The sequence below is a fragment of the Spermophilus citellus genome (assembly GCF_964194105.1).
Source record: "Spermophilus citellus genome assembly, chromosome: 2".
Lineage (NCBI taxonomy): Eukaryota > Metazoa > Chordata > Mammalia > Rodentia > Sciuridae > Spermophilus > Spermophilus citellus.
Window position 1 is genome coordinate 77,109,420 of NC_138183.1, and position 144,179 is coordinate 77,253,598.

Consider the following 144,179-nt stretch of genomic DNA (forward strand, 5'->3'; position numbering starts at 1 on the left):
CCTTAAAGTCCTACATCTTAACACCACCTTCATGTTGGCGATTAAAAATGAGTTTTGAAGGGTGCATTCAAACCATAGCAATTTCCCTGCTCAGGGGCCCATACCTATAATACCAGCTACTTGGGAGGCTGAAGGTCACAAGTTCAAGGCCAGCTAGAGCAATTTAGAAAGATCCTGTCTCAAAATAAAATTTTAGCAAAGGGCTGGGGATGTAGGTCAATTAGAGAGTGCCCCTAAATTCAATCCCCAGTACTGGAAACAAATAAACTACAGCAATTATCAAAAAGTAGAACTGATTCTAGATAGGAAAACAGACAATCTTTGGCATACTGGGGGAATAACAACATGATCAAGGTGAAAAGGAAGGCAAAGCCAGTCTGATGATAATCCATATGAAGAAATAGGAGAACACATATTTCAGTAATTCAGGTGGTATAATATTATTAGGAACTTTAAAATTCAGACAGAAGAATACAGATGAGGGGCTGGGGCTACAGCTTAGTGGTAGAGTGTTTGCCTAGCATGTTTGAGGCCCTGGTTTGATCCTCAGCACCACATACAAGTGAATAAATAGAATAAAGGTATTGGGGAAAAATTTTTTTTAAAAAAAGAATATAGATGAGTCATTAAGCATTGGAGATTCACTTTAGACTCTGAAACATTACACTGCTTTGATGAACAGAGTATTATAAGACAATAAGATAAAAGCCAGTGGATAAAATGTTGTTCAGAAGCCCAGGTGAGAAGATAGTTTGAATAATTTCCAAATGGCAGGATAGATGTTAATGCTAGATGGTAATAATAAAGGGAAAGATTGAGGTTGAAATCCAGATAATATTTTGAAAGGAAAGATATAGTTAAATATAAGAGATGAATAAAGGAAAGAATCAAAAAGAATGCCAAATGTTGTAGCTAGAATTACAAAAGTAATACCATGAAATTCATGAAGACAGCAGTTCCTCCTCCCAATCCCCCTGCCCCCCAAGTTTGCCCTCTTATCCTATTTGACTTCTATTATACCCTAACACACTGGATGAAGACTCCAGGGATTTTAAATACTAAAAGCTGCTGAGAGCCATAGCCAAGTAGGAATGACGCATGGCATTTTGAAAGGTGACCCTGCTCAGGGATTAGGGCGGCTCCAGGTTTAGGGTAGATCCTGCTGGATTAGGGTGGCTCCAGGTTTAGGGTGGATCCTGCTGGGAATAGGGCATATCCTGCTGCCTCAGGCGCCCGCTCCTTGAGTTCCCGTGGAGTTCTCGCGTGGTTTTGGGAGATTTGGTACGCAGAACCCGGTGGAGGGTGTGTATTTTTCCCAGAACGTGCGTGTAGAGTGCCGGTGAGAGTTCGGGAATAAAGAATTGCTGTTTGAATCTACAAGGCTGTGAGTGGCTTGTGATTTTGTGCCCAGCCAGACTGTGGCATTTGGCGGCCTGTGCGGGGAATGTCTGAAGCTTGGAGGTAAGTGAAATTGCTTGCCCCTGAAGGAGAGCGAAAAAATGGATGACCATTTCAAAAAACAATGTGTTCTTGTTTTGATTTATTTTGTTTTTCTTTCAAGCTGCCTATCCCTAGATCTTTATCAGGCAAACTGGGAAGAATGGTTAGCTCAAGGTTTGAAGTTTGTTGGCCCTGAGAAAGAGAAAATTGATACAACGATTTTTTATTCCGTTTTTGTTTCATTCAGTTTCAGTTTTGTTTTGTGTTATCTTATTGGGTTTCGTTATCTTTATAGTAGATTAGAAATTAGTAAAAAAACAAACCGAAAGAGTGTTAAGTAAATTGTTAGAGGTTCAGACCATGGAGAAAGACATTTTAGATCAAGCAAAAGAGAAGGTCTCTTGAGCTAGTCAGACAGAGGAAAAAAATTTAAAGGAAAAGGGGCTATTAGGAAAAAGGCTACAACAGGAGGCTGCTACTAACTCCGTTCTATCACCACAGGGCGTAATTCAACCAACAGCTCCACCTATGGAGACAGCTGAGTGGCCCTCAACCCCCGTAGTTGATAAATGGGATCCTGAGACAGGACCTCAAAGATTAGCATGCCCTGTACTTGAGCAGGCAGGAGGGCAGAGAATTCACCATGCTTTAGATTTCGAAACAGTGAAGCAGTTAAAGGAGGCTGTAACAACCTATGGTCCCCAAGCACCCTTCACGGTAAACATGGTCGAATCCATTACCAACTTGGACATGACGCCAGCAGATTGGGCTAGCATGTGTAAATCTGTGCTAAATGGAGGACAATATTTGTTATGGAAGGTTGCCAATGAGGAATTTTGCACGGAGACAGCTAGGCAAAATGCAGCAGCCGGTTACCCTTAAAGAAATCTAGATATGTTGTTAGGAAAAGGACCTTATGAGGGTCAACGGCAACAAATTGAATATGATCCTGCTATATATGCACAAATTGCTGCAGATGCAGTTAGGGCATGGAAGACTTTACAAGGACATGGAGATTTACAAGGTCAGCTATCTAAGGTAATACAGAGAGCTAATGAACCTTACGCTGAATTTGTAGATAGGCTTATTCAAACAGCTGCCAGAATTTGGGGGGACACATAACAAGCAATGCCATTAATAAAACAACTGGCTTATAACCAAGCAAATCGTTGCTGCAGAGAGGTTATTAGACCATGGAAACATGAAGATTTAAACACATATATTAAATTATGTAGAGACATTAATGAACAAGGGCAAGTCTTGGCAGCTGCAGTACAACAGGCTTTAGATGCCAGGCCAAAAACATGCTACAATTGTGAATAAACAGGACATTTTAAAAGGAACTGCCCCATAGGAAAAGGGTTTAACAATACTAGGTATCAAAGGAATAGAATACCAGGTATTTGCCCACGATGCCGTAGAGGGAGACATTGGGCTAATGAATGTCATTCTCAAGCCACCATAGAGGGTATTCCCTTATCAAAAAACGGACAAGGACCAGGTATTTACCCACGATGTCGTGGAGAAAGGCATAAGGCTCCATTGCCAAAAAACGGACTGGGGGGGGCCCAATGCTCCGGGTCCCACAACCACAAATATACGGGGCAGTGGAGGAACCCAGCAACACCATCAGGGTAGTGCCCAGGACACATTGTCCATTAAATCCCTCATCAGACAAACTAGAGGGAGCGCAGGGCTGGACATCTGCGCCTCTGCCAGAGCAGTACTAACTCCAGAGATGGGAGTTCAAATCATTCCCACAGGAGTAAAAGGACCTCTTCCCCAAGAAACAGTAGGCTTATTATTGGGACGCAGTTCTTCTACATTAAAAGGACTTATGGTAAGTCCTGGGGTAATTGATCCTGATTATGTAGGTGAAATAAAAATTATAGCTAGTTCTCCAAGAGGTATATCAGTAATTTCACCAGGAGATAGAATAGCACAGTTGTTAATAATATCCAGCCTACATGATAAATTTTCCAGTCATAGTATAGAAAGAGGTTCCAGGGGATTAGGCTCCACAGGTGTAGATTGGGCTATGCTGTCTTTAAATTTAGATTCTCACCCAATGCTAAAACTAAATATTCAAGGACATGAATTTCATGGGCTACTGGATACAGGTGCTGACCTTAGCATCATATCTCGTCAATGCTTCGAGGCCTAGGAGTGGCGACTAATCCCCATAGAAGTGCAATGGTATTAGATTGGAAGGATCCTGAAGGATGTGAAGGAACTATACAGCCATATGTATTGGATCATCTTCCTATAAATTTATGGGGACAAGATATCCTAGAACAATTAGGTTTCACGTTAACAAATAACATCAGGGCTGGGGATGTGGCTCAAGCGGTAGCGCGCTTGCCTGGCATGCGTGCAGCCCGGGTTCGATCCTCAGCACCACATATCAACAAAGATGTTGTGTCCGCCGAGAACTAGAAAATAAATATTAAAAATTCTCTCTCTCTCTCTCTCTCTCTTTCTCTCTCTCTCTCTCCTCTCTCTCACTCTCTCTTAAAAAAAAAACAAATAACATCAATCCTAATGCGTCCACTACTAGGGCTAGACAAGGTTTTAGGAAATAAAAAAGATTAGGAGAACAAGAACAAGGTATAGCAGCACCAATTCAAATAGATCAAGGAATAAACAGACATGGATTGGGTTTTCAGAAGGGGCCACTGAGACAATCAAAATTACTTGGAAATCAGAAAGACCAGTATGGGTTCCTCAGTGGCCCCTGACTAAAGAAAAGATACAAGTAGCCCATGACCTGGTCAAACAACAATTAGCAGAGGGACATATACAACCTTCTGTATCTCCCCATAATACTCCCATTTTTGTCATCAAAAAGAAATCTGGTAAATGGAGATTATTGCAAGATTTAAGAGGCACTAATAATGAGATGGTTATTATGGGACCTGCTCAATCAGGGATTCCTCAATTGTCTGCTTTGCCAAGAACCTGGTATGTTTTAGCTATAGATATTAAAGATTGTTTTTTTTTTTTCAATTCCAATTCATCCTGAGGATAGTCCACGTTTTGCATTTACTATCCCTGCACTGAATCATGAAGGTCCTGATCAGATATATGAATGGAAAGTACTCCCTCAAGGGATGGCTAACAGCCCAACTATGTGTCAAATTTATGTTAACAAAGCAATCCAGCCACTTAGAAATCAAAATCCTGAACTACAAATATTTCACTATATGGATGATGTATTATTAGCACATAAAGATAAAAACACATTGCTGGAATGTTATGCCACACTTACAAACTTATTGAAAAATTATAATCTAGAGATAGCAATAGATAAAGGACAATTAAATTTTCCAATTAATTATTTAGGAGTTCTATTATCCTCAACCATGGTCCATCCACCAAAAATTCAAATACAAGTAGATCAACTCAAATCACTTAACGACTTTCAAAAGTTATTGGGAGACATAAATTGGATAAGGCCTTATCTAGGCATACCAACAGGAGAGTTGGGACCTTTATTTGATATTCTAAAAGGTCCATCAGATCCAAATTCACCCTGCATGTTAACTCCTAAAGCAAGAAAGGCATTAAAAATTATTGAAACATATATGGAAAATATGCATTTGGATAGAATTGATTTAAGTTTGCCTTTATTATTTATTGTACTACCAACAAAAAATATTCCTACAGGAGTATTTTGGCAAGAAGGTCCATTATTGTGAATACATTTATCTTATTCTCCTAACACTATTCTTACTAGGTATCCTGAGGCTGTAGGACAATTAATACTCAAAGGAATAAAAGCAGTGAAGGGAGTGTTTGGAATTTCTCCCAATAAAATTATTACTCCATATACTATGGATCAAATTGATGAGTTAGCTAATGAGTTAAATACTTGGGCAATAATCATGTGTAAATCTAATGTTTCATTTGATAATCACCATCTAATCCTTTGTTGTCTTTTTGGTCTAAACATCCTGTAGTTTTTCCAAAAATGACAAGAAAAACCCCTATCATGAATGCTCCAAATATATTCATTGATGGGTCAAATAATGGTACAGCAGCAGTAGTTACGCCTGATCAAACTTTTACATTTTTAGTACCCAAACAATCAGCTCAAAAGGTAGACCTTAATGCAGTATCACAAGCTTTTGTGATGTTTAAACATTCTGTATTTAATTTATTTTCTGATAGTCAGTATATAGTTAATGCTATAGTATCCCTTGAAGATTCTGGTAGGATTTCTCCTTCCTCTACTGTTTTCTCTTTGTTTTCCACTATACAAAGTCTAATCTGGGACAGAAAAGATCCATTCTTTATAGGACATATCAGGGCACATACAGGATTGCCTGGAGCCCTTAATTTGGGCAATGATTTAGCAGATAAAACTACACATGACATGCATATTTTCTCTACACTAGAAGAAGCTACAAATTTTCATAAAAGGTACCATGTTAATGCTAATACTTTACAAAAGCATTTTAAAATAACTAAGGAACAAGCCAGACATATAATAAAACAATGTCAAAATTGTGTGACCTTTTTACCACAAGTTATTCTTGGAGTCAATCCTAGAGGATTGATACCTAACCATATTTGGCAGATGGACATCACACACTTGCCAGAATTTGGAAAATTAAAATATTTGCATGTTACAGTTGATACTTCTTCCGGATTTTTGATGGGCTCCCTTCATGCCAGAGAAAAAATTAAAGATGTTATAGCTCATTGCTTACAAAATTTTGCCACTGTGGGCATTCCAAAACAGTTAAAAATAGATAATGGTCCTGGCTATACCTCTACTCTTTTAAACAATTTGCTCATCATTTGGCATTACTCATATAACAGGAATCCCATACAATCCACAGGGACAAGGCATAGTTGAAAGAGCTCATCAAACTATTAAAACGTACTTATTAAAGCAAAAAGAGGGAACTGGAAAGGGGTATATATCCCCCAAAGGTAAACTAAAAATAACACTTTTTACTCTAAACTTTTTAAATTTGGATTCCTCAGGGCTTAGTGCTGCGGAAAGACATATGTATCCAAAAAATGTACATAAGCCTAAGGTACTTTGGAAGGATATTCTAACAGGACAATGGAAAGGTCCTGACCCAGTGATTGTCTGGAGTTGGGGTTCTGTTTGTGTGTTTCCACAGGGAGAACAGCAGCCAATTTTGATTCCAGAGAGACTAACCAAAGCGATTTCTACAGACCAAAAAGGAGATGATTTGACTCAAATCCATAACAGCTGATATCCAGAGCTCCAGCTTGGCTATTCTTACATCTGCGACAGTGATTAACCAGGATGCTTTTTTCAATATCTATTTTATTATTGCCTTTTCCCACATCATAAAGTTCTATTTTATTTTTTGAGCTCATACAAACCTAGGTTAATGTTTTTCTGATCAGTTTTATTTTTTGACTGTGGAGTTTTTAAACATTGCAATGGAGATTTCACCTGTGTATAGCTACAAGGCCTTTACTATTGTCTTATGTGTTGTACGTTTGTGTGCACATTTGTGTTTTGTGTTGTATGTCTGTGTGTGCGTATGTCCATATATCATATATGAGGAGCGCTCATGAAAAAATGGATCCGAATTATTTTTTTTTATTCACGTGATTTAAATGGTTTAATTTAAATTAGGTAAACAGCTGTTACGGATTGTTTTTAAAGGAGGTTAACAGATCTGTGTGTTTACTTTCACCTTTCCTTTTCATTATATTTAATAATTCTGTTCAGGATAATGTAAATTTTTCAAAAAATTGTTTTCTTAGTACCTGTTGGAATGTTACATAATTTCTTTTTTTTTTATTGGTTGTTCACAACATTACAAAGCTCTTGACAAATCATATTTCATACATTTGAATCAAGTGGGTTATGAACTCCCATTTTTACCCCAAATACAGATTGCAGAATCACATCGGTTACACATCACATTTTTACATACTGCCATATTAGTGACTGTTGTATTCTGCTACCTTTCCTATCCTCTACTATCCCCCCTCCCCTCCCCTCCCATCTTCTCTCTCTACCCCATCTACTGTAATTCATTTCCCTCCATGTTTGTTATCCCATTCCCCTCATAACCTCTTATATATAATTTTGTATAACAATGAGGGTCTCCCTCCATTTCCATGTGATTTCCCTTTTTTTTCTCCCTTTCCCTACCACGTCATGTCTCTGTTTAATGTTAAACTTTTCTTCCTGCTCTTCCTCCCTGTTCTGTTCTTAGTTGCTCTCATTATATCAAAGAAGACATTTGGTATTTGTTTTTTAGGGATTGGCTAGCTTAACTAAGCATAATCTGCTCTAGTGCCATCCATTTCCCTGCAAATTCCGTGATTTTGTCATTTCTTAGTGCTGCGTAATACTCCATGGTGTATAAATGCCACATTTTTTTTATCCATTCATCTATTGAAGGGCATCTGGGTTGATTCCACAGTCTAGCAATTGTGAATTGTGCTGCTATGAACATCGATGTGGCAGTATCCCTGTAGTGTGCTCTTTTAAGGTTTTCAGGAAATAGTCTGAGAAGGGCAATAGCTGGGTCAAATGGTGGTTCCATTCCCAGCTTTCCCAGGAATCTCCATACTGCTTTCCAAATTGGCCGCACCCATTTGCAGTCCCACCAGCAGTGTACAAGAGTACCCTTTTCCCCACATCCTCGCCAGCACTCGTTGTTGTTTGACTTCGTCATGGCTGCCAATCTTACTGGGGTGAGGTGGTATCTTAGGGTGGTTTTGATTTGCATTTCCTTGACTGCTAGAGATGGTGAGAATTTTTTCATATACTTGTTGATTGATTGTATGTCCTCCTCTGTGAAGTGTTTGTTCATGTCCTTGGCCCATTTGTTGATTGGGTTGTTTGTTTTCTTATTGTCTAATTTTTTGAGTTCTTTGTATACTCTGGATATTAGGGCTCTATCTGAAGTGTGAGGAGTAAAAATTTGTTCCCATGATGTGGGCTCCCTATTTACCTCTCTTATTGTTTCTCTTGCTGAGAAAAAAACTTTTCAGTTTAAGAAAGTCCCATTTGTTGATTCTTGTTATTAACTCTTGTGCTATGGGTGTCCTGTTAAGGAATTTTGAGCACGTCCCCACAATCTGTAGATCAGAGCCAACTTTTTCTTCTATCAGACGGAGAGTCTCTGATTTGATATCTAGCTCCTTTGTCCACTTTGAGTTGACTTTTGTGCATGGCGAGAGTAGGGGATTCAGTTTCATTTTGTTGCATATGGATTTCCAGTTTTCCCAACACCATTTGTTGAAGATGCTATCCTTTCTCCATTGCATGTTTTTAGCTCCTTTATCAAATATAAGATAGTTGTAGCTTTGCGGATTAGTCTCTGTATCCTCTATTCTGTACCATTGGTCCACCCACCTGTTCTGGTATCAGTACCATGCTGTTTTTATTACTATTGCTCTGTAATATAGTTTGAAATCTGGTATCGCTATACCACCTGATTCACACTTCCTGCTTAGAATTGTTTTAGCTATTCTGGGTTTTTTATTTTTCTATATGAATTTCATGATTGCTTTATCTATTTCTACAAGAAATGCCATTGGGATTTTGATTGGCATTGCATTGAACCTATAGAGAACTTTTGGTAATATCGCCATTTTGATAATGTTAGTTCTGCCTATCCATGAACAAGGTATATTTTTCCATCTTCTAAGATCCTCTTCTATTTCTTTCTTTAGGTTTCTGTAATTTTCATTGTATAGGTCTTTCACCTCTTTTGTTAGGTTGATTCCCAAGTATTTTATGTTTTTTGAGGATATTGTGAATGGAGTGTTTTTCCTCATTTCCGTTTCAGAAGTTTTGTCGCTGATATACAGAAATGCCTTTGATTTATGTGTGTTGATTTTATATCCTGCCACTTTGCTGAATTCATTTATTAGTTCTAGTAGTTTTTTTGTAGACCCTTTTGGGTCTGTTAAGTATATTATCATGTCATCCGCAAATAGCGATAATTTAAGTTCTTCTTTTCCTATTTTTATGCCTTTAATTTCTTTCGTCTGTCTAATTGCTCTGGCCAGTGTTTCGAGAACTATATTGAATAGAAGTGGTGATAGGGGGCATCCCTGTCTTGTTCCAGATTTTAGAGGGAATGCCTTCAATTTTTCTCCATTCAGAATGATGCTAGCCTGAGGCTTAGCATAGCTTTTGCAATGTCAAGGTAAGTTCCTGTTATCCCTAGTTTTTCTAATGTTTTGAATATAAAGGGATGCTGTACTTTGTCAAATGCTTTTTCTGCGTCTATCAAGATGATCATATGGTTCTTATCTTTAAGTCTATTGATGTGGTGAATAACATTTATTGATTTCCATATATTGAACCATCCTTGTATCCCAGGGATGAATCCTACTTGATCATGGTGCACAATTTTTTTGATGTGCCTTTGTATCCGATTCGCCAGAATTTTATTGAGGATTTTTCCATCTAGGTTCATTAGAGATATTGGTCTGTAGTTTTCTTTCTTTGAGGTGTCTTTGTCTGGTTTCGGAATCAGGGTGATGTTGGCCTCATAGAATGAATTTGGCAGAGCTCCCTCTTTTTCTATTTCCTGAAATAACTTGAAAAGTATTGGTATTAGTTCTTCTTTAAAGGTTTTGTAAAACTCCGCTGTATACCCATCCGGTCCTGGGCTTTTCTTGGTTGGTAGTCTTTTGATGGCTTCTTCTATTTTTTCCTTTGTTATTGGTCTGTTTAAGTTGTGAGTTTCCTCCTGACTCAGTCTGGGCAAATAATATGACTTAAGGAATTTATCGATGTCTTCACTATCTTCTATTTTATTGGAATATAGGTTTTCAAAATAATTTCTAATTGTCTTCTGTATTTCTGAAGCGTCTGTTGTAATATTGCCTTTTTCATCCCGTATGTTAGTAATTTGAGTTCTCTCTCTTCTTCTCTTTGTTAGTATGGCTAGGGGTCTGTCGATCTTATTTATTTTTTCAAAGAACCAACTTTTTGTTTTGTTAATTTTTTCAATAGTTTCTTTTGTTTCAATTTCATTGATTTCCACTCTGATTTTAATTAATTCTTGCCTTCTGCTACATTTGCTATTGTTTTGCTCTTCCTTTTCTAGGGCTTTGAGATGAAGTGTGAGCTCATTTATTTGTTGGTTTTTCCTTTTTTTGAGGAATGACCTCCAGGCGATGAATTTCCCTCTTAAAACTGCTTTCATTGTGTCCCATAGATTCCGATATGTTGTGCCTGTATTTTCATTTATCTCTAAGAATTTTTTGATTTCCTCCTTTATGTCTTCTGTAACCCATTGATCATTCAGTAACGTATTGTTCATTGTCCATGTGATGTAGGATTTTTCCTTCCTTCTTTTATCATTGATTTCCAGTTTCATTCCATTATGATCTGATAAAGTGCATGGTATTATCTCAACCCACTTATATTTACTGTGGGTTGCCCTATGGCATAATATATGATCTATTTTTGAGAAGGATCCATGTGCTGCTGAGACAAAAGTATATCCACTTGATGATGGTTGATATATTCTATATATGTCAGTTAAGTCTAGGTTATTGATTGTGATATTGAGGTCAATAGTTTCTTTATTCAACTTTTGTTTGGAGGATCTGTCCAATGATGAGAGAGATGTGTTGAAGTCACCCATGATTATTGTGTTGTGGTCTATTCGATTCTTGAACTTGAGGAGAGTTTGTTTTATGAACGTCGCAGTGCCATTATTTGGTGCATAAATATTGATAATTGTTACATGTTGTTGGTGAATGGTTCCTCTTAACAGTATATAATGTCCTTCCTTATCCCTTTTGATTAACTTAGTCTTGAAGTCAATTTTATTCGATATGAGAATGGCCACCCCTGCTTGCTTACGAGGAGCGTGTGCATGGTATATTTTTTCCCAACCTTTTACCTTGAGCCTGTGTATGTCTTTTCCAATCAGATGTGTCTCCTGGAGGCAGCATATTGTTGGATTTGTTTTTTTAATCCATGTTACCAGCCTATGTCGCTTTATTGGAGAGTTTAAGCCATTAACGTTTAGAGTTACTATTGATATATGGTTTGTACTTCCTGCCATGTTTGATTATTTATCTCTTTTTTTCCCCTAATTTAGTTTGTTTCTCCATGATTAGCTTTCCCCCCGTCCTCTGTCTTTACCGAGGCACTTCCCGCTGATGGTTTTGGTTATCGTTTTCCATTTCTTCCTCGTGTAGAGTTTTGCTCAAGACGCTTTGCAATGCTGGTTTTCTGGCTACAAATTCTTTTAGCTTTTGTTTATCATGAAAGATTTTTATTTTGTTGTTGTATCTGAAGCTTAATTTTGCTGGATACAGAATTCTTGGTTGGCATCCATTGTCTTTCAGTGTTTGAAATACGTTGTTCCAGGATCTTCTCGCTTTCAGCGTCTGTGATGAAAAATCCGTTGTCAACCTTATTGGTTTACCCCTAAATGTAATGTGCCTCTTTTCTCTTGTAGCTTTTAATATTTTCTCTTTGTTCTGTATATTGGATATCTTCATAACAATGTGTCTTGGCGTTGGTCTACTGTGATTTTGTGTGCTCGGTGTCCTGTATGCATCTACAATTTGTATATCTGTTTCCTTTTTTATTTCTGGAAAGTTTTCTGTAATTATTTCCTTCAGCAAGTTACTCATTCCCTTGGCATGAATCTCTGTGCCTTCCTCTATCCCGATGACTCATAAGTTTGTTTTTTTTAAATTATCCCAAATCTCTTGGATGTTTTTCTCGTGAGTTTTTACCAGTCTATCTGAGTTGGCTAGACTCTTTTCAAGATGATATATTTTGTCTTCATTATCTGACCTTCTGGCTTCTACTTGCTCCACTCTGTTAGTGATACTCTCGATTGAGTTTTTAATTTGGTTTATCGTTTCTTTCATTTCTAGAATTATTGTTTGATTTTTTTTTATAATCTCTATCTCCTGATAAAGATGCTTAACTTCTTCTTTTATCTGTTTATGTAATTCGTTTTCAATGTGCTCTTTAAGGTTCCTTTCCATCTGTCTAAGGTGTTCCTTGAGTTCTTTATATGGCCATTTTTCTGATGACTCCAGTTCCTCCTGAATATTTAGGCTGTCTTTCATTGTTTTTACTCCTTTTCTTCCTTGCTTTTTTATGCTCATGATACTTCTTGTTCTGTTTGACTGCTGAGTTACTGTTTACTCTTATAAATTTATTTGATGCTTGGGAGGGGAGGTATTAGAAGGGAAGGGAAGAATTGACTAAAGAGAGTGAGTGTAGGCAGGTGGAATTCAAGAGAGGGGGAATAAGAAAATTGAAAAGAAATGAAAAGACAAAAGAAAAAAGTGAAAAGAAAGAAAAAAACGAAAAAATAAAAATTTAAAACAAACAAAAAAATTATAATGATAATAGAAAAATGGAAATTGAAGTTTAAAAAATAATAATAATAATAGAATAAAAAGAATTAAAAAAATTGAAACCATTAATAAGAAAGTTAAAGAACAACAACATCAACTACAAAAAGTGAGAATAAAAAAATACTAATAATAATCATTAAAAAAAATAGTAATAATAATAAATGCAGTCATAGAGCTCGATTAACTTCTCTTCCAGTAGGTGGAGCTATGCCCACTTGGCCAGGCTTCTCCTCGTGATAGGTGGGAACCTATCACTGTGCCTGAGCTCTTCTTCCCAGACTGTGCGAGTCTCCAGTCCTGAGTGCCTAGGTCCTTCTCTTGTGGTTCCTCAATCCAGGCCCCACTCACCTGTGACGCTTACCACATTACTGGCTACACGCCGGGTCTACTGCTCCTGGGAGCCCTGTTTTCACGGATGCCTGGGCACACCCTTTCTGTTTGCCTCCCTCGAACCCTAAGTTTGTAGGGCTTGGGGCTGAGGACCCCCAGCGAATTTGTTTGCCCTCAGGTAGCAACTCCCCTGGTAGCTGGTGTAAGGGACCTCTGTTGTCAGCCCTGGTGGGAGCGATAGTCGGGGGTTCTGCACCGCTAGTCCCACGTCACTCCTGATTCCCTGGGTCTGGCTGTGGTGCTCAGTTGGCTTTTACCTCTGTGAGGTCAGGTGGGCCGACTAGTTATTTCAGCAGGATCGTTAGTGCTGACTCACGAGAAGCAGGCGATCCGGGGCTTAAATGCAGCAGATTCGTGCTCAGTGTGTGTTTTCTGAGGGGCCCAAAGTGTACGCCCTAGCTCCACATCAGCTCAGCATTGCCTAGTAATCCTGACCAAATAGGCTTTAGATAATTTATAGCTCCCTATACCCGCACAGTTGAAGAGGTCAGAGACTTGATCTCTCCGCGCCTGCCGCCATGTTAGACCTCCTCAATGATATTCATGTTACCCTTACAGTTTCCTGGCATAAGCAAGATCTTGGGGTTATACAAACTGCTGCTTCTGTTTCCAGTCCAGTTTTCTAGAACTGAAACCCTACTGCCGTCGCCTCCACCTCTGGTCCCCGCTCTTGGGCGCCGCGCTTGTCCGCGACCTTAGCAGCGCCGCCGCGGAGGGCCCAAGCGGCTGGCGCCGCGGAGGGCCCAAGCGGCTGCCGCCGCGCCTGTCCCCTCGCAGGGGGATGCCGAACAACCCCAGAGCAGGCTATGCCCCAAGGTGCAGCAGGGAACAGGCGACCGAGGCACTTGAGGCCGTGGTCCAGCCTTCGGAGGACAGGGCTCGGCACGCAGCCCAGTTCCAGTCTCTAGATGCGGCAGCTGGACCGTGTAGACAGGGCCATCAAGACAGCATGCAGAAAGCAAATGGCGGCTCCCGCGGAGTGGATTTTCGGCCCCGAAATTACAGCCCCGCCAACAATTCCAATCCACTAACTCTCCCTGTATAGACAATATTCAAAAAAAAAAAAAAAAAGGGCGGGGTGTACTGAGCTTTCTTTGCCTCAGGTACTTACAATCCACTGCTGATTACCCATTCAGCTTCTCTGCTGGGAGCGAAGTTCGGGAGTTCGGGATTTCAGACGGGGAAGGAAGCGGTACAGTCCCATCCCCCACAAGGGACACTCCACTAAGGCAATCAGCGGCCACCATCTTGGAGAGCTGAAGTATCCACCGCCACTCTCAGACAGATTGCAACAACAAAACAGCTGTGTGTTACTCAGCTCAGCCCCCATACATAGGGGGATTTCGCATACAATCTCTCCTAGACTTTCCAGGGGAGGGAGTATCAGAGTGAGCCTGCATAAAGACTAAGGGAAAACTAGAGGCACCTGACCTTCAACCCCCCTTCCCATCAGCAGCCAAAACAAAACCTGTCTAGCCAGCGCTGGGGGAGGGGCAAGCAGAAAAAATCAAAACCATAGAGTGCCGGGGATCCCAAAAGCCAACTGTGTGACCCCGGAGATCCAGGCTGTCTGATTCGCGCGCCCTGCCCCGCGGCTACAGAAGGCGTGGCACCGCAGAGAAGGGATTAACTAGTAAGCAGGGAGATAAGTGGCTGCGACAAGGTGGAATCCCACCAGCCAATCCCGCACTGAACCCCAGGCTGAGTTCGGGATTTCAGACGGGGAAGGAAGCGGTACAGTTCTATCCCCCACAAGGGAAACAAAACAATAGAGTGCCGGGGTTCCTAATAGCCACCCTCCACACCCAACAAATGGCAGGCCCAGAGTACAGTTTGAACTGCCGAGAACCATCACTCAAGGGAAATCTGGTCTAGCAGGAGAAACCAAGACTAGCAGGAGAAACCAGGGGACTAGAGGCAAGGCCCTCGTGACTGGGCGGCTGTAAACTGCAGGCCCGCCGGCGACAGTTCACCCACTGCCCGTGTAACTGGGGCGGTAGGAGAATGCCCGCCCACTGGCGACTGATCACCTGCCCGCGGCCTGTGATACTGGGCAGCTGGAGACCGCCCGCCTGCCGCGACCGGGAGCTGAAACCAAACAGAGACAGTCCAGTCACAACCCCCCATTAGGACACCCCGGCAAGGAGACTGGGGCCCGTCATAGCAGAGTAGTGTCGTCACTGGAGCTCGGACGTGGGAATTCCTTCCCAGCGGAATCCACGTTAGCAGGCATAGTTTAACAACACAAAGGAGAGACATCAGAGTAATACAGAAACAAAACAAATCTATAGATGAGAGCAGAAACATGACAATCAAATAGAGCTGGAAAGTAACATGGACAATATGAGAAAACAAGGGAAAAAAGGATTACAAACAATGCAAGACAACTCAATTCTACAGGAGGACATAGAAACATCAGAAACAGGGATAGGGAAAGAACTCATGGCATAGCTAACTCGAATGGAAAGGAATATTAGAGAAGACATGAGACAGCAAGTCCAAGAAATAAAAGTATATTTTGAAAATGAATTAAACAAACAAATTCAAATGGCAAAGAATGAGCTCTACCAGGAGATAGAGATCTTAAAAAAAAAATCAATCAATAATCCTAGAATTGCAGGAAACTATAAACCAAATTAAAAACTCAAACGAGAATATTACAAATAGACTTGATCAAGTAGAAGTCAGAACATCAGATAATGAAGACAAGGTTTATCAACTTGAAAAGAATATAGTCAACACAGAAAAGATGCTTAAATCCCACAAGCAATCTATTCAAGAGATATGGGATGTCATAAAAAAACCAAATCTGAGAGTCATAGGGATAGAAGAAGGCACAGAGATTCAAACCAAAGGAATGGACAGCATATTAAATGAAATAATTCTAGAAAACTTCCCAGAGATGAAAGATGGAATGGATTGCCAAATCCTGGAAGCCTACTGGACCCCAAACATTCAAAACCATAATAGACCAACTCCAAGACATATAATTATGAAGATAGCCAACGTACAGAACAAGGAGAGAATATTAAAAGCTACGAGAGAAAAGAGGCAGATTACATTCAGGGGTAAACCAATTAGGTTAACGACCGATTTCTCATCACAGACTTTGAAAGCGAGAAGATCCTGGAACAATGTATTTCAAACGCTGAAAAATAATGGATTCCAACCAAGAATACTGTATCCAGCAAAATTGAGCTTCAAATTTGACAATGAAATTAAAATCTTTCACGATAAACAAAAGCTAAAAGAATTTGCAGCAAGAAAACCAGCTCTGCAAAGCATTTTGAACAAAACACTACAAGAAGAGGAATTGAAAAATAGTGCTCAAAACTAACAGCAGGAGGTATCTCAGTAAAGGGGGAGGAAAGTAACCAAAAAGTAAAACTAGCCAAACTAAAATAAATAAATAAAGAAGCATGACTGGAAGTACAAATCATATCTCAATTGTAACCTAAATGTTAATGGCCTAAACTCACCAATCAAGAGACATAGGCTAGTAACCTGGATCAAAAAAACAAATCCAACAATATGCTGCCTTCAGGAGACTCATATGATAGGAAAAGACATACACAGGCTGAAGGTAAAAGGTTGCGAAAAATCATACCACTCACATGGCCCTCGGAAGCAAGCAGGAGTGGCCATACATCCTGGGCGCATTGCTATACAAAATTACATATAAGAGGTTGTGAGGGGAATGGGAAAATAAACAAGGAGAGAAATGAATTACAGTAGATGGGGTAGAGAGAGAAGATGGGAGGGGAGGGGAGGGGGGATAGTAGGCGATAGGAAAGAAAAAAAAATAAAATAAAAGGTTTTGTAAAAATAAAATAAAATAAATTTCAATTAGGTCAAAAAAAAAGAATTAATACCAATACTTTTCAAGCTATTTCAAGAAATAGAAAAAGAAGGAGCTCTTCCAAATTCATTTTATGAGGCCAACATCACTTTGATCCCAAAACCAGACAAAGATACTTCAAAGAAAGAAAACTACAGACCAATATCTCTAATGAACTTGGATGCAAAAATTCTCAATAAAATTCTGGCGAATCGAATACAAAAACATATCAGAAAACTTGTGCACCATGATCAAGTAGGATTCATTCCTGGGATGCAAGGCTGGTTCAATATACGGAAATCAATAAATGCTATTCACCACATCAATAGACTTAAAGACAAGAACCATATGATCATCTCGATGGATGCAGAAAAAGCATTTGACAAAGTACAGCATCCCTTTATGTTCAAAACACTAGAAAAACTAGGGATAATAGGAACTTACCTCAACATTGTAAAAGATATATATGCTAAACCTCAGGATAGCATCATCCTAAACGGAGAAAAACTGAAGGCATTCCCTCTAAAATCTGGAACAAGACAGGGATGCCCTCTATCACCACTTCTATTCAATTTAGTTCTCGAAGTACTAGCCAGAGCAATTAGACAGACAAAAGAAATTAAAGGCATAAAAATAGGAAAAGAAGAAATTAAATTATCGCTATTTGCGGATGACATGATAATATACTTAACAGACCCAAAAGAGTCTACAAAGAAGCTGCTAGAGTTAATAAATGAATTCAGCAAAGTGGCAGGTTATAAAATCAACACGCATAAATCAAAGGCATTCCTGTATATCAGCAACAAAACCTCTGAAATGGAAATAAGGAAAACCACTCCATTCACAATATCCTCAAAGAAAATAAGATACTTGGGAATCAACCAAACAAAAGAGGTGAAAGATTTATACAATGAAAACTACAGAACCCTAAAGAGAGAGATAGAAGAAGATCTCAGAAGATGGAAAAATGTACCCTGTTCATGGATAGGCAGAACTAACATCATCAAAATGGCGATATTACCCAAAGTTCTCTACAGGTTTAATGCGATGCCAATCAAAATCCCAACGGCATTTCTTGTAGAAATAGACAAAGCAATCATGAAATTCATATGGAAAAACAAAAGACCCAGAATAGCAAAAGCAATTCTAAGCAGGAAGTGTGAATCTGGAGGTATAGCGATACCAGAGGTCAAACTGTACTACAAAGCAATAGTAACAAAAACAGCATGGTACTGGTACCAAAACAGGCAGGTGGACCAATGGTACAGAATAGAAGACACAGAGACCCATCCACAAAGTTACAACTATCTTATATTTGATAAAGGGGCTAAAAGCATGCAATGGAGGAAGGATAGCATCTTGAACAAATGGTGCTGGGAAAATTGGAAATCCATATGCAACAAAATGAAATTGAATCCCTTTCTCTCGCCATCCACAAAAATTAACTCAAAATGGATCAGGGAGCTAGATGTCAAATCAGAGACACTGCGTCTGATAGAAGAAAAAGTTGGCTCCGATCTACATATTGTGGGGTCGGGCTCCAAATCCTTAATAGGACACCCATAGCCCAAGAGTTAATAACAAAAATAAACAAATGGGACTTACTTAAACTAAAAAGTTTTTTCTCAGCAAGAATAACAATAAAAGAGGTAAATAGAGAGCCTACATCCTGGGAACAAATTTTTACCCCCCACACCTCAGATAGAGCCCTAATATCCAGAATGTACAAAGAACTCAAAAAAATTAAACAATAAGATAACAAATAACCCAATCAACAAATGGGCCAAGGACCTGAACAGACACTTCTCAGAGGAGGACATACAATCAATCAACAAGTACATGAAAAAATGCTCACCATCTCTAGCAATCAGAGAAATGCAAATCAAAACCACCCTAAGATACCATCTCACTCCAGTAAGATTGGCAGCCATTAGGAAGTCAAACAACAATAAGTGTTGGCGGGGATGTGGGGAAAAGGGTACACTTGTACACTGCTGGTGGGGCTGCAAAATGGTGAGGCCAATTTGGAAAGCAGTATGGAGATTCCTGGGAAAGCTGGGAATGGATCCACCATTTGACCCAGCTATCGCACTTCTCGGACTATTCCCTGAGGACCTTAAAAGAGCGCACTATAGGGATATGGCTGCATCAATGATTATAGCGGCACAATTCACAATAGCTAGACTGTGGAACCAACCTAGATGCCCCTAATAGATGAATGGATAAAAAAAATGTGGCATCTATACACAATGGAGTATTATGCAGCACTAAGAAATGACAAAATCATAGAATTTGCAGGGAAATGGATGGCATTAGAGCAGATTATGCTAAGCGAAGCTAGCCAAGCCCTAAAAAACAAATGCCAAATGTCTGCTTTGATATAAAGAGAGCAACTAAGAACAGAACAGGAAGGAAGAGCATGAGGAAAGGACTACAGTAAACAAAGACGAATGGGGGGAGAGAAACGGAGAGAGAAGGGAAAGCATATGGAAATGGTAGGAGACCTTCAATGATACATAAAATTATAAGAGGTTATGAGGGGCAAGGGGGAAGGAAAAAAGGGAGAGAATTGAACAACAGCAGGGGAGGTGGAGAGGGAAGATGGGAGGGGAGGGGAGGGGAGGGGGGATAGTAGGGGATAGGAAAGGTAGCAGAATACAACAGTCACTAATATGGCATTATGTAAAAATGTGAATATGTAACAGATGTGATTCTGCAATCTGTATTTGGGGTGAAAATGGGAGTTCAAAACACAATTTGAGGGCTGGGGATATGGCTCAAGCGGTAGCGCGCTCGCCTGGCATGCGTGCGGCCCGGGTTCGATCCTCAGCACCACATACAAACAATGATGTTGTGTCCGCCAATAACTAAAAAATAAATATTAAAAAAAATTCTTTCTCTCTCTCTCTCTCTCTCTCTCTCTCTAAAAAAAACACAATTTGAGTCAAATATATGAAAGATGATATATCATGAGCTATGTAATGCTTTAAATAATCAATAAAAAAATAAAAAAAAGAAATAAAACATAAAAAAATTTTAATCTCCACAGCAATTTTATAAGTTAAGTTTTTTTTTTGTTGTTGTTGTTATTTCTGTTTTGCAGTGACTCAGCCTCAAGACAGATAATAAGCCTTAGATCACTCAGCTGGATTTGATTCTGCTCTGTGTGATGGACACCAAAGCTCTGGCTTCCACTATTACATTATAGTCTTTTTTCTCCTAATAAATAACCACTGAAATTTTTTTAACAGGGTAATAATGTTCCAATTTGAAATCAGGGTTTTTATTGCTAAAGAAGAAGGGGAAGATGGAAACTGGGAGCTTTCTCTGTCACATCAATAAGTCAGCATAATTTTTTTCTCTAGTATTGGAACAGATCAGTTTCCTCGCTGAGTACCAGATAAAAGTAACTGGTATGCAATTAGGCACTACATTTTCAAAAGAGTCAAACATCATTTAGCACCAGGGGATGCTCATAGGGTATGTGTATCAGGAAGCTGTTGGAAGGTCTTGTAAATTCACACTTCACCCCATGATCTCCGGCAAGCACAATTCTGTTTTCTCTCTTTTCTTGCTTCCTTCCCTCTCTTTCCACTAAGTTGATTAGAATTTGATGCAAAGGAACACACTTTTATTTTTCCTTTTTCCAGCCACATTTTGAAATAATTTCAGACTTCAGGAGAGTTGCAAGAGTAGCACACTTAGTTTTCTAGTACTCTTTACCTAGTATCCTTTAATGCCACCATCTTGCATAATTCTAGTGCAATGAATGAAACTACAAAACTGATACAAACTGATAGCATAGGCTAAACTACAGACTTTGTGACATTTCACTGTTTTGTTCCACTAATGACTTTCTGCTGCTTTGGAATCCAACCCAGGATCTAAAATTGCATTTAGCTGTCATGTCTCTTTAGTCATCTCAAGTCTGGGACAATTTCCCAGTCTGAATTTATTTTTTTCTTTGGCAACCTCGACACGTTGGAAGAGTACTGACCGTGTTTAATAGAATGTCCATTAATTTGGGTTTATTTGATGTTTTCTCATGGTGAAATCGAAGGTGTGCATTTTCAGCCATGCTACAGAAATGGCATGCCTTTCCCAGTGTGTAGATGAGAAGGTACACGATGGCAATGGTGTGCTCTTGATCAGGGGAGTGGTGTGAGGTGCTTTACAGTTGGTAAAGATAACTCTGGCAGCTATGTGCAGACTGAATGGGAGAGAGGAAGATCATCATTGAAGTCACATGGTAAGAAGAGGCTGTCATAGATGACTAGGTGGGGAATGAACAGGGATAGTCTGAACAAAGGCTGAAAGGACAGAGATGAAAGCCTGAATATGAGATTTCTCAGGATGGGATTTGGGAGCAGTTTCCACAGTGGTGTGAAAAGAAAGGAAATGAAGATAATTACGAAGGTATTAGATGAAAGGAAAGTGACCACACCTCCAGCAACCAAGAGATCTTTATTGAAGCAGTGTCTGATTGACAGGTAAGGAAGAGAAAAAGAGAAATCGAGAGAGACCAGGGAAAGAGAGAAGAGGTGGGGAGGGAGCGGGGAGCCCAGCAGGAGGGAGTTTTTATAGCCAAAATCTAATGGGGTCTCTGGGTCTGCAAGCTGCCTTGTTGGCGCACAGTGATTAGATCATACAGTAGTTGCTAAGGGTGTCATCTTCTGCCTCAGGCAGACTGGGCAAGGGTGGATGTGGGTTTCCATTGCACTAGACGGGTGGGGATGGAGTGTTCAGCCTTGAGTGGGGTTGAGTGTTCAGAACTTGAGGCAAACAAGTGATAAGGAACCAGACTAGTGAGGGTCGAGTGTTCAGCCCACTTTGCAGCTAGTATTTGTTCAGCTTGCTCCACAACTAACATTAGGTAGATGTTTGACTCCATTATTGATTAGTAGTCAAGGTCTTTGTAATTTGGATTCCCTAATAAGATTCAAAAATAATATTCTGGTGTATGGTTGATATAAGGAGTTGGCTACATGTTGTGAAAAAGATGAAAGAAGAGGGCGAAAAAGATGCTTAGCCAATCACGTACACTTTTTTTTTTTTTTTTTTTGGTACTGATGATTGAACCCAGCAATACTACCACTAAGCTATACCCAAGTCCTTTTTATTTTGAGGTGGGGTATCTCTGAGTTGCCCAGGCTGAACTCAAATAGCCTCCTGCCTCAGCCTTCCAAGTTGCTGGATTATAAACATGCATCACCATGCCCAGCTCTTTCTTTTCTATTTCCTTTATTTGGGGCTGGGGATTGAACGCAGGGCCTTGCACATGCTAGGCAAGTTCTCTAACGCTGAACTACATCTTCAACCTCATTCATTTTCTCTTGTTACCAACTTTCAGCTTTGGAAATTTTGCATCTTTGAACAACCTATTAGTGAGGACTAGACAGAAGTACCAGCATCTCATCATTGCCCTTGATTTCTCTGGGTAAAAGGGAACTTTCATATACACTTGGAAAAAAATATTTGTTGAAGAGTGCATGAAAGAAAATATGTCTGAGTTGGAGTGGGGGTGGTTTGGATACAGACTGTGATGCGAGCAGTTGTAAATTGTTTCTTGGCCAAGGAGTTTTTCATGTAAGTCATCTCCCATCTTAACCCAGAACGGTGAAACTGAGATGGAATTCCAAGAGCACAAGCACTGAAAATTAGTCTTTCTTGCTTATTTCTCTTGAGATAAGAGAGAGAGAGAGAAAAATCCCTTCAATTTCCTCAATTGTTGGAGAAAACTACTTGAGTTCTCATTGTCCCAAAAAGCTGGTCTTAACTGTCCTCATGAGTCCTGAAAGGAAAGGACATTTAACTGATTTGATGTCAATATAGTATAATTATATGGTAAATTACATTCCAAAATTGCTGCACCCCTCCCCCTGACTCAGGCAAAGGCAAGGCCCTACTGAGGTGGATGGCGCAGGCGTCCATCCTCTGGAGGAATGTAGTATGTTTTTGGGAATGGGCTCGTTTGTTTTTGTACTCCTTTAATAAGTATAGTTTCGACTTCTCATAATACCATTAAGTATGAAGGAAAAAACATGACTTTCCCAATTAATGCAACTACTTCTAAAGAATAAATCTGTTTGCTCTAAAGGCAATGATTCAGCTGTGGAACGTAAATTGTTAATGTTTAATGAGAAACCCCCTGTAGGAAAAAGAGTCAAGGAAGTTTTTGAGAAATTAAAATCTAGAGAAGAAAAATTAATATTAAGAAGACAGATTAGTGCTTAGTACTGGGCAAATTGTTCTTGTTCCTGTGCACAATGGTTTGATTAAAATTAGTAGCCTCTCTTTTCAAGTTAACCACTTACCATAACCGCAGCGCCAGTTCTAATCAGTAAGTCAAGAAAGAATAGTCAAGGTATAGGCCAATAGTCTGGGACATTTCTAACTATTATTAAAAGCTAACTAAGCAGAAACAGCTCAAAGCAAAACGGGAACTGAAAGTAAAAATTCTTGCTTATGTATTAACCAAGATACATTCTTTTTATCTAATTGTAGCTACATAATATTTTGTTTCTTTGAATAATGATTCCTGATTTGTAACCACAAAATACTGTGAGCCTGCCAAAATGAAAAGTATTAACTTCACAAGACTGGGATTCAGCACTTTCACTTTTGTGTCTGTGTTGTTTCTCCACCGCCTTTTGCTGACTCCTCACAGTGTCTCCTGAGACCCCCTGCTGGAGCTGGACTCCAACACAAAATAAAACAGGTTTTTAAGTAGGGCTGTAGATCAGAATCATCTGTAGAGCTTTTAAACAATACAGATAGTCAGGACCCATCTGAAGTGAGTCTGATAAAGTAGATGTGTTATTTGGAATTTCTATGGGAGTGGTAGAGAAGCAACAATTTGGAGTCCTCTATGTATTGCTTATCCAATGTTGTATAACAAATTACCCAAAGCTTAGCAATTAAAACAGTCATCTTGCTGAGCATGGTGGTGTACACCTAAATCTCAACAACTTCGGGGGTTGAGGGAGGAGTGTTGCAAATTTAAGTTCAGCCTCAGAAACTTAGCAAGACTCTGTCTCAAAAATAATATAAAATAAGGGTGGAGGATATGATTCAGTGTAGAGTGGTTCAATCTGCAGTACAAAAAAGCAAGCAAAAAAAATCCCCATGGTCATCTTGCAGTTTCTCGGGATTAGGATTTGGGGAGTGGCTAAACTGATGATCCTGCCTCAAAGTTCCTCATGAAGGTAAAACCAAGGGAAATCAAGTGTCATCTGTGCTCCAGTCATCTAGAAGCCTTCACTGGGACCTCCAAGATGATTCAGTCTCCTGGCTGGCAAGCTGGTGCTGGTTCCTGACAGGTGGCCTACTATTTTGCCATATGGCTTTTTGCACAAGACAGCTTGAGTGTTCTCAGGATAGTTTGGATGATTTTCTCTACAGTGAACAGTCCACTAGAACAAAGCAAGAGCTTCTTGATACAATTTTATAGCTGGGATTAAATTCACAGGTTGGTATTCACAGGTTGGATGATCTACTGTTGCAACGGCTGAGGATCCCCTTTTATAGTGTTTTAGGTTGAAGAGAAAATATACTGTTTACCACATCCACTCATTTTTTATAAGGTAAAAAATAATTAAAATGAGTATCCAGGGAAGCTTTGAAGGGAAAAATAATAATTAAAAAAAACCCCTAAGGGTTATAGGTGACTCACCTCTTGCCACAGTGACAGGCTTAGATCTGTCTAATAACTTTTCAGCGTCTTTAATATTTGCAGAGCCCTTTAGAGTTCTTCAGATGATTTCATAACATGTTATTTGATCTTAAGAACAGTTTTAGGTTTGTAGGATGGAGTCAAGATGGTTGGGATTGAAAAATGGAGCTAATAATAGTGAACACCTACCAGGTGCCAAGCATTTGACTGGATTCTGTATAATAACTCTTTTAATCAAATACCATAAGGTAGAAATGAATAATTCCAATTTTGTGAGAAGCTTACCTTCTTTGTTGGGCGTGGGGAGATTAAATGACATGCATGTGGTCAAGCACGGGGTGGAATGAGAACTTGGGTTTTCTCACAGTACCATGCACTTCCTGCTTGTCTGCTTCACTTTTTGGCATGGCCAACCATTGCTGCTACTGCTTTTGCACCTTCACATGCTTCATGCTTGACTAATGATGGTTTTTGTTTTTGGTACTGGGGATTGAACCCAGGAGGTGCTTTACTAGCCATTTTTATATTTTGAGACAGGGTCTTGCTAAGTTGCCCAGGCTGGCCTCAAAATTGTGATCCTCCTGCCTCAGCCTCCTGAGTTGCTGGAATTATAGGAGCGTACCACCACATCTGTTGATTTTCTCTTCTAACAACATGGGACTCCCCAAAAGACAGAGGACACTTCAAGTTCAGGTCTAGATTTGTTATGGCCTAAGAATATATATTTTTTCCTTTTACTTATTTATTTTGGTGCTTCATTGCAAGTCTATTGGAAAGGAGAAAAGAAAACAGAAGAAAGTATATTGGATTGAGGGATCATGTTCACAATTTATTTAGTTTTTAATTTTGTCTACATGACAGTAGACTCCATTCTGATACAATTATACAGGCATGGAATATATCTTTTTCTAATTCATACCCCATTACCTCTCCTTCCTCTTCCCTATCCTCACTCCCGGTTCCCTTCCTTTGAATGATCTTTCTGCTATTTACCCGTTGTTATTGTTGTTTTTTAAAAATTAGTTTCTTGTGGGTTTACACCTTGGTGAGATTCATGTAGTGTATTCATATATGTACATAGGAAAGTTATGTCAGATCATTACACTGTCTTTCCTTCTCCCATCCACCTCCCTTCCTTTCATTCTCCTTCTTTCACAGTTTATACTGAAATAAATCAAACGAGTCTGGCTCTAACTCTGACTAGTGGCCTTATATAGCATCTTGCTGCCTCACTTTCCTTTGTTGTCAAGTGAAGTCATAGTTTAGGTTGACCTAATTTTCAGGGATGTGGCAGGAAAAGTGGCATGAAAGATGCAGAGCACTTTGTGTGTGTGTGTGTGTGTGTGTGTGTGTGTGAGAGAGAGAGAGAGAGAGAGAGAGAGAGAGATGATTTTCAGGTAGTATACATCATCGCTATTACTAATGCCTCCAGTTTTCTAATCACTTTATATAACTTATACAATTATGCCTGAATTGAGATGGAGTCTAGATTTCTAACTGCAAGATACAAACATTACTTCTATATACTGTTTGTGATTTACTAAGAGTAATGATATGCTGGACCTTATCCAATACAGATGTCAGTTTCCCCACCCCAGATAGCACCTGTGATATTAGAATAAACCGAGCATAGAAAATTCCAAAGTTTGAAGACTTCTATGATTGGTTTTAGATTTTGAACTATAAGGTCCTTCATAGTATACAAACTGGGTCACAGAATTTGGGATTAGTCTCATAATACTGTATAGCATTATACAGTGACTACTATTTGAACCTTGAAAACTTGGGTTCCAAACCTGCTCTAACATAAGCCAACAATATGACTCTGGGCACTTAACCACTCAGTCTCATAATTATATGATTGTTATAAGGATTCAATAGAGTAATGTAGAGTATTGTCAAAATTACTTTACAAAAAGTTAAAAATACAACTCAGCTGGGCGAAGTGGCACATACACGACAGTAATCCCAGTGGCTCAGGAGGCTGAGACAGGAGGATCTTGAGTTGAAAACCAGCCTCAGCAAAAGGGAGGCACTAACAACTCAATGAGAGCCTGTCTCTAAATAAAATATAAATAGGACTGGGGATGTGGCTCAGTGCTTGAGTGCCCCTGAGTTCAATCCCCAGTACCAAACAACAACAACAAAAAACCCAACTCATACAAATATAAAGTAAGCATGTGTCAGAGATTCATTTGACATTTCATGAGGGAACTGGCAACATGAATAGGCTGTTTTGGTGACAACTGAAGACAGTAAAGTATTTGTGGTGGGAAAAAGTGCAAGGAGAAAAGTGCTTGAATAAGATTAATTTGATATAAAACTGGTTAATATATAGATAGAGGAATAAAATTAGCTTTTAATGTTATTCTTTTTTTACTGTTGTTAATGTATTAGTGTTATTACATGTTACAATAAAAAAATATATCCCATTATTCTGTTTAGGTCAAGGAAGAATAGAGAATTAAAAATAATTTGGGGCCAAAATGATAATCAGATTATCGCCAATTCTCTAACCAAAAAACCCCAAAGTAACTGCTAAGGTTAACAAACGTACAATAATTCTCTTCACATGTCTTTGTACTGTTTTGTGAAATGCACTATTAAAATACCTGAGCTTACAAAAATTTTTAAAAGTCAACTCATCAAAACAGGCATTTGGCCAATAAAAATTTAATTTCATACCAATAAGCCTTTTAGATTCTAAGTTTATTTAAGGCTGTGTTTGCACATGTTTGTAGAATATTTTCTCTAAAAGATGACAAAACAATTCCCCCTCAGTGAGACCCTGGCCTAAATATATTCACTTTCCTTATATAGCGAGAGGATAACATTGAATATGGAAGCTTTCAATTTGTGCCACTGAATGATCATCTACACAGGGCATCCTTCAAAAGCTACAATTAAGGATCCACCTAGTTTTTCAGCAATACAAGCCCAATTGAGGTCTTCTGGCCCATTTGCTTGACATTCATGTTTTATGCCTTGAAATTTCTTTTTGATTGCATCCTTGAGCTCGCATAGATCATTTTACTTTTCAGAAGCGCTAATTCTGGTGCCCCCTCCCCACCCCCCAAAAAAAAACCCCAAACCAAAAAACATCAATTCTTCTTTTCTGGATTCCTTGGTTTTTCAAAGCTTGCATCATACAAAGCATAACGACAATCTTTTTCAGGAAGCATTCCCATAAAATGCTTGAAAGGATCGGTTATGGTAACACCAACATCTCCAACCAAGATCTCTTTGCCTTCTTCAACAATGATGCACTTTTTTGTCTACAGAGACAAAAAAAATGACAGCCTTCTTTCTTTTCCTGATTTCTTCTGGGGTGGAGCACTTCCAAACTTTCATGTCATGAAAAATGCGACATACTTCATCAGCCACTTGCACACCTGAGGCCATTTTTACCAGGGGGCTGTTGGCTGTTGGAGGGATGCAGGGGAGAAGCCTAAAGGCACTGAGTCTCACCTTTAATGTTAACTAATGTTATCATTTTTAATAGAAAAATCATTTGCATCTCTAAAGAGTAAATTCAATTAGTATCACTATCAGCAGTTGTCATCAAGTGAGAGTAATTTTATTCTCAAGGGACATTTGGCAATGTTTGAAGACATTTTTAGTTGTCACAACTGGAGGGGGTACCCAGTGGCATCTATTTATTAGAGAACAGGGATAGTACTAATTATTCTTGAATGTACAGCACAGCCACCCACAAAAGAGTCATCTAGCCCCAAATGTCAGTAGTGCTGAGGTTGAGACACCCTAGCTATCAGTTTCCAGAAGTTAACATCTAGCCTTATAAGATTTAAAATATTCTAATCAAGAGAAAAATACAGAGTCAAACAAAGGTACAGACTCCTAGAGCACTGGATAACACTCTGGTGAGTGGGCTGAAGTGTGTTCATATAACCCCCAACAGGACATGGAGAATTCCCTTTTGCCTATTTCCAAGTTTTAGAAAAACTTCTTGGCAGCTTTAAATGTAGTCCCTATCACAGGGTAGGTGTTTAATAAAAGCTGGCTATTATTGTAAACTTGCAGGCCCCTAGGTGGAAGTCCACATTCTCACAAAATCAGCCTAGCACTGGACTCTGAGAACATTACAGCAGCAGCATTGTTGGAAATTATATTCCTGTTTTCTTGTGGTCACTTTGAGGTTTTAAGAAAGTTCTTCTGTATAACCTTCAGACTAATAGATGGTAGATCATGTTTAAAAAGGCGTATCATGTTTAAGAATTAATCTGAAGTGCTGGATTCAAAAAGTCAACCTTCTTTGGCTGAAAGACAGTTCTGTAAAACTGAATCCCAAGATGTCCTTAGAAAACCCACAGAAAGTCTGACGTACAAAAAGGTATGGTAAGCTGAAATTACTGGACTGCATCCTTGTTACTTTGTGCAGTGCTGGGGATGGAACCCAGGGCTTTGCGTAGGAAAGTGCTCTGTCTCCAATTCTTTCTGTGGTATTTTTGATTGGCCAAAATGTTTTTATTCTATAGGTAAATGGCAGATTCATGTTATTGCGGCAATAAAAAATGGCAAAGCTTAGAAAAACAGAAAGAAAGAAAAAGCAGCCATACAGTTGCCTGGATTCATCTTTGTATTAATTAATCAGGAGAGAGAAGCCACCTAATGATGTGAACAGGAAAAGTCAATATGAAGAGTTATTATTGTTGTTATTTTTGTGTGATTCTGGGGATTTTACCCAGGGCTACTCTGCTACTGACCTATATCCCCAGCCTTTTTTTTAATTTTTATTTTGAAACATGGTCTTGCTAAATATTCCAGGCTGGTCTTGAACTTGTGATCATCTTGCTTCAGTCTCCCAAGGTGCTGGGATTAACATGTGTGCACCACTGAACCTGGCTGGAATTATATGAATTCTTTATATAAAGTAAATACAATTTTACAAATCCAATAAGTATTTATATAAATTCAGTAATAAACAGATAATAAAATACATAACTATATAAAATATTTCCAATATATTTATGTAAGTATATGTATAATGTATAAAATATAAAAACATAAAACATAAACACACATAAGTGATTTAATAAATATAATTAGATATTTGTTACATAAATAAAAATATAAACAAAGCATTGGCTAGTAAGAAGTAAAGAAAACTCTATAGAAGGCAAAAAAGAAACTGCCTCACCCTCCAAGGATAAGAAGAGTGATCACCCAAGAGCCTCCCCCTTTGCCTGACTTGCCCTCAATAAAGAAAACCAGGCCTTGTTGGAGATGGCACTGCCATGGATCACTGAATGGTAGGTAAGTAGCTCTGGTAAAATCCCCTGGTAAAAATCCATTCTCTGGAATATGGGGAAAATCTACCCTCTTAGGGTACCATGGAAAAGTGCTCAGGTATCTCTCAGGAGGCACTCCACTACAGCTGCTGGCCCTGGGGTTCTGTGGCCTACATCCTAGGAGTTAAAACCTGAAGAAGTCATGCTTGCTACAGGCGACTAGCAAGAAAACACTAAGGAATCAAAAAGTAAGACCTTTTCCTCCTTTTTTCCCAGCACCCTCTACTGACAAAACTTAATATCATACTACTTTGCAAAGGAAAAATATTTACAGGGCCCAGCTACATTTTCATAGATTAGGCAAAAAGGGGAGTATTTGGAACTAAAAGTTAATACTGAATCAATAAAAAGCATAAGAGGTGATTCTGCATTAAGTTAGGGGCTAAGACAAATAATTTCTAGCTTTTAGTGTCCACATAACACTAGTGTGAGCTCTTCTAGATCTACAAGATGCTATTTGTCTATTGGAGAGCCGGAATTCTTTTTTTTTTTTTTTTTTTTAAAGAGAGAGTGAGAGACAGACAGAGAGAGAGAGAGAGAATTTTTAATATTTATTTTTTTTTAGTTCTCGGCGGACACAACATCTTTGTTGGTATGTGGTGCTGAGGATCGAACCCGGGCCGCACGCATGCCAGGCGAGCGCGCTACCGCTTGAGCCATATCCCCAGCCCAAGAGAGCCGGAATTCTCAAAGGTGGTGGCTGAGCATCAATATCAACATCACCTATAACTGTGTTAGAAATGCCAATTCTAACACCTTACCCCAAACATGCAGAATCAGAAATTCTGGGATTGGGGATAGGATCAGCAAAATATGTTTTTTTTTGGGGGGGTGAGGGTGGGGGTGAGGGGTACTATGGATTGAACCTAGGGGTGCTTAACCACTGAGTCACATCCCCAACCCTTTTTATTTTTGAGACAGGATTTCATGAAAGTGCTGAGGGCCTCCATAATTGCCAAGGCTGGCCCCAAACTTGTGATCATCCTGTCTCAGCTTCTGGAGTTGCTGGATTATAGGCATGTGCCACCATATCCTGTGTAATCTATGTTTTAACAAGACTTCTAAGTGATTTTGATACACACAAAGGTTTGGAAACCACTGCTATAAGCATGAAATTCCGGGGATTTGCTTGTACAAACATGGAGAAGAGTCAACAGGGAGTTATTTTTCATAAATTTTTTGTGTCTATTTTTAATCTTTTTTTTTCCTCTTTTTGGTACTGGGGATTGAACCCAGGGGTTCTTAACTAGAGATATATCCCCAGCCCCTTTAAAAATATTTTCTTTTTGTTTTGAGACAGGGTTCTGCTTAGTTGCTTAGAGGCTCATTAAGTTGCTGAGGCTGGTTTTGAACTTGCCATCCTCCTATCTCAGCCTCTCAAGTTGCTGGGATTACGGGTGTGCATCACTGTGCCCGGAATCTATTTTTTATCCTAAAGAAGATAACTGTTTTCTCTAGCATCTGGAAATGCAGCATATTTTGTCTATACTCCTGCACTGATGACATGCTTTTTGACTCACAGGTATGAACACATCATATATGTTTACTTTGGTAAGACTTTTGGGGGTGGTACTGGACTGAACCCCAGGGGCACTTTGCCACTGAGCCATATCCCCAGCTCTTTTTATTTTTTGAGACAGTTGCTTAGAAACTCATTAGGGTACCAAGGCTGGCCTAGAACTTGTGATCCTTCTGCCTCAGCCTCCTGAGTCACTGGGATTATAGGTGTGCACCATTGTGACTGGCCTTGCTATCTTTTCTTACAAAAGTTTATTCTTATAACAGACTCCAACAAAACACTTCATTCTAGCTCTAGGCAGCAAAAGATGTTATAGCAGGGATCCTAGTGTTCTAAAAAGGAATGGAATCAATGTTCTCCATCTCAGGCATCAGGAACAGCTTGTTTTTTTGCCAAATTTTAAAAATTCCACCTGTGGTCAAAGGGTTCTTCCCTGTGCCCTTTGCTTTTAGTTCATTCTGCTCCTCTGTTTCTGCTTGGAAGCTTTATCTTCCTCATGCATCTCCTTGGCCTACTTCTTGGGCTTTTCAGGGGCTTCTTGAAACTGCTGTGACCAGATGTGGTGCTTGTGACCCCTACCCCAGACCTTGCTCTTAAGTCAAAGATATTCTGTTTTTGATGTTCTCTTATTTGTAGGTCATACTACCCTGGTCAGTGCCCCAAATCTGCTATTGCAATTCTCCTCTATTTGTGTGTGAACACAGAACTGGAAGAGTAATGCCAATCCACCATTGATGGAGCATTGAGAGAACAGTTACAGCCACAAACCTAAGATCAGCACAAGCAGTGTGCCCTGGAACTCCAGCAGCTCACCACTGCTCCTTCCTCACAGTAACCTCATGAGTTGGCTTGCTTCCGACTAAGCTCCAAAAACCCAGAATAGAAAGCTTCATTTTTCCCTGATACAGCTCTTGCCTTTTCAGGCTCCTTCATTTGCTCTCTTAAAAAGAGAAGGAATAGGAGATGATGCATCTTAGCAGGCTATTTTTCTGCTGTTATTTGCTCTAAAATAAAAAATGTACGCTCATGCCTGTGTGGTGCTGGGATTGTGGCCCGGCCCTGGGCCCACTCTAGCTAGCTGCCTGGTGTTGGACAGGTTAGGCACTCTGGTTTCAATTTCCATACTGAGAAACAGCACTGGAGCAGCTGATACTGCTCCAGTATTTTATATTTCTATGTAATATCACAAGCTTATCCTTAAATGGCAAATTGGTGGGCTTGAATCTCATCCGTTAGCATGACAGACCAGGCACCTGAATCTCAACTTTAATTACAATAGTCTGTGTGTCTTTTAATCGCCCCCTGTGTTTAATACTAAGCACAATAAACCCCCACAGCAAATTCATCCTAAAAGGACTGAAGTTATTTATGAATAGATAGGGAAGACTTAGCAGATTTGCTCCTTGTCAAATTTTGGCTATATATTTAGTTTCAATGTCATCATTAACTTCTTTGATGAAGAGTAGCTGTATGTGAAACAGTGAATACAGAAATGAAGCACTGGAATTCTATTTCAAATTTCTGATTTATTTCTCACTAACAACAGAAAGAAGATTATCGTATGTCTTTCCAAAGTGCTTCTGTTTACAATGCCTGTTTTTATCCTTCCCTGCAAGATAGACCTTCTCTGGCCTATTATTTTCACAAGTTCAAACAGGGAGAAAAGTCAAATGTAATGATTCTCCATCAGCAGGTCCATGTCTCTGTAGGGTACAGGGGGAGAAGTCATTTCAGAAATTCTTAGAAATGAAGTTGGAATAATCATATATATGCTTTTATCAAAAAAACAACAACAAAAACTATTATATTCATAATAGAAATCACAATAACTCAAGTTTGATAAATTCATGCACAAAAAAGTTGTAGTATACACTTTTGGTAGCTTTCCTATTTCTTCTTTTCTCACTAAAAAACCCTTGATTTTGTCCTGTGACAACTTTCCAAGGCAATGAATGCACCATGCCTGGTCTGAACATGTCCTGACATCTTCTTCACAGTCTCCTGTGCAGTGACTGTGACAATATTCCCAGTTCTGGGAAATAAGGGTAGAGAGGTGCTCAATAGCTAGATCAGAGAAAGCCTTGATGTCATATTAAGGATATCAAACTTAATCCTTAGCTTCCCTTACAACCATACAAAGTATTGCTGATATTCCCATCTTAAAAGAGAAAACCAAGATTGAATAGCTTGACAAAAGGTATATAGCTACTAAGTGGATAAACTGTAACTTGAGCCCAAATTTTGTTTTGTAGTTTTTGTAGCATGCAGGAAATTTTAAAAAGCCCCCCTATCTTCAGGAGTGCAACCCAGTTTGAAATAATTGAGAGCTGATCAAATGAGTCAACGTAATAATATATTTTATAAAGATTGATACAGTGGTGGCAATGTGGTTATTATTGATAAACAAAAGGTTGATCAGTACACAATTTAAATTGCAGCACTGAAAAGGCATCAAGACATCATACAATTCTCATTTCTCGCCTGTGCTTTTTAAATAAAGGCCCCTGAATTGCATACAATTGAAATAACGGCTGACTTTTGTGATTTTAGACCAATGGTCCTACAAAGGAAATTTCCTTTATTTGAATCAAGGTTGAATACACTATATTAATACCTTGTGTCTAAAGTTATTTGTATCAAAGTCTCACACATGGTAGAGACTCACATAATGGCATTGGACTCAAGAGAGAAAAAAAAAAACCCTCATCACAACAAATCATAAAAACCCCAGTACCATAGTAAATCACTGATATAGTCAATTTGACTGCTACTCCTAGTAAAGCTATTTTCTGAAGATGGTGAGTGTTGCTATGGGATGGTAGAAAGCAGCATTTTACAAACTATGGGTTAAAATCAATATTAACAAAAATTAAAAATAGAAGAAAATCACAGTACATAATATGTAAGGTCCATATCTTATAGCACCTGATATGTGTGTGAGTGTGCACACACACACACACACACACACATATACACACAATTACACACATAATGCACACATATGATGGATTAAATATATATTGAACTGTGGTGTAATCCTTATTTTTATTCTAGGTTATGGTCAAAAAAGTTTGACAGTCGTTGTCACAGAGAGCCTGACTTATTGTTTGTGAGCTGTGCTCTATCTGTGCCCTTCCTGCAGTGACAGCAAGTCATCAAGGTAGATTTCAGTCCACTGGCATGGATGTTTGCTGTTCTCCATGTTTAGAAAATTAAAAAAAAACCACACACACACACACAAAAATAGCTGTCAGTGTACCACAGTTGATACTGAATCTTGGTTATGGTTGTTAAAATGTATTTTTTTTTTGTTTCCAAATCACTCAGTAATGATTCATGCATTCCATCTTCATGCTGTAACTTGCAAACCTTGAGAATAAGAAGAAAAATAAATTAATGGATAATTCAAATTCTCATTTTCCTAAATCGTCATACTAACAATAGTAAATCCAAGATGTTAGTAAAAATTAACAATAGTAAATCCAAGTGCAGAAAGATTCTGGAGCCAAAAATGGTTCTCCCTAAAGAACTATATTGAGTCAAAGTCCCATTGTTTTAATCCTTGCATTAAATTTTAAGAATATCTATAAAAATCAGACACCGTGTATTATTTATAGTAGGTATGAATACTACTTGACTTCAGGGAAGGAAACAATTTGAGGACTAGAAGACTATCATGAAGGATATGTGGCTGCTGTGTAATTCCTGTTCGGGGTTATCCTTGATGTACACAAGGAGTGATCATTACCTTCCGAATAAAGGAAGACTATCTTAATACCTGAATTTGGCTTAGAAATTTAATGACAAACCTACTGTACTCTTACTACTGAGTTTATGTTGTAGAACACATTTTTAGTGTCATGATTCACCTTTAAAATATGTAAAATACAAAAATGATTATACCCTTTGACCAAACAAGTGCCAGTTCTGAGAATTTACCTCAGGGATATCATTCAAAAAGAAGAAAACCTTGCCGGGAGTGGTGGTGCATGCCTGTAATCCCAGCAACTTGGGAGGCTAAAGCAGGAGGATAACAAGTTCAAAGCCAGTCTCAAGAAACCTAATGAGGCCCTAGGTAACTCAGTGAGACTCTTGTCTCAAAATAAAACATAAAAAGGGGTGGGGATGTGGCTCAGTGGTTAAGCAAGCACCCTGGATTCAATCCCCAGTACCAAAAAAATACCCAACAAAAACCCAATAATACATACAGATATTTTTATAGCAAGTTACTTATCACTGTGAAACACTTGCAACAACATTAAATATCCAACAATTGGGAGATGGTTAAATAATCTGTGTGAATTTGGGCTATTATGCTAGATAATTATACTATTATTTGATAAATATAAATTATAATTTAAATTTAATTAGAAAATGCCAATAGAAAAACACAAATACTTGAAAATCAAATTTTAATTTTTTAATTTCTTATTCCTTGATTTGGTACTAGACATGTGACATTTTTCTTCTACAGTAAAATGTCAATGTCAAGTTTTAGATTACACTTCAAGTACAGAACTCAACCTTGAATTTTCAATTGGAACTGACAGTTTCATTATATAATAAACTAAAGCTATCTACATATTAAACACTAACTTAAATGCAGAAATAAGCATGGGTGATTAGCCATTATCCTCACAAAATTTTATAAAACAGAGACTAATGGGAAGAGCCAAAATGCTGGATTAGACTGTTAACGCAGATGATTTGTGGGAACACAGGTTATTTTTTCCTCCCTTTTGCTCTTATATTAACATTTTTATTATATAATTTTATAATGAGATGAAATGAATGTTTTTAAAGGGAACTTGAATGTTCCTGGTGACTAGGCTTCTTTGCTATATAGGTAATGATTAAATTTTGCTTCTAACTTTAATACTGAATCAAATGTGTAACTTCAGAGTTTTACTCTCCTGTGCTATTTATTATTTCATTAATAATTAAATTCAGTCCTTTTTCTCTTTCACTATTATTACTTTATCACCATTATGATTTTATATACTCAGAATGAAAAATTAGCTGAACAGGTTTATAAAACATTATGAGACAAAACCTGAAGAGTCATCACTTAAGACATTGGAAAGGCCACCCTGCTAGCTGAGTCTCTGAGTCAGGATTAAACCAGGGTATGTGCTGAGGATGCCTTCTGGCCAGCTCTACCAGAAGACTGTGACTAGAAGAGCTAGGAAAGGTAATGGGTAAGTATAAATAACAGAGTAACTTATTTATGCAACAGAAAAACTGCCATAAATCTTGGAGACAGGAAAAATTGATCTGCTTCCAACTGTATATCTCTTGTAGTGTTTCTTTCTTTCTTTTTTTTTTTAAACCTTTATCCACTATCTGGAACATAAACTAGATAGTCACAAGGGGCATAGATGAATATTTCTTTCCTACTTACAAAGAAAGAGGCAGGGGGTTGCACACATGGAAATGCACTTTCTTTGGACCTGTAGCACCTGTCAGAACATGCCAGCATCTCTTGGCAAAAGGCAGGATATAGAATGGAACAGGATGAAATACCCTGAGCTACATGATCAGGGCTCCTTTCATCTTGACCTATATATAGACTTTAAGGCCAAACTCCAGCGTATTACTTAATCACTGAAGGAAGTGGGCCTGAACTCTGCCCACTGCTGAGAAGAGAAAGGAACAGGTGTCCAGCACCTCAAGTGTCCTTGGAAGCCTCACTTTGGGGCCAGGAAGGGAGCTAACAGTTCTCACACAAGGGGGTCTAGCTCTGGTGCCATCATTTGTGAGGGCTGGACCCTCACTTCATCACCACTCTACACATCCATTCATGTCTGCACCATGACCTCCATTTTGGGAGGCCTCCCTTTTATCAGAGTAACTCAAGGCAGGGGTGAGCAGGCATTATCTGGCAAGATTATCAATTCTACTTACAAGAAGAAATTCTAAAATGGCCCTAAAATTTATTCAAAGGGGTTCCTGCCTACAGGAAGGGCTAATATTGAAATGAGGAGTGTTTAGAACCAGCAGGCGGCCCAGCTGGGCTCGGTCCCCTGGTCAGAAAGGAATTTACTAGCGACATTAGAAATCTAATTCTTACTGTGAGATTACAACAACTAAAGCAGCTGCTTCTCTGCAAAAAATCCAACTAATATTCTTCTCTGCTGGACTGACTCATACAGTCTTTTCTGGATCAGCTGATGACTGCATTTTTGCCTATTAGCCACAGAAATCCTTTAAATTCATGTACTTCAAATACAACAGAAGCTTTACCTAGAGTTTTGTCCTCTTGGGCATGTTTTTAAAATCTGTTTTGTACTTTCTTCCCTGCTTTCCTTTGAGGAATTTTTAAAAATAGGAGGGCTTAGGTTGGGTCTTCAGTTACAGATAGGTATGTGATCTAATCATGACCAGAGGCTACCCTCTCCCTGGTCACAGTGACTAGTTTAGCAAGTCACGTGAGCCAAGCAGGACCAATCAAAATCTTTCCTGGGCTTTTCCAGCTAAGCCAAAAATGAAAAACTGCTTTAAAAAAAACTGTTTAAGAATTGGAATACAGTTCAGTGGTGGAGCTGGTGCTTAACTTGTGGGCCCTGGATTCGATCCTAGCACAACAAGAACCACCACCAAAAAATGGATAAAAATAAGGAAATACACACACACACACACACACACGTAGTGAGAATAAGAAATGAACCTTTCTGAACTCAGTCCACAGCACCAAAATTTATCCACTCACAGGCAGTCTTGAAAAAAAAGATAAGGTATGTGTCCACACTGGGCTTTTGGACCTGGGAGAAGGACACTGAGAACAGATCACACTGAACTGCAGCAGAGCCCTGAGGACACTATTTGAACTACTTAATCCAGATGAGCCTGAAGTCAGTGCTGTCTCTACTTTTTTACTTAAGCTAGATTTAGGTAGATTTCCATGTCTTGCAGCAAAAAGAGCTAATATGAAAACCATCAAGAACATATTTCATAATTTTTAAAAATCTAGTGTTTATTTTTAGGCATTTGTAAAACAGAAATTTTAAAGAAAACATTTAAGGGAATAAATAAAAAGGGAAGCTCTAGATATATTAAAATAATTTTCATTTTAATTTCACTTTGCCCCCCAAAATAATTTCAGTCCCATTGGGACAGTGGTTACTACAATTTTAAAGTAAGTAACAAAAATATGCTAAAAGATGTAACAAAGGGGCAAATATTTTAACCCCTAAAAAAAAAATAACCTAACATACAAAGTAATCAAATCTCCAAACTCAAATTGGATTTCTGATTCCCAGTTATCCTCAAAGGAAAGAATGAATGAATACAATCACTCCTTATTAGCATTTTTATATGCCATTCTTGAGTATGTAATGAACTATTTTTCTGGCTGTCCCTTCTCTACCATCCACTTTGATAGGACTGTACTTACACTTCTGTTTTGCAAGTTGTTGTATTACATCTTCATATACTTGTGCAAAGAGGTCCTCTTCTGGTTTTGTTCCATCTAAGTAAACTGAGAAGGGGAAGAGAGGGCAGTTTTAAATGGTAACAGGTTTATTAATGGATGAGTCCCTTTGTTCTGAAAAGTCTATGTCAGTTCTGATTCCCCTGCCTTATCCAATACAATAGCCTTAAGCCGTTTCTTCCACCCTAGCTCTTTGTTTTGTGAAACAACACCTGATAGTTCCTGAAAGGAGTCTATATTGTGAGAAGCTTGTTAGCCTCCAAGGCATGTAGATCTGTCAGAGCTGTACAGAAAGAAGAGTCCATCTCCAGAGCCATTGCTGAGGTTCTGGCTATAGCATTTCCAGTTTGGGCCACTGGGCAGTGATGTCCTCTTACTGCCTTTCTTTCCCTTTAAAATCTTTTTATTTTTTCCATTTTTACTGGGGAATGAACTCAGGGGTGCTTAACCACTGAGCTACATCCCAGACCTTCTTATTTTATTTTTTTTTGAGACAAGGTCTTGCTAAGTTATTTAGGGCTTTGCAAAGTTGCTGAGATTGGCTGCTTCAGCTTCCCAAGTTACTGGGATTACAGGTGTGCACCACAACACCCAGCTTTTCATCTCAAGTCTTTGATACCTCAATTCCTGTATGCTCTATGTTCCCCAGATCTATTTAGTGTCTGTGTCCTACATTGTACCCTCTAAGTCCATCCTCCACACAGCTGAAGGGTTTTACTCAAAAGAATTTGTATCTATCATGGCCTGGATACAAAGCTCTGTAGAGAGCACCCCACTTCTCATAGGAAAATGACCCAAATCCTTAACTGGTTTATTGACTGACCCAGCCCGATACACCAGCATCAACTCTTCCCCTTGGTTTTCTCTGACACAAACACACCAGCTCTTTTTCAGGTGCAGTTCATTATTTCCTGATCCCTGGCCTTTTCATGTACCCTACCCACTGTCAGGGATGATCATCCATCCTAACCTTTTATCCAGTTAAACTCATGAATTTGTTTTGAATGTGGCATGAAGCACTCTTCCCTGAGTGCTGGGACTTGGATGGTCACCTGGAGTTTGGTATTGCAGCACTTACCCTGGGGAAAGAGCATGCTTATGCAGCTTGCTAAAGCCTTTAATGCTGCTCCCTGAAAGAAGGTCTGCTGCCTGAGAGCAGGGACCAGGTCTACCTTATTCACCTGCTATCTCCAGGCCAGTGCCGTGCACATGCAAGGCATTCAGTCACTGATGGCCATCTAGAAATGGACCAGCTTTTGAAAAGAGGCACAAAGAGAGAAATAAACCAGCAGAATCAGTGTGGAAGAGGGGAACCCAGAGGGTTCAAGTGTCCCTTCATGATCTTCTACATGAGAAAAACTTATCTCAGATCTCAGTCCTTTCTTTCCTACTTTCTTTTTTCTGTTTTGTTTTGTTTTGTTTTTTGGTATTGGGGATTGAACCCAGGGGTTCTTAAACATTGAGCAACATCCCCAGCCTTTTACAATTTATTTTGAGATAGGGTTTCACTAAGTTTCTTAGGGCTTCACTAAGTAGCTGAGGCTGTTCTCAAACTTGTGATCCTCCTGCTTCAGCTTTTTGAGTCGCTGGAATTACAGGAGTGTGCCACCATGACCAACTTCATTCTTACACTTTGAGGCAAATGACACCTAAAAAGTCTTAAATGGAAGGAGAAAAGGCACTTACCAATCTCCCATGGGATGTCCTCCATTTCTCGTCTGTGCTTTAGGTACATGGGCCACACATGGCCATCAAAGTACCCTGGAGGGTCTGGAGGCTTGTAGACTCTTGTACTATCAAAACACGCAGGAAACTTTATGTTGATAGAAACATAATTGATAAAGTAAAATAGCAATGGTAAGGATAATGGGAAAATTGCTCACAGATTAAGTCTAACAGGATTTTTAAATTCAATGGCACTTGGGAAAGATACAGTAGATTCAGTTCTCCAATACAAACACTAACTTTGTAATTCATTGATGATCATTCAAAATTATGTCTTTTCCCCTCAAGTGCTTTACAAAAGAATTTAGACAAGTATCAGTGTAAATAATGATAGAGATACTGACACATTGGATTAAGCTCTAAACTAACTGGTGCTTTTTATAGCTGTTGTAGAATACAGGCCCACTAACCCAAAATCATAATCAACATGGATTGCTTCATTTGGAGATTTAGGAGAAATGAGCCAGAGAGATTGACATAAGGCCCTTTTCTTACAGAAGTACTGCACACTATTCCACATAGATGGCCACTTATGTTGTAAGAGTTAAGACTTCCCTTGTTTGAATAATGAACATTGCTCAATAATTTTGTTTTCCTCACTTCCCCAAAATCTTGTCTTTAACATACCTCCTTCTCCTCTTGCATTCTTCATAGGGAATGGTCAGGAAGTAGCTTCTATTCCATACAGTGTCAAGGGGCCTTAAGATAACAGCATAATTAATTAGTTCAGTCTTTTTCACCATTCACTCAGAGTCAATACTAGAGTAGAAATGCTACTTACTTATAATTAAACAGAAGGAAACCTTCGATGATTAAAATGGGAATTTCCTCAGCACTTGTGCCATCTGTTGATTTCACAGAATGTCCACGACTTTCTATCCAGCAGGAAATGGCTGACATCATCTCTTCCATGTTAAGTGCTTCAAGCACTTCAGACAAACAAAAAATGTGAAATCAATGAAAAAAAAAACAAACTTTGTTATATGGCATTTTGTGATGAGCATTATTTATCTTTCAAGACACCTACAAATACTTCAGATAACCAATTGAAACTCTAATAATATTGATAAACTGGTGTCTGAAACACTATTGCTGTGGAAAATCCCAAACATATAAAGGTAGAAAGTAATTCAGTGAATTCCATGTCTCTGCTTCCAGCTCTGACTATTATAAACTCATAGCTAACTTTGCTTTATTGCTTTTATTTTTATTTTTACCTCAGGAATTGAACCTGGGGTGCTTAACCACTGAGCCACATCCCCAGCCCTTCTTGTTTTTTATTTTGAGACAGGGCTTCCACTAAGTTGTTTAGGATCTCCTAAGTTGCTGTGGCTGGCTGATCTTCCTGCCTCTACCTCCTGAGCTGTTTTGATTATAGCTTTGCGCCACAGCACTGGGCTTTACTCTCTTTTGACTATACAAAAATCAAAAATTTTTGGAAGACAAGTACAAAAGAGAAATGACAGTGGAAAATATCTGTAATGTATTTGGCACACTGTATTTGGTGAAGAGCTAATAAAATTTTTTAATAAAACAAAGAGCTCTTAAATTACAATGGACATGAACACACTATTTTAAACTCTAAAATGTGCATACTTTTTGAACTTGTAATTATGATTTTAGAAAAGTAGCCTGTAACAGTTGTCAAATTGTGGTTACCAAGACCAGCCCTGAAGACTTATCAGAAATACAAATTCTCAGCCTTAGAACTGAATGAATTAAACTGTCTGGTCTGGGCTCAGAGGTTTTTTTTTTTTTTTTTTTTGGTGTGTGTCTGTGTGTGTGTGTGTGTGTAAAGTTTTAAAAAGTATGGATTAATTTAGTTAATAGATATAGGACTACAGAGATTTTTCTGAAATGTTGTTACTTTTAGTAAATGATACTTCTCTATAAAAATTGTCAGCTGCATCAAAGTCTTTCAATTTATTTCATAAGGGTGTTCTTTTTTTAAATTTTGTTTTAGTTGTAAATGAACATACAATATCTTAATTTATTTTAATATGGTGCCAAGGATTGAACCCAGTGCCTCACAAATGTGAGGCAGGCACTTTACCACTGAGCTACAGCCCCAGCCCCATAAGGGTGTTCTCATCACTTTAATATCTGCAGGACTGTAGTCATAATATCATTATTGCTTTTGGTATTTTAGTTTGTGCCTTCTTTATGCTATTCTTTTTCTTTCTTTCTTTTTTTGGTACTAGGGATTAAACCCAAGGGTGCTTAACCACTGAACCACATCCCCAGCCCTTTTTAATATTTTATTTAGACACAGGGTCTTGCTGAGTTACTTAGGGCCTTGCTAAATTGCTGAGGCTGGCTTTGAATTTGTGATTTTCCTGTCTCAGCATCCTGAGCTGCTGAGATTACAGGCTTGTGCCACTGCACCCAGACTTCATGTTTTTTTTTTTTTTTTTATGAGTCTTGTTTAACCTGTTTGGAGACTGCTCATATTCTTCAATCTGTAGATTTGTCTCATATTTAATTTGAGAAGTTTTCTGCTATTCCTTCTTTGAATTCTTTTTCTTGTACCAGGGATCGAACCCGGGGTGCTTAACCACTGAGCCACATCCCCAGCCTGGTTTTTACTTTGAGACAGGGCCTCACTAAGTTGCTGAGGCTGCCTTTGAACTTGCAATCCTCCTGCCTCAGCCTCCCGAGCTGCTGGGATTGAATTCTTAGTACCACACACTCTTTCTCTATTCTGCCTCAAACTCCAATGATATAAATATTAGATCTTCTGTTATTGTTCCACATTTCTGGTTATTTTTTCATTTTATTTCCTTTTGTTCATTGTAATTTCTATCCCTTTGTCTTTTAAGTTCATTGATTCTTTCCTTTGCATTACTGATTCTGCTGTTGAGATCATCCAGTGAGTTTTAAAATTTTGGTCATTATTATTTTTCAGTTCCAAAGCTTCTTTTTTTTACATCTTCTATTTCTTTACTCAGATTTTCTAATTTTTTACTTGCTCTGAGCAAGTGCAATTGTTTGTTGAGACCTATTTATAATATTGCTTTTAAGCCCTCATCACATAATTTTGACATCTGTCTTATCATGCCAGATGTTTATTGACTGTTTCCTTACTCAAGTTGAGATTTTCTTGGTTCTTGACATGACAGTGATTCTCAGTTGTGTCTTGAAAGTTTTAGGTGTTGAGTTGGGAGACTGTGGATCCTACTCAATCTTCTTTTATTTTGCCAGCAGTTATCCCACTGAAAGGTTTGTGCAGGGGCCAATGGGGATGGATGCTCAGCCTGCTGCTGGGCCCTGCTGATATGTGGGAAGGGAAGAGCAGAGCACTGGTTCAACTCCATGGCTGCCAGGTAAGGATAGAAGCTCTGCTTTCCACTAGGTCCTGATGACAACGGCTGAGCTACCTAGGTGAGGAAGGCGGAGTGTCAACCCACACCCCATCATTCTGCCTGGCCTCTGCTATCAGGTTTCCTAGGTGGCTCTTCTGACCCCACCTCTATGGTGATGTGGGAGCCGGCCAACTCACACCATCTTGCTGGTGCTGGGTGGGCCTAGAAGTTTACCTCTTACTTGGTGCTGCTGACACTCTGAGGGAAGCATGTTTTTGTTTGGGTGAAGCAGGGTGGAGATTATCAAGAAGATTTTCTACTCTGCTAGGCCACACTTTCCTGGTCCTGTGATTATATAGTACAGGTTTCTTGGAGCTTTTCTGCCTGTACCTACTGATGGCTCCATGTTGCACAACTCCCCAGTATCTCATTCTGGGAATGTGAGAGGCAGAGACCCCACGGAACTCATAGCCATGTCATTTCTTAGGTCCTGAGTCCTTAGCCAGTTCATAGTCTTCTTTTCACCTTTCAGTCTCCCTTTGCTTGTTGGTTGTATGATATCTGGGGTTTTCTGGGGACAAGTGCATGGAGTACTGCATACATGGCATACATTAATTGTGTCCGAGTGGCAAACCGCTTACCCTGTAGGCACATTCCTGGGAGTGAGGCCGCATGTTGCAGTCCCCGTGCCTGCTCCACAGCTTACTCCTTGATTGGTAGCTGCAAGGACAGTTGGCCAGAAATTGCATTGGTGGCTGCCTGTAATCTGCTTAGCTACTGCCTGAGTATATATAGATAGTAACTGTGCGATAAAATCAGACTTGCTTCCTGCTTGGTCTCTGGAGGTCTTGATTAGCGACTCCACAGCCACATTCTCCTCTACCCTGTTCTGTGGACCTCCTCGCTGGATGAGAGAGAGCCCACGCAGGGTTTCTGGCTGTAAGAGGGAGGACCAATGAGAAATGGGGCTAATTTTGATATAGTCAGTCACAGGGACAATGTGGTTAGAACCAGAAGTCATACGAGTTTTGATATATTTTTGTTATTAGTTAAAATATTTTTAGTTACACTGTGATTTACCTTTTTTGTAAAAAAATTTTTTAGTTGTAGATGGACATAAATATTTTTATTTTATTTATTTATTTTTATGTAATGCTGAGGATAGTACCCAGTGCCTCAAATGTGCTAGGCAAGTGCTCTACCACTGAGCTAAAACCCCAGCCCCACTGTGATTTACCTTTTGATCTATGGGACACATAAGTGTACCGCTTCAGATAAAACATGAGGCTGTTTGGGATTTGTTTTAAAAGGAGAAAGTGGGTGGGTGTAGATGAAATATAACTGGCCAAACAGTCATCATTTTTAAAGTTGGACAGTGAACCCATGAGAGTTCATCATACTTTTCTGCCCACTTCTGTATGTTTAAAATTTTCCACAAGAAAATGTTTTAAAAATTAAAAACAATACTACTTAACTTTCAAGAAATTCAGAATGTTCACCTTTGCCTTTTATTATTGATTAATCACTGTAATTAGAGCACCTCTGTATCCCTTCAACCCCCTGAACTTGATTAGGATTTGCTCCATGCTCTTGCATACAGTCTGTTAGGGCTAATGTCCCATGTACTCTTGCACAAACCCTGTGTTCTATTGATGTTGGGTGCATGCTCTATATAGGTCAATTTGGTCAAGTTTGTTAACTCCTCTGTTAAGTTCTGTTATAGCACTAGCAATTTTTGTCTGCTAATTCCATGAGGTCCTAAGTGTTATGGTTAAACACTGTGCTCCATATTTGTATGTTGATGTCCTAGCCCCCAGCACTTGGAATGTGATCCTATTTGAAAATACATTCTCTGCAGATATTAATTAGATAAGATGAGGGTGCACAGAAACAATGCCAGACCCCTATTCTAATAAGACTGATGTCTGTAGAGAAGGGGGAATTTTGACATAGTCACAGGGACAATGTCCTGTGAAGATGAAGGAAGAGAGAGTGTGATGCAAAGAGGCTGGGGAATGCTAAGCACTCAATAGGAAGCCAGGAGAGAAGTGTGATGAGCTTTTCCCCACAACCCTCAGAGGGCCCCCGTCCTGCCTACTCTTCCAGTCTTTGGAGCCATGGGACAATACCTATTTGTTTAGGCCATCCAGTCTATGGTACCTGTTAATGCTATCAAACATGATTGAAGTTGTGCTAAAATCTCCCACCATAGTCATGGATTTGTCTATATTCCTCTTAGTTCTGTCAGTTTTTACTTTGTATGTTTTGATGTCATGTTATTAGGTACATTGAAATTTTAGGTTGTTTTATCTTCCTGTTGAATGGACACATTTATCCTTCTGTATCCCTAGTAACACTCTGCCTTAAAGCTTACTTTGTCTGCTCTGAGTATAATTTGTACAGTTATGCCAGTTTTCTCTCAATAGACATAATTTTTTCCTATCATTTTACTGTCTACTTTTCTGTGTTCTCAAATTTAAGTCTCTCTTTTAAGGAGGTTATAGTTGGCTTTAAAAAAATTCAAGCTGGGCACAGTGGTGTGTACCTATAATCCCAGCAACCTGGAAGGCTGAGGTAGGAGGATCAAGCCAGCCTCAGCAATTTAGTGAGGCCCTTGGTAACTTAACAAGACCCTGTCTCAAAATAAAAAATGAAAAGGGCTGGGAATGTGGCTCAGTGGTTAAGCATTATTGGTTTTAATCCCTAGTACCACCCCTCCTCTCAAAAAAAAATAAATACAGTCTGACATCTTTGGAGTATTTTAATTTGTTTAACCTAATGTAGCTACTGATACTTTTGGGGATGAAATCTATCACCTTATTCTTATTTTCTATTTGTTTTTCATTCTTTGATTTTTTATTCCTGCTTTTGATTTATCAACTATACTGCAAAAATTGTTTCCTCTATAATTTAATAGTTATACACTTTTTTAAAATTGTAAATGGACACAATATCTTTATTTATTTTTATGTGGTGCTGAAGATTGAACCCAGTGCCTCACACATGCAAGGCAGGCGCTCTGCCATTAAGCTACAGCCTCAGACTCAATAGTTATACACTTTTAAATTAATTTTTTTAATGTTTATAAAAGTGTCAACATCACCTTGACTTAGCTTATATTTGCACATTACCTGAAAAGTTCAAGTTTTTCTTTACGATAGACTCCTGGATGGGGGATACTTGAGCTCATGGTATTTTAAGGTATTTGAGACTCATGCTCAATATTTTTTTCCAGAAAGCTTGTATCAATTTATACTTCAGTCTAAAGTACCTGTGTACATTTTTGACTTACGGAGCCCATGCAATCACTGCTTTAAAGATCTTTGTTTACTTGGTAAGTGTTAGATCTTTAGGCCAAAGTAACTCCATTTCGAAAATCAGCATCCACCATTCTAAGAAGCCTGCTCCAAAGAGTCCCTAACTACCAAAACCACAAAAAAGATGCCAAGTAAGAATCACAGGACCAGATGGATTATTTTTTAACCACTTCATTGTACATGACTATAAAGTTAAGATTTTTTTTCAGCAGGCTGCTGTGCCTTGCAGAAGGACAGCCTGGCAGATAGTCTCTGCTTGCACCAGCCACCCTAACAGTAAGTAGGAATAAAGGTAACTTGCAATTCTCTGACAAGTTTGGAGGTTGAATATTCACTATACATTTACTAATCAAATGGCCTGCTGCTTCTGTGAACAACTTATTCACATACACACCATTTTTCTACTGGGATATTAGTTTTTTTCTTATCAGTTTGCAAAAACTCACTAAAATGGAAGAACGGTGATTCTTTTTTTTTTTCTTATTAATACAGTATTTATTTGTCTTCCCTCTGTCAAACCCTGAGCCAACCACTTTCCCCAGATTGCCTGAGGAAGTATAGGAAAAGGGACATACAAGGCAGACAAGACATGGGAGAAAGAATTTGAGGCGGAGACTGCTCCTTCACATGGCGAAGAGGATGAGAAAGGCCACCATCAGGCAAAAGAGCCCCATAGCCTCTGAGAGGGCAAAGCCCAGAATAGCGTAGGAGAAGAGCTGTTGCTTCAGAGAAGGGTTCGTGGCATAACCAATGATAAGGCTTCCAAATACAGTCCCAATCCCAGCCCCAGAGCCAGCCACCCCAACTGTGGCATGCCCAGCCCCAATGAACTTGGCTGCTGTGTCAATGTCCCTTGAAATGGTGCTGGTTTGGAAGCGGCGGTGAGGGATAAGTGAGGTCAGGGGACATGGGACTGCCAAGCTGCTGAAGCTCTCATATGTCAGTGTCTCTTGTTGGTTCAGAACCACTGCAGACAGTGGTCAGCTCAGCAGATGAGAGGTGCTCCTGACCAAGGAGTGGGTGGAGAGGAACCTGGAGCAGGCATACATTTTCAGGGGGTGAGGGGCCGTGGCAAGAAAGCTGCTCCCAGTGCAGAGAAGACAGAGAGAACGGTGATTCTTTGTCAAACTGTGAAACCAGTTTTTCATGGTTTCACTCTTGCTTTGTAATAATCTTTCTCAGTAAGCTTTGTATGAGAGAAGAAAACAATATCCTGGTTGCAACTTGACACAAGAACAGAGAGTGGGTCAAAGATTGTTTTTCTTAAAACTATCATGTGTCTATAAGAACTCTTACATAACACTTTCCCTCCAAGGTTATCAAAGTTAAAAATAATGTACTTTATGACCCTTTAAGATAGCTCATTCTTTGCCAGTGTGCATAAGTACTCAATGTTCATTCTGTTAATTATAAAGGTTATTAAGAACATTAAATATAATACAGTCTATTATTATGATATTCTCTACAGGAAGATAAATATTTTCTGATGGATTTTGATACTTTGGTTACAAAATAGTGTTAGCTGTGGGTAAGGGAAATGAGGTGAATGCATCTGAAAGATATTCCCATGCCTTCCTGAATAGTGAAAAGAAAAAAAAAAAAACAAGCTGCCTGGTATTCAGGCCACCAGGAAGAAAAGTTAGAAGAGGAAAACTTAGGGTTCGCTCCAGGAGAGATAGTCTGGTGGGGTGAGGTTGGGGATTTTAGTATAGTAGTTTTTTATACCCAGGGCAGGGTTAAGTAGAAAGATGTTGAACCTAATCCTAGCTTCAGAAGGAAAATCTATTATCTCAATGTTTTAAATTTTAAATATAAATCTGGGGAAAAGATCTATTTAAATAGTTAAACATAAATCAGAAACCTACAAATGTAGGTTCACAGTACAACAATATATTTAAACATGTTTTAAGGTTTGAAAAAGAAAATGAACATAAGCGCATGTTTTACAAGCTAATCTACTTACCATCATACTGCAAAAATCCATTTTTATCTCTCTCTACCTCAGACTCTGGCTGGAAAAATAATAAAGTACCCATCAAAACAGTATTTAGGGAAGAAATGATGCAATTACACAATATAAAGAGACAGCCTTTAATAAATGCTTTGGAGGATGATAAGCGCAAAGACCAGCACTAAAAGTTGGTGCCCTCTAGTGGATATGATGCACTACTGCACTGAGTTGCTCTACAAAGGCACATTACTCAGCAAAGGTTTGGGGGATGTAATTCAAATAACTTTGTCATTAAACATTTTTGTGCTAAAAATTTTTACCTTAAAGAAGTCATCCTGAGATATTACGCTGCAGTTTGGGAGGTGTTTCTGTAAGTTCTTAGCCAGTGTTGTCTTCCCACCATTTGTCACACTGAACCAAATGAAAAAAAGAAAACATCCAGAAAGAATGCATTATGAACATGAACATTTTAAAATGAACTTTTTAGAAAAATATTTACTGATCCAAAAATGACTTCTCTCATAGGTACTGCTTTTTCTATTGGCAAAATCAAGGGCACTAATAGATATGCTACACTAAATAGTAAGAAATAAGCTGGGAAGGATGGAGGAGAAAGGCAACTACTTATCAGGTAAGTGAGTTAGGTACTATGATCGGAAAATCATGTTGTGTTGGAAGCAAAACAAATTTTTGCTTATGGCAAAATTCATGGGGTTAATATGCGACACAGAAAAAAATGGGTGGCACATTTTAGTGCAAGTATATAACGGGGAGGTCCACAGTCATTTATCATATCAGGTCAGTTATTTGTCCTTCTGGCTGGATTGTGACATCAAGGAGAACTGATACCTGATTTTTCTGTGTCTTGTATCCCTGCATGGCACAGGGGAGAAACTGCTCTATTCAGTCACCTTTTCAGAGGGTTTTAATCTGGGACTCATGCACCTCCAAAGGATCTGTGAAAGAATTCAGGTTTTTGTGAACTTAAATGGGAAAGAAATTAATCCTTTATTTTCACTAAATTTTAACAGAAAGTTAGCATTTCCCATAATTATAAGTAATAAACCAGAGTAGTATTTACAATACCCAACACTTTGTCACCAATAGAAATTGCACAGATTTTCATCCTGTACTACAGCGGGATGGATATTATCAATCAGCATTGATGCTCATTATTATTTCTAAATTTACTGCAGTTTTAAAACCTACCAATGTATATTATATTGTTATTAATTATGTTAACAAAGAAGTGTATACTTCACATGGTACAAATTTATTTAAAAATATTCTATAACTATATATATATATTTTTTTATTTTATTTTTTATTTTTTATTTTTTTTATTGGTTGTTCACAACATTACAAAGCTCTTGACATATCATATTTCATACATTAATAACTATATTTTAATGTAACTGATTTCCTTTGTATTCTTGGTTTTATTTTGTGCATTTAAAATCACTGCTCTAAAAAGAGGTCAAGATATTGTATCCCATGTGATTCAAATGTATGATATGTCAAGGTCATTGTACTGTCATGTGTAACTAATTAAAACAAATAAAAAAATAAAAAAGAGGTCAAGATTTTACAATGCTACCAAATGTCCACAGCACAAAACCCCCAATTGTACCTCTATTTGAAAGAATCTGTGCTTAATCTCAGATGAGGTCATTATTGCAATGTTGATAATCTTTAGAATAGTGAAACTGAACTATTATTCATCAAAATTATTTGTTGTATATAATCACCTAATTACCTTTTATCTACGAAGAAGAAGAAATGAAGTCACAAGATTTTTCATTTAACCTTTACAATGCATAGTTGGGTAGGATATTTGAAAATAAGGAAAAGTAAGTATGTGTGGGTATTATGTCTTGAGAGAATACTGTTATGACCTTTTTCCTTTTAAACAAAGTATCTGTAAAACATACTGAAAGTCCATGTTTTATATAATGAATATTGGTTTAAAATAGGAATATACATGGGTGCCTTTATTAGGGCTAAGCAATCTGGTTAGAAAATGTGTCACTTTCTAGACTTTTATACCTTTGGTTAAGATCATGCAGTTGAACCATAGTAATTAGATCCCTTCTCAATGACTTAGTTGGAGCCAGTGAGAAATAATCACCATTTTTGTGCAAGGTTTGGATTAGTTAGGAGATGCAGGTCACAGAGAGGATAGGGGGAAAAAGGTATAAAAAGTCTAAGCCTAGGAGCTGAGGTGTAGCTCAGTGGTAGAGCACTTGCCTAGCATGCACAAGGCCCTGGGTTCAATTCCCAGCATAAGTCTGAGCCTAGGATTTGAATGTGGAATGTGGCCATCCTGGTCAGGTGACAACTTAGGACTCAGTACTTTCTCCTTCAGCAGACTCACAACCTCTCTCACATGCTCATGCCATCCATCCTGGGGGTGAAGAGCCCCCAGAACATGTTCCACCCTAGGATTAGAGGACAGAAAATGGGTGACTATTTGGTGACACTCACTTCTTTGTTTACGATATCCAAATAAATGTCCAATTCCCGGCTTACTTATTTTTTACATGCCAGGTAACAAGAGGGCTCAATGCAGTTGGAACATGACAGTGGCTAGGGAGAAGTTAAAAAGGGAGTCTAGAATCACTCAAACAACTAAAGAATTCATTATGCATCAGGTATATATGAATGTTCCCATATTCCAGTTTCTGAAACCAAAGATTGAAAAGTTGTATATTAAGAAAACCTGCCCAAGGTAACAACTAGTCAGTAGTGGAGAGGAGACACAAAATCTACACCTGGATCTTGGTGGAACTCTAGAGAATCTGATGAAGGTTATAAGCCCCTTTCCCAGGGGCTGGGAATGCAGCTCAGTGGTAGAGGGCATGCTTACTGTGCTTAAAGCCTAGGGATCAATCCCCTACACCAAAATACATGTATCCATACATAAAATAAACCCTTTTACCCCAAAATGAATATCTTCACATATGCATTACATTTTCAGGAGGCTCATGGATGCCCCTAGATTTTAGCACTTCTACAAGTTCTTACAGTCTTAACAGAATAATGACCTCATAGGGCAGGAAGTGGTTAGATACCCAGGGAAGCTACAATGCAGTGGGTTTGGAGAAGGATGGAAGGCAGGGACAGAAGTCCCAGTGCTGAGTCTCACATAGGCTTCCCACAAGTAGCAGCACTAAATGAAGTCGTGGTGCTTGTTACAGAGGAAACAATGGGAAGGAAGCTTTCCTTGGGAGTAAGGGAAAGTAACTAGCATACGTGACACACAGGTATGAGGCACGTTTGTGGACAGAGGACATCATACTGGAACATGGAGAAGAAGGAAATCTTACACACACGGAGAAGGAAAATCAGCGTGGATCCTCTAGGGGACGGTGCATTTGCTTCCCCAGGATCCATGCCATTTTTTGAGGTCTGGTTTGGCAGCAATGAACCCCACGCTCAACTCCAGAACAGGGCCTACTTAACCAACCAATGTTGTCCCATCAGTTTTACCCCAGGGACTGAGGGTATGTGAACCAAGTTGGTCCCTAGTGGTAGGCCAAAAAGAAACATGTAAGTCACAAGAAGCTACTTGTAGTAGCAAAATCCAAAAAGAGGAGCAACTGTAGGATGAATCTAGATGAAGGCAGAACCACAGTAGTGTCTAATCCAGCTTTGCCTCTGGTGATAGCTCCAGAAAGTAAACAGTAAACTGTGTAAAATGCCGCTGACTGACCCTTCTCTTTCTGTCTATGGGAAACACTCCCATCTGCTGGTATTGATGTAGCAGCACTCTACAACAGCCTGCTCTTCTCTAGGACTCCGGATTTCCCACTGCTTCTCCTTCTACCATCACAACCACATGAAAACTTCATTAGGTCAGCTGGGTATCCTGACTAGCTGTTTGCAGCAAAGTTACTCACCCACCAATTCCAATGACAAATGTTTTCATAATTAGTTTTGAAAATCACGTCTTCCTAATATTTCCTAAAATTAAAAAAAAATTGAATATCATTTTGTTGTCTAGAGAGGTAAGAGAGTCATGAATTAGCACCAACTGAGAGGGGAGGATGGCCATGATGGTTTGTTACTCCAGCTTCACATTACCCACAAGCTGTGACAAAGCTTTCCTGCTGGTAAGTCACTGCCAAGTACTAACATCTGGTGCTTGCTCAGGGCCTGTGAACTAGTGTCTAGTGAGCTGAGAGGGTCCCCCCACCACAGCCATGCACACATCTGTTAGTCTCTCTGTTTTCAAGATCATAGAAGTGTTGCCAGATCATAGAGAAGTCTGCAGACTTTCAGTTTCTCCTTAGCCAGGTCACCTTTCACCTGCAGATTCAGTTACCTGGGTGACTCAAGCATTGCTCTTGGGCTAGACTCTCTTGTGAAAAAGGAAGAAAGTCACTAATGGCCAGAGGCAATCACGAGTTAATGTGCTTTCCTGGCATTATTTCTTCATCCAAAAGCCTAAATCCAGGGCGTGGCTAGGCAAATTCTTTTGAAAAGGGCCAGATAAATATTTGAGGCTATGCAGGCCAAGAGACCAAATCTGGGTTATTACCTAGGGGACTTACATCACAAGAGGAAAAAACAAACAAACAAAAACCAAAAAACAAATCTTCACAAACTTTTTAATGACACTCAACATATAATCATAATTACATACATTTTGTGTATGTGGGGGCAATTCAAGTCTGCTACCGAGAAGAATGGCTATCCCTTTCTATTGGGATAACACGTCCCTTAACTGGATTTCAATGCCTACGTTCTCTACTGTGAAACCGCCAACATTCAGGCAGAGGGCCAGGCTATCTTATTGACCCCTGGTCTAGGGCATTTCATCTACCAGCCCCTAAAATTCACCAAAGGGATCCTTGCATATTACATCATTTTCATCTCTAAGTGAAAAGGAGAAGTATGGCTGGAGAGATCCTTAGAATTGTGGTTCCTGGAGGTCACTCCTGATTGAGGCTGCTTTTCCTGTCTGCTCTTGTAGGATGGTCAGGGACCTAAGCTGTGCAGCCAGGCATGAGTGGCTGCTGAGATGAAGGCTTCCAGCAGCCCTGACCCCTCTTTTTCCTGACCTGTGTCTATACTCCTCTGGGGTGTGGGGTGTGAAGAAGAACCTGCTGGGGAGAGAACAGTGGTTCCTTGGCTTCTTCAGTTTATCCAGAATATTTGAAATGGGTGTAATTGCTTAAGGTTAGGTTCCACTTTCACTACAGCCTATGCGAGAGAAGAATTTGAGTTTCATCTGGAGTCCCACTGTTGAATATGCACCTCAATCCAAAGTGTCAATGTGAGTCAAGAGAAAATCATAACAATGTTATTGTAAAATACATTTTTATGTTATAATGTTTCTGTTTTGAATTTCATTTTATCCTATTTTTTCCCCTCAGTATTAGGGATCCAACCAAAGGGTGCTCTACAACTGAGGTACACCCCCAGCCCTTTTTAATTTTTAGAGGTTGGGTCTTACTAAGTTGCCCAGTTTGACCTGGAACTTGAAAGCCTGTTTATCAGCTTCCTGAACTGCTGGGACTGTAGGCATGCACCCTGTGCCCAGCCTACCCTATTCTTATTTTTGATATGTCAGTGGAAAGTTGTGAATTACTCTTTTTTGGGGGGAAGGGAGAAGTTGCCCTTCATTTTGAGATGGTTTCTGTCCTTCCTCCCCCACCCTCCCTTACTGGGTGTTGAACCTGATGTACTTAATCACTGAGCCACATCCCCAAACCCTTATTTTATTTATTTATTTTGAAACAGGGTCTTGCTAAGTTGCTTAGTGCCTTGCTAAATTGCTGAGGCTGGCCTTGAACTTGCAATCCTTCTTTCTCAGCCTTCTGAGTATCTGGTATTACAGGTGTATACCACTTGTGTCCGGCTGAGATGGGTTTCTTTATTACCTTTTTTTGGTGGTAAAATACCCTTTATCTTATGATGTCAGTACAGGGTGGAGACTGATATCCTTACTTGGTTAAAAAAGAGAAAAGTCACGACATTTTTTCTTTCCTTGTCTCCACCTTATTTTTGGATAGTTTGCCAGAGCACAAATTCTCAAGCTTGAGGTATAGTCTTAGAGATCACTTAGCCTTCATTTCTCAGAAGCAGAAGCTGGCCTAAACTGGAATGACATGCCTGAGGTCTTTCAGCTAATAAGTGAAAAAGTCAGCAATGAAACTAAATCAATTGAGTTAACGTCTTTCCATCACCTCCAGCTGCTACAAAGCACTTTATTAACAAGAGCATGAAAAGGATGTTGCTTGTGTGTTAGTTTGTCAGGCTCTGATATATAATTGATGGAGCATACGTTTGCTGTGCACACTGAATGGAAAGGACTTCTGATCCCTCATAATAATTGCCACATCTGTGCACACACATGAAGAAACTGCCTCAATTACCTAGCATGTGAATAACAAGCAAGTGTGGTTTATGGCACTGGAAATAGGCTTGAGGGGGTTATGTGTGTGGAAACTATCAATTCAGAAGGCAGGGAAGTCAAGAATCTACTTATAAAATACCTCTCAGGCAGGAACAGAAGCGGACTCCTTCAGTCAAATGCTAGTTTTTATCAAAACTGGGATTTCCAGCTCTACCTTAGTTAGCAATCCAGGTCTGTTCAAGATAGTGTTTGGTTAAAATGTCAAGTGTACCCCATTAGCAATGAGCAGATGACAATGTGGGAAAGATGGGAAACTCAACATGCAGAAATAAGGTAGGTGGCTGGGCTGAGTAACAAGGGTATAGTGCAGAGTGGATCCAGAAATCTATGATGCCACCTATTTCAATAAAAGGGTTGGATGTACAAGGCAACTTCAGTTGAACTCCAAGTTCAGGAAGGGCATTGTCTGCCTCCATATCACAATCTGTTTATTTCACCATCTGTTGCCCTTTTTAAAAACTATTTAAAAATCAAATTTAAAAAGTTTGCAATGAAGAGCTACCAGGCTACAAATATATGCATCAGGAGATTTCAAAGAACCAAACACATGTTTGATCAACTATGAACTGCATATCTTTTGGAGAATTCTTTTGAACTTTCCAGTTTCATCAATTCAGGGAACACTACCTCTAGGAATACCTACCATCTCCAATCTTAGAGAATATTTATGTAGTTCACTTCCCCAATGTGTGCAAAGCTTTCTTCAACAGCAGAGAACATTTGCATGAGAACAAACTAAAGTGGCAAGAGCAATATCCAAATGAACAATTTTTTAATACTTTTTTCACCCCAAGTTAAATGTTGTTGAGTCATTTTTTTTTCAAAATTAGCATGTGTTTGTGTTTAATCCATTTCACTACTAACTATGGTGAATTTTATTTTTTTGGACTGGGATTGAAACTGGGGTGCTGTACTATTGAACTACATCCCCACTTTTTATCCTGAGACAGGGACTCACCAAATTGCTGAAGCTGGCCTGAGAATTGCGATTCTCCTGTCTCAGTCTCCTGAGTTGCTGAGATTACAGGTGTGAACCACTGCCACCGTCCAGCTAAAGTGGTGCATTTTGGATTCTAAACTATGGAAAGCTTCCACTGGGAATGTGATCAATCAACATACTATAAGAGAGTTAATTCCCTAACACAAAAATGGCCTAAGATGACAACTGCAAACAAAAAGATGTTTTTCAAATGCATCTAAAGGACAGTCTGATATTTAAACCAGAGTGAAATGTTTTTAGAACTTCTCATTCCTTTATTTTGGCTATTCTTCCATGAAGTAGGGCAGTCTTTTCCTACTTGTTTGAACTTTGCTCCCTTAAACAGAGAACACTTCCAAGGTTGTTCTGAAAATGTAAACCACGCCCCTTCCTGGTTGGAATCACTGTTTTAGACATTTTTTAACCAACCCCTATTAGGAATTTTGAAGCTTCATTTTATGTAGGTTTTTAGCTAAACAGTATTTTCTTCTCAATTTTTCTTTTTCTAAATATACAATAGATTTACAATACTGACTATACTATTTCAAATTTATGCACTTTGCCTTTCTTGCATGCTCCAGTCCTAGTTGCCAAAGAGACTTAATCAATCTGCTAGGTCAGATTTACTTTCTCTTGTAAAGTGCCAGGAAGTACTGTTTTTGGCCTTGCGAGGCAGCTGGTCAATCCTGTGTTTGTAATGACAAAGGGCCACAGCCTGCAAATGAGCGTGGACATGTTCTACTAAAACTTTATGAACACTGAAATCTGAATTTCGTATAATTTTCACGTGCCACAAAATTTTATTATTCTTTCTACTTCCCACAGCTATTTAAAAAAAAAAAAATCCTAGTCGCACAAAAACAGGCGGCAGACGAGGTGTAGTTTGTCAACTCAAATGACATTGGAAGGACTGGTCCTATGGGGGTTAAGACCTAATCCTGTTCCTCGGTGATTTCTCCATACAAATGTGAGGTCCCCAGGAGGCAGCACTCTCATTTTCAGGGTTCTTAGGGGGCATGAAGGCCTTACAGCATTGTAAATACATGTCCTGCCCGGTTCAGAGGGAAGAGGCTCAACAGGACTTTGAAGACGCTGCAAGGTTCTGGGCTGCAGCACAGGAACACTCTAGAAACACTTCTGGCCCCAGAGAGACAGCGCCGGGCGGCGCGGCTGGGGCAGGAACGTACTCACCTGGGGCCAGTTCGAGTCCTCCTAGGCAAGCGGCAGCGAGACGGCCAAGCGCGCGCCTGTCACCAACCCGCGGATTCGTGCCGCTAGCTAACCGAGAGGCCTACAGACACTTTCCCCGAGCGAGTCAAGGTGCGGACCGCCACTGGGAAGCTCCTTTCCCGTCCGGTCGGGACGCAGAGCCAGGCTCCAGCCTCCTTTGGGACGGGGCTTTGGCGAGCTCGGCCTCGCGCGCGTGCCCCTGCACGGATCCGGCTCTTTCCCGCCGGGGGCGCGCAGCCAGGCCAACCCTGGCGCGTGCTTGCGGCGCCCTCGCACGGCTCCGGGTGGTTCCGCCGCCGTGCGCGTTACCCGCGTCCCCGCCACGGTGAAGCTGCCAGCCCAAGAGCCAATTAGCGCTCAGGGAGGCGGCGGCCACTTCCTCGTCGGCTCGGCGCGCGCTCCGGACGGCTTCGGCGGCCGCGGGGCGGGGCGAGCACTCTGCCGAGCTGCTCTGCCTGCGTCCGCTCTTCTCGTAGCAAAGGGTGGGCGCAGGTCCTCGGAGGCGCAGGACTGCGCGTCAGGCAGAAAGAAACTTTGGGGCGCCTGGAGTGCCGGCTGACCGGGCGATCGGTTGGCTCTTCGTGCGCGGTCTTTAGGTTTAGCCGCTCAAAGAAGCGAGATGTCGAAGCCGCCTCCCAAACCAGTCAAACCAGGTAAGAGAGGCGCTCGCCGGTGCCTGGCTGCCTCGGTGCCCGGCGCTCCCTCTGCCGCTTGGCAGGGCTGACCACGCACCTACCCGGCCCCGAGCCTCGCTTTCGAGATCGGACCCACCAGGAGGGAAGCTCCTAGCTTTGTTGCGTTCACTACAGGGGAGGAGTCACTTGAAAGCAAGAAGATTTCGAGGATTTAAAAATTTGTATATATTTTAAAGGAGTTGCCCTCGGTTTTGCAACCTTATTTATCATTCGCTCCAACTTCCCAGAGTGTGTGATGGCAACATCCCATTGAAGCTTTCCGGCAAGACAGAGCCATCGATATGTCTGAAAAATAAGTATGTCTTGAAATGGTCTTTAGCCACTTCCTCTTTCTCAGTGTGTGTCACTGTCAAGTTAGAGTTCTTGACCGGCCTGAACGAACGGGAAGTGTGCTGTTTGCAGGGTGGGGTTGGGTGAGCGAGCCTCCTTCGTGACTTTTCAGAGGAGCAGTATTTGAAATTGACCTCGGGATCTTGGGAAGAGCATGTACAAAAAATCTGTACTCGTGCTTTGGAAAGGAAGAACCTACGCTGCTACAAGAGTAATTGGGCTGTTACTTTTCCGAAGTGTCACTGTACCGTGCAATGCTTGTCCTTTGCCTCTGCTCCCCCAATGATTTTGGCGTGCTAAACTGTAGACCGGTGAGAGCGCGAAGTTCCTCAAAGAAGTTTTCTTGGCTGACAGTCCTTGTTCATTTTTTTTTTTTTTAAACTCTGCCCTTCGAATATATTCTGTGATACGGAGAAACAAGCGCATTTAAAGGGACCCGTGCATTTCAGTTCATTACGGTAATAGGCATTCATTCACTCTGATGAATTCTCAGGTTTTTTCCCCCACTTGTAATCTTGTGTAACTTCGGTATTGGAAAGGCTGAAATTAACCTATTTATATCAAATTTGAAAGTGTCTTTCGTTGCAAGTGATAGAGTTTCAGCGACTATTTTTTTTCTCCGTTTTTCTGAACTTTAGTCAAGCACTGCAACTTTAATAATTTTCCAGTTTTCTTTCCTTATGTTCGTACAGTGGCAGGATCAAGTCCCAGTATTTGAAAATAATGCACATCCTCACGTATTTAAATTGTCTTTCACTGAGGACTTGGATTTTGTCCTGTTACTTGTGGAGAAGTTGCTGAGATTGGCTTTGCCCTGAGCAAAGATGAGGTGTGGCTAGAGTTGGGCTTTGCAGCTGTATTGATATGGAATCTGATGCGAAATTTGCATCTTAAGTGCATCTGTATGAGGTGGCAGCTTTCTAAACTCAGATGTAAATTAGGACCTCAAGTATCCAACAAAGCAGAGTTGTTTTTTGATAGCTGAATAAAGTACTTTATTTTAAAGAATGTCCTAAGGACCAATTCTTGGAGGATTTTCATCCCTTCCTACATATTGGAGTCTGTGCTGCATCTAGGGGGCCTTAGATTGAAATATGCTTGTGTTGTGTGAATGCATACTTGTGTATTGATGTATACCTGGGTGTGGTTTAGTATGCTACCCATTGGGGATGCACTCCAGAAACCATTTTTTTTTGTTGTTGTTGTTATCTGACATCATTACTTTCTTCTTTTCCTCAACAAATTAGAAGGTACATGGTCAACTTGACTTGTGTAGGGAGTACTTTGACTCTGCACTAATTTATAAATGAGATCCAAACATAAATAAAGTTAACATTGAAATTGGCTTGTTGGTTTAGTAGCTTTGGGGGGAGGTACTGGGGACTGAACTCAGAGGTACTTTATCCTGGGTCCTTTTTAGTTATTTTTATTTTGAGACAGGGTCTCCATAAGTTGTTGAGGCTGTCCTTGAACTTGTGATTCTCCTCCCTCAGCCTCCTGAGTATTTGGATTACAGGTGTAATAGTGCACCAATCATGAACAGTCATGTGCATTTTCGAGGTGGTGGGCAGAAAGTAGGAGAGGAAGAGGTTTCTAGTCTTCATTTAGACTCCGTTGTCATAGTGCACATGATAGTCACACCTTGGTTGGTAGAGCAAGAAGAATGGTGCTGCACTTTACTTTCTTGTCTTTGTAGGCAAGGTACATGGGTCAGAGTGTTCAAAGTAAGCTTGGAATTGGTGACGGTATGTTTAATTTTTGGTTTATTGTTGTTGTTTTTTTTTATACCCTGCCTCATCCCAGAAGGACTTCTAAAAACATACTGTATCTGAGAAATGGAAAAAAAAAGATAAAGGTTATGTAGAGGGAGGAAAGAATAATAAGAAGAAATGCAAAGTTAGCTTAAAGACAAGTGCATCCTAAGGACCTACAAATTTATGGAAGGAGGGCTATAGATTTGGTTCTCTGCTTCAAGCAGAGAGATAAAAGACCAATTACAAGATCCCTAGTGCTCATAAAATTAAAATGTGTTACCTCCTCTGAGAAATAGTTATTTTAATGGCACCAAGATCTGAAACAAAATTTCCCCATGGGTTCTCTTAAAGTGTTGGAGTTGACTGGACATTTTAATGAGAAATACAAGAGGGACGATCATAGTGATATTTCTTAAGGTTCTTTTAGAGCAAGATCCTGACAAAACAACATGGTTTAACCCAATAGACAATACTGAAAGAGGAGCTAGAGGAGGGGACAAGGAACTTATTGGAAGATTTGAATAGCAAGGTACATTCAGCTATAATGTGGGTTAGCACATCTTTCAGGATATCAGCATGTGCCCAGCAAGGGACTATTCACAGAAGGAGGCTTCCCAGGTGAGTCCTAAGTAGATGTGGATGGAAGATGCAACTTATGCACTATCCTGAGGATATATAAAGGTCAGCTTGTTTGCATTTTTGGCTAGATCCAGAATTTTTTGGCTAAATGTTTTTTTTAGTAAATGTAGCTTATATTTTAGGCTCTGTATTGGACATTGGGGTTCTAAGGAACAATAAGGTAAGGTCTCATCCGTGAGGGTTCTGAGTCAATTGAGGGTTGGACAACCCCCAGGCAGGTTGGTCAACCAATTTTATTAACACATGCAATTGTATTATTGGTAGTTGCTTGGTATGATTGTTCTTTTAATCTGATCAGTATTAGTCTGTGCACTTTGTATATGTATCTATATATATTATGCTAGATCACCCCATATTTATGATTGGATGACTGATCTCACCCATTTTGTTAAAAAATCTTGTAATTAGAAATAAAATGACGTATTTTCTATTATAGAAAATATGGCAAGTAAGGTATACATAAACAATAAGTAAACTTAATTAAAATAAAAAAATCATCCCTACATCTAGTGATAATCATTATTTATATTTGCTTGAATAGTCTCTTAAGTTTTCTTTTCTTCTTCAAATCCATTTCATTCAAAAAAGAAAACGAAAACAGTTATCTTCAGAATGGTGTTTTAGCTTCAGTTTTAAATGTCTTGCTGTAGTTGTTGTGTTTTCCGAGAATCTATTCAATATGTATTGCCTATATTCTGCTCTAAATAGTAGTTCTTTCACAGCTTGATGGTTGGTGCCTTGCTTACTCCTTGTTTTTCTGTAGGATCACTTTTGTTTATTCCAGGTTTGTCATTGAAACTCTCCCCTCTAATTTAGATGTGCTACTATGTAAATCTGCCTGCTGAGATGGGTCACAGTGTCATGGTATTCAGCTCATTCTTTACGGAACCCTTCTTTCCTTCTTCCAAATCAGTGCAACCACTTACTTTTACACACAGAGCATTTATGATGTTTTCAGCCACTCTTAGGACCCTTGAACTTCAGTTGGGGTGAACCTACCTGGCTGTCAGAGTGGAGAAGACAAGACCTTTGTTCCTACAAAGAACATATTGAAGACTTTATTCTGGGGCTTGATATAGAGATAGACAAAGGATATTGAACGGCAGTTGGACTTTCAAATCATCTTATTCTAGGTGGGTTTTATAACAATCCATTGTAGTTGGAAACCTGATGTCTGATCATGGCTATTTCTTTCAAATGGCTTATTGATTTTGTTTGTGAAAGTAAAGCAACATAAATATTTCATGTGTCTTGTGGAAATAAGTTCATGGAACTTAGAAGAAACAAATGTCAATATCGTGGGTTTTTCCATCGGAAAAACATCAAAGATAGTACAATATGTTACTTAAATAGCAGTTTTGAGAGAATCTGAACTTCTTGTAGTGTCCTTCCCCCAAATGAATAAATTAATAAAAGGGGAGAGAATAGGATTGACTTTGAAATATACACATGAATTATTCTTTTGTAAATGCCATGCTCCATTTATACCTGATGTCATAATAAATTCTAAGAAGAGCATCTAGAAAATTCCAGGATGATTATGACAAAGATAATAATAGTTGTCATTTACATGGTCCTGTTCCAGGCACTGCACCAAGCACTTAATAGTCTGTCTTCCTTAGTTATGCTGACTTTCCTCTGAAATGAGTCCTAATCTCCCAGTTTTATGAATAAAGCAATACTTAGTAAGGTTAAGTAAACCACTTACAGTCTTAAAGCTACTGTGATTAGTGTTACCCAGGAATAGAACATAAACTTTACTTGAGTCTATGCATTTTAGGTAGAAACACCTGTGGGTTGGATCCACTCACTGGAAACCAATTTTATTAACATATGCAGTTGTATTATTGGTAGTTGCTTTGTATGACTGTTCTTTTATCTGATCAGTATTAGTCTGTGCACTTTGTAAGACTAGACCAATCTTGCATTTCCTTATAACTGCACAGCCACTAAACGTTTATGAATAACAGATACATAAAAATGTTTTGATACACAATTAAAAGTCTGTTTGAAGCAGGGGAGAGACTGTTTTGGCTGGGCTCTTGTAGCTTTACTACAAAGTAGCAAAGACCTGAGGCTGTGTTGCTCTGCTCTGCACTCTTTTTCTGGAAATGGTGGTGGTTCCATTTCTCTTGTGGGCTTGACTATTGTGTGATCAGTGTGGTGAAATTTACCAATATTCCTCTTATACCTGATGCTGAATAAGTTACCCTCACTCAATTAATACACGGGGGAAGATGTCCAAAAAAAAAAAAAAAAAAGATGAGAGACAACTTTTAGTAGGCTAAAGTTAAGTGAACTATTAAGATATTCTATCAAGCAAATTAAAAGAGTTTGTAAAAAAATTTCGTACCAATAGGGCTTTCTGGTTCTGCTTGGTATCCCATTGTAATTTTTTTTTTTTTTTTTTTTTTTTTGACTGAAAGGAAAAAGAAGGTTTATTGCTTTGGTAGCAAAGGAGAAACATAGGGATTACTGTCCCAAAGGCTGTGATTCTGTTCATTAGCAGGAACAGGGGGCTTTTATAGAGGTAATTCAAAGGCTATATTCCGTGTGTTGGAGTTGCAATTCACCTGTTAATTTGGGAGATAGTCATTTCTAAGATCTTTTGGGACTATCCCCAAAGTCTGGATGACTTCATTCTTATGATGAGTGACCATTGTACTCCTTTAACCAGACCACTATTAATGTACATTTAGATTGTTTCCAATCTTTTGTTACTACAGTATTGCAAAACAAAGCTGTTTGCAAAATAAGGCTATTGTAACTCTGTAATAACAAAAAATAAATAAAGCCCGTGCAGTGGGATTTGTTGGGTCAGAGTGTATGTGCACTAGCATTTTCATAGACCTTTCTAAATTGTTCATATCAGTTTACCTTCCTTACAAAAACGAGCATGCTTTCAGCAGAAAAATCTTAACACATTTGATTGGAAGTGTGAATTATCCAAGTGTGAATCAGAGGACTGGGACGCATAGGGCAGGGAGCTTGGGGAGGATGAGAAGGTATCACAGAAGAAGGGTCATTGAAGCAGGTCTTGAATGCTGAGTAAGTTTGCTGGGCAGCAAAGGGGGAAGAGTCATTTGACTGAAGTAGAAATGAAATAAATATATTCTCTTATCCACATTTCACTGCAAAAGTGCTGAGCTTCTCTCTGAGAAGCCATGAAAACTCAGTGCACACACAGAACTGCAAACTGGAGAATTTATTTTTCTGAAATAAAGAGAAAGCCATTTATCTAATGTAACAGTTTGTGGGTCATAATCTTGCTCTGCACAGAAAGCAATAATTTAAATGTATACCTGCCAGTCTTTTTTGCAGATGCATCTGCATATCTGTTTGTCAATGGTAATATCTGTGGGTTAGTTTGCAGCCCCTGGTTAAGGAGAGTTAGCAGCTTCAAATCACTAAACAAATTACTGGTGCATCTGCTGCCACCACCTTTTTATTCTTGCTAGTCATGTCCCACTTTATGTTTGAACATCTATAGGACTTTTTGAAAATTATCAGGCAAATTTTTCATCTTACTCTTGGGGCAGGAGTTGAGGAAGAATATTTGTGTAGTTCAGTTGGCATGGGATTTTAAAACTTTAGCATCCCTTAGAATTTGAAAAGCGACTTTGGTTGTATAGTCTTGGGAGCTAAGAATGCACTTACCATGGATCTTTTTCTTCCTCATGCTTCTGATTTCTCGGGAGCTGGTGGGCAATTCAGATTCAGAATAAAGAACACCCTGCAACCAATACCATTCGTGTTCATGCTAGAAGGATTAGCTCAGGCCCTTTACAAGAGCTGAAGGCCCCATAAAAAAGGTCTTTCTGACAACCGGATATACTAGGGTTTTTGCCTGCTCCTGGAAAACTCATGGATTCCATTTCAGGATTCCCTTCTCCCCATGCAGGACTTAAATCAACTTACTCCTATAAGACAAGAAATCTCTTCAACCTGGAGGTTATTTTGGAGTGGCTGTGTGTCTCCTGGAATTCTCCTGACTAAAGCCATCATTGGAGGAAAATCCTTCCAAGTCCCAGCTTTCTGAGTGTGAAGTGAGGTGGTTGGCTGAGAGAAGCCCCTTATGTCTTTTAGCACAGTTGACAGGTATCTCTGACTCCATATTTGGATGATTCCAGAGTCTCAGCTTTCTTTGCTTGAAAACCAGACTCTTGTGACTGTCTTTGACATGTTACTGGCTGAGGTTATAGGATCTCTGGATTAGCATGTGCTTTTTGTTTTTGGGGGGCCTGTTGATGAGTCAGTATAGCTTTGGGAGGACATGAATAGAAGGTGTTCTCATATTTTTCAGGCAAGAATACTGGCTGTGAAACATTGCAACAGAAATCCAAAGTTAGTACACTGAATTGTGTGTGCCAGCCTTAAAATTGTTCAACCTTATTTTTCTGCTGGAGAATAAATCCTGTTCTACTCCTCTGCATTTTGGTTCTAAATCTACATCACCCAAGGCAGCACTCACTGGAACCTGGACCTACTTTAAGCTGGAATGTGAAGTAGGAGATGCTGTTTATGGTGACATCTCACTTCCTCTTTCTGGGAACCTTCCATTTGATAGGGCTTCTGGTTCTTGCCTAATGTCCTCTGACTCTTGTGGACCAATTGTGTGCTTAAATATTGCAACTCTAGGGTTCCTTTGGGGACCTTTAGGGTCCCTAGGACTTGCTACTGGCTTCTTAGAAGCTCTGTTTTTCACAACTGGCTTTTCCCTATTTTCTGATTCGTGCTTGGAATGGGGTCTCTGATGTTTTGTTTTGTTTTTTTGGCACTAGAGATTGAACCCACGAGTGCTTTACCACTGAGCCACATCCCCAGTCCTTTTGGTTTTTATTTTAAGGAAGGGTCTTGGTAAGTTGCTGAAGGTCTAGCTTTGAATTTGCGATCTTCTGTCTTGGCTTCCCAGGTTGCTGGGATTACAGGCATGCACCACCATGCTCGACATCTCTGATGCTTTGACACTTGTTCTGGCACTCCTTCTTGACTAGCATGTGGACACCTGCCTTTAATTTCATCTGCCTTTAATTCTTACCATTTGTCTCTATTTTATTTTTAGACACAAGTCCAGATTGTTTGGGCCTTTGGCTAACAATACCGGTGCCTTTCTGAAGTGTTGTCATCCTGTGGTTGCTCTGAGTCTCTGTCTACTCTTGAATAGTCTGTGTAAGGGCTGGCTTCTCTCTTTAGGTCAATATTTGGCAGACTTCAGTTGCATGCCCATTGGCTATTTGAGTTTTGATGATGGCACCCCAGGATACTAGGGCCACGTGCCCAGGGAGTTGCTTGCCCAGGATGGTCCCAGTGTTCTCACATCAACTGAAACTAGGTTTCCTCTCTCCTAAACTCTATAGCCTCTGAAAACAAATTTACTGTTTCTTATCTGATGACCAAATTCACCTTCAGTCTTAAACTAATCATTGATTTATTGTAGCTCCCTTCCCCTAATATATTAAATATAAGATAAGCTATGAACAAGATTCTGAAAAGGAATTCCCTGTTTAACTGAATGACTCTAAGGATAGGACTTTGGGCATAAAAACTATCTAATCAGGTGGATAGTATAGTCTCCAGCCATGCACTGGAACAGGAGAAGGCTGTTATAGTAATGGAAAATAAGCATTAGCTTTGGGATGAAGTTCTGATTACACAGTTTCAAATGACCTTGGTAGGTGACCTTGATATATCACGAGACTACTTGGGCCTCACTTTCTTCATTTTATTATGAATCTGAATGAAGTCTACTTCAAACAATTTCTCACATTCCTAAATAATTTCAACTTGCACTTCTTATAGATATCTGGGGCATTTTTAATTTTTCTCAGTTACTGCCAGTGTTTAATATCAGGTGAATACAAACATGAAGAAATAAAACACTCCAAGAGCTTTCCATCAGTCCAGATTTCTATGACAAGAAAACCGAGAGGAAAGGAGGGACGAGGGTTGGAGTGGGGGCATAATGTATTAATAATTAAGCCTGATCCAATTTCATTTATGCTCTGACTACATAAGGCAGTGTTTTTTATTTTTATAGCTGACTAGGAAAAGAGAACCTTGAAGTGTCCTTGCAGGAATATGTCGGGTACTATATGCGCAGATTCCAATGAGAGGATTGCAAAATGTGGTCATTTGTGAATGACCATTGAGTCAGTGAGGACTTTTATGTTTGGAAAGTATAAAGTTGATACTCAACAACATTAACTCTGTAGACCTGCAATCTAGGAATATGTTATCTACTAGTTTTTAGAAATTAATTCTTTATGCAAATTATCATTCAGAATCTTGCTTTCTTAAGAGCTGCATCTTGTATTTTTTCCTGTTTATTTTGGAAGTGACAGTTTCGGTCATGGATTCAAGGCCAGATCCTGTTTTTAGGAAATTCTCACATTTGATTCTAGGGAGGAGTGTTTTGGTACTTCTTTCTACAGGAGGAATGACAGGTCTTCCCTTAACAGAATGATTCTCTTTCCGCTTATTGCTGTGCCATTTATGTTGGTCCACACAAGAAACCAAAAACCTCTTTTACCCTCCAGCAAAACAACATTTACATGTTTCTAGGGATTCTGATATAATGGCAATTTCCCATTAGTATATTCCATTATACTAATGGGAATACATTTTATTGTTGTGGCTTAGAATTCAAATAAAATAATCTATTTGTAGTTAAAAATTATTGTAATGATCCTGAGTGTTAATTTTCCATTATCTTTAAAACCAGAGGTAAAGAACTGCAGTTTGTTAGGACAGATGACCAGAAGGTAGTTTACTTCTATATGTGGACAGTGAGTTTAGAAGGAGAGCACATTCCTATGCTTATTCTGAAAAGCTACAATTTAGATGACCACTGCATATTGATGGCAAGCCACTGCCCCAGAGAATGCTGACATTTCCCTCTTCTGTTCTGTGGATAGAGAGGTTATTTTCACTGTCACCCCATCCATGTCTTACACAGCAAATAGTACTGCAGAATCTGGGACTTGGGTGGGGACCGAGGCATTCCTAGAAATTTAAGGCCAAATTCCATTGTCTCCATTCACTGTTTCTTCCTACCCACATCCCCATGTTCCTAAAAAAACAAAATGAGCTTCTGAGCATCCATCAGTGAAAAAGAGTGTTAAAAAAAAACAACAACAAAAAAACCAGTCTGTGAGCAAAGTGCACCCTGGAGGATGGAGGTGGCCTTCGGCTTTGGAGTGGCTGAGAGGTAAGGCACTGAGAGTAGGTTTATGACTCTCAGGGTTGCTGCAACCCCTTACCCCAGGCCTTGAGAAAAAGGGGATTCTTACCTTAATGCTCCTGGAATTTACCCTGTTTTAATCACAACCCTACAAAACCAAGCTTTTCATTTGTCCTGCCTGGTCACTCTCTGGGAAATTTCTAAAAGACTCCATTTTTTGGGACACTTCTTTTTTTTCCCCCAAATCTGAGCTGGTTTGGGAAAATACCTTGATATTTTGGATTAAGATTTTACCCTGGTCTTTTGGGAAGTCATTTAGATTCTTTGGGTCTTTCCAGAAGCTCCTGAGTTCTGACTAGCCCCTCCTAGCCATAAATAATCTTGACTCTCAGATAAGCCAGCCCAGAGCAGGAACTCACCACCTGGGACTTTTGCTGCTTGGCTGCTGGGCTGAGCCTGCAGTCAGGTCTGGCCCTGGGATGGAGGCCCAGGCAAGCCTCACCACTGTTATGACAGGAAAGTGGCTGTTAGGAATGTGATGTAAACCTTCCAGGTAGTGCTGCTGTGATTTGAGAGGGCAGAGGATTAGGGAAAAAGTTTTCAGGGTAAAGGCTGTGATGTCAGTGAGAGGATGGTGTTGAGAGAAAGGAACACTTGGTAGTTTCTTAGAGAGGGCCCTGTCTTTGTATCCAGTTTCCTCTTTTTGGTTTTGTTGTCTTTTGAGATAGGGACTTTTGTAGTATTTTGACTGTGCTGCATAAAAATATTTGAATCCTTTTGTTTTCTGAACAGAGAGAAGTTCATTTCTCAAGGTATTATTGATTCTTTGCTTTTTCCTCTTGTGATTTTTACTATTTTGCACACATCCAGATTCTTGTATTAACTATCAGCTGCAGATTTGGCCTTTTGTGTCTATGGGGGCAGTTTTGAACACCTAGCTTCAGCTGAGTCCTGTCTCTAGTGATTCTTTTTCCTTTTTCTTACAGATTCTGTGTTTTCTTTTGTATATCAGGTTTTAAAGGGGTTCTGCTGTGAATAGTGAGCACATTTTTAACATCCTAGTGTCTTATTAGAATGTGTCTTTATAGAGGGCTAAGACTAAGTTCATTTAAAATATATTTTGAGGACATTTCATTATTGCTAATAGTACCAGAAATGTATCTCTGAGAATTTTTTATTTAGTTTACAAACACTGGTTATACACATTTATGTAGTAAATGTTCTGGCCTGGTGTATTTTCAAATGGTGAATGGTGACCCAGTTGTAGAGCATTTAGTCAATCTAATTAATTAGTCATCACTAGCATCCAGTAAGAAAAAAGGGGGATGGGGTAGAGAGGTGACAGAGGAGGAGGGGAGCAAAAATATCAGAATGAATCACTCAAAGTAAGGGTAAATATTTTTTTGTAAAACCTTTTAAAATTTTATGAGAGAGAGAGAGAGAGAGAGAGAGAGAGAGACACTGTGTGTGTATATGTGTGTGTGTGTGTGTGTGTGTGTGTGTGTGTGTGTGTGTGGTGTATTTCCTGGGTCCTGATGTGAACTAATATTTCTTGTGGGTCTCAAACAAGTTTGAGAAAGTAGACATATAGGTTTAGCATGCAGTCTTTTTAGTTACTGTTCTTCTAAGAAAGAAAAAAATGATTATATATATCTTCATCTCTAATTATGTGCTATACTCAGAATTGATATGCTATACTCATCCAGTGGAAATAATATTGAAAAAGAGGTAAAAGATAAAGTTCAAGTTAAAAAAAAAAAGGTTTGAGGCATATGCTCACGCCTCCAGCCTAATCACCATTTTCAATCACAGGCTTCAGGCAAGTTCATCTACTAGCTGTTCTTGGACTTCCTGACTTCCACCCCCTCTGTGACTTCCGTATTATCATTGTGGGGCAGCTCTGTCCTGCCTCTCTTTGCATGGGTACCTACTGTTCTCTTTCCAAAATTTAGACAGGTGTCAACTGCTGTCATAGCTTATAGTAGCCATAATTCACTAGGGAGTTGTATGCATTCTCAGGTTTGTGCTTCTTCTTTGCATTGAAGTTGCTTATCTTGTTACCATTTTTTATTTTTCATGGCAAAGTGGAGAAAAGGAGAACAAAAGAGGCCTTCTATTAATATATAATACTCTGCTGATAAATAAAATACAGATAATTTCTGAGTTGTCCTTTACTAGGACAATAAGAGAAACACATTTTCTTTGTTGTGCATGGAATTCCTATTCATTGTAGACAATTTAGAAATAAAAAAAAAAAGAAATGTGACTTATAGTTCTACCACCCAGAGATAACTGTTAATATTTTGTTGTTTTCTTGCAGTTTTTCTAATATGCATATTTTAGTTCTATGTGGCTGATTTTATACATATTACAACCAGATTTTTTTACAGAGTTGCAAAACATCAGAATATTCCCCAAAAGCTATTTTTTAAAGAATGCGATAAACCTTTTAAAAAATTTTTTACCAAGACAACATGTATTCCAGCATATGTATACATTTATACATTCATACATTTCTGGGTTTTTTTCTGTGAATAATTTTGTATTCATGATCATAGATTTAAAAATAACCAATTTAAACTCCTATTTCATTCTTCAATAGCCATTAAAAGAAAGAATGTTGAAACTGTGCTCTGTTTGCTTAATAAAACATTAAGATATCTCTGTCAGGGGCTGGAGTCATCTAAGGCACTCGGTTTGATTCTCAGCACCACATATAAATAAATAATGGTCCATCAACAACTAAAAAAAATATATTAAAAAAAGATATCTCTGCCAGGATATTATAAGTGATAAGTTCCTTAATATACAGGACTAGAGTTACAATAATAGTGTTTGCCAGTGAGGATGAAGACACAAGAAGTAAGCCCCAAATAATAAAAAATGCATAGTAATGATGTACGTGGTGGCACGTGTCTGTAATCCCAGTAACTCAGGAGGCTGAGGCAGAAGGATGTAAGTTTGAGGGCAGCCCTGGTAACTTAAGGAGACCCTGTCTAAAAATAAAGAAGGGCTAGGATGTAGCTGAGTGGTAAAATACCCCTGAGTTCCAATCACCAAAGGAAAAATAGGCATAGTAATTAACAATGGCTAACATTGTTAATTAAACATCCCAAAATGCACCTGATATTTTACATATAGTAATGTGTTTAATCTAGCATGAAAACCTCAGCTCTCTGGATGTTCAGAGTGTTCAGAGCACAGGGTCTAGAGCCAGGAGCCATGGCCCGAGTGGGTTCACTTCAAGTCTCCTGAGTCTATCACCTCAGGTTCAGCCTCTTCACTGCCACTTCCTGGTCGTGTGGACCTGGACTAATGACCTCTCACTCTCTCTAGCCTCAGTTTCCTCAGCTGTAAAATAGGGCTCATAAAGGATCTCCATCAAAGGATTGGTTTTGAGGAGTAAATATATTGCTGCAAGTTAATGCTTTGCCTGGCGTCTTGGCACATAGAGTTGTTCTCCCATCCACTCAGTTCCCGTAGGAGGAGTCCAAGGCCCAGCTGGTCTCTGGGGTCAGCAGGAGGCACACTTGGTGCCAAGGTTCCCCCATGTTGTGCAGTAATGCTCCCTTTGTCTGACTTGTAACTTACAGGAAAGCGGGACCATCGGATAGGGTTTCACAATTTTTCTTTCTTTCTTTCTTTCTTTCTTTCTTTTTTTTTTTTTTTGTAAAAGGGCAGATAGTAAATATTTTAGGCTTTTTGGACCACACAAAGTCTCTGTTGCAACTATGACTCTGCCATTGTATAATGTGGAACAGCCGCAAACAATATCCAAATGAACTGCTGTGCTCCAAACTTTATTTCATGGACTCTGGAGTTTGAATTTGAATTTGAATTTTATAAAATATTATTTTTTACCTTCCCCTGTACTATTTAAAAATGTAAAACTCTTCTTCTCATGGGTCACACAAAACCAGGTATTATTGTTATGGGTCAGCCCTTGTACTTATTTTGCTTTTTGCAGAAGATGGGATGACCAATGTAGACTTCTTCTTACTATTATTACTTAATTTCCAGGACTGTAATTGTGTTCTCCTATCTTCCATGAGGTCTCCTTAAACGGTCTTGGAAGCCTTTCATCCTGGGATAAATAGTCTTTAGTGGCTGTAATGTTTAGTCAGTCAAAACACGATTGACAAAGAGTTTGTCATTTGGAATTTTGAACCCTGCTCTTTTGGGACTTGTATTTCATATGGAAGAGAAGAAATAAAAATAACCAGCAGGTATGGTCTCTCAAAATGTAAAAACAACCAAGTTTGCTGAAAGGCACTAAAAAAGCATAAGCAAATGAAAAAAAAATGGATTAGAAAGGCTCACTGTTAATAAACAGAACCCTCTTGTCAGAAAACACACTGGCTACTGTTTTTAAGGAGTCTGTCATTCCTGCAGCTGAAATCAAGACACGTTTTAAATTCTTTAGTCCCCCCACCCCTTTTCCTTTTTGGATTGGATAGGGAGGTAGCAAAGAGGAGTAGTGCTAGAATAAGGAGGGATAATAATGTCATGTTCATTGTCTTTTCTATTAGATATGCAAGTATAATGAATGAAGCTAATTTATCCAAGAATATGAATATGTGGGAAGAAACTTATTTATTACATCTGCAACTTTTGGACATTACTGTGCTCCAAATCACATTGTGATTTTCTTTCCAAGGATTATAGTCTCTCTTTTTATTTTCAAGAGCAGTGGGCTTTTGTGGAATGACACACAGAAATCTGAGCCAAGAAGCTAACCACCTCATTTATTGGCGTTGGAATCCACAAAGCCCAGGGGAGGCCTATGTTGGTCCAACAGAGCACAGCTGTTTCCTTTCACCCTAGGAATCTAAAGGATGGCCTTGACTCTTGGATACCATCACATGAACTCCTTCTGTTTTGTTTTTGAGCAGAAAACATCCTGTTTCATCATGCATGTTTAATAGAATAAATATGCTCAGTGGAAATCATATTAATACTTTCACTTACTCTGAGAACATTCTAAGGTGTTGACACCTTTTGTATAATACCATAGGGTATAAATAAAAAGTAATACATCCTTCATTCTCTTAGACAAATGTGAGAAAAATATACGTATATAGTCCATTCACTTTTTTTTAAAATGATTCTCCTTTGATCAAATAATTCTCTTCCTTTTCTTCTTTCTTGAGAGCTCTAAGCTTGTTTGTACCCAGCTGCTTTGGGGGAAGATGGGAGAATATTGGCTTTTATATACCAGCTGTATTCTAAAATTCATAAAATAGAGGGAGATTACGTATTCTTCATAGAGCCGTGTAGCAGATTTCTAATTTGGTCACACAATCTGGAATAGTAGTTACAAAACATTTTTGACCTTGATCTCTAGTAAGATAATATATTTTACTTAATAACCTCATATATAAATGTACACACATGTATAAGTTCATCTTAGCCTCACATTTCTTTTAGAATTTGTTGTTGAGCTTTGGCTGGTTGTCCAAAGGGGGTATTGTCTACTTCAGACAAGATTGGGTGTGTTCAGAGTAGTATGACCACAAACAGGATTCTCTACTTCAGTGTCATGCTTGACACATTAAGATTTCTGCTCAAGCAGGGATTGTAGATTACAGAGCGAACACTCATGCCTGATCACAGTTGTACCACCAGTAATGCAAACAAGGCAGGGCATTTTTATTTATTGTTATCTTTATATTAATTTGGAAAAACATGTAAATATTCTAAATGTAACTTATCCAAAGGTGGACTTTATATATTCTGATTTGATATTTTGTGCTGTATTTATTGAAATCCTTTTAGTCAATTGAAAGCATAAATGTATATATAGTATTGGAAGAATACCCATTGTATGGATGATAATTGTAAGGCTGTAATTTTGTGTGTGTGTGTGTGATGCTGGGGATTAGAACCCAGGGCCTTGTGCATGCAAGGCAAGCACTCTACCAAATGAGCTATATCCCCAGCCCAAGGCTGTGAATTTTAAGCCCCAAATCATTAAAGAGTAAAAATTGTAGGTATAGACTGAGATTTAATGTTGAGATAGTGTGATTGCTAGTAATCTTTGGGAAACCGTGGAATTCCTCATGGGATTCTTCATGGGATTGTCTTCCTTGAAGTGGCATCACCAGGAGAGAAGCAGGAGGTATTCTTTGACCTCAGTGCATTTCTGTTACAGGGAAAGGAAGGTTTACTAACTTGCTGGCAGCGTTGCCTCAGGCAATAGCTGTGCTGCAGAGTGGTTGCAGAGATGTCCTGCTTTTCCACCTCTTTATTTAGATAGAGCATGTGCTACTTTTGCAAAAGTCCCATGGGGCTGCCTTTGATAGTGCCAAGGAATTTTGATACTTGCACTTTTATATTAAACTTTCAAAGTGGGTCTATAGGAATTTCTTTCTTTCTTTTCTTTTTTTTTTTTTTTGTCTCTTTTGTGGTGCTGAACAGAACCCAAGACCTCATTATTTTTAGGCCAGTGCTCTACCACTAAGCTATATTCCCAGCCTGGAATTTCTAGTAAGATTATAATCATCGTTAAATCTTTAGATAAGAGTTTCAGATTTATTCTTGTATTGAGTAGTTTATTCTGTGAAGACAACATTTAGTTTTTCTAAATATTAATTGTTAATATTTGCCCATTTTATAGTATGCCAACATAATTTTTGATGAATATTTCTAAATATCTATTTTGTCCATTTCCAACATTTCAAATAATCATAATTATTTCTACTAAGTATACTAGGTTCTGCTCCTATTTAATTTTTTTTTAAAGCCACTAAATTAGTTTCATAGTCTATGGATCGTGGGTCATTATCTGCATTTTTTAAATGTTGAGACTCACTGTGAGAAAAGTGAGACAGTGGGGAGGGGTTATTATTTTTTTAAATGTTTATTTTTTAGTTTTAGGTATACACAATATCTTTATTTTATTTTTATATGGTGCTGAGGATCGAACCCAGTGCCTCACGCATGCCAGGCCAGCGCGCTACCACTTGAACCACATGCGAGCCCCCACGAGGGTTTATTTTTGTATGCAGTATTTTAGTCCTGCAACAGATGCTGGGGAGGGTTTTCTAGTTATGTTCTTTTCCCCAAAATGCAACTTAAATTTCAAAGATATGTTAAGATTTGTGAAAAAATAGCCAGTCACATGCCAGCCACAGCACCTTAGTGAGGCCCTAAGGAACTTAGTGAGACCCTGTCTCAAAAAAAAAAAAAAAAAAAACAACCAGAAAGTGCTGGGGATGTGGCTCCGTGGTTAAGTGCCCCTGGGTTCAATCCCTGGTACTAAAAAAAAGAAAAAAAAAAAGCCATAAATTAACATCATTGCTAAAAAATTTTCTGTAGGGGCTGTGCTAGTTTGTACTCCCACTATAAGTCTGAGAATTCTAGTTTTTCTCATCTTTATTAACACTATATGTAGAGAGATTTTATGGCTAGGTATATACAGTGTGTGCATATGTGTGTGTGTATGTGTATGTATATGTGTGTGTGTATGTGTATGTATATGTGTGTGTGTGTGTATGTATATATATATATATATATATATATATATATATATATATATGAAATAAACAGTCAACAGATTGAGTATTACTTAGCCAAAATGCTTGGGACCAAAAGTGTTTCAGATTTCAGAGCTTTTTAGATTTTGAAATATTTCTATGGACTCTCTGGTTGAATATCCCTAATCTGAAAGTTCAAAATCCTAGATGCTTCCAAATCCAAATTTTTAAATTTAGACTTTATTTTTTAGGGCAGTTTTAAGTTCACAGAAAAATCGAGTGGAAGTCATAGAGATTTTCCATATATCTTGCTGCCCTACACATGCATAGTCTCCCTAGTAATCAATTTCCCCCACTAGAGTGGTACATTGGTTACAATCAATAGACCTACCTTGACAAATCATTATTACCCTATTGTCTCCCTGATAATCAATTTCCCCCACTAGAGTGGTACATTGATTACAATCAATAGATCTACATTGACAGATCATTATTACCCTAAGTTTGTAGTTCACCTTAGGATTTCACTTAGGACCTTCTGTGGGGTTTAGATGAATACATGACATGTATCCACCATTGTAGTGTCATACAGAGTAGCTTCACTGCTCTAAAATCCTCTGTGCCTCACTTGTTCAAACTTTTCTCCCCACTAATCCCTGGCAACCACTGATCTTTTTACTGTCTCCAGAGTTTTGCCTTTCCAAGATGTACATAGTTGGAATTATACAGTGGGCTTTACAGATTGATTTCTTTCACTTAGTAATTTGTATGGAAGTCTGCGCCATCTGTCATAGCTACTCAACTCATTTAGTTTTAGTGCTAATAATATTCTGTCATCTGCCCAGTTTATTTTTCCCATTGTCCAGTGTCTTTCATTTTAGCCACACAGTAGGTCCATAATGGTTATCATCACTAATTTAAATGAAGCCCCTCTAAAATGTCCCATGCTTCCTGGCATTCTTAAAGATCAGAGAAATCATCAGTCTGATACAGGTAACTACACTGTGACATTTCAAATGGTTATTCCTCTTGCTCTCTATAAAATGCCAGTCTCTGCCTGGGAGCAGTCCCTTTTTAACATTGCCCTGGTGTCTCTCTCTCAAAGCTTTTTCTCTACTCCTTCACCAACAGAGAATAAAATAAATTAGAAATTTTGTGTTCAAATTTATGAGCCCCAAGTCATCTGAGCATTGTTCCAGGGCCTCTAGGTACTCTCATACATTACCTCAAAGCAGAAGTTTCTCTTACTCTTTGCCTATAAAAGACCCCCCGCCCTCCACTTTCTCCCTTCTTCTATTCCCTTGAACATGAATTCATTTATTTGAGTTGGAAGCCAACCTTGCTCCAGAGGAAAAATGTAGCATTTGGCTGATGATCAGTGGATTCACCCCTTCTCTATAGGGGCTGGGTGGGGTTGCAGAGAAAAGGGAAGGGCGAGGCTGGCAAAAAGTGGAGCCAGCAGATGCCTGCTCCTGCTGCTGCTGCTGTGGCTGCTGACGTGGGAATTTGCTTATCTTGTTTATGTCCTTCTGGAGACCAGCCTTGCTCAACTCCTTCATACTGTTCTATTCCCTGTGCTGCTGGTTCATGCAGGACTCTCCCAAAGCATCAGACAAAAGGCTGGGCCTCTTCAGTCAGGTGATTTTTAGGTCATTTCCAGTCTTCTCAGCTCCACTTTCTTCCAGGCTTGTGTGAGAAAACAACGAAGCTGAGAGTCATAGGAAGGCATCTAATGTAGCCTATTTGCTTATATAAGAACACAACTATTTTACGTTTGTGAATCTGCCTTCTGTAAAAAAAAATTGGAATTCATCAGTGCCTACTCTTTATGATCTGTTATGATGGGCACTGTTATTTATACACACACACACACACACACACACATTATTTTTTCTGGTACCAGAGATTGAACCCAGGGGGCACTTAACTACTGAGCCATATCCCCATCCATTTTTATTTTATTTTGAGACAGGGTCATGCTAAGTTGCCTGTGGCCTTGCTGTTTCTGGGGTTCTCTTTGAACTTGTGATCCCCCTGCCTGAACCTCCCAAACCACTGGGATTATAGGCATACTGTCATATTTTGTCTACAAGGAAGGTAAAATACAAACAGAGCACCCTGATTTCTTCCCCTCATCACTCTCTATGAACCTGCAAACCTAGAGAATGTTGCTCAAAGTTTAATCAAATGCGATAAAAATGGTCAGTTAAAGTATTAAACTGATTAATTATTAACTAATCATATTAAGTATTATTAATTATTGTTCTCATGAGAGAACCTCTAGCTGTGTTAAGCTGTAAGTATGGAAATCACCTGTTTTTCTTTTTTTATGTATATCTTTCATATCCTGCAGCTGTTTCTATTGCATTCTTCCATTTCTAGTAGACTCAATTTTGAGAATGGAATAAATTAAGGAACTTTTATAATATATGGATTAAAAGGGATCTATAAGAGTCTAATGTTACACAAATAGAATGTTCCTTTATATAATAGCCCAACGAATTAATTTATATTTAGTATGAAGCAAAGTTTAAATTAATCTCCTACTTCATTCAGTGTGAACAATTTGAGTAAGATTATCACAAGATGTACAATTATAAAAATCAGTAGCTTATTCACATGTCATGTATTTATTTTCAGGTTCCTTAATTTTTATTGAATTTTATCTAAAGCCCATTAGTTTGACCTTGGGTCTTTTTTTTAAACCAAAATCAGTACCCCCTTCTCATTGCTGTCCACCCCAAGGAAAAAGAACATCCTAGCATTATTGATTTTGGTCACTAGTGGACTACTTCCTGTGTGACTTTTCTGTGGAAAGTTCGAAGTGATCCAGATAACTATTCTCTCCTCTCAGACAATCAATTCAGCAGATAGCATTTCTCCTGGCAGCTTCCCCTTCTGGGTGATGTTTCCTTTCTCTCAAAAGGGTGTGGGTGTGGGGAGAAACAAAACAAAACAGACTTCACACAGAAAAAAGTTCAGTTTTGATTTTGCCTATGAAGAATAGGAGAGATACAGCACTAGAATTCAGATCACAGAAAGTGTTTTCTGGTAGATACTCCAAATTACAGGGGATAGGAGATGCTCTTCTATATGAAGATGTTTAGAGGAAAGAGAATGGTGTTTCTGCCTGCCCCAAATGAAAGTATTGTTACTTTTTTCATGGATTAAAAGTCACACACATACCGTGCAATGAGTGTAAATAATAATGTACAGAGGGATGTGATGGCCCCACAAATGATGCTGTCATTCAAGATTTGTGTGGTTAACATAAACAGGATAGTACTGGGCATGCTGCTCTCTATAACCTATCTTTCACTGAATAGTTTGCAGACTCTTCTATGTTGATATCTGATCTCTGTAGCATTCTTTTCTTTTCTTTTTTTTTTGATAAGTAAAAATTGTATATATTTATGGTGTACAACATGATGCTTTGATACATGTTTACTTTGTGGTCTGGCTAACTCAAGCTAATTAACAAATGCATTACCTCACATACTTTTCATGTATTTGTGATGAGAACACTGAAAATCTATTCTTAGCAGTTTTCTTTTTAATCTTAATTTGTTTTTTATTGGTGCATTATAATTATGCATTATAGGGGTATTCCTTATGCTGTATTCATGCATGTACTTAATGTAAATTGCTCAATCTCCTTTCCCAGTTCCTTTCTTTTTTCTTTGTCCTCCCTCCCCCTGATCCATTTGCTCTACTCTGCTAATCTCCCTTCTATTATTATTATTACTATTATTATTATTTTTTTTCAACTAGAGCATTATTATTATATAATGAAGGGGATTCATTGTGGTATGTTTGAACATGAACAAAGCATAAGACAAATGTCTATAATGAGAACTTTTCTTCTTTCTCTCCTTATTAAGAGAGAGTGTATGACAATAACCACCAAAGAATTTTAATTTTCATTTTTTTGGCCTGGTTTAATTCCTCCACAGAAGAAAATTCTTCTTTAGAGTTGAGTATGCATCATTCATTCATTCATTCATTCAGCAAACATTTATTGAGCACCTCTTAGATTACAGATCATGAAGAAATACAGACACAGCTTTGCTAGCTCAGAACTAGGTTCCCTTTCACAAACACAGCAGGTTCTTCATTGTTTTCCACAATTAGACCGGATCTGTCTTTACTTTCCTTTTAGTAATTTTCAAGTATATAGTCTGCAGTTAATTGCAGTCACTATGATGTACAGTAGATCTCTTGGCTTATTCTTCCTGTCTAACTGAAGTTTTGTGTACTTTGACCATCTCCCAATTTCCCTCAACCCCCCACCTCTGCTAACTACCATTTTACTTTCTGTTTCTGTAAATTCAATTTTTTTTTTTGGATTCCACATATGCTACAGTTTGGTTCTGGTATGTTCCACAAAGGCCTGTGTGTTAAAGGCTTAGTCCCCAGGGTGGTGCTGTTGGGAGATGGTGGAACCTCTGGAGGTAAGGCATTGTGTGAGGTCCTTAGGTCATTGGGGCATGCCCTGAAGGGGATTGTGGGACCTGGTTCCCTCCTTCCTCTTTTGATTCTTGGCCATAGGTGAGCAGGATCTCCTTCTTTATGAAGGCTGGATAGCATTCTATTGTGCATATATACCACAGTTTCTTTATCCATTCAGCCATTGATAGACACTTAAGTTGATGCCATGTCTTGGCTTTTATGAATAATATGCAGCATTCTTTTTTAGTGACATTATTGTATGGCTGAACCACAGTTGATTTACATAGTTCCCTCTTTTTAAAAAAATATGTTTTGGTTGTCGATGGAGCTTTATTTTATTTTATTTTGTTTATTTATTTGTTTATACTTGGTGCTGGAACCCAGTGCCTCACACGTGCTAGGCAAGCACTCTACACTGAGCTACAATCCCAGCTCATAATTCCCTCTTAATAGACATTTAAGTCATGTTCCAAACCTGCATTCTTTCATATACTAGCCACTAGCCATGTGTGGCAATTTAACTTAATTAAAATTAAATAATAGTAAACGTCAGTTCCTTGATCACATGGACCACATAACATGTGCTCTGTATGGGTAACTCGCAAAGATGTTGAACTTTTCTGTCATTATATTAAGTTATACTGGACAGTGTTGTTCTAAACTACTGTTTTTCAGACTTTTGTGAGTGAATATTTCCATTTGTTTTATTATTCATCTATTCTTCATTTATTTAGCAAATAATTACTAAATCCCTCCTATGCTCTAGACTCTGTGCTAGGTACTTGCATATCTCATTCATAAAGTGACATAAATTCCTGGCTTCATAATGATTAGATTCTTTTTTTTTTTTTTTTTTTTTGGTACTGGGAATTGAACCCAGGGTTACTTAACCACTGAACCACATCCCACTCCTTTTTATTATTTTTATTTTTTGTTTTAAGACAGAGTCTGGCTTTGTTGCTTAAGGCTTCACTTAGTTGTTGAGCCTGGCCTTGAACTTGCAGTCCTCCTACCTCTGCCTCTCAATGCTTTGGGATTATAGGTGCCCATCATTACGCCTGGCCGTAATGCTTAAATCCTATTAAACTAAAGTTTCTTGAATACTTACTCCTAGTAAATATGCATGTATTTATAAGTTGTATATGCATTATATTATGCTTCTATATTATAAAGTATGTTCAAGTAGGAAAAAGAGTAAGATAAAAATGTGAATAATTTGTGAAGTAGGCTTCCTGAATCCTACCTCAGAGTCCACTGTTCTGAATGATGTCCTGTTTTAGATATCATCTTTAAGGGTCTTCCAGCCAGTGCTCCAAGTGAATAGATTTCTATTTCTATATATTTTCTAAATCTACTTATTTCATGACCCCCCCCCCACTCCCGTTTTATTGTCTGTAGATCCTATACTGTTTGACTTTGTACTCATGTATTCATTTAGCAAATTTGTTTATACTGTGTGCCTGGTAGATGCTATGAAATTGAATGCTTTTTTTTTTTTAAAGGGTTAAAAGGGTTAAAAAAGTCTTTAAAAAATATATATATATATATGTTTAATTGTCAATGGATTTTTATTTTATTTATTTATATGTGGTGCTGAGAATCGAACCCAGTGCTACACACATGCGAGGCAAGTGCTCTACCATTGAGCCACAACCCCAGCCCTTGAAGGATGTTTTAGTTGAACTTTGTATTAATGTGACCAAAGTACTCAACAAGAATAACTTAAAGGAGGAAAAATTTTATTTGGAGCACACAGTTTTAGAAGTCTCCGTCTGTAGACATCTGACTCCATTACTCTGGGCCATAGGTGAGACAGAATATCATGCAGAAGGGCTCAGTGGAGGAAAACTGCTCACATGGTGGATGCAGAGAGCAGAGAGAGAAAGAGAGGGAGGAGCCATAGGAAAGATCTACATTTCCAGGGCGCACTCTCAGAGACCCATCTCCAGGCACAACCCACCTGCCTACAGTTAACACCCAGTTAGTCCACTTAAACCAGGATGGGCTGATTAGGTTACAGCTCTCACAATGCAATCATTTCATCTCTGAATATTCCTGCATTAACAGGAGCTTTTGGGTGACACCTCATGTTCAAACTTTAACAAATGATTTGGGGTTCTTGTCTTCAGATGAAGTGGACTAGCAAATAAAGACTTTGGATACAGAGTGTTATGGAAATGTTGCACATGGACATATAAAGAGGCATTGTTTGGCAGGATGGAGGACAACACTCAAGTAGTCCTCTTTGCTTGGTTATTGTACCTTCTCTGTTTGGGGACTTGATGCAATTACAGTTTTCTTCAACAAGTTCTTTTGTTTTCTCCATGGTCTTGTCTTTTCTTTTGAAAAATATAAAATTCTAACTGGCTGATTTAAGAATATTGAGCCAGATATTGTGTACTAGCAGAGAAATGAAAAGTTGTGCTGCAGTTGTGTATAATGAATCAAAATGCATTCTGCTGTCATATATACCTAATTAAAATAAAAAAAAATATTGAGCCAGTGTAGATGTTCCCACTAAATGTTTTTTTATATTAAGATGTTCACTCACTTTTCTTTCTAAACTTAGATCTTAGGGTTGGGAGGACTGACTCTGTAGAGGCCAGAAACTAAGCACCAGCAATCATGTAGCTCCAGCTGGTAGGAAGAAGCAAAGCCATCCCCCAGAGGTGGGCGTTTATTCTTGTATTCATTTAACAAATATTTAAAAAATCCTTTCTATGTGGAAAAGCTACTTAATTAGAAATAACTTTCCTCTCATTTACTTTTTTTCTTTTTTAAAAATTTGTTTTAATTAGTTATATATGACAGTAGAATGCACTAATATACTTTGATGTATCATACATAGATGGGATATAATTTCTCATTTTTCTGAGTATACATATTGTAGAATCACATTGGTCATACAGTCACATACATACATACAGTAATAATGTCTGTTTTATTCTACTGTCTTTCTTATCCCCACATCCACTGCCTTCCCCTCCTTTCACTTCCCTCTCTCTGATCTAAGGTAACATTATTTATTTACTTATTTATTTTGCGTTACAATTCTTAATACACATAAATACCATGCTTTTTGTATTTCTGTTTGTATATAAAGTATGTCGACATCCAGTTCAAGTCTTCATACATGTACTTTGTATAATAATGACCATCACATTTCACCATCCTTGTTACTCCCCTACCCGCTTCCTTTCCCTCCCACCCCTCTTCCCTATCTTGAATTCATCTATTCCTCCCATGCTCTTCCTCTCTACCCCACTATGAGTCAACCTCCCTATCAGAGAAAACATTCGGTATTTGTTTTTTGGGGATTGGCTGACTTCACTTAGCATTATCTTCTCCAAAGCCATCCATTTACCTGCAAATACCATGGTTTTCTTCTTTTTTAATGCTGAGTAAAATTCCATTGTGTATATATGCCACATTTTTTTTTATCCATTCATCCACTGAAGGACATCTAGGTTGGCTCCACAGTTTAGCTATTGTGAATTGTGCTGCTATAACATTGATGTAGCTGTGTCCCTGTAGTATGCTGTTTTTTTTTTTGTTGTTGTTGTTGTTTTGAGAGAGAGAGAGAGAGAATTTTAGTATTTATTTTTTAGTTTTCGGCGGACACAACATCTTTGTTTGTATGTGGTGCTGAGTATCGAACCCAGGCCACATGCATGCCAGGCGAGCGCGCTACTGCTTGAGCCACATCCCCAGCCCATAGTATGCTGATTTTAAGTCCTTTGGGTATAGTCCGAGAAGAGGAGTAGCTGGGTCAAATGGTGGTTCCATACCCAGTTTTTAGCTGGGTCAAATGGTGGTTCCATACCCAGTTTTCCAAGCAATCTCCATACTGCTTTCCAAATTGGCTGCACCAGTTTGCAGTCCCACCAGCAATGTATGAGTGTGCCTTTTCCCCCCACATCCTCACCAACACTTACAGTTGTTTGTCTTCATAATAGCTGCCATTCTGACTGGAGTGGGATGATATCTTAGAGTAGTTTTGATTGGCATTTCTCTGATTGCTAGAGATGATGAACATTTTTTCATATATTTGTTGATTGATTGTATATCCTCTTCTGAGAAGTATCTGTTCAGGTCCTTGGCCCATTTGTTGATTGGGTTATTTGTTTTTTTAGTGTTTAGCTTTTTGAGTTCTTTATATACCCTAGAGATTAGTTTCTGAAGAACATAATAGATTCTGCTACTTACAGAAAATTTAGAAATGAAAGAACTGATCACATGTTATCTTTTTTTTTTCTTTTAGGGCAAGTTAAAGTCTTCAGAGCTCTGTATACATTTGAACCCAGAACTGTAAGTATTCAGTTTCTAACCTTAAAGTTGATATAAAAACCTAAGTTGAAATCTTAGAGTAGTTTTGATTTGCACTTGTCTATGCTAGTGATGATGGACTTTTGTTCATGTATTTGTTGATTGATTGTATGTCATCTTCTGAGAAGGACTTAAAAACAGCATACTACAGGGACACAGCCACATCAATGTTTATAGCAGCACAATTCACAATAGCTGAACTTTGAAGCCAACTTAGATGCCCTTCAATAGATGAATGGATAAAAACAATGTGGCATATATACACAATGGAATATTACTCAGCAATAAGAGAGAATAATATCATGGCATTTGCAGGTAAATGGATGGAATTGGAGAAGATAATGCTAAGTGAAGTTAGCCAATCCCAAAAAACCAAGTGCCGAATGTTTTCTCTGATATAAGGAGGCTGATTCATAGTGTGGAAGGGAGGGGGATCATGGGAAGAATAGACGAACTCTAGATAGGGCAGAGGGGTGAGAGGGGAAGGGAGAGAGCATGAGATTAGAAATGATGGTGGAATGTGATGGACATTATCCAAACTACATGAATGAAGGCATGAATTGGTGTGAATATACTTTGTATACAACCAGAGATATGAAAAAATTTTGCTCTACATGTGTAATATTAATTATAATGCATTCTGCTGTCATATATAAATAAAAAATTAATTAAAAAACCCAAGGTGAGCACACTAATACCATTATAAGTAGTTATGGCTATTTCAGAATAAAATAAAAACATTTTCTTTTAAAAACAAAAGAATCCTAGGGTACCAACTATTGATGAGTTCTATTGAAGGTAGATCAGCCTGGATTTGATTTTACAAAGCAATCTGCTTGGTCAAGAGTCTCCTGGCATAGATAGTAAAGTCAAACTAAAGAACATGGTGGAATAATAAAGCCATGTTCTTGTTGGTGGTAATCTGAATGGAGGGTATGTAGTTGAGTTCTCAGGGTCCAGCTATGCTGGAGCATGTGGTTCTCTAGGTCTCTTAAAAGAGCTCTATGGAAATTTGTGTTTTGACTTGCAAGTAGTATGCTTGCCACACAATTTAACTTTCTTAGGTGGAAACTTTAATATGAGTTTAAACACCATTTAGGTTATTACCCACTCAGGATAATTTGGAAATGAATCAGAGTATTTTATAAATAATTTAACTTGCTAATAATTAACTCTTTGTAGCTATTTCTCATTATGAATACCTACATATTAAGGGTATGAACACCTTGTTGAACTGAATTAAACTAATTTAAATGAATTTAATGAGTTTAAATTTAAATTAAATGAAGCTTCACTATTCTTTAGCCTTAAGTGCAAACCTTACAGTTTTGTCCAGGACATGTTAAGAATAGGCTATTTTTATTTGTGTATTTTCTCATCCATGCATTTAAAACTGACACTTTCTTTTTTTTTTTTTTTTTTTTTAAAGAGAGAGGGAGAAGGAGAGAGAGAGAGAGAGAGGAGAGAGAATTTAGAGAGAGAGAGAGAGAGAGAGGAGAGAGAATTTTAATATTTTATTTTTTTTAGTTATCGGCGGACACAACATCTTTGTATGTGGTGCTGAGGATCGAACCCGGGCTGCACGCATGCTAGGCGAGCGCGCTACCGCTGAGCCACATCTCCAGCCCCAAAACTGACACTTTCTCTTTAAAATATCTTGTTGTTTTATCTTTTGTCATTGTTGTTTTAATACAATATGAAACAATTACCAAGAGAAACTTTGAAAAGAGAAATGTGCTATCTCTTAACAGATAATCAAGCTACATGGAAAGGATAATGTAATGAAATTAACATTTTTTTATTAAGTATATGTTAAGTGACAAAAAAAAACTTAAGGTGATTTCATTTAGGCATTTCCTCTGGTCCATCTGGTCTGCCTTTTTTTTTTTTTTTTTTGATAGACATAAGTGACTCATAGGAATGGATGAATGGTCACTTCCTATTGCTGTTCCACAGTGTGCAAGCTAAAGTCCCTGGGTTGATTTGCAGGTCCTCAAAGTCTGAACTGTGCTCCCAGAGCAGTTTTTTCTCTGTTGGATATATTTTCCATTGTTAGAGTTTCTGTTATCCATTCCTAAGTTCACACATACATGGTTCAGTGAGCCCCTGCAATGTACCAGACGCTGATCCAGGCCTTGAGGATAGTGTGACCACAACAGAAAGGACTCAAAACAACTTGCATCCTGGTGGGAGAGTCAGGCAATAGGCCCACAAATGAATGTGATTGTCAGGGCTCTGTGTCATGGAGAAAGGAGGGAAGGGGCAGAGAAGTGAAAAGAGGGTATCCAGGGATGACCATTCTATAAAGGTGACCTGTGAACAGAGACCTGAAGGAATGGAGGGAGCAGACAGAACAGCAAGTTCCAGTAGCATCTTTGATGGATTCTAGAACAGCAGAGAAGACAGTGTGGCCTGGAAAATCATGCCTATGAGAGAGGGAAGTAGGTATGTGTGCAGGGGGACAAAATGAGGACTAGGGTAGAGGGCCTTGTAGGTCTCAGTTGGACTTTGCTGTGGGTGAGATAGGAAGCAGTTGAAAGGGTCTGAGTCTGGGAGTGGTGAGATAGTGAAGTTTTCGAAGAATCCCTCTAGCAGAGGAGTGGAAAGACATCTAGGAGGTTGGAAGCTTCTGATACAGCAGTGATTAATAGTGAAGCAGGGGGTTCAGATAGTTAGGAGGCAAAGGAGAAAGAAACCAAGAAAGGAAACCTGCTCTTGATGATTCTTCTTTCTTACATGCTGTTGACTTCCCTCTGTGTGCAAGCCAGCTCGCTGCCATCTTCATCTGGGTTTGCCCTAGACCTGGCTCTCCCTGGAACCAGGCTCCTCAGAAAGTTGCACAGAATAAGTGGCTCTGGGCACTGATTCACTGCTGTAGGTCCAGAGCCTGCCTGCAAGTCCAGAATCTGTTGTTTACTCACTGTGTGAATTGGCTTAACCTCTCTGCCATCATATCCTCATTTGAAAATGGGAATTCTACTTGCCATTCTGCAGTGGACTGCTCTTGGGATCATGGTATGAGGTAATATTCAAAGCCCAGCACCTGGTGGGCACCAGTGAGTCATAGCAGTCAGTGTGGCTGATATGGGGTGCATGCATATTCAAAAGACTTCCTAAACAAAATGTTTCTGAAATAAGGAAGGGTGGGTGGGCGTTTTATTCTCCCCAAGGGGTTTCCATGTTGGTGAGGGAGGGAACAGGGAATGTTTTAGTTTGCTAATAAGCCTGCCATCACAGAGCATCTCGACTGAATAGCTTAAACAACAGAAATTTATTTTCTCAGAATTCCAAGAGCAAGTCCAGAAATCTAAAATCAAGGTAACAGCTTGGTTGATTTCTTCTGAGGCCTGTCTCGTTGGCTTGTAGATGGCCATTTTCTCCTTCTATCTTCACATGATCCCTTTCCTGTGTGGGTCTGTGTCCCTGTCTCCTCTTTTAATAAGAACTCCAGTCATATTGGATGGGGACTGACCCTAAAGACTACCTGTTAACTTAATTATCTCGTTAATGACCTTATCTCTGAATATAATCATATCTGAGATAGTAGGGGATAGGATTTCAACATAAGAGTTTTTTGGGTGGGGACACAAAAAGCCATAACAGGTATGGAAGTACGAGGCCCAGAAGGTGGCCGTCTTTAACCCCTGCTCACAGGCTGACATTCCGTGCCTCTGACTGTCCTTATCAGTTGGTTCCCAGGTTGCATGTGCCCAGAGGAGGATAAGCATGGGGAAGGGTGGGTGGCCATCAGCTACCTTCCTGGACCCCACCATGAGTGAACCATACTCTGCAGTGGCCCTTGGCTCTGGAGTGGGACGTGTTCTCCTTCCTGTGTCCTTAGTTGACATCATCTTTGTCTGTCTCCCTGACTTCTCCGCCCTCTTTGGTTCTTCTTGACCTGGTGCGTGGACTCACTTTTATCACATGCACTCCAGTTTCTCCATTCCAGCTTCATTCTCGCCGGATTGATGTTCCTAAAATGTGGTTTTGATCCCACCACTGGCTTTACATCTTTATTTGACTAAAGATATGGTCTTCTGTAGTCCAGCCCCTTTCCAGCCCAGCTGGGCTCTGTCCCTTCCTCTAGTGGACCATACAGGCAGGATTTGACTCACAGTAGAACCCATGTCTGGCCAAATGTGGTGGCACATGCCTGTAATCCCAGTGGCTCCTGACACTAAGCCAGGAGGATCAGCAATTTAGCAAGGTCCTAAGCAACTCAGCGAGACCCTGTCTTTTTAAATAAAATATGAAAAAGGGCTGGGGGTGTGGCTCAGTGGTTAAGTGCCCCTGGATTCAATGCCCAGTACCAAAAAAAGAAAAAAGAAAGAATCTGAGTCTTGACCCGTTCTGGACCCATGGTCTTGCCTCTTTTAAGCTCATGTGAGCTACTTCCTCTTCCATAACTCTTCTTTGACAGCTGCAGCTAGCAGTGGGATGTCTCTTCTACCTCTGAACTCTGTCTATACTTTCAGTCCTACTTGCTGCCACAATATTCATGGAAGCAGAAGAACCCAAGGCTTTAGGATTTGCTCTGCCTACTTAGCAGCTGTGTGAGCTTAGCAAATTACCTAACCTCTCTATCCCTACACTTGCACCTATAAAGTGAGAATAATAATAATCACATAGGGTTCAGTAAGAATTAAGAGAGATTACATATGATGCTGCTGTTACTAGTTAAGGAGTAATTGGTACTATTTAAAGGAGTAGTAGTGGTTATATTAACAGATATTTAACAAATATTTTTGATTCAGTGATACATTGAATAATTTACCTACAATTCTGCCCCAGAATGGAGTTTCTCCTGTGCTTACAAAACAAAACAAAACAAAAAAACTCCAAAACAGTTATTTTTGAATGCACAGAAGAAAATACACACTAATGCATTAAGGTTGTTTTTTTTTTTAATTCTATATTTAAGGTGTTGCTCTGAATATAAAATTTTAATTATGTCTGGTCCTGAGGACCTAGGCTGTGGTCACTAATGACCACTCAAGCCCTGTTGCCCTCACAGTCCTCTCCTCTTTCCCTCCCCTCCCCTCCATCCATATATTGAAGGGGTCACATCTGGTGGAATAGGCAGCCCCTGGCTCCCACAGGCCTTCCTGACTGGTTAAGCATTCATGCTGTGCCTGTTGTTAAATTTTGAATTTAATCTGAGAACTGGGTTTATTTGCATTTGTTCCTGAATGAGAATTTCTCTTGGTTTTTATGCCCCGTGTAGCAGGTATCTTTTCTACAGGGACAGGTATACCATGGCACATCCTAAGTAGACCTGGCCTCTTTAAAGTCATTGTGACCACACAACTAAAGAGCTGATCTGGATACCTAGGGATGTCTGTCAACATATGCAATATGCTGGGGAGGCCTGGGTCCTGTTTTTATTGACTGTTCCACCCTCAGGAGATAGTGACAGCAATGCCCAAGGAACAGGTAGAACCTGAGGCCACTGTGGCTCCTGGTTTTTGCTGCCAGCCCATTTCTCATGTGTCTTGCATAAAGGCGGAGTAGTCCTGGAGTCACCCAGCCCCATTTGGTTCTTCTCTCTAAGCACCTGGTCCAGTAAAGTGTCACACAGAGAACTGCTGGGACTGGATAGACCAGTATGAAGACTGGGGCAGAACAGCATTGTGTGCCGGAGGAGCATTGATTTCTGAAGGGGAGCCGAAATCTTGCTCTGTAGTAAAGGTTTGCTGAGCAGGTTTATAGCTCATCTACCTCCAAAGCAGTTCTAGAATCCAACTCTAAACATAAGATAGAGCCTGCCATGCTCCTCATTCTTATTTGTAGCAAATTCTTTTAACTTCTCTGGGACTGGTTGTGAAATAAAGATTATACCTTTGACCCAGCCATGCCTGGGGTTGTTTTGAGGAGCAAATGAGGTCAAGTATGCTTTGCAAGTAAAAGGTGCTACTGTTGGTTTTGTTGCACTACATTATCAGGGGGTGGGAAGTGAGTAATGACAGTTTATATTCCAAGGCCACCAGTTTTAACCTGGTCATGACACCATAATGTCCAGTAATGGCTGCATGATGCTTCTGTCTGAGAAATAGCATGGATTGTAAAGAACTGGGACCCCACACAGCCTGATGCAGTAGCTCAAGGTCAGGGTTTCCCATGTACCTGCTTTATGCCCTTGGGAAAGCTTCTCATCTATAACAACAAGAAAAGCAACATTTTATAGTCTATTTAATACATTATATTATTGTATTATTGATAAAAATTAAATTAGTTAATAATTGTTAATAATTAGTAAATGTAAATGCCCAGACCTGTGCCTGGTGCATAATAAATGCTACAATATATTAAATAAAATCTTTTATAAAAAACTTGTTTTTTTCTTTTTATTAATTTTGGAGGCTTTGGGTTGTCAGATTTGAACCATTTCAAAAGTATCTCACAAGTCTTCTAAACTTTCCATACAGCATATATTTGCATAAACCAACAAAATTAATGCTTTGGGAATCACATGTTTCTAAGAATACATAGAGCAGGAATGTGAATACATTACCCACTTTGTCCAGCAGCTGCCTTGCTCTGATACCTTGTGGTTTTTCAAGGAGAGAGGAAAGAGGAATGTGGTTAAAAACCAAAGAACATGCTGGAAATAGAGATGCCCTTACTTCATTCATTGTGTCACTCTTTTCCCATTTCTGTTCCATGAATACGTAGCCAGGAATTTAATAGTAGGTCCTCATCGAACAGTTTACATCAGTTGTTCTGCTCATAGTTTCTTAATGGAAAATGTAAAGATTGCAGGTAAAATCTGATTTTTAAAATCGCAAAATTACTTTGTTGTCTCTACTGCCCCCAACAGTCTGAAGACTTTGGTAGACCACCTCCTTAGCCACTTTAGGAAAAAAACCACCCCTAGTTTCTTTGTAAGAAGATATTTTGCAGGCACTGATATTGAGTTTGGAGCTATTGATTAAAAGAAAGTAAACTGTCTATTGTCATTTCTCAGAATGAAAAAAATAGCTAGACCTTTTTCTCCCTGACAGAAATCGACCGCCTGTTGTTGCCTCAGTTGAAAAACCATTCTGACCTAATGGGTGGCTTGTGGCAGACGCCACTATTGAACAGCAGCCACTAACTTAAAAACTAAATCAGCACTGAGAAGTATCGAAATGACTGGACTTAGCAGAATTTTCCAAATGATGCACTTTACCAAACTATGAAGGACAAGAATTACTTAAGATGACACACAAAGTCTGAATCGAGTTTTTTACTTTATTTTTTTTAAAATTGAGGTAAAATTCATGTAACATAAAATCAACCACTTTAAATGAACAATTCAGTTGTGTTTAATTCAGTCACAATGTTCTTCAACCACCGCCTCATCTAGTTTCTAGTACATTTTAATCACCCAAAACAAAACCCTGTCCACACGAGGTAATTACTTCCTATTCTCCCCGTGTATTTTATAGAAAGACTAATTATAGGGATTTTGTATGTACATGTGTTATGCACATATGTGTAATGTCTTTTTGTTTCAAGGATGAAAGATCACATTAAAAATGGAAATTTAGCCAGGTGCCATGGCACATACGTATAATCCCAGTGGCTTGTAAGGCTGAGGCAGGAGGATTGCAAGTTCAAAGCCAGTCTCAGCAACTTAGCAAGACCCTGTCCCAAAATAAAAAAAATAAAATCGGCTGGGGATGTGGTTCAGTGGTTAAGTGCTCCTGGGTTCAATCCCTGGTTCCAAAAATAAAATAAAATTGGAAGTTTAGGTAGGCTTGACCTTTTCAGTAAAAAAAAAAAAAAAAAAAAAAAGGCTACAATGGTCGGGAAGGATAACTCCTATTTTCTCTGAAAGCATTAAAGAGGAGATTCATTGTAAGACATTAGTGGGCAGGTACAGAATGAGAATGACCCAAAACAGTTGTAAGATGGGCAAAATCTCTTCAAGGTATTGAACTCTTATAGAACCTCAAGGAGTGCTGAATGACCCTAGAAAAAAGCTACGGTTCATGTTAATCCTAGTTTTTCTTATACCACTCTACTTTTTTTCATTCTTCCATCCTATTACTTAGTGCCTTGCAAAGGAGAGATAGTCAAGTCATGTTAAAATTGTCAGTGTGGGGCCAGCCTTACTGTTCTGGGGTGGCCACTGCACCCCGCTGGAGTGCTGTGGCATGAGCATGTTCTCCTGCTGGCCTCTTGAGAGTGAGCCAGCTTGCAGCAAATCATTAAATTACTTTAGGCATAGATTAGAGAAAATCTTTAATCTCTTCTCTCCTAAGCATTTATTTCAAATAAAAATACATCTTGATATGGTGAGGTGGCCAGCACCTTGACAGGGTGATTCTTCCTCAGGAGGGGATGAGACACCTGAGGAAAAGTGTGAAGTAATTAGTGAAGAAATAAGGGGCAAAGTCAGAATTAGTTTTTAAAGCAGAGTGCATGGTACATTCTTCCAGTCCTAGTAGGAGCTGGAACAGAACAGTTAAAAATGGCTCCTATTCTTTATTTAAGGGAGAGCATCAAAGGCAGGGATAAGGTTTCAGTGGATGGAGTCTTGCTTCATGGTGTCTTGCTGTCAACATGTTGATTGGCATCTTGGGAAGCCACACCCATTTCCGGGAGGCTTTGTGGCTATGTGGCTGCAGCAGGTCACCCCATTTCTGGTGGTGTGTGGGAGCTTTTGGCAGAACTGAATAGGAACTCACATGTCTCTGGGCAGTCTCAACCAGAAGGATTGCCTCTGGAAGTCCCAGATACCAGATTTTCCTATTTACTGGCTGTGATGTGGGTTTGGTCCAAACACAGTTCACAAATGGCTCTCAACATTGTAGGTTTAGCTAATTTTGCATAGCTTATACTACATGTAAGTCTAGTCTCTGTGAATCAAAGTGTCGATATTGCAAATGAATTAGAAAGTTACCTTTTAAAAGAATCTGGCCATTTGGGGAGGGTATCACTAATCATCCTTTACTTTTTATAATTGAATGCAGCTTGCATCTATATAGTCATGTATTGTGGTTGGTTAAAGCATGATGTGATTGATATAGCCTTCATTTATATTTAGGGACAAATAGTTACAATAATAACAATATGGATCAGCTTTTAAATGAAACAAATTATGAATGCAGAATCATATGTACTTGTCCCAGTCTGGTACCGAGAGGAGGTAAACAAATGGAAAAATGAATGGATGGAATAATTTGTTTCACTGTTATAGTATTTATTTGCATGGAATCCTAACTATAATCAGAAATAATAAAGTCTTTTTTTAAAGATGTTTTCCACATCAATATTATCAAAGTAATATATGCCCATGATAGGGAATATGGAAATTTTTCTATGTGTATTTCATGCGTAATTGTGATCTTATCCCATGTGAAATGTTGTGCCCTACATTTTTCACTCAGCCTGACAATGTAAACATCTCCCAGTATCTGAAATTCACTCTCAGTAGGCATTGTCCTATTTACTCAGAAAGTCATGATGTTATCTATGATGGGAAAAAGATGTTTAATTAAAGTGCTAGCTCTATTCAGAGAGATTGTAGGATGTTTCACTGGTACAGGCCAGAGCACTTATGGACTATGTAATTAGGTAACCCTTAAAAGCTGCTTATGCCTCTAGACTCTCTAACTGCTTCTTAACTTTTGGCTCTTTAGCCTTATTGATGGTAAGTTATGTATTAAATATTCTCACACATAGAAAGTTCATTCTGTCTGAACCTGATAGTTAGGATGATGATTTTTCTCAAAATACACAAATAGTAGATGTTGGTACTTTTCATGGTGTTAATTCTAGTCATTCAACCTTTTAAGAAAAAAATATATCACCTTTTGGGATTCTATAAGAAAGACATTTTGTTAATATTCCATTTTGATGTGTCGTGGAAAAATGTAAGCTCTGTGCGTGTGTGTGAAGAATGCCTGTTTATTAGGTATATAAAATCCTTGAAATTTATCAGGAAAAATTCAGCTTTTTATTCATGTGTTAGTTTATCTATAAATTTATGTAATATGGTTTCTGTATTGATTTAAGTATTTAAAAAACCCACAGTGTGTATTAGGATACTTTAGAAATCAGGATGATTAAATAAATCATTATATCCTAATTTATAATAAAACATATGGAATCAAACTTTTTGTTTTTCTTTTAGCCAGATGAATTATACTTTGAGGAAGGCGACATTATCTACATCACTGACATGGTAAGCCCAGCTAACATTTTATAATTCTATTCGTGTACTAAAGATATAAAACATAACACTGTTGCCATAACATTGTAAATTATTTAATTGTATATGTAAGCAAAATATGTATGCATAAGTCTGTTGATTTTGGCACAATTTATAGAAGCATAAGATTGAAAGTAGCCCTTTTGTTCATCATTAGGACAATAGTTGAATAGACTTTGGTATATCCACAAATGGAATATTATGCAGCCATATGAAGGAATGAAAAATATCTGTATCTGCTCTTATGGAGTAAGTGAAGTGAAAAACAAAAATGTAATAAAATGCATATGGTATGCCCTCATTTATCTTAGAGAATATATATATATATATATATATATATATATATATATATATATACACCTCTGTTTTTCTCAGTTTAAAATAAAAAGTGAAAGGTTGAGTCATAAAATCTAAAAATTAGTTTTGTCTATATGGAGGAAAGAAAATAGGGTAGAAGGAACATAGAAAAGAGAATTTAAGAAAACTGTACTTTGTTTTGAAGGTTTGATTTTGGAATTGTGTAAGCTCTTATAGAGTTATAAAATCAAGCAGTAAAAAGCTATTCCTAAAAACTAAAAACAGAGTGAATCCAATGACCTTAATTATACCCTAGTAATTGCCATAACCGCACAGAGAGGATGTATTCCAAGCAACTTTAACAGTTTCTCTGAACATTCCTGGTAGAATATATACAAAGGACCGAAAGAACTGAGAAAGGGAAGCTAAAAAAGTAAACTGTTTTTACCCGTGATTTTTTTTTTTCACCACAGAAATAGCATATATATTAAGGAAAACAGATATTTTGAAAATTAAACAGAATATATCAAATAGTGATATAAAATGATATAAAATGTTATGATGGTCTATATTACTAAATTACAAATACAAAACAATTTGCAAATTTCAAGACTAAATATAGTGAATTGTAATTGGTAAGGATTATGTCAATTGATAGAATAACATGTAAATTGAAGTTTTTTCACAGCTATGAGGACTCTAACAGGCAACTTATCATAGCTCTTCACTTAAAATTTTAAATAAATACAAGCAGTACTTTAATAAACAAGTACTTTTGATCACATACCAAATAATAGCTTTCAAATCAGATTTTCAATCACACTGCTCAAGATGTTATTCATAGTTTTTTTAAACTATTTAGAACATATTATATTTTTAAATGTTAAATTGAGAGGTTCACTTTCTTTATAGTTCTTTTTAATGTTTTTTTTTTATTGATTATTTAAAGCATTACATAGATTGAGTTGGGTAGTGAGTTGGCATTGCTAATTCTGAGATTGCTGAGTGTTTGTGGTTGAGAGCCAGTGACTCATCAGGTCAGTGATGCTGATCACCAGGATTTGCAGCACAGCAGGAGGATACACAGAGGTGAGATCAGGGAAGTTAGGTAGAAACAGCAGTCCTTCATTTGAATTGGAGATATGTTGTATTTTCTCTAACTCAAACAAAATAGCACTCCTCGCTTTGTTCTTTGAAAGGGCAGAGAAAAAAATGCACAAGCCAATAATAGGTTGTTTTCCATTAAAAGGAATAGGCTCCTTTAAGAAATGGCTGATATCAGGTCAGGGGCAGCAAAGGTTTTAGGTAAAAACAGAATTCCTTGATATTAGAAAACAAGAAGCTCCCAAAGACTACTAGGGCCACGTTATAAGAACTCGGGAACTAACTTATAGAAGCTTCCACTGTCCCAAGACAAGAAAGCTTGAGTATCACTTCAGGCAACAATTCCCAAGGATCGAAACACATTGACTATGCTTGAATTTATGAGTTCCTAATGTTAATCAGAACAAACAAACATTGGTTAGTGTGACATTGCTAGGGAACCAGCTTTTTATTTTGACAACTGAAGTAAAAAGGAGAAAGAATCAGCATTGATTTTACTCTTTCTCTATGAATATTATCTCTGGTATCCTGAGAGTTGATGAGGGAAGGTTTCTTTTTAAAGAGATATGCTAGTTATTGAAATGAAAAAAAAAAGATAGAATGTCCCCATTTTGCAACCTGTATGAAATAATGGATCTCGACTATGATTATCGATAGCAACCAACATTACAGGAACAGAGATGACCATACATTATAAGTTTCCTGATACAAGAAATCACTACTACCTATGAAATAACCTTGCCAAAAAATTCAAGCTCAGTCTAATTAAGGCCCTAGAACTAATTACTGTTTACAGCAATACAGGGAACAGAGGAGTGTGTTTAATGGTATAAAGGTGTACAACAGGCAAAGTACAGACTGTTTGAAATTCTACAGAACAAATTGACTTCTTCAATAAATATATTGCAAAAGGTAAAAAAGGAATGTAAGTGGGTACCTCTAGATTTGTAGAAGGCAAATCACTTACATTGTATGGTTTTTATTTGGGATCCAAATTATGGTGCAACTGGGATATTTGATATACTAAGGAACTATTTTTGAAAACAGTTTTAAGCTGTGATAATGGTATTTGTCTTTCAAACAAATCCTTATTGACTTGAAATATTGAAATATTATAAATATTGAAATATTTACATATTAAATAATTTGATGCCTGGAAATTATTTCAAAATGACCCCAGAGAGGAGATTGGGGATGTGGGGCATATATGAAGCAGTGTTGACCAAGAAGAAATGATTCATGCAGTTGGGAAATGGTTTATTATATTGTTCTTTATACTTTTGCATTGGTTTGCATCTTTTCTGTATGTATTTCAGTAGTAGTGCCCTTGCCTAGAACACAGGAGGTTTTGAGTTTAATTTCCAGCACTGCCAACACACATTTCCTCCAAAAATGAAAGTAAAATAAAGAGATCTTTAAAAAAATATAAGTATCTCAAAGATAAGACAAATTAAAATTGGACAAAAAAATACTGTAGCTAGTTTAATAAAATTTCCCCCTTGTCTTTCATATTATCTCTGATTTGCTTGATTTTTGACGCTCTATGTTGAGGTGTAATTGAGGTTACAGGTGGATGCTGTGTACTTGTAATATAGTGATAAGGGAAATGGAATCCCATAGCTAGGGTGTGAGGAAGCTTGATTAGTGTGGTCAGGGCTGATGTACATTTCATAGTACAGGTGCACCCTGTGTACCAAATGGGTTTAAAAATGACTAAATGCAGCCAGGCACAGTGGCACATGCTTATAATCCCAGCTGAAGCAGGGAGGATCCCAAGTGCAAAGCCAGACTCAGCAACTTAATGAGAACCTGTCTCAAAATAAAAAAGGGCTGGGGATGTGGCTCAATGGTTAAGTGCCCCTGGGTTTAATCCTTGGAACCCTGTTCCTTCCCCCCCAAAAAAGTGACTAAATGCAGACTGGATTTGGTGCCACTTAATTTAATTCTTCTTTCACCAGAGTGATACCAACTGGTGGAAAGGAACCTGCAAAGGCAGGACTGGGCTAATTCCAAGCAACTATGGTAAGTGTTGCCCAAGTGGCTTTACTTTAGCTACACTATATTTCTTCTTAATTATCTGGTTCTAGGGAACTTTGGGCTTGCAGAATTCAGAGAAGTGGCTGAGAATTCAGAGAAGATCAGGTGTGTTCAGGGTGGTATGGTCATAGACTATGGCTGAGAATTCAGTGGAGTCATTTGCTAGAGTAGGACAATTTCCACTCTATAAGCCTCTTATTAGTAAAGTGGCCATGAACACCAGATGTACCTTGGCTTAAGAGAACATATTTTAGCATTCTTGAAAAAAAAAAAAAACAACAAGGTTTCCAAGGAAACTCTTATGGTTTTATTTTATTCAGCTCTTAATGCAATTCTTTTCATGCTCTTAAATTAAATCTCACAGATTGTTTCTTGGACTAGCTCTTTTGTTTGTTATGAAGAACACCCTGTTTGGGGCAGCGATGTTCATTCATTAAATGCTCATCATGGCAGTTTGGGGAACCCAAGCACTGGGTGTGGCTCCTGTCATGAAGCTGCCTCTAGTTGGAAGAAGGACAAAACAGACAAAAACACTTCAGTGGAAATCAGCAAAAGAGCACAGGATTGGAAATGAGGATCCTGGGTTTTAATCCTTTGTGTTCCACTTCTCAATAACAGGGTACTTTAGTTCAGACATCTAATTGCTACCTTTGGGATTAAGTTTCTCTATCTATATAATGAAAGGGTTGGATTCAGATCATTTCTGAAATCCCTTTGGACTGTAGCATGATGTGAATCCTTAGAGCTGGCTGGCATTGGGCACCAGTTCCAAACACTGGAGAATGACTTAGAAAATGTCCAGGGAGGTCCTTCAAAACTCTGAGGCCATGGGGATGAAGGCTAAGGCTTGTGGTCCTGCATAGGGGCCCTGTATGCCCTGGTCTAAGGGTGGTACTCTTCTTTGTCCTAAAAAAAAAAAAACAAAATAACACTTCAGGGCTGGGGATATAGCTCAGTTGGTGGAATGCTTGTCTTACATGCACAAAGCCCTGGGTTCAATCCCCAGCACCACCAAAAAAAAAAAAAAAAAAAAAACACTTCAAATGTTTCTTCTCCTTGAAGCCTTTGAAATACCAGATGTACCTTTCCTGTATACTCCATTTCCAGCCTTGATCATAGACACTGAGGGTAGAAAATGTCCTTCTGCCACTTGGGTTCCCCATAGCCAAAGCAGTGTCCTGCTACAGTCCCATGGCAGGAGAAGTGGTCCTAAAGTTGCCCTTAAGTCATAACCTTCTTGTAGGCATTGCAGCTCATTCTAGGACCCAGTGAACACACCTTCCTAGAGGCAGGTAGGTCTGTTGATTATGAAATATTTCCCCCACCCTCTCCTACTTGCACACACAGGGAATTAGAATTGCTTTCCGGTATCTTCAAAGTAGGGTATTTTACAGAAAGAAAAAAGTGAACATCAGATGCTTTCTTTTGCATTTTTGTGACTAAGTTTATGAAATACTTGAGTACACTGGTATTTGAGTCAGGAATCTGTTTGGTTTTAATTTATATTTCCAGTTAATTGCTGTGTTATTGCCTTATTGCTTGGCTTGGTTTTATTTAACACATAATTCAGCTTTTTTTTTAAAGCAGGCACTATCAATTTGATATTTGTTTTTTTTTTTATCCACATAAAAGTAAGGGAAGCTGTATTGTCTGAGGCTCTGTCATTCATAAAGCTGGGGGACTGTGGGACATAAGCAGCTTCAGCAAATCACTTGGGCACTCTCAACATTGGGCTTGCACTTTTTATTTTCAATCTAGTGGCTGAGCAGGCAGAGTCCATTGACAATCCACTGCATGAAGCTGCAAAAAGAGGTAGGTGTGATTGTTTTTGATTGAGGGGTGCAGTACAGTAAAATACATGGATTTTAATTACACAGATTGATGAGTTTTTCCAAATACATCTATGGAACCCACACCCAGATGAAAATCTAGAACATTTCTACCGTTACAGAGTATTCTCTCACACACCTTTCCAGTTAAATCCTTGCCTCCCTCAGAGGCTGACTTTTATCACCCTAGAAGGGTAAGTATGAGTATAATTAAAATATGTCAGCCAACAAGCAAATTTTTACCAAAAGCACATCAGATAGAGCACGAATCTCTAGGATATATAAAGAACTCAAAAGTCTTAATACCAAAAAAACAAATAACCCTATCAATAAATGGGCCAAGGGACTGAACAGACACTTCTTGGAAGATGATATACAGTCAGTCAACAAATATATGAAAAAATGTTCAACATCTCTAGCAATTAGAGAAATGCAAATCAAAACTACTCTATGATATCATCTTACTCCAGTCAGAATGGCAGCTATCAAGAATACAAACAACAATGAGTGTTGGTGAGGATGTGGGGAAAAAGGCACACTCACACATTGCTGGTGGAACTGCAAATTGGTGCAGCCAATATGGAAAGCATATTGAGAATCCTTGGAAAACTGGTAATGGAACCACCATTTGACCCAGCTATCCCACTCCTCAGTCTATACCCAAAGGACTTAAAAACAGCATACTACAGAGACACAGCCACATCAGTGTTTATAGCAGCACATTAGCTAAACTGTGGAACCAACCTAGATGCCCTTCAGTAAATGAATGGATAAATAAAATATGGTATATATACACAAGGAATATTACTCAGCAATAAAAGAGAATAAAATCATGGCATTTTCAGGTAAATTGATGGAGTTGGAGAATATCATGCCAAGTGAAGTTAGCCAATCCCAAAAAACCAAATGCGGAATGTTTTCTCTGATTTAAGGATGCTGATTCATAATGGGGTTGGAGGGGGCATGGGAGGGTTAGACAAACTCTAGATAGGGCAAAAGGGAGGGAAGGGTTGGGAGCGGAGTGTGGGGGTAGGAAAGACAATGGAATGAGATGGACATCATTACCCTAAGTACATGTATGAAGACACAAATGGTGTGACTCTGAGTACAACCAGAGATATGAAAAATTGTGTTCTATATATGTAATATGAATTGTAATACATTCTGCTGTCATATGTAATAAATTAAGATAAAAAAGTGTCAGCCAACAAACACTGTTGAGTGTATTACCTTCCTGTGCTCTGGGTGGTAATAGGCATATGGAATGATAGGTCTATGGCCTGTAAGGCTCAGAGTCAAGCAGAGGAGAGAGATGTATGGCTGCTTGTTAAAATACAGTGTGATAAGTACAGCAATAGAAATGTGTTTAAACACAATGTAGTGGCCAGAGTGCACACGTAGAGGGCAGGCATGTGGAGGTGTTCTGGGGGAGAATATTGACGTAAAAAGGTTTGGAAAGGAAGGAAGTGAGCCACAGGGATTAGTCTGGGGAAGAGCCATGGCCAAACAGTGATGAGCCTTGTCTTGGGCTTTCTCCTATCAGTGATTCTTAGCTCGCATAGTTCTTCCCTGCAAACCCTGGGGACATTTGGCAATATCTGGAGACATTGTACTGTCATGACTGGAGGGATGCTACTGGCTTTTTTTTTTTTTTTTTTTTTTTTTTTTTTTTTTTTTTAGCATAGAGGTTGAGAATGTTGCTAAATCAAAGGCATTACAAAGAATTCTCCAGTCCCAAATGGCAATAGCACTGATGTTGAAAAACCCTTCTGTAAATCATAGGGTATTTTGGTAAAGCCTCAGTAAGCTCCATTTTGTTTTGTTTTATATCTTTTTGAAATATGAATGTGCAAAAGGAAATTATTGGTTTAGAATTACTAAACTGACATTTTTAAAAATCTTGGTAAATTAGATACTTAGGGCATTAGCCTGAAGATTTTAAATTGATAGTTATACTTTAGCAAATAAGAGCAGTAACTTTGAGTAGGTTATTTAACTTTTTTTTTTTTTTAAAGAGAGAGTGAGAGACAGAGAGAGAGAGAGAATTTTTTAATCTTTATTTTTTTTAGTTTTCGGTGGGCACAACATCTTTTTTTGTATGTGGGCTGAGGATCGAACCCGGGCCGCACGCATGCCAGGCGAGCGCGCTACCACTTGAGCCACATCCCCAGCCCCTTGAGTAGGTTATTTAGTGTTTCTTCTCTAATAAGAACTAAGTTGTATTTTTTTTGTTGTTGTTGGGGGAGGGAGGGTACCAGGGGATTGAACCCAGGGGTGCTTAACCACTGAGTCACGTCCGCATTCCTTTTTATTTTTTATTTTGAGACAGGGTGCTTGCTAAGTTGTTTAGGGCCTTGCTCAATTGCTCAGGCTGGCTTTGAACTTGAGGTCCTCCTGTCTCAGCTTTCAGAGCAGTGGGTATTATAGGCATGTGCCACAATGCCTGTCCTGAAATGCATTTTTAATGTGAATATGAATAGTTTTTCTTTGTATTGAGGTTTAACTTTTTTCTTCCAAGTTCCAGAATTTTGCAAAGGAAAGAAATACACACACACACACACACACACACACATGATTTTTTTAAGAGTAGAAATACCTAAGTAGAGCTATTTAGGCAACTCTTTCCATCAACCTACCGTTAAAACTTGATGATAATGCTTTCCATTAACAAACTGGAAGTCCAAGTGTGCCATACTAAATGTATTAGTGGATAGGTCTTAATTGGAGACTTGCTGATTAGTCCTTTTCTTGTGTTTTTATAAATGTAAAATTCTTTCAGGCAACTTGAGCTGGTTGAGAGAGTGTTTGGACAACCGAGTGGGTGTTAATGGCTTAGACAAGGCTGGAAGCACCGCCTTATACTGGGCTTGTCATGGTGGCCATAAAGGTAATATGTTTTGTTTGCTATTAAAAATGAATCTCTGTGATGCTAAAATGTGTTTCACCTAAGGGAGTCAGATTCACAAAAATGGAAAAAAAAAAAAAAACAAACCCAAAACAGCATTGGCTATCTTTTGCAAATCCTTTAGAACATCAGTCAAAAGCCTTGTTCCTGGAAGCCCTGTGGAACAGTGGGTGGAACGTGGCCAGTCAGCCCACTTCACAGACCTCTCACTTGAAAAATCGGAAACTTCTTTTTCCTCTCAAAGACAACTAATTAGAAAACAACAGTAGTATAAAAATAAACCCACTTTCTAATCTTACAGAAGAAAAGGGCAGAACTGTCTCCTCTAGCTTTTTGCATTTTAAGTTTAATGCACAATTGTAGATTGAGAAGGGAGACAGCGTTGCTTAAGTGTGTGATTCAGTGGCTACTTGGTTACAATCAGTGATTATGACGAGTTCTAGATGATGATGGAGTCTAGATGTATTTCATCCTAGCCAAAAAAATCTACCATTTTCTACCTCTCTCTATAATACACAAAAAAATAAACCCCACTATGGGAAATAAAGAGCCTGACAAATTAAAGAGCATAACCAAAGGAAAATCTGTGACTCTCTCTCTTATTTTAGCTAATAGGCATGTTAGTTATATGAATGCTAAGTATCATGGCAAGTGTGAAACTATTCCTATTAATAGCTATCATATGAAAATACTAAAGCCAAACCTGTTTGAAAAAAATATCTTTTTCTTAAAATATTTCTATTTCTTTAGATTATTATGTTTTTCTTTACATAAATTTTGAGAAGTTTATAATAAGAATTTTATTGAAGATTCTGCTAAAGAATACTCTCTTTAAACATTATTATGCTTAGTTTTATCAGACTTTTACTTTTCATTCTTAAGAAATATCTCTTCTATTTGAATTTCAGATATAGTGGAAGTGCTATTTACTCAGCCAAATATTGAACTGAACCAACAGGTGAGACTATTCAGTATGAGGAAATCGTTTAACACACCTTCCTTGTTCTCTTTGGCACAGTACAGCTTATGGGCACATAAAGTATTTTACTCAAAATACTATAAACACATAGATTCTTGCTTTTCTTTTTCATTTAATGGTGCTGGGATTTGAAGCCAGGGCCTTGAGCATTCTGGGCAAGCCCTTTACCACTGAACCACACCCCTGCTCCTTAGTACACAGTTTTTAAACACTGTTATTACTGTAGTAAAATTTAAAATCAACAGAGCCCAAAGTACCTATCCCTCATCTCCTTGTGCATCACTTTCAGCTGTTAGCTCTTTCTTCCTGTATGTACCTTTGTGTTACTGAGGAATAGGCTGGTGGAGCCGTCTGGTCATGTATCATCTTTATGTGTATATTTGCTTCCTATATGATTAATGAAGGTTGTCAGCTCCCCAGTTCCCATCTCCCAGTATCTCAGCATCCAACCTTTCCTTCTTTGTATAATGTTTACATTATTGTCCCTAAGTAATGTTCACTGCTTGTATAACTTTTTGTTTCTCTTTAGTTATTGACTTTTATTTAGCTTGTTCTTTCTGTCACTAGGACTGCTGCACTGTTTTATACTCCCTTGATAGACTGTCTGTATAAGATAATCCATGAACTTTTTTTTTTTCCCATCTTGGTCTCACCCTTCTTGTAGCAATTCATCTTCATGTTCCAACCTGAGCAATTTCATCTCTGCTACTTTTTGCCATCTTTCTTAGAATCACGTTCTCCTTTATGCTGTGTTGTCACTTTTCTGGACCCGTGTCTTCCTTTGTTGGAGATCATTTCTTCAAGTAGATTCCTGAGAAAGAGGAGCTTGGGATTGATTATTAAAAACTGATCACAATTCTAGGTTGCAAATAATTTTGAAGATGTGGCTCCATGGTATTCTTGTTCCCAGGGTTGCTTTTGAGAAGTCTGATACCATTTTGATTCCTGTATTAGTGAATTTTCTATTATTATAATGAAATATCCAAGGCAGGCTACTTTATAAAGAATTGAGGTTTATGGGGCTAACAGTTCTGGAGGTTTAAGGGCATGGTTCTGGCATCAACATGGCTCTGTTGAAGATCTTCAGGAGGATGGCATCAAAGTGGTGGGAGTGTATGTGATAGGAAGAGATCATATTTCTAGACGGGAAGGCAGAGAGAGACTGTGGTTCCCATAGTCCCTTTGGAAGTTAGTGTCCCCAGATGACCTAAGTACCTTGTACTAGTCAGCTTTTTGACACTTTAACAGATATCTGCAATAATCAACTTATAGAAAGAAAAGGTACATATTGGCAGTCAGTTTGGGAAGTTCCAGTCTATGATTGGTAGGACCCATTTCTGGCTGGCAGGGGGCTTCTTTGTGGGGGGTGAAGTAGTGAGGTCCTGGCTGTTTTGCTGCTGAGCAACCCCTAGATGCTACTATAAATGCACTCCTCCCTTTTCTTCATGTGGGGTTGTACTGCTTCACCAGAGGAGTATCCTACAGCCTCCTGCCTGGGTGTGTTCCCTTAACTGCACACACTGGGGCAGTGGGATAGGTAAAAGTAGCTGAGAGAGGCATCTTACTGTTTAGTTTGTAAATTTGTCACCCAACCCTTATTTTTGGTTTCTGGTCTTCTTGCTACCTATGTCCATAAGCTTGGAAGTTATCTGGTTAATTTCTCAATAAAGTTATTCCACCATCTTTACTTGGTCTGGCAACAGGGGGGTCTTGGGGTTCTGGTTACTTCTTATTCTTTCAACTAGAACCTGTTTTTACCCCATGCCTCATTCTTACCCCAGTGTCTCTAGGAACCCCTAATTCCAAATTCTTGCCAGGTTTCTATGAGGGTCAATTCCTTGCTCTCTCCTATATCCCCCTCTGTGGGCATCTGAGTTTCAGCTTGTGCTCTGCCACATCACTTCTACTCCATCCCATTCCCACTCCCTAAAATGACTCATCTTTCATGGCTGGAGTCTCCTTTCTTCCTCCACTCTTCCCTTTGGAATTTTGTAGTTTCTATAATTTGTTCTCATTTTAGGTTTAATTAGAGAAACTTGATGTCTGCATTCAGTACACCTTCTCATTTTAAAATGCCGCTTTCCCTTTCTGTCATCATAGAACAAGTTGGGAGACACGGCTTTGCACGCTGCTGCCTGGAAGGGTTATGCAGACATTGTCCAGCTGCTTCTGGCAAAAGGTAATGTTCGTGATGAATATATCTGGTCTTTGCTTACCCAGAAAAAGAGGTCACATAAAATTATACTATTTGAAATAGTAGAAAGAATAATAATCTTCTAAACTGTAATTTTAACCCCTCTTCTGTGTATACCACAGAGCTGGTATGATGAGATGAAATTATTGGGGTTATTTATGTTGCTTTAATTCTAAATTGAAACCTTTACTTATAAATTAAAAGCTTTAAAATTATGGATATTATCTTTGGGAAGAACTTACTGTGCATATCTGAAGGATTGTAGGGCCTTAGAAGAAAGAGGTATGCATTTGACCCTGCTATTGCCCTTCTCGGACTATTCCCTGAAGACCTTAAAAGAGCATGCTACAGGGATACTGCCACATCGATGTTCATAGCAGCACAATTCACAATAGCTAGACTGTGGAACCAACCCAGATGCCCTTCAATAGATGAATGGATAAAAAAAATGTGGCATCTATACACAATGGAGTACTATGCAGCAATAAAAAATGACAAAATCATAGAATTTGCAGGGAAATGGATGGCACTAGAGCAGATTATGCTTAGTGAAGCTAGCCAATCCCTAAAAAACAAATACCAAATGTCTTCTTTGATATAATGAGAGCAACTATGAACAGAGCAGGGAGGAAGAGCAGGAAGAAAAGATTAACATTAAACAGAGACATGAGATGGGAGGGAAAGGGAGAGAAAAGGGAAATTGCATGGAAATGAAGGGAGACCCTCACTGCTATACAAAATTACATATAAGAGGTTGTGAGGGGAATGGGAAAATAAACAAGGAGAGAAATGAATTACAGTAGATGGGGTAGAGAGAGAAGATGGGAGGGGAGGGGAGGGGAGATAGTAGGGGATTGGAAAGGTAGCAGAATACAACAATTACTAATAGGGCATTATGTAAAATTGTGGATGTGTAACTGATGTGATTCTGCAATCTGCATTTGGGGTAAAATTGGGGGTTCTTAACCCACTTGAATCTAATGTATGAAATATGATATGTCAAGAGCTTTGTAATGTTGTGAACAACCAATAAAAAAAAAAAGAAGAAGAAAGAGGTGTGTTCACATATATATGGGGGACATCTTTTCTGAGAAATCTGCACAGGCAAAGTTGCTAATCTCATAGGAAAGTCTTGATAGATAAGAAAGAATGTTGGGACTGCTGTGCCTTGCTTTGAGCTGAGTAGTTGTTAGATGTACAAGAATGAGAGATGCCTTGTTTTTATACAGTCTATGTGCTTATAGTATATATAGCTGGCCTTGGGCATGGCTACTAATGCTGCCTGTGCACCTCTCCTGAAAAAGGAGCAGGGAACAGGTATTTGTTTTAAATCCTTCTTTCTCCTCTGGTGCCTCCATGACTATCAGAGGAAACATGTAAATTATGGACTGATCATCCACTTATCCATTTGTCCCGTACATTATTAATGAACCCTTATAGAGGGCCAGACATAATACCCCATAACACAACTTGATTCAGAGGCTATAATGTAGACAAGGGACCAGGCCATAAGTGATATGTAATCATCATTGGGGATCCTTGGCAATGTTGTGAAATATATAGGAGGAAATGCTTTTGATTTTAAGTATGTTGATGATATAAGTTCTAGGTCTAAAAGGGCAGAGTGTTAGTCAGTTTTTGATGCTGTTACCAAAATACCTGACAAGAATGACTTAGAAAAGGAAAATTTATTTTGGCTCATAGTTTCAGAGGTTTAGTTTATGGTGGGCCAACTTCATTCCTTTGGGTCCAAGGAGAGGAAGAACATCAAGATAGAAGGGTCTGGTGGAAGAATGCTGCTCTATTCATGGTGACCAGGAGGCAGAGAAGGGGGGAAGGGACTGCAGAGAAGATGAACCTTTCCATGGCACACCCCCAGGGACCCACCTCCTCTTGTCATGCTACACCTGCCTACAGTTACCTACCCAGCCTATTCAAACTAGATGGACTGATTCGGTTACAGCTCTCACATTCTAATCATTTCGGCTCTGAATATCCCTGCATCAACACAGGAGCTTTTGAGCATGAGCATGTCCAAACCATGATAGTCAAACAGCATTAGGTCCACTATTGTGCTCCTCTGAAGGTTGTGCCAAGAGCAGCCACTAGCCTGTGTGCACCTGAGCCCTTGAAAAGAAGCTGCCTGAATTGAGTTGTACTATAAATATAAAATACACACCCCATTTTTTTTAGGATTTAGTGGAAAAAGTACAATACCACAATAATTTTTATATTGGATTACATGTTGCAATGATCTTTTAGATATTTAGTAGGTTAAGTAAAACATTATTAAAAGTAATTTCACTTTTTGCAAATGTGTTTACTATAAAATTTAAAATTAACTGTGTGGATCACCTTGTATTTATATTAGTGCTGCTCCAAGGGAACTCAGGAAATAAATGTGTTTCTTCTCTAGCATCCTTGTTTCTGAATATTTCCTGTCCTGATAAACATGAGTATGAGTTCTATAATATAATTTAATTTATTTGTCATAGAACTGTTAGCCCTCAGGAATTTTGACTTGACAGAATGAGAATTTCCGTATAACCTGAGGGATAGATGCAGATCTGGTCAACAGAATGAGATTTTTGCAAATTGGTGAAAATACTGTGGCAGAAAGGGTGAATTGAGAGAACCTTCTTGGAAGGTCACCTGGTAGTAGCTAACAGAATTAAAAATGTGCCTATCTTTATATTTCAGCACCCCATTTAGGAAACTGTCCTTTAAGTATTTGTGTGAACAGATGTGTTGCTTAAGGATGTTCATTGTAGTATCTGTGATAATCAGAGTTAGGAACAGCTTAGGTACCTATCATTAAAGCAAAGATTAAATAAATTTTGGATCATCCATAAAATGGAATATTTATAAATACTTAAATATATTTCAGTTATATGCATGCTGCCAGAAAAGAGCACCATTTGTATATTGTTAAAAGTATGACATTGCAAACCAACATATGTAGTATGATTTTGTATACATGTTCACATATGTCTGTGGATGCATGCATACACATAAGGGAAACAAGAACTCAGGCTCTCTTGTAGGAATGGTTACCTCTGGAGAGGGTAAAAGACTGGACAGAATCCAGGAATACAATGCAAATGTATTAATGGATTCTGATGTAATTTTTAGCACAAAGTCCAAGTGGATAGAAAAGAGCTTACTGTAACAATGAATTGGGGAACAATGAGTTGCCGCTGTTTTTTTTTTTTGTGTGTGTGTGTGTGTGTTGCCATTCTGCTAATTTACATGAGCATGTATGTACAGATATGAAAATATTAATCCCTTCAAGATTAACCCAGAGGTATTTTTTAAAAGACCTTCTTGAGCAGAACAAGAGGGAAGGAGTGTGTTGAATTTAAACTCCCCAGACTCCTGCGGAGGCACACATAACCACTGGGGTGTGGTGGTGATTTAGGATTTACTAAGGGGAAGGTAAACTCACAGAAAGGTCCATGAGTACTCCCGTAGAGACTGGAAGGGAAAGGCTGTGTTTCAATGCAGCATAGGCACCACAGGTGTAGCAGCTGGTCCCTGGTTAAAGATGCCACACACACTACTTTAAGGAGTTTAATTTTGGTCCAGTACTGTTCTCTAGTTAGTTTTGCCAAATGTGGTTAGCCTTGGTGGAAAGAGGATTGACTACTACTGTATAGTCTTTAAAGACACCTAACTTCTTTTTCTTGTGTTGGGAAGGTGCTAGAACAGACTTAAGAAACAATGAGAAGAAGCTGGCCTTGGACATGGCTACTAATGCTGCCTGTGCATCTCTCCTGAAAAAGAAGCAGGGAACAGGTATTTGTTTTAAATCCTTCTTTCTCCTCTGGTGCCTCCATGACCAGCTCACGAATGGGAAAAGATTTTTTTCTTGATAAACTTTTTTTTTTTTTAAGAGAGAGAGAGAGAGAGAACTTTTTAATATTTATTTTTCAGTTTTCGGTGGACACAACATCTTTATTTTATTTTATGTGGTGCTGAGGATCAAACCCAGCACCCCGCGCATGCCAGGCGAGTGCACTACCGCTTGAGCCACATCCCCAGCCCTTGATAAACTCTTTAGATAGTCCTGAAGTTTGAATATATATATCTCCTTACTCTAAATCAGAACCTCCAAAATAGAATACCTTCCAGGAAACAAATTTGAAGAAAGATACAGATCTTTCACTATTGTATATGTTTATATGTGTGTTTTTTTGTTTTGTTTTGTTTGTGTGTGTGTTTATTTATTCCTTACAATCAATTTCTCATCACCTTGCTTTCCACAATCCTTTCCAGAGAACCGTGGTCTGAATTCCCTCACTTCATATATGTACTCATGAGTGGTTATGGCTAAATATTATTCAAATTAAGTATTCAATAGCTCGCTGATTATATTTTGTTTCTAGCCTATATGAGGGTATCAATAAATAGTAGTGGAAATTTTTCTAGACTTTGCTAGACATTTTGGAAGTTATTCATAATACATACGGAAGAATAAATTTGAAAAATAAAGGAAAGCATGTGTGGTTGTTTTGAAAGAAAGGTGTTAAGACACACTTGAGTCATTCGTGGTCACTGTTCAGATCAGCTGCTTATTTGACTTCTCAGTATGTAGTCTAATGAACGTCGCCCCCTGGATTTGTTCTTGTGCATCCTGGGAGGATGTGCCTTGACCTGACCTCCTGTCCACCTCCTTTTATCCCCCTCCAGTGTGTCATTAGCCACCTGGCTCATGCAAGCCTAGAGAGGAAAAAGAGAAGAATACAGAGAACATTAAACCCCTTTCTTCTTACATCTCAAGCTTTACTCTGTTGTCTGATGTTTGACACTTTCATACCATTAAAGTATAAACTAACAGTTGACACTTTTTTCACCATTTTATAGAACGAAACTAGTATGATAGAAGACTCACTTTTTGCAAGTCTTTTGCATTGCTGCTCATTATTTCAGACCTTTTTGGTATTACTTTAGAGCCCAAAGTTTAACTAATCTATGTTGGTATAGAGAGTCAGCAAAAAGACTTTTGAGAAAAGAAATTTCCACTATAAAGGCAAAGGACATTTGTTTCCCTGTAGCTGGATGACATTATTGCTTCTATAGTTCTTGACCTGTGCAGTGGGATATTTGTCAATTTTCTGTTTTTATTAGTGTAATAAAATTCCCATTATTTTTTGAACTCTGGGAAAACTTTTTTCTCCCTCAGGTATCCCTCCGTGTCCTCCATTAATTGAGCTCCAGCAATGTGCCTGTATTTGTATTCCATCTTGTTCCCTCCAAAATGATAGGGTAATCTACTGCTACAAGGATTTGAGTAGATGGTTGAATAGGTGACAGCTACAAATCAGTTGTCTTTCTTCTGAGTCCTGCTTAAGTTGACATAACATTTGGTGGGGTCCAGCTCTTTTTATTTTAAAATGTTCTTGTTTCATTTCCATCTTTTGTTTCTGAGTATACTTTATTTTCAGTATTTTCTAAAATGAATCTGAAGCTTCCCTGTTTTTGTTCTCTTTCCTTCCTCTCGTGAGTTATCTTTCTACCCAGTGACCTTGCCTTCGGGTAAAGGCAAGGATTGTGGCGTGCCTGAAGCCACATGTGCACTTGTCACTCGGAGAGAGGAGGTTTTGAGCACTGCTGTCAGAGTGGAGTGGCTGTTGGTGTGTTCCAAGTTGATCACCGTGCATATAGCTTTGTTAGAAACAGACTACTCAGTGCTGTGTACTTTACTCTGCACATCTAAGGACCATGTGGACCACTGTATTTGTGTGCTTCTGTAATAGCAGATACTTAATAGATTAAACAGTAGGAAAAAAATCTCATGAAACTTACAAACCCAGGGTCATAGGGAAGAGTACAGTTTGTTGAGCTGATAGAAGCTTTGACAGGTAAAAAGAAAATCTGAGCAATTAGTAATTTGTTTTGCTTTTCCTGCCCATTTCTTTTAGATGCACTTCGAACATTAAGCAACGCTGAGGACTATCTTGATGATGAAGACTCAGATTAATTCCCTTCGGGAGCTTTGAGACCTAAAACTTTTTTTTCCTTTTGCCATTCCAAAACCTTATTGTTGCCAGAAGAGTATTGGTAACTGTAAGAAAAAAGAAAAAAAAAAAAGTATATATGAACGTTGCGGTGTTGCACTGTGATTGAGTAGAACGTGGAAATGAATAGTTTTCACCTTCATTTGCCAATAAGTAACCAGATACCTTGCTGTATAAAATACATTTATGTTCACCAGTGTAGAACAAGAAGAGATTATTTCTATTTATCAAGCTAAAGGAATTTAAGGATTTTTTTTTAAATCGGGATTTTTTTTGGGGGGTGGGGGTTCTTTACCTCAAGGATTGAGATATTTTGAATAGATTTTTTTTCAAGGAGGGGGATGCTTATTATAATAATATACCAAAATACTTAATAGGAAATTGTCAGCTATTCTGACAAAAATAAACATTTTAAGTTACTTTATTCCTTTTGTCTGTTTTTTTCATGCTATTACCATTGCTGATAAATAAAGATTTTTATATTCAGGTAAGAAGAGGTTAAATTTATGTTTGTATTTATAAACGCAAGAGTCTCATGATAGTCACATTTTTATTTAGCTTTCTGTATTTGCTATGATCAAAGAAAATTATCATTAAGAAGATGCATACTTAATAACATAATTCTAATAGTTATGAGATGTTCAGTTTTATAGCCAAAATTATAATGAAAGCAAAGAAACCTAGTAACTCATTACGGCTGGCTCAAGGTTTGAAAGTTAAAAAATATTAATTTCCTCATAAATGATGCGATAGTTTTTCAGATGGAGTAGACAGGAGCCATGACATTTTTTTGCACGCATTCTCTTTGGTAACATTGTTTCCTCCTGGTGTGGGTCTAGCTCATAATGGTTCAGATTCTTTTGCAGAATCTTCCCTTTACATTGCAGAGAGCAACTGCATCCGAGGACTTGATTTTGTATCACTGCAGTGATGATGTTAAAAATGACCTGGCCACTGGAATTTGCCTATTCCTGGCCCTCCACCCAGAAGTATATTTGCAAGATGACTTCAGTGCTAATTTGAAAAAAGAAAAACAGTTTAGTGAAGAGAAGGAAATGTTTGAAGAAGGAAGTGGGTAGCTCAGGAAGTGAGCAGCTACGTCCGCAGGCTTTTCTTCTGTGACTGGCTTTTCTCTCTGTGGGTTCCTTGAGAGGGGATACCCGGAAAAACTGGTTCAAGGTCTTTCAAATACCCTGACTGAATTTAAAAAAAAAAAAAAAATATATATATATATATATATATATATATATATATATTTATTTATTTATTTTAGTTGTAGTTAGACACAATATATTTATTTTATTTATTTATTTTTATGTGGTGCTGAGGATTGAACTCAGGGCCTTGCATGTGCTAGGCAAGCGCTCTACCCCTGAGCCACAATCCCAGCCCAACTGACTGAATTTTAGTAGAAAGGAATCTGTACAAGTAGTGACAGCAAAGGATGAACACAAACTCTGAACTAATGAAAGAGGACATTTTATTCTCAAAACAAATACATTCCTATATTTGATTTAATCATTCGTATTTCTTCATAAACAAACTGGAAGATACAAAAATCCTTGAAATTATATCTTTCCCATAGAACATGTAAGGATTTTTCTTTAAAATGAGGCTTATCCCTTAATTAGAAGCTTTTTGAGAGCCTTGTAATTTTTTTTGCTCTTCTATATTTTGAGACTGAGGATGGAAACCAACTGAACACTTAATTTTTTAATGGGCAGAGACAGTAAAGTTGTGTGTCTATAGAAAAAATTTTAAGAAAATACTCTATGCTTGATATCATTGCTTTTAACATAATTGAACCTTTGAGAATTCCTGAAGGTTGGACAACTATAGCTTTTTGAGGGTTAGGGGGAAGAGTTAGGTATATGCAGGATTTTTTGTGAAACAAGATAGCTTATTTAATTGCAGTCAAAACTCTATGGGAAATTTATTTTTGCTTCTTGTTTGTTCAATCTGACTGATCTGAGATTTTTCAGAGAACATTTAATGCTGAACTCAGCAACAAAAAATCAGTTCTAGGAACTTGCCACTGCTCTGACTGCACAGAAGATAGCTTTGGTTATAGTCTTTGGTTATAGTATAGGCATTGGAGGTTTTGCTGTAACCTGAACTTTCTGACCATCACTGTGGCCTGAACTCCTTCCCAGCCACTGCATCCTTTGAGTGGAAAGTAACTTCTGGCCTCTCAGGCAGCAAGACAATGGTCCAGCTGCAGGTCCAGAAGCTTTAGGCAAAGGACAGTTTCTGTCAGGATTCTCATTTTAGTTTCTCTTCTGGGGAAGGTCTGTTGCACACATTTTGTTGTTGGACTCCCGTGTGTTAATGTTCAGCTTCTGTATATCTTCAGTGAGTCCCAGTGGGCTTCCTTTTTTTTCAGTAGATTAGCCATGTTAACATAACCCAAAAGGAAATGTTAAGCAAAGCAAGTGACCCAACTTTTTAATCTTAAAAATCAATTTGGAAATAATCCTGAAAATGAAATTTTACATAATTTAAAAATTATATAGGAGAACATGTCGTTTTTTCATGTAAAATTTATTTTATCAATGTTCTTTATTATGTAGAATTTATGGTTTCTTTCTTATTGGGAGCACTTTGTTCCTCATCTTTGTAAATGATGATTAACTTTCTGTTGGGCCATAGAACATAGCATTTACCTCTGATCGTCTACATTTCCCTGTTGACTTTGATTTTGTTTTTCCTCCTGATTTTTATATTGTAAATATATACATAGCAGTAATATATAGAGTAGGAATAAATTATATAGTCATACTTTGAAATATCTGATAATGAAAAGGTGAGGTTTTGGTGGTGGAAGTAACATAATAAAAGATTGTGCGATCCCTGTTTTAAATACAGCTTGGGTGAATGGTTTTCTTAAGGGAAGGAAAAATTGCCAACCACAAATTTATGGTTCCGTCTCCTTATTGCTTAATAACATGGCTTTACATCTACCCCTCCCTTAAAATGATATAAAATTAAATAAAACTATCACTTATTAAATGCCTACCCTGCCAGTTCCTGTGCAAGGCACTTTCACAGACATGATGTCATTTGATCTTTACAGCCACCCAGGTGATGAACATGAGTGCCCTGTCTTTCGCTAGGGAAGCTGAGGTTTGAAGAAGTTAAGGAGCTGGCTCAGGGTTACTCTGCGTGAAGTCACATGCAGGTCTGTGGACACTGAGCACAGGCTGCTCACTGCAGCCATCAGAGGTTCTGTCATTCACATTCTGCCAGAATATATGCAGACACAGGGCAGCTACTTTTCCAGCTCAATCCCTGATATAGGCATTTGATAAATTTAGCACATAATGCTGCTAATCAGTTAATTGTGCTATTTAAACCAAACCTAGCAGTTTTTAAAAAACATCTATGTGGAGGGTTTTTTTTTTCCCCCAGAAAAATTACGGCAAAACTTTTTGGCTCCCTGTAATCCTAAAGAAATATGATTTAATAAAGCAGATTTTACCATTAAGTTTCCAGAATTTCCTATTCTTTGCTTCTGTGTTGAAGCAGGAAAGCTTAGAATGACAGCTGTTTACCTTCTTGGAGTTCACATGGCTCAGTTCAATAGTTCTCTCAGTCTGAGAGCTCCTTGTGTATTTCTATGTAGACATGAAAATAAATGCATCCCTGGAAAGGGTCAGAGAATGTTGTCTTACTCAAATATGGCTGCTGGTTGTGGACAACACAAGAAACCTCACATTTTCTGGGCAGTTCTGCTGTTGTCCTTTACCACTGGACACTTGCTTGGGTTTCCCAGGAGGCTCAGCCTCCTGCCTAAGCTTGCACGGTCTGTAGACTGGGAGCTGGAATGAGGCCTGTTTCCTGGCAGTGGCTGGACAAGAAAACTGGGCCAATCTAAAGGAATGCATTAGGCTGAGAGGAAGCAGGAAGGAAAGCAGAAGAGATGGGAGGAAAGTGACCTATCAGCAAAAGAAAAGTGGTTAGTTATCTTTGGTAAATATTCTCACTTCTGATAGAAAGCATTAGAATGTTTCAGGAGGTGGTTAAGAATATGGGCTGTGAGTTGGGCACAGTGGCGCATGCCTATAATTCCAGCAGCTTAGAGGAGGCTGAGGGAGGAGGATCGCCAGTTCAAAGCCAGCCACAGCAACTTAGTGAGGTCCTTACTAAGCAACTTAGCAAGACCCAGTTTCTAATAAAATATAAAAAAAAGGGCTGGGGATGTGGCTCAGTTATTAAGTGTTCCTGGGTTCAATCCCCAGTACAAAAACAACAATAAAACACGGGCTTTGGGGTCAAACTCTGGATTCAGGTCTGCCTCTGCTGCTGATTGCTGAGCAACCTTGGACACTCAGATTCCTTAACTGAGAATGAGGAAGCAGCAGCACCTACTACCTAGAGTTTTAAAGATTAAATAAGAATATACATGTAAATGATCTTGAATAGTGCCTGGAAGAGTAATTATTTAATAATTGTCCTAATCATGAACCTGAATAAGGAAGTTTTCATTAAGAACAAATAATTGTGTTTGTGTATAAATTGTGTTTGTGTAAAATTATGTCAATGAAGATTTTTCAAAGGCACTACCATTATTGTGAAGAGCAGAGTTTCCTAAATATTCTTTTAAATGAGTAGAAGAAAATGATGTTTCCTTCCAATCATCCAGGTGTGTTTACGTACAATAGAGGTATTTAATGTAAATTTCCTTTTGCCAGTTACAGGAAAGAGTTACATAATTAGAAAAGACCTGGTTATTATGTTATTAAAATAATTCAAAGGCAAAAGTGAGGGGAATGTCTCTGCCTCTGTTTCAAGTTTTCTATTGTCACTCTGAAGGGGTCTTCAATGATCATGGGTCTGGTATTTGGTACATGCTGATTTCAAAGGGGAATTGGGTATTATCATCTTGCTCCTACATTATCTCAAAATTAAAACAGTCCAATTACTCAAAGAGATAAGCATTGCAACTTCATGTTTTCCTATAAAGCTCTAAGAATTTAGTCTCATGGTATCAGTGGGATAAAGACAGGGACTATCAGAAATTAAGTAAATATAATTCTCATTAATTTTGAGCAAGAAATAAAAGAACATAAACTAAATTGAGTACCTCATTCCCCATTGCAGGACTCCTGAGGCCCCAAGAAAATGCCTTCTTATATCAGGAGTGAGCCTGAGATGTAGAAGTGAGGCCTCCTGGGATGCAGGTTGACTTGAAGAATCAGCCAAATGTAGTCATTAATGGAAACTAGAAATAGCTTCAGAGAAATCAATAGTCCTCCTAGGCTATCAGGTAGAGAGGACGTGTCACTGTGACACCAGGTTGTAGAGAAAGCCTGGCCTGCAGCCATCACCTGTCATTTCTGAACCACTTTCTTTTCTTGATATGCCTGGATGAGGATCAGGTAGTGGCTCCTTCTCTGTGAAGGCAAGGTGTCACTGTGTTCACTTTTTAGAGGATCACCATCAGAGGCCTGCTTTTTAAGATCCTCAGATTATAGCATAACCCATTTTGCTATGTGATACACCTTGGGCATCATGTGCAGGGCACATGACAAATCCCTGTGCTTAACGTTGGAACAAGGGTTCAGACATTGGGTTTTGTTAGGCAGTGGTTAGTAAGGAGCACTGAAATGTGAACCAATAATGGCAGGACCACGGGGTTTCTTTGAGTTGCTGCAGAACTTGCAGAACAACAACAGGTATACTAACTGAAAATAAACAGAAACAAAGGGAGCCAATTAAGAAATACCTCATGAAAGAAAGATGAATGGGGCTAACTCCTGGCAGGGTCTGCTAAGGTCGTGGTGAAGTTAGGATTTATGGCCATGGGTTTCTCAGTGTGTATCAGAAGGGAAGTTTCACTAATAGTGCCTGGTCATCAACCCCTGCACCCACATTAACATGGAATTGACTTGTAGAGGAAGCCCCCCTGAACAAGATGGCCAGCATGACAGTTCCAGAGAGGACCATCTGGGGTCAGAAACTCCCTGCCCCCATGTGAAGGAGGAGATAAACATCTGATTGGGGAAGACTGTGGAAAGTAGAGCCCAGTTCTCCTGGCAAACATCCAACAAATAGCAATCCATTTGGAAGCAGTGTTGTTTTCTGCTAGGAGATGACCCACTCTCTGGGATGGGGAGTGCTTTTTGCTTGAGCCTCACTTTCACTGATAATAAAAGTTCTCTTGATTGACTTTTGGTGTCTGACTTTAAATTTTCTTTTCATTGGGATAAGAACCAAGGTTTGGAGCTTCAGCTTCCCACTCTTTGGAGACAGTCTTAGGTTGAAAGTGACTTGGGAATCTTCTAGTTACAGCCCAGCTGAGTCTTGAGTGTGGCCTGGTATAGTCAGGTTTCAGTTGGAGGGTTTTGCTGGCTGGATCTGTGATCTGCTATTGGTGGAGCTGGAAGTATCCCTCTTCTATGAGTCATGTTCTTTCCATGTATGGTTTATGTTTTGGCCACCACTTACAGAGACTGTGTTATGTTTATGAATACCTTTCTTCTCTCTTTTAAAATCAAAAAGTATTCCTTATGATCTGTCCCTCTATTTTTCATTATTAGTTAGAAACAGGGTTGTTTTCCTCATAATATTGTCTGAATTCATTGATTACTGTTACTACGACTACTACCTATGACTATTAAGCATATATTTAGGAAATTTCAGCAAGAAAACACTACCTGCTAATACGAGAATTATTCCTAAAGTTTATCCTTGAACAGTGCTCAGATGGTCAGTCCTGTGCCTTACCCCCTTTCCTCTTTATAATTGCTGGAGCCTGAGGCCCCGAAGTGACTTGCTAAAAGGAGCATAACTGAGTGACAGCTGAGCCCTAGTGAGGAATCAGATGAAAGTATTTGAGATAGTTGCTGTGGGTGCTCCTTTCTAGATCCTGTTGCTGTTGGAGAGATCATTTTCCCACTGTGGGCATTTTTTCCTTTAGTGGGTTTTCCAGGTACTTTATATTCAGCTGATTTCTCTCTCCCTCCTCACTTTTCTTTTTCTTCAACTGCCTTTTAGCCATATAGGGGAATGAGAAGGGCCTGATCAAATCGACAACCATTCAAAAACACTTTATATACCTCCTGATAAATGTTAACATGCCTAACATGGGGAGAAATTGAAATGTTAACCAAAAGGGAATTTGAGATGATAGAGTTTATATATTCATGTTTTGTGGCTGTTCTTTATTACCTACTCCTAGATAAGCAGGAGTTGAATGTTTTGTGTCCTAATTTTCATTGTGTCACAGTTACTACAATAAGATCACTCAATTCCATGGAGTATGTCCAACCACAGAATAGCCATCGTCATTTGCTTTCTATTTATCTATCAGCAAATGGATATTTAAAGTGCTTCCCTTTTTAAATAAGAAGATACATGTAAATGATCTTGAATAGTGCCTGGAAAAGTAATTATTTAATAACTGTCCTAATCATGAACCTGAATGAGGAAGTTTTCATTAAAAACAAATAATTGTGTTTGTGTATAAATTGTGTTTATGTATAATTGTGTCAGTGAAGTTGAGGAATAAGAATTAAACATAGCAAACGATTTTATTTAGTACTTCTATAGCAACATTATCTCTTAGACCATTCTTAAGATTTAAAGAATGAAACCATGATGAAAAGCTGTTTTTCAATAAAAACTTGGGACTGCTATATTTTCTGTGACAACAAGAGCCCAGTAAACTTTGTAATGACTTCAAATAAATAAGATTAAAAGGCCAAAAAAAAAAAAAAAAGATTAAAAGGCCAGCTTCATTTCCCAGTCTTTATTGATGTACCTTGCTTATTTTAATGGTTTTTGAGTATTTTTTATCATAATGTTAATAATGGCTTCACAGGAATTCATACCAATATGCATAAAATCTCATTGTGTTCAAATTAGTTTGTGGGTCTTTTCTGTTTCATATGATCGTAGTTTCATACCAAATTGCAACTATATACATCTTGTACTATCTCATTTTCCTTTTTACTACAAGCTATATAATAAACTTTATTTTCCAGATAAGTAATTTTCCTTTCTCTTCTAACATAGTTTCTTTATAATGAGAAAAGTTAATAGCTCATATCTTAAGAGTTTCTTCAATCATATATTTTCTTTCACTCTATTTTATAAAATCCATGGGAATTCTTTTTTCATTTCTATACTAATAAGGAGTTGTTTGTTGTAATTTGAGGCATTGTTCATTATTTAATCTTATTAAAAATTATATTACAACATGTTATTGCTTAGGTGCTTTCAAGTTTTTTTTATATTTTATTTTTATCTCTTGGTACTAGGATTGAACCCAGGGGTGCTTGGCCACTGACCCACATTCCCAGACATTTTTATTTTATTTTTTAAATTGTGAAACAGGATCTCATTAAGTTACTTAGAACTTCTTGCCTCAGCCTCTGGAGTTATTGGGATTACAGGTATACACCATCACCACCCAGCTTTATTTTACTTTTTAAGCAGCTTAAAGAAATCTAAATTTATTTACCATAGCATTGTCCCATTTAAGGTATACAATTCAGTGTTTTTAATATATTCAGAGTTGTGTAGCCATCACCACCATGTATTTTTTTTTAAATTTAATTTTCATTTTTAATTCAGGAATTAATCACATAACATAAAATTTACCATAGTAAACATTTTGCAGAATACAGTTCAGTAGTGTTTACTATGTTCACATTGTTGTGCAATGATCTCTACAACTTAAAATACTATTAAGTTTGAATAAAATTCAAATGTCTTCCATAGACCAAACAGCCCAGTATAACCCTATGCTGTTCTTCCCCTTGGGTGACCATCTTGCTTTTGTCTTCACTGAGAAAACTAAAGAGATCAGAGGAGAATACCTCCAATTCCCATCTCCTCATCTCCCCTCTGCCCAGATTCTATAAGTATGTTCTCTTCATTCCCAATTCTTACCATGGAGGTAAGTCCTTAATTACCCACATGTGCATAAGATATCATTTTCTCACATCTATTCAAGGATATCAATTTAGCCACTGCTCTGCGTCTTTCCTCTATCACCGGTTATTTTCTCTGTACTGACTCATTTCCATGTTAACTTATGAATACATTAGTTTTCCCATCTTAAGAAAATGAACCATATCTATTGACCTCATTTCCTTCACAATCTATTTTTATACTTTTTGCAAGAGTTTCTATACTGTCTGCATTTCCTTTCTTCGCATTCTCCCTTAAAGCCACTCCAGTGATGACCCCACTCCACTGCTGCAGCCAGCATTTTGCTAAACCTAATGATCCATTGCCAGTTCTCATCTTCCTTGTCCCGCCAGCAGCATTTGATACAGTCTGTGGCTCCTGTCCTCGTCTACTGTCTCTGCTTGCCTACAGCTCACCTTGTAATCTTGATTTGTCTCCTTCCTCAGGGACTGCTCCACTATACTGTCATACGACACTCCTCTTCTCCCAGACCTCTTACTTTTGGGGTTCTGATTGTATCCTATCTCATGGCTTTAAAATATTATTTCTATTCCAGTAATTCCCATCTCCAGCCCCCACTCCCAAATAAGCTCCACAAGGGTGTAGATGTTTGTCTCTTCCATTAATTGATTACACTGAGCCCCTCGATATTATCTGGCACATAATAGTTCTCAATAAATATTTTTGAATGGATGTATCAGTGAATCAATGTCCTTGTGGTACTTATGGTATAACTTTTAAAGTTCTACCTAGATTTACTAGATTTGTTTGCTAATTTTATGTAAAATGTAAATCTGATTTTATAATTTGGTTAATATGGAATTTCTGAGATAATTAGATATGAGAAAACTAGTTCACAGAAAAAAACTGTTCTGTTTTTATGTTTATGTCTTCCTTATTTTTTTGTTCTAATTAGTTACACATGACAGTAGAATGCATTTTGACACCTCATACATAAATGGAGTATAATTTCTCATTCTTTTGATTGTACATGATGTAGAATCTTACTGGTCATATAGTCATATAGGCACATAGGGTAATAATGCTTGATTCATTCTACTAACCTTCCTCCCCCAATACCCCATCCCTTTTTTCTCTCCCCTCTGCCAGATCCAAAGTACTTCTATTCTTCCCTAGCCCCCACCCCTCTTATGGTGAATTAGCATTCAAATATCAGAGAAAACATTTGGCCTTTGGGTTTTTTTTTTTTTTTGCAGGGGATTGGCTTAATTTGCTTAGCATGATATTCTTCACTTCCATCCATGTACCAGCAAATGCCATAATTTTCATTCTTATTTAAGTCAGTAATATTCCACTGTGTAAATATACCACATTTTCTTTATCCATTTATCTTTTGAAGGGCATCTAGGTTGGTTCCATAGTTTAGCTATGGTGAATTGAGCTGCTATACACATTAATGTGGCTGTGTCCCTGTAGTATGCTGATTTTAAGGCCTTTGAGTATAAACTGAGGAGTGGAATAGCTGGGTCAAATGGTGGTTCCATTCCCAGTTTTCTGAGGAATCTCTATATTGCTTTCCAGAGTGGTTGCACCAATTTGTAGTCCCACCAGCAATGTATGAGTGTACCCTTTTCCCCATGCCCTTGCCAACATTTATTGTTGTGCCGCAGTCTGGCTGGGCACAAATCACCGAGCCACCACAAAAGCACTTGTATGTTCAAACAGGAAACTTTATTGCCCGAACTCCACCAACACTCCACGCACACTCCCCGGGAACTCCCTAGCTCTCCACCGGGCTCTGTGCCTACCCTCTCGGATCCCCTCCCCCAGAACTCAATGAGAACTCAACGGGCACTTCAAAGTAGCTGGGCACCCAGGCAGCAAGAGCCGCTCTATTGCTGGACAGTAAAGGTCTATATACAATTGAATACACAGCTTAACATAACCATCATCATCTCAATGGCTCGCTAGCTTCACCTCTCAACCACTCCCTTCTGGCAAAATGCCATGCATCATCCCGACTCAGCTGTGGCCCTCAACATTGTTGCTTATATTTTTGATAATTGCCATTCTGACTAGAGTGAGATGAAATCTTAAAGTAGGTTTTTTTTTTTAATAGAGAGGTGGGGGGGAGAGGGAGAGAGAGAATTTTATTAATATTTATTTTTTAGTTCTCAGCAGACACAACATCCTAGTTGGTATGTGGTGCTGAGGATCGAACCCGAGCCAGTTAAGACACATCCCCAGCCCCTTAAAGTAGTTTTGATTTGCATTTTTTCTAATTGGTAGTGATGTTGAACATCTTTTTATATATTTTTGACTATTTGTATTTCTTCTTCTGTGTCTGTTCAGTTCCTTAACCCATTTATTGATTGGGTTATTTGTTTTTTTGGTGCTAAGTTTTTGAGTTCTTTATATATCCTGGAGATTAGTGCTATATCTGAGATGCATGTGATAAAGATTTTCTCCCGTTCTGTAAGCTCTCTCTTCACATATTGATTGTTTCCTTTGCTGAGAAGAAGCTTTTTAGTTTTAATCCATCCCATTTATTGATTCTTATTTCTACTTTTTGCGCTTTAGGAGTCTTGTTAAGGAAGTCGGATCCTAAGCCAACACGGTAAAGATTGGGGCCTAATTTCTATTAGGCACAAGAACAGAGACTCTGTGCCTAAGTCCTTGATCCACTTTGAGTTTTGTATATGGTGAGAGATAGGGGTTTAGTTTCATTTTGCTACATATAGATTTCCAGTTTTCCCAGCGCCATTTGTTGATGAGGCTACCTTTTCTCCAGTGAATGTTTTTTGTGTCTTTTTCTATTATGAGATAACTATTTGTATATGAGTTTGTCTCTGTGTCTTCTATTCTGTACCATTGGTCTACATGTCTGTTTTGTTACTATGGCTCTCTAATATATTTTAAGTTCTGGTATTGTGATGCCTTCTCTTTCACTTTTCTTGCTAAGTATTGCTTTGGCTATTCTAGGTCTCTTATTTTTCCAAATGAATTTCATAATTGCTTTTTCTAGTTCTTTGAAGAATGTCATTATGATTCTAATAGGAATTGCATTAAATCTGTATAACGCTTTTGGTGGTGTGGCCATTTTGACAATATTATATCTACCTATCCAAGAACATTGAGCTCATTCGTTAAAAGAATAGAAAGTCAATGAATCATTTATTAGCTCATTAGCTAAAAGCACTAGAAAAAGATCAACACCAAAAGCAGAAGACAGAAATAAATGAAATTGAAACAAAAGAAACAATTTAAAAAATTGGCAACATGAAAAGTTGGTTCTTTCAATAAATAAACTTGATAAACCCTTAGCCATGCTAATGAAAAAGAGAGGAAACTCAAGTTACCAAAACTGATGAAAAAGGAAATATTACAACAGACACTGCAGAAATACAGAAGATAATTAGGAACTATTTTAAAAACTTATACTCTAACAAAGTAGAAAATCTTGAAGACATCAACAGATTTCTAGAGACATATGACCTACCCAAACTGGATCAGGAGTGCCACAGTCTGGCTGGGCACAAATCACGAGCCACTCAAGCAGGAACAAACTTTATTTCTGAACTCACACGAACGCCACCCTCCACCCTCGCGGCCTTTCCTTGGAACACCACCCCAACCAGAACTCCCTCCACCAGAACTTCACCAATGAATGTGAACTCCCCAGTAAATCCCCGGGAGAACTCCAAAGTAGCAGGTGCCTAGGCGGACAGCAGGGGTCTATATACAATTGAATCAATCCAGCATCATCTTAATGGCTTGCCTCTCAACCATTACTTCTGGCAAAATGTCAGGGGCCATTCCGACTCAGCTGTGGCTCTCAACACAGGAGGACATAGAAAATTTAAATGTATCAAGGGCAAACAATGGAATTCAAGACACCATCCAAAGTCTACAAACTAAGAAAAGCCCAGGACCAGATGGATTCTCAGCTGAGTTCTACAAGACCTTCAAAGAAGAATTAATACCAATACTCCTCAAATTATTCCATGAAGTAGAAAAGGAAAGAACCCTTCCAAATTCATTCAATGGGACCAATATCACCCTGGTTCCAAAACCAGACAAAGACACATTAAGGAAAGAAAACTTCAGACCAATATCCCTGATGAACATAGATGCAAAAATTCTCAATAAAATTCTTGAAAATTGCATACAAACATGTATTAAAAAGATAGTGCACCATCATCAAGTGGGATTCATTCTAGGGATGCAAGTTTATTTCAACATACAAAAAAATTTTTTTAATTTTTTTTTGAGAGAGAGAGAGAGAGAGAGAGAGAGAGAGAGAGAGAGAATTTTAATATTTATTTTTTACTTTTCGGCGGACACAATATCTTTGTTTGTATGTGGTGCTGAGGATCGAACCCGGGCCACACGCATGCCAGGAGAGCACGCCACCGCTTGAGCCACATCCCCAGCCCAACAACATACAAAAATTAACAAATGTAATTCATCACATCAATAGACTTAAAGACAAGAATCATATAATCATCTCAATAGATGCAGAAAAAGCATTTGACAGAGTACAGGAACACTTCATGTTCAAAACACTATAAAAACTAGGGGTAGTAGGAACATACTTCAACATTGTAAAGCTATATATACTAAACCAAAGGCCAACATCACTCTAAATGAGAAAAATTGGAAGCATTTCCTCTAAAAAACTGGAGCAAGACAGGGATGCCCTCTTTTACTTCTATTCAGCATAGTCATGGAAACTTTAGACAGAGCAATTAGATGAAAGAAATTAAAGGGATAGGAATAGGAAATGAACTCAAACTACCGCTGTTTGCCAGCAACATGATTTTATATTTAGAAGATCAAAAAAATTCCACCAGAAAATTTCTAGAACTAGTAAATGAATTCAGCAAAGTAGTTGGATATAAAATCAACACCCATAAATTAAACAAGATCCTATACATCAGTGATGACTCCACTGAAAGAGAAATAGGAAAACTACCCCATTCACAATAGCCTAAAAATAGAAAAACAAAAACAAAAACACTTGGGAATCAATCTAACAAAAGAGGTGAAAGACCTCTACAATGAAAACTACAGAATACTAAAGAAAGAAATTAAAAATCTGTTCTTATGAACTTTGTATTAATGATTTTATGGTTTAAATTCCTCTTTGTATAGCTTATACTTGTTGTGTTGGTATCCTGATGCTTTGGAGGAATGACTGCATAGGTTGGGAATATATCCCAGTGATACAGCACTTGCTTAACATGTAATAGACCCTAAGCATCAATCCCCAGCAAAGAAAAAAAAGAAAAAAGAAATAAAACCCCACAATCCAATAAATCCAATATAGTAAATAAAAAAAAAAGAACTTGAGTCTTCTTTTAAAGACATAAATAATGTGAAGTAGAGTGTTTTCCTATTCATTTACTTTTACTCAAGTCTAAAGATATTTTCTGTAACCACATCATGACAGAAAAGGTGATACTTAAGTTTTTGATACACTTAATTCTTACTAATTTCTATTTAGTTTTATGCATTTCAAATTCAATTATTAATTGTAATTTGCTGCCTTTTAATATTTATATAATGTAAATATTTTACTATGCTGAGTATATTCATTTATTCCTTCAATAAATAATGAATACTTTCCCCTTCAATTTTTAAAATAATATTTTATTCATATTCAATGTATGACTCTTTGGTCAAAACAAAACAAAACAAAACTCCTTGTTTTAGTCAGTTTTTCACTGCTGACCAGAACAACTCTAAGGAGGAAAAGTTTATTTACTTATTTTTAAATCTAGCAGTTCTTTCTTTTTGAGAGAGAATTTTTAATACTTATTTTCTAGTTATTGGTGGACACAACATCTTTGTCTGTATGTGGTGCTGAGGATCGAACCCGGGCCACAGGTATGCCATGCAAGCGTGCTACCGCTTGAGCCACATCCCCAGCCCCGAGGAAAGGTTTATTTGAGAGCTCTGGTTTCCGAGGTCTTAGACCCATAGAAGGCCGGCTCCATTCTTCAGGGCTCAAGGTGAGTTTGAACATCATGGCAGGAAAGGATGGCAGAGGAGAGCAGTTCATATCACAGTGATCAGGAAGCAGAGAGAAAGAGACTCCACTCTCCAGATACAAAATAAAAAAAAAAAAAAAAACCCATAGCCATGCCCCTAGTTAACCACTTCCTCCAGCCACACTCCACCTGCCTCCAGTTAACACTCAGTTAATCCCAACAGGGATTGATCCATTGATTAGGTTAAGACTCTCAAAACCCAATCATTTCTCCTCTGAACCTTCTTGCATTGTCTAACACGTGAGCTTTCGGTGTACATCTCACATCCAAACCATAACATCCTGAACCTCTTTGAGCCTCTGTTCCTTATCTCTGAACTTGAGGGTACTATTGGCTACAGTCAGGACAATCGTGAATTCAGATCATAAATGTAACATATTCATTTAATCAGTTCTAAGTTCTTTCCTTCTTTCCTCTCTGAATTTCAATTTCTTTATCTTCAAAATGTAGGAGTAAACTGAAATGATTTTCAAGCTTCCCTGGCTCTAGATTGTATGTGTGTTCGGGGGTGATGATATTTGAGACTGGATGAATTGAGAACAGATGTATCTTCCAGGTATATTGGTTTCCAGACTGGCAAGTAAAATATTATATCCTTTATCTTCTTTTGACTCATGATAGATCACTGAAGATTAATTTTTAATTTCTCTTTATAATTTGGAGGGGGAATTGAGGAGGTTAGGCTCAGTGATTCAGTCTTCCAAATTAAGGAATATACTTGATGATAATAAAGGAAAGATGAACTAAAATGCCCAACCTTGAACTTAAAGATTCTCAACTGCCCTATGGATTTTTCTTTTCCTTCCTTCCTTCCTTCCTTCCTTCCTTCCTTCCTTCCTTCCTTCCTTCCTTCCTTCCTTCCTTCCTTCCTTCCTTTCTTTTTGAGTTTTGTGTTCACCCTTGAAGAGAATTTTTATGTATATTCCTAAAACACAGAAAAAAATGGGAAAGCCACTAACCAATTCACCAGATGGTTAGAAGAAAATTTAGAACTCAGAGTTGACATTTGGCATTTGTTTTTTAGGGATTGGCTAGCTTCACTTAGCATACAGAACAGGAAGGAAGAGCATGAGGGAAAGACTAACAGTAAACAAAGACGAATTGGGGGAGAGAAAGGGAGAGAGAAGGGAAAGCATATGGAAATGGTAGGAGACCTTCAATGATACAGAAAATTATAAGAGGTTGCAAGGGGCAAGGGGGAGGGAAAAAATAAGGGGAGAGAATTGAACAACAGCAGAGGAGGTAGAGAGGGAAGATGGGAGGGGAGGGGAGGGGGGGTAGTAGGGGATAGGAATGGTAGCAGAATACAACAGTCACTAATAGGCCATTATGTAAAAATGTGAGTGTGTAACCAATGTGATTCTGCAATTTGTATTTGGGGTAAAAATGGGAGTTCAAAACCCAATTGAGTCAAATGTATGAAAGATGATATATCATGAGCTCTGTAATGTTTTCAACAATCAATAAAAAAAAATAAAAAATAAATGGCCAACCCAAAAAGTTCACATGAAAAGCCCCTGGGGGCTCAGAATAATATGGAAGGAAAAATACTATCAAGAAAACACAGAACCTAGGCTCCAGTTCTGAGTCATTCATTTATTCAACAAATACTTATTGAGAGGACTAAGGATACCTGTCAATCTAGTGTATGATTTGGATAGATAAATTATTTAACTTCTCCAGACGTCCATTTCTTCATCTCTAAAATGACCTTGATAAGAGAACTTTCTTACCCACATCATGAAGTATTGATAGGTAAGTGAGAAAGAATAAACACAGGGGGCTGGGGTTGTGGCTCAGTGGTAGAGCGCTCGCCTAGCTCGGGCAGGTCCTGGGTTTGATCCTCAGCACCACATAAAAATAAAGGCATTGTGTTGTGTCCATCTACACCTAATAAATAAAAAAAAAATTTAAAAAAAGAACAAACATAAAAAAAAAGAACTCAGAGTTGAGCAACCAATATTGCTGGGAATCAGTTGCAATTATCAATTATCTCTCTGAAAAGCCCAAATTTGATGGTAGAAAGCATGCTTATTTTAAGAGAAGGAAGTATTTGGTTGAATTTCAGAAACTATAGATCAATGAGATTTATAGTATTCATACCCAAATTGTAGATTGAATGATAAAGCAAATAGTGAGTTTCTAGAAAAGAAGGACATTCTTCTACATAATTACAACATAATCAAGACACTTGGGGCATCTTATATCATTATAATATTAGTTCCCCAGCTGTCCTAATGTCCTTTAAAATAATTTTCTTCTTTAATCCAAAATTTCTTTATTTCATTTTTACACAAACTACCATATTCAAAGTTTGCTTTGCTTTTATTGTTTATTTTTTTGTTGTTATTTAGAACTTCATCTTGTCAGTAGGTTTTTCTTTTTGAATTACGATCCCTATTTTATTTGCAGTAATGGGGTTTGAACCCAGGGCCTCTCATGTTAGAAAAGCACATTACCACTGACCCACATCCCCAGTCCTCTCCTCACTTAAAAAAAGATAGTATCACATTTTACAACTTTTTTGAAGGAAAGGTTTTTTCGTTGTTATTATGTAGAAATTTACATTGACAGTTATTCTTTATCACTACCTGAGAGCTTTATCACTTATTTTTTATTGTCAAATGGCATTCCAGCATATGATTGCACCATAATTTATCTATATTATATATGTACCAATAGATATTTAGGTTATTTCCAATCTTTTATTATTACAAACAGCGTAATGATAAACACACCATATGTATTACATTTAATACATGAGCATGCCTATTTCTAGAATGAATTTTCCTAGAAGAATTGCTGAGTATGTACATATATTTCCATAATTACTATAAATTACCCCAACAGGGTAATTGCCCCGTATCTGCAATGCATAAGAATGCATGTTTACCCAAAACCTCACCAACACAGGATGAATCACACATTTTGTGGTTGTGGGACATTACTGATATGTCCTCTCTCTTCCAAAGAATCTTCTCTGAAGCTCGTGGAAATACCTAAAATCCTCTATGTAGTCTTATAACCCTTAAATCAATTCTTTGTCAAGTTGCCCATAATTGTATTATCACTTTGCTTAAAATCTAGTAAATGCTTCCTTATAGGATGGTTAGGATATCAACTTGATTTAGTCTGTTTTTTGTTTATATCTTAACCTCATCTGTCACTACCCCTGATGTGCACTCTTCCCTCCCCTACTCTTCTCTAATCTTGCTGAACCACAAACAGCTCCTCCTCAGCCTTTCTGGTTTCTTGGGGATTATTTTGACTTTTGTGTTTTTTTGGTTTTATTTCCTCACTCAGCCTGGTCTCTTTTGGGTACTCCTTTTGTGTGCTGTCTAGATTGTCAATTCCTTGAGCTCAGGGACCTTGTCTTTTTTTTTTTTTAATGTTTTCATTAGTACATGATAGTTAAGCATTATAGTGGGGTTTATTTTGACATGATCATACAATCATGGAATATAGTTTGCTCTATTTTGTCTTAATGTTTGTTGACAAGAGCAACAGCACAAAGTCTGGATCATAGAGAGTACTTAAGAAAATGTTAGTTAAATCTCACCATTATGTATGTCTACAAGACACTAACTTTACAAAAAAAATTGTAACTAAATAGAAAGATCAGTAGAGTATAGGAAGGAAAATAGAGGGAGGCAGGAGAAAATTTAAAACTCAGAAGGGGAAAGGGAAGGGTAAGAATCAGGAACTTAATTGGAGCAAATTATAGTCCATACATTTATAAGAATGTTAAAATTAATCCTAATGTTATGTGTAACTATTATGAGCCAATAAAAATAAATATGAACTAGAAAGAACAAATAAAAATTTTTGAAAAATATGAGAAAAAGAAATGTTACTTAAATAAATATAGTCCCCATTAAAAGGCAAATGTTTTGGGGCTGGGGCTGTAGCTCAGTGGTAGAGCGTGCGCCTTGTACATGTGAGGCACTGGGTTTGATCCTCAGCACCACATAAAAATAAGTAAAGGTATTGTGTCCATCTGCAACTAAAAAATTTTTTTAAAAGGCAAATATTTCTAAGATATATACTTCTCACATTCTTTTCTTAGTGTATTTCTTTAATTATCATAAAATACCTTTAACATTTTAAAATGGCATTAATTACATTGATACTGTTGTGCAGCCATAACACCATCTGTTTCAAAACTTTTTTTATAACTCCCAGAAACTCTGAATCCATTAAGTAATAATGTCCCATTTCCCTCTACCTCCAGTTGCTATTAACCTTTAATTTGCTTTCTGTCTCTATGTTTTTGCCTATTCTAGTTATTTCACATAAATGAAATTATAAATATTTTTCCTTTTTTGTCTGGCCTATTTCACTTAGCACAATATTTTCAAGGTTTATCCATGTTGTAGCATGTATTAGAACTTCATACTTTTTCATGGATGAATAAGATGCATGAATAATAGAATGGATTTAGTTTTCCATTAATGTGTTTTGGATACTTGTTAATGGCTATTGTGAATAGTTCTTCTTTTTTCTTTTCTTTTTTTGTTCCCTGAGGTTTTCTGTGTTTAATTACTTACTTGCTAATAGGAAGCTCTAAGGCACATTTAAAAATGAGCAAGACATACAAATAGTTCTTTAATAAATATTGCCATATGAGTATCTATGTGAATTCCTGTTTTAAATTCCTTTGGGTGTCTATCTAGGAACAGAATTGCTGGACTATATGGTAATTCTATGTTTAGCTTTTTAAAGGAAACACAAAACTGTTCTCCGCTGTCAGGGCACCATTCTGTATTCCCACTGGCCATGTAGGAGAGCAGCAATTTCTCCACAGACTTGTCAACACTTGTTATTTTCCATTTTTAAATTATAGACATTCTAGTAGATGTGAAGTGATATTGTGATTTTGATTTGCATTTTCCTAATGACTAAGGATATTTAAAATCTTTTCATATATTTCTTGGTAATTTCTATACATCTTGGGAAAATATCCATTCAAGGGGCTTTCCCCATTTTAAAATTGGGTGATTAGTCTTTTAGATATTGAATTTTAGAAGGCATTTATATATTCTGGATATTAAATCTTTATCAGATAAATGACTTGCAAATATTTTATCCCATTCTGTGGGTTGTCTTTTCACTTATTTGATAATGCCCTTTGAACCACAAGAGTTTTAATATTGATTTAATTTAAATATTGTAATTTTGTTGATCATGCTTTTGGTGTTCTAACTAGGACCCCGTTACTAAATCCAGTCATAAAGTTGTGGTGCTATGTTTTGTTGTAAGAGTTTATGGTTTTAACTCTTATATTTAGGTTGTTGATCCCTTTAATTTTTTTTTTTTATATTATGTTGTGATACAGGGATACAACTCCATGACTTGTGGAAGTCCAGGTGTCTCAGCACTCTTTGTTGAAAACCCTGTTCTGCTTTGGGTTGTGTAGTCATGGCTTCCCATTTCTTTAAGTCTTTCTTCCTTTTTTTTTTCACAGTTTTATCTGGCTTTGGTATCAGGAAAGTACTGACTTCATAGAATGATTTTTTATTTTTAAGAGTGTGGAGGATCTGTATTATTTCTTCCTAAATGTCTGGTGAACCATTCATTTTTGGTAGACAGCTCCACTGGTGCCATTCATTCTGGGAACTGTCTTTGTTGGAAGGTTTTTCAATTACTGATTCAAACTCTCTTGTTCCAGGTCTATTCAGATTTTCTATTTTGTCTTGAGTTGGCTTAGCTAACTTGTGGATAACTTGTTTATTTCTTTGAGTTATCCAGTTAGTTGGCATCTAATCATTCATAGTATTCTCTTATAATCTGTTTTATGTTTGCAAAGATGGTGGGAATATCCCCTTCATTTCTGATTTTAATTATTTTTATCTTCTCTCTTTTTCTTTTTCAGATATCAGTAAAATTTTGTTAATTTTGTTGATCTTTTAAAATAAGCAACTTTTGATTCTGTTGATTCTATATTGTCATTTTAGTGTCTATTGTCTCTCTTCTCTTTATTGTTTCCTTATTTCTGGTAATTTTGTGTTTAGTTTTTTTCTTGTGTTTCTACTTTGTAAATGTATAAATTTAAAATACTGGTTTCAGTTATTTATTTTTTACATATTTATTATTGGTGCATTATATTTTTACATAATGGTGGGATTTGTTGTTACATATTTGTATGTGCAAACAATATAACAATAGAATTTGACCAGTATCATTCCCTAGTATTTCCTCTTTCCTTCCTATTGTTCCTTCCAATTGTCCTTTTCCTCTAATGATCTCCCTTCAATTTTCATGATATTCCACAACTTTACTTTGCTTTTTTCCTTGCTGGCTTCCACATATTAGAGAGAACATACAACCTTTGATTTTCTGAGTTTGGCTTATTTTGCTTAAAATAATATTCTTAAGTTCCATCCATTTTCTGCAAATGACATAATTTCATTCTTCTTTGTGGCTGAATAAAACTCTATTGTGCACATATATCACATTTTATTTATACATTCATTCATTCATGGGCACTAAGGCTGATTCCATAATTAGGCCATTGTGAATTGTGCTGTTATAAACAGAGGAATGCAGGTTTTGTTATAGTATGCTGACTTTAATTCTTTATGGTAAGTACTGAGGAGTGGTATAGCTGGGTTATATGGTGGTTTCATTCCTAATCTTTTGAGGAAACTATATACTGATTTCTATGGAAAGTGGCCAGCACCTTGATAAGGGGAACCTCTTCTTGCCCAGGAGGGTATAAGTCAACTGGGAAAAATTAAAGTCTAGAATAATCAGTGAGGAACAAAAGACAAAGAGTCATAAAGAATAGTTTTAAAGGGAGCTTGAAGCGCCAGATAGATCCAGTCCACATACAATTTTGTTCAGCTGGAGCTGAATAACTGGAACATGGCTTCTGTGGTTTATCTAAGGGGGCACAACAAAGTCAGCGATAAGGTTTTAGGGTGGAGTCTTGATTCCTGATGTCTTGCAGTCAACAGGTTGATTGGCATCTTGGCAGGTTACACTCAACTCAGAGAGGTTGTGTGGCTGGGTGGTTGTAGCAGTTCACCCCATCTCCAGTGCTGTGTGGGAGCAGGCAGAGTGGAATATAAATTCACATGTATTTGGGCAATCTCACCCTATAGACTGCTATGGGAAGTTCCCAAACACCAGATGTTTCCATTCACTAGGCTGCGATGCTGATGTAGTTCACACACAGCCCATGGATGGCTCTCAACAGATCATCCACAGTGATTGTACTAATTTACAGTCTCACAAAGAGTGTAAAAATGTTCCTTTTTTTCCACATCCTTTGCAGCATTTATTATTGCTTGTATTCTTAGTGGCTACCATTCTAATCGGAGTGAGATCAAATTATGTTGAACATTTTTTCATATCTTTATTGGCCATTTGTATTTCTTCTTTTGATAATCGTCTGTTTAATTCATTTGCCCATTTATTAACTGGGTTAATTTGATTTTTTTGGCATAAAGTTTTTTGAGTTCCTTATATATTCTAGTTATGAATCCTCTGTCAGAAAAGTAGCTAGCAAAGATGTTCTCCCATTCTGTAGGTTGTCTCTTCAGATTCTTAATTGTTTCCTTTGCTATGCAGAAGATTTTTAATTTGATGCCATTCCACTTATTAACTTTTAGAATTGTTTCCTGAGCTTTAAGGGTCCTATTGAGAAAGTTGTTTCCTGTGCTTGTATGTTGAAATGTTGACTAATGTGATTCTAGGAATTGCATCATTTCTGGTCTGATTTCTAGATCTTGGATATATTTTAGTTGATTTTTGTGTGGGGTGAGAGATAAGGGTCTAGTCTCATCTTTCTACATATGAATAGCCAGTTTTCCCAGAACCATTTATTAAAAAAGGCTGTCTTTTCTCCAATGTGTGCTACTGTCACCTTTGTCAAGGATCAGATGACTGAAAATGTGTGGATCTTTTTTGTCTTCATTATCATTGGTCTATATGACTTTTTTAGCTAGTACCATGCAGTTTTTGTTACATAGCACTATAGTATAACTTGAAGTCAGGTATTGTGATGCCTCCAGCATTGGTTTTTTTGGCTTAGAATTACTTTGGTTATTTGGGGTCTTTACTCTTCCAGATGAACTTTTGGATTCTTTTTTTTTTCTAGTTCTGTAAAAAATGTCAATGATATTTCCACGGAGATCACATTGAACCTGTATATTGCTTTTGGTAATACGGCCATTTTAACCATATTAATTCTGCCTGTCCATGAACATGGAAGGTCTTTCTATCTTCTGGGGTCTTCTTCAATTTCTTTCTTTAGTGTTCTATTGTTTTCATTGTAGAGGTCTTTCACCTCCTTGGTTAGATTTATTCCTAGGTGTTTTGAATTATTTTTTGAGGCTACTGTGAATGGAGTTGTTTCCCTGATTTCTTTCTCAGCAGATCAGTGTTGGCATATAGGAAAGCTACTGATTTTTCTATGTTGATTTTGTAACCTGTGACTTTGCTGAGTTTATTAGTTCCAGCCATCTTTTGGTCGGGCTTTTTGGATCTTCAAACTATAGGATAACATCTGTGCAAGCAGTGATGCTTTGACCTCTTCCTTTCCAATTTGTAACCCTGATATTTCCTTTTCTTTCAAATTTCTCTTGCTATAATTTCTAGGATTAATAGGAGTTGTGAGAATGGACATCCTTGTCTTGTTCCAGATTTTAAAGGAAATGTTTTCACTTTCCCCTGATATACTATGAGATTGGCTTTGGGATTTTCATTTATATCCTTTATAATGTTGAGGTAGGTTCCTTCCATTCTTAGTTTCTTCAGGGTTTTTATATGAATGAGTGTTGAATTTTGTCAAAGACCTTCTCTGCATCTATTGAGATGACTATGTAATTGTTGTCTTTAATTCTATCTATATGATGAATTACACTTATTGATTTGTGTATGTTAAGCCATCCTTGTATTTCTGGGATAAAACCAACTTGACTGTGATGTACAGTCTTCTTAATATGTTGTTGAATATGATTCACTAAGACTATATGAGGAATTTTTGCATCTAAGTTCATCTGGGATATTTGTCTGTAGTTTTCATTCCTGGATGTGTCTGCATCTGGTATTTGCTGAGTGTGATACTGGTTTCATAGAATAAATTTAGAAGTGTTTCATTCTTTTCTATTTCATGGAATAATTTGAGGGGTGTTGGCATGAGGTCTTTTTTAAAGATCTGATAGAATTCAGCTAAGAATTCATCTGGCCCTGGGTTTTTCTCTGTTGGAATGTTTTTTTTTTTTTTAATGACTGTTTCTATTTCATTACAAGTTATTGGTCTGTTTAAGTTTTCTATGTCTTTTTGATTCCAGATCATATGTGTCTAGAAATATATCAGTTTCTCCTAGGTTTTCCAATTTATTGGAGTATGAGTTTTCAAAATAGTTCCTGATGATCCTCTGGATTTCTGTGACATCTGCGGTGATTTCTCCGTTTTCATCTCAAATTTTATTAATCCTCCCCTTTTTTGGTTAGTCTAAGGGAAATCTTGTTTATCTTTTTAGAGAACCAACTCTTTGTTTCAGAAATGCTTTGTACCTTTGCATTGTTTTTTCAATGCTCAATTTTATTGATTTCAGCTCTGATTGTAATCCTTCTACTAGTTTTGGAATTTTTTTTCCTTCTTCTTCAAGGGCCTTGAGATGTATCATTATGTTTTATGTATATCTGGGATCTTTCTGATTTTCTTTTGTAGGCACTCATAACTATAAACATTTCTTTTAGAACTGTCTTCCTAGTGTCCCTGTGGTATGTTGTGTCACGATTCTCTTTTGAGTCTAAGAATTTTAGAATTTCTCTCCTGATTTCTCCTATCATTAATTTATCATTCGGAAGGGTATTCTTCAACTTCCATGCATGTTTGTATAGTTTCTGTAGGGTTTAGTCATGTTGATTTGTAATTTCGTTCCATCGGGATCTAATAAGATACAATTAATTATATCAATTGTTTTTGTATTTGCTAAGAGTTGCTTTGTGGCCTACCCACTCCATTTTTAAACAATACCAAACAGTTTAAACAATACTAAAAGAAAGACAATGGTTTTCTTGAACCAAGACTTCCCCACATGATTCAAGAGTCTTGTGTTTTAATTCTTATTGTGTACTTTGGGATTAAGTCTACTTTTTTAATGTGATATCCTTACAGATATCTGATGACAATTTTTATTGTCAGTCTAAGTTTTTTTTCTCCTTTTCTTTTTTTTCAAAAAATGGTACGGGAAAATAATCCAGTGATTATACTTCCTCTCTCAAGGCTGAACACATTTTCTGTTTCTCAGGTCAGAGTCAGTTATTTAGCTTTATTCTATGGAAATAAAGTGCTGGAAAGAAAGAAAAAGTTTCAATTTGTTTGACCAGTTTCTTCACCACTCTTGTCTAGTATCCAGTGCAAAAGATAGCTGGGATAGGGAATGCCTTACAATGTGCTTCTTGAGCAATTTGGAAATGTTTATTTTAAAAAGGTTTCAACAAATTCTTGCTTTACTAGAATTCTCATGTTAGAAAAACTATTATTTGCATATGTGCTGACTCTGATTATTGAGAAACACTGAGAAAATATTCCTTTAAGAAATATAGAGCTGGGGGCTGGGGTTATGGCTCAGCGGTAGAGCACCTGCCTCGCATGTGCGAAGACCTGGGTTTGATTCTCAGCACCACATAAAAGTGAATAAATAAATAAAATAAAGATATCATTTCCATCTACAACTAAAAAATAAATATTAAAAAAAGAAATACAGACTAGTAAAAATGGCAAATATTTTATCATGAACTGAAGTATATATTTATGCTTCTATGCTGGTTTTAGGAAAACAAAAAGTAATTTGAGTCTGTGTTCTGTTCTGTAATAACCAAATGATTTTGAGTTTTCTGAGTGTGGTGTTTTTTCTGTTAAACACTTTACACATGTGGTAGATTCAAGATGGCCACAAATTCTTTACCAAAACTCCACCCAGTGGTTGGTGGAATTGAATTCTCTTCCTCTAGAATCTGTGCTGGCTTTTGTGACATGCTTTACCAGGAGAACAGCTATGTCATAAAAAGCCTGCCAGCCTTGGCTCAAGTCTTTTGGAACCTATTAGCAGACAGTCAGGGAACTTGAGTAGCCAGGTGGAGAGGTCAACCGGAGAGGAACAAAGGTCACTAGCTGACAGCTCTTGGTGATCTCCCTACTGATAGTCAGCACCAACTCGCTGGGCATAGGAGGGAGCCATCTTGAGTGGATCCTCCAGAACAGACTTGAATGGCTAGCCAAACTCTTACTAGACACCTGACTCACAAAATGATGAGCAAAATAAAATTGATTTTTTAAGTCACCAAATTTTAGGGTTATTTATTATCTCTCATGTATCAAACAACTAGCATTAACTTATTTAATTCTCACAATAACCCTGTTAGGAGGAATTATTATTTATGTCTTTTTTTTTTTTTATTTTGTTTTTGGTATTGGGGATTGATCTCAGGGGCACTTTACCACCAAGCTACATCCATAGTTCTTTTTATTTTTTTATTTCAAGACAGGTTCTTGCTAAGATGCTGAGGCTGGTCCAAAATTTATGATCAGCCTCCAGAGCTGCTGGGATTACAGGCATGTTCCACTGCACTGGGCTTATTTATGCCATTTTAATGGTAACATTAATTATCCCAGAGGTGTTATATAATTTGTCCAAGATCCTACAACTAACAAGACAGGGAGATGTGAAATGAGTCAAGATCTACCTGACTCTACAGCTTTTACTTCAAACTTTTGAGCTAAAATGCGAATATAATTTTATGATTTAGATTTCAGATAACAAGAAAAAGTAAATTTGCATTAATTTTGTTGAAACTTTAATTTTTTCAGATTTCAAATTGTCTCTTAAATATTAGGATCATGGTGTTGTGTAAACAGATAAGAAAGCATGCATAGTCACTTTTCACAGACACAGTGCTCACTGATTTCCTTATCAGTTCTCTGGATTATATCTGAGCACACTGAGGTAAGCACAAAGAGGTTTTGAACAGTGAGAAATGAAACAGAAACCACAACTTGCAAAACCGTCTCATAATTTGCAAAACAAACAATACCAAACTATGACAAGCAAGACAAACTGGGCTCTGGTTCAGGCACCTATATTCAAGACCACAAACTTGATGGATGCAGTAGCACATGTCTGTAACACCAGTGACTCAGGAGGCTGAGGAAAGAGGATCTCAAGTTCAAGGCTAGGCTTTGAAACTTAGTGAGACACTGTCTCAAAATGAGAAATAAAAAGGGTTGGGGATGTAGCTCAATGGTGGAGCACCATGGGTTTAATTCCTAGTATCATCCTCCCACACAAAAACAACTCTAAAACTTGATCTAGTAATTATACAAGGACTTGTATTTTTAGTAATAAGGCTCTCGATTGTTTCTGTAATTCACTTTGATAACAAATTCTGACCACCATTGCTCATTGTTTTCTGCCTGAAATTTACACGATGACAAACCCTAGCCCTTGAAACCTTCTAAGTACCCTTTTAAGTACTGGCCTTAATTTGAGGTGCACCATAGTTTCTTTGGGCACATTCCTCTTAATCCAGGCAACTAAGACATCTACCTTTCTTTGACCACACACAAGTGTGTCCAGCTGATATTTGGTGGGTGGACTTTTTTTTTTTTTTGAACCAGGTGGACTTTAATGGTGGGAAAACAAACAAACAAACAAACATAACTATCTTAGGTAGCAGAAAATTAAAGATAAGTCCTTTTGTTTGAAGTAATGTACTGGCTTTCCAGGACTGCCATTGAAAAATCCCACAGACTAAGAGACTTAAAAACCACAAGTTTATTTTCTCACAGTTAGAAGGGATAAAAGCCCAAGGTCAAGGTGCTAGCAGCAGTGGTTTCTACCGGGGGCCCTTCTCGCTGTGTTCTCACATGGTATTTCCTTTTCTGTGTCCATATTTACCCCAGTCAAGTTGGATCAGGGCCCATCATAATGGCCTCATTTTAATTTAATCACTTCATTACAGGTGTTATCTCCAAACACAGTCATGTTCTGGGAGTCATGTTCTGATTGAGCTCCAACATGTGGCTCTAAGGGCAGGAGGGAGACATAGTTTGTCCCAAGGCAAGGACTGTAGACATGTGGTGCTACTTCATATGGGCATGCTGGGTTGGGTTTGTGGGTGCTGAGGGAATGGTCTTTTGTTCCTCGACACTCTGGTCATTCAGGTAAGTGTGAGTCAAACCTCAGTTAATCATTCATCAACTGGAGATTGCCAACAACACATCAGATGAATCAGCAGGAAAGAATCCCTGGGAGATAATTTCAGAAATTCTGTGGTCACACATGTGGGTAAGATTTGCCAGTACAGCTCACCCAGGGTCAGTTCCTATCATCCTCAGGCTGGCTCTAACTCTTCTTTCTTTTTTTTTTTTTTAATTTATTTATTTATTTATTTTTTAATTTTTTATTGGTTGTTCACAACATTACAAAGTTCTTGACATATCATATTTCATATATTAGATTGAAGTGGGTAATGAACCCCCAATTTTACCCCCAATGCAGATTGCAGAATCACGTCGGTTACACATCCACAATTTTACATAATGCCCTATTAGTAATTGTTGTATTCTGCTACCTTTCCTATCCCCTACTATCCCCCCTCCCCTTCCCTCCTAACTTCTCTCTCTACCCCATCTACTGTAGTTCATTTCTCTCCTTGTTTATTTTCCCATTCCCCTCACAACCTCTTATATGTAATTTTGTATAGCAATGAGGGTCTCCCTCCATTAAACTCTTCTTTCTTAATCAATGAAGCATATTAAGTGCAAGTGAATGAAAGTGATATTTTATAAGGAGATCAACCTAATTTATATTAAAAAATGAAATTAGTTTTAAATTCAAATACTTCAGTTTTATTTTATTTTTTTAAAATCCAGCAATTTGTTGCCTGAGTGTCTCCATATTCTCCAGCCTGAGGAAATGATTTCTTCCTTTAAGTCCTGTAGAATTCCTCCCGCATGAATTCCACATGGTGGTGTGAGGGCAATGTTCTCTCCAGAATGTCCAGAGAGCTTCAGAAACTTTTACTTCTTTAGATCCTGGTTTCTTGCTTCTTCTGAATCTGCATTCTCCATATTGCATCCCAGCTTCTGTGGCTTCCATCCTTCTTTACCCACGGCTTTGTCCCATGCAAGTCTTCATTAGCTCAAAGTGCCACTAATCCAGGCAGTTGTATATGTGTCTTCATTTTTTGTTTTTTTTCCATGCCAGGGATCATACCCAGGGCCTTGCACATGCTAGGTAAGCACTCTGCCACTGAGCTATACCCACAGCCCAACTCACCAGGACCAACAGTTTAAATGAGCTTATTAGACATCATCGTTCCAGAATGCATTATGCTTCTCTTGTTCTATGTTCCATTTATAAGCCATTGTTTCCTGCTGTTTTGCTCAGATTTTTTTTTCTCAAATCTTCCCAGAACCCCCCAAATTTGTACACTAGTATGTTCAATACTTTAAAAAATCTTCTCTTGAACCCATATTTCTCACCAACGACTACCTCGTATCTCTAGTTCCCTGCATGGCTAGATGTGGATGTATTGTTTATTTTCATTTTCTCATTTCCATTAACTTACAAATTCACTTCAGTCTTATTTTCACCCAAACCTGTTCTTTTTTAGTCACCAGTGACTTCCATCTTGAAAAGCTCCCACTTTTCTGTCTTCGTTCTCATTCCCCACCTCTGAATTGCACTGACTCAGGCAAATAATCCTTATTTAAAACACTCTTCACCCACTACAACTTCTATTTCTTCTCAGATTCCTTTTCCTTTGGAGAGATCTTGCATGTTCATGGTTTTCAAAGCCACCAAACAGGTGACTCCCAAATTTATGTTTCCATCCCAGACTGTTCTGTTCTTTCCATCTGGACTTAAGTCTCCAACTGCCTCCCTGATTTTTCCACTTGAACATTCCCAAGGTAGCCCAAACCCAGCATGTGCACAACAAAGCTCAGGACTTCTTCCTTTACACTCTCTAAGACCTAGAGCTTTCTATCTTAGTGACAACACCATGCATCCTTTTCTCCAAGTCAGAAACCTAGAATAATCCTTCACTTCTTTTAACCCCTCAAACACCGTGTACCCTATTGCCAAAGCTATTTTCTACCTGCTTGTTCATTTTTCCTGGTTCTGCTAGCTGTATGAATGCCCTTTATCCCTTAGATTTAAGCCAAGTCGTCACTACTGACCATTCCTGCTGTGCAGATTCTTAATGAACACCCATAGATAGCATCAACGTCTCTAGTTATCCTTTTACTGCAGAGGTCATACAGCATCCTGTAGTTAAGGTCATGGGCTCGTTAATATACACTGCCTGGCTTCAAGTCCAGGCTCTACTATCTGATGACCTTGTGTTAGGTTTTACACCTCTCTCTCTGCCTCCAAGTTCTCAGTGATAAAGTAGGAATGATGATGATGATAACAATAATAACATTATCAGATGGTGAGGATTTGTGTAGTTGAACCTTCATAATTGTTTGCTTGATTCTTTGATTAATGTCACTCTTCTCCATGTCTCCATTAACTCAACTAGAGACCAACATCACATTTTTGTACCTGATCAATCTGTCTTTTCATTTAAATTCATCCCTGTGCATAGTATAGGAGCTGGCACACAGCAGAACTTCAATAAATATTTTTAGAAAAAAAGGAAATGAGTTAAAAGGCTCCAGAACAGTGAGCCAATAAATTTCTGTTTATTATAAATTACCTCAGGTGTTCTGTTATAGCAATACAAAACATAACACAATAAGCTTAATACCCACCTCCTCTTTTTTCTTGTGGTTCTGGGGATTGAACTTAGAAGTGCTTTGCCACTGATCTACATCCCCACCCTTTTTATTTTTTTATTTTGAGACAGAGTCTTGCTGAATTCTGAGGCTTATCTCAAATTTTTGTTTCTCTTGCCTTAGCCTCCTAGTCACTGGGATTACAGGCTTGTGCCACCACGCCCAACTTCCCATCTTTTCTTACCACACTTTCTCTGCTATTTCATTTTATGGAACATTCTTTTAAAAGGCATATGTGTCGATTTTAGTTTTTTAATAAAAATTTCATAGAAAATATACCACAGTGAATCTCACTATCATGTATATCCACAAGACAATAACTAAAAAACAAAACAAAACAAACAAACAAAAACCCAAAACAAAATAAAACAAAAAATTACCCCTCTCCCCCTGAAAAAACCACTAAGTAAATAGCAGAAAGATCAGTAGTGGGAAGGGATCTGGGGAAGGACGAAAGGAGATAAAGAGAAAGTACTGGTTGAAAATTTGAGCAAATTATATTCCATGCTATTATAATTATACCAAAATAACCCCTCAAATACCATGTCCCCTATTGCCAAAGCTAATTTCTACCTGCTTGTTCATTTTTCCTGGGTTCTGCTAGCTGTATGTATGCCCTTTATCCCTCAGATTTAAGCCAAGTTGTCACTACTTAAAAGAACCAATAAAGAGAGAACAATAACAAACAAACAAATTCTTGCTCAGAATCTTTGTCTCTTAATTGATGCATTTATTCTATTCTAATTTTTATTATTGATATAGCTGGACTTACATTCATCTCATTTTGTGTATTTTATTAACTATATGTCCTTCCATTTTTGTTGCATTTTATTATATTAATCTAATTATCATCATACCTTTTTTGTCTCAAATTGTGTGGAAGTTATATATCCTATTTCCATTATTTTAATGTTTACTCAAATTTGTATATGATTGGTTACTTTAATGAGCTCTAAAATTTATCATGTTTTATTCCTTTTTAAGTGATCTTTGAATTCTTTAATTCCAATCGACTCTTCACTGCGATGTTATTTTTGTGTAGTACTTTAGTTCTTTTGTTTCTATATCACTAAATTAGTTATTTTTACTTACCTATTTTGGAGATTTACTTACCTGTTTTGGAGAGTATTTCAACTGATTGGCCCAGGTACATTCTTCCAGATTT

At 38.1% G+C, this 144,179-nt stretch overlaps 2 protein-coding genes and 2 pseudogenes across 4 annotated transcripts; 1 reads left to right on the forward strand and 3 right to left on the reverse strand.

Annotated features, from left to right (window-relative positions):
- Positions 1 to 27,563: 27,563 nt before the first annotated feature.
- On the reverse strand, positions 27,564 to 28,097 carry LOC308642871 (destrin-like; annotated as a pseudogene). Its single transcript has one exon. The product of its transcript is annotated as a destrin-like (transcript).
- A 5,196-nt stretch (positions 28,098 to 33,293) lies between these two features.
- NMRK1 (nicotinamide riboside kinase 1) lies at positions 33,294 to 58,158 on the reverse strand. The gene is made up of 9 exons (XM_081278789.1): positions 57,839 to 58,158; positions 53,147 to 53,210; positions 49,568 to 49,658; positions 49,260 to 49,308; positions 41,459 to 41,606; positions 41,305 to 41,376; positions 40,639 to 40,745; positions 38,917 to 39,000; positions 33,294 to 34,892 (listed from the first exon to the last, which is right to left on the reverse strand). Exons 2-9 carry the CDS (start codon positions 53,173 to 53,175, stop codon positions 34,873 to 34,875), a joined length of 600 nt encoding a protein of 199 aa, XP_081134915.1. The 5' UTR covers positions 53,176 to 53,210; positions 57,839 to 58,158; the 3' UTR covers positions 33,294 to 34,872.
- On the reverse strand, positions 47,762 to 48,430 carry LOC308640847 (ATP synthase F(0) complex subunit C2, mitochondrial-like; annotated as a pseudogene). The gene has a single exon. The product of its transcript is annotated as an ATP synthase F(0) complex subunit C2, mitochondrial-like (transcript).
- A 141-nt stretch (positions 58,159 to 58,299) lies between the features above and the next one.
- Positions 58,300 to 112,364, forward strand: OSTF1 (osteoclast stimulating factor 1). The gene is made up of 10 exons (XM_081278788.1): positions 58,300 to 58,530; positions 84,661 to 84,707; positions 94,846 to 94,896; positions 98,283 to 98,346; positions 100,120 to 100,173; positions 102,970 to 103,077; positions 104,004 to 104,053; positions 106,175 to 106,253; positions 109,965 to 110,063; positions 112,190 to 112,364. Exons 1-10 carry the CDS (start codon positions 58,497 to 58,499, stop codon positions 112,246 to 112,248), a joined length of 645 nt encoding a protein of 214 aa, XP_081134914.1. The 5' UTR covers positions 58,300 to 58,496; the 3' UTR covers positions 112,249 to 112,364.
- Positions 112,365 to 144,179: the final 31,815 nt, after the last annotated feature.

Bases quoted from the DNA above. Each gene is read 5' to 3' on its own strand.
- NMRK1 (XM_081278789.1), bottom strand. From the start codon at position 53,175: ATGAAAACATTTGTCATTGGAATTGGTGG. The intron at 49,659-53,146 runs GTGAGTAACTTT...CATTTGGTTCAG, and splicing joins TTTGTCATTGGAATTGGTGG to TGTGACAAATGGTGGGAAGA. The intron at 49,309-49,567 runs GTAAAAATTTTT...TTATTTTTCCAG, and splicing joins CTCAGGATGACTTCTTTAAG to CCAGAGTCTGAGGTAGAGAG.
- OSTF1 (XM_081278788.1), top strand. From the start codon at position 58,497: ATGTCGAAGCCGCCTCCCAAACCAGTCAAACCAG. The intron at 58,531-84,660 runs GTAAGAGAGGCG...TTTTTCTTTTAG, and splicing joins TCCCAAACCAGTCAAACCAG to GGCAAGTTAAAGTCTTCAGA. The intron at 110,064-112,189 runs GTATTTGTTTTA...CATTTCTTTTAG, and splicing joins GAAAAAGAAGCAGGGAACAG to ATGCACTTCGAACATTAAGC.